Source organism: Eupeodes corollae, chromosome 1, assembly GCF_945859685.1.
Source record: "Eupeodes corollae chromosome 1, idEupCoro1.1, whole genome shotgun sequence".
NCBI lineage: Eukaryota > Metazoa > Arthropoda > Insecta > Diptera > Syrphidae > Eupeodes > Eupeodes corollae.
In genome coordinates this window covers 81,133,385-81,267,153 of record NC_079147.1, presented here as the reverse complement: position 1 = coordinate 81,267,153, position 133,769 = coordinate 81,133,385, and the positions used below count along the sequence as shown (strand labels likewise).

At 35.4% G+C, this 133,769-nt stretch overlaps 5 protein-coding genes and 1 long non-coding RNA gene across 7 annotated transcripts; 3 read left to right on the top strand and 3 right to left on the bottom strand.

Moving 5' to 3' along the window:
* The first annotated feature begins 6,000 nt into the window (after nucleotides 1–6,000).
* LOC129939897 (F-box only protein 9) lies at nucleotides 6,001–17,267 on the top strand. The gene is made up of 3 exons (XM_056048082.1): nucleotides 6,001–6,879; nucleotides 15,720–16,453; nucleotides 16,510–17,267. Exons 1-3 carry the CDS (start codon nucleotides 6,877–6,879, stop codon nucleotides 17,153–17,155), a joined length of 1,383 nt encoding a protein of 460 aa, XP_055904057.1. The 5' UTR covers nucleotides 6,001–6,876; the 3' UTR covers nucleotides 17,156–17,267.
* A 5,055-nt stretch (nucleotides 17,268–22,322) lies between these two features.
* LOC129941571 (programmed cell death protein 2-like) lies at nucleotides 22,323–30,990 on the bottom strand. The gene is made up of 3 exons (XM_056050245.1): nucleotides 30,471–30,990; nucleotides 29,444–30,402; nucleotides 22,323–23,561 (listed from the first exon to the last, which is right to left on the bottom strand). The coding sequence occupies exons 1-3, from the start codon at nucleotides 30,576–30,578 to the stop codon at nucleotides 23,306–23,308; spliced, it is 1,323 nt and encodes a 440-aa protein (XP_055906220.1). The 5' UTR covers nucleotides 30,579–30,990; the 3' UTR covers nucleotides 22,323–23,305.
* Nucleotides 30,991–36,243: 5,253 nt separating this feature from the next.
* Nucleotides 36,244–98,147, top strand: LOC129954069 (glutamate dehydrogenase, mitochondrial). 2 transcript variants are annotated; one of them, XM_056067720.1, is made up of 7 exons: nucleotides 36,244–37,098; nucleotides 82,556–82,990; nucleotides 83,107–83,264; nucleotides 89,660–89,821; nucleotides 89,888–90,092; nucleotides 90,520–90,558; nucleotides 97,267–98,147. In XM_056067720.1, the coding sequence occupies exons 1-7, from the start codon at nucleotides 36,690–36,692 to the stop codon at nucleotides 97,536–97,538; spliced, it is 1,680 nt and encodes a 559-aa protein (XP_055923695.1). In that variant the 5' UTR covers nucleotides 36,244–36,689; the 3' UTR covers nucleotides 97,539–98,147. The 2 variants fall into 2 exon arrangements, with proteins under 2 accessions (XP_055923695.1, XP_055923696.1); XM_056067721.1 differs by lacking the exon at nucleotides 90,520–90,558 and having other exon boundaries at nucleotides 36,263–37,098.
* An 8,811-nt stretch (nucleotides 98,148–106,958) lies between these two features.
* Nucleotides 106,959–120,753, bottom strand: LOC129941265 (uncharacterized). Its single transcript, XM_056049851.1, has 5 exons — nucleotides 120,564–120,753; nucleotides 120,275–120,448; nucleotides 119,844–120,209; nucleotides 107,750–108,018; nucleotides 106,959–107,682 (listed from the first exon to the last, which is right to left on the bottom strand). Exons 1-5 carry the CDS (start codon nucleotides 120,595–120,597, stop codon nucleotides 107,413–107,415), a joined length of 1,113 nt encoding a protein of 370 aa, XP_055905826.1. The 5' UTR covers nucleotides 120,598–120,753; the 3' UTR covers nucleotides 106,959–107,412.
* LOC129941266 (uncharacterized) lies at nucleotides 108,809–109,280 on the bottom strand. Its single transcript, XR_008780840.1, has 2 exons — nucleotides 109,191–109,280; nucleotides 108,809–109,106 (listed from the first exon to the last, which is right to left on the bottom strand). It is a non-coding gene; the product is annotated as an uncharacterized LOC129941266 (long non-coding RNA).
* A 3,302-nt stretch (nucleotides 120,754–124,055) lies between the features above and the next one.
* Nucleotides 124,056–125,471, top strand: LOC129942004 (ubiquitin-like domain-containing CTD phosphatase 1). The gene is made up of 2 exons (XM_056050795.1): nucleotides 124,056–124,354; nucleotides 124,421–125,471. Exons 1-2 carry the CDS (start codon nucleotides 124,189–124,191, stop codon nucleotides 125,215–125,217), a joined length of 963 nt encoding a protein of 320 aa, XP_055906770.1. The 5' UTR covers nucleotides 124,056–124,188; the 3' UTR covers nucleotides 125,218–125,471.
* Nucleotides 125,472–133,769: the final 8,298 nt, after the last annotated feature.

Genomic DNA, 133,769 nt, shown 5'->3' with positions numbered 1-133,769 from the left:
CTTGCGGTCTTTCTAACCCTCAAACTCTTTGGAATAAGTACAATGAATACATGGCTGAAGATATTTTACATCAACTGCAGCAAGTACACACAGACATTACTTTCAATGAACATGTCTACAATAAAATGCTTATTATAATCGAAAACAAGGTTTTTACGATGGTTGGAAAAATATTAGATGATTTTGGAATGTCCAGCCCTCGAAGAGACAATGTGGATCATTTTGATAATGAAATTGCACGAGAGCTAGATTATGATTTCATAGCACTGCAACATAAAGTGGCAGAATTAGTCCCTCAATTGCTTCCAGAGCAAAATCATGTTTTCTATCAAGTTGTACGTAAAATAGACTCCGGCAGTGGTGGACTCTTCTTTCTTTAGAATTCAGAATTATTTATTTTTGTTACGGTGAAATATATTTTAACATTTATTGTTGCATTTCAATAAGCATATATTAAGGTATTGAAACTTCATTGACTATAGTAATTTTTAAAAATTGTTGATCTCAGCCAAGCAATAAAATTTAGTTATTATATTGACTCATTTCTATTATTATACCCTTACCCTTTATCTCTCATTTATTAATTAATTTCTCCACTGCGGGCGAAGCCACGGGTAAAAAGCTAGTAATAAATAATTATAAACTTTTAGATAGTTGTATTTATGCAGATGACATTTATATTTTAAGTAAAAGTAACGATTTAGAAAAATGTAAGAACCTTTTTGATAATGTTGTTAATGATATTCTTAATTGGTCGTTTGCTTCAGTTGCTAGACTTTCTTTACAAAAACGTAAAATACTACATATCTGTAGAAAAATCCATTGCCAAAAAATTATCCTAAGTATAAATAATGTACAAATTAAAAATGTAAATAGTCTTAATATCCTAGGATTAGTATTTAATAATAAATATAGATGGAAAGAACATTGTTTGAATTTAAAAAAAATCCTAGTTGTGACACTCAACATAAATAATTATTTATCTAGTAACAAAAGCCACGTACACATTAACACCGTGTCATATATTACCAACATTTTATTATTATGTAAAATCAATTACGGAATTTACATTTATGGCAGTTCCCCAAAAACAACTCTAAGAATAATACAACAGAGCTACCACCAAGCAGCTAGAAGGAGCATCAACGCCTTTCCTACAACACCACTCAAAAATTTTCTTGCGGAAGCAGGTCTTCCCTCTGTTGAGCACCGTTTAGAACAAACCATCTGGAACTTAGTTGTAAAATTGGTCTTCTCCACAAATTCAGTTATCGATAAAGGCATTCATCAAGCTATGAACCTTAAGTGCAAGAAACGTATTCCATCTGCTTTAAAAACAATCCTCGACAAAGCTCGGGAAATGGATATACCAACAAAAACTCCAAAAAACTCAACTTTATCATATCCTTCATGGAATATAGAGGCGCAGTATACCAATCACTGTTCTCAAGTATTTCATCAGAACTTAAAACTAAAGGCTGGAAATTTATATTCACTGATGGATCCAAATCAAAAGATAATACATCATTTGCAGTCACATTTGAAGATGGCCAAATCCTCAATATTGGCATCCTCCCGGAATATGCTTCTATTTTCACCGCAGAAGCCTTTGCTATTCTGCAAGCAACCAAATCAATAAGGAATTCCAACGATAAGTTTGCAATATGCTCTGATAGCATATCACTCCTGAAAGCAGTTAAAAATCCAAACAACGATTCAGATCTTATTTCCACGATAAGGAACAAGATAATAATGGCCGAATAAAATAAAACTGATGTGGACTCCAGGACATTCTAATATACTATATACGTGGAAACGAAGAAGCTGATAAAGCAGCAACCTCTACCAACAAATCACCAGTGTATAAATTCAATATATACACCAAAAAAGACCTGAAAACCCAAATACTGGACACTTTGAGAAGAAAGCAAGAAATCGAATATAGCCTATGCCACCACCATTATAAAAAAAATTAACGAACATAAAACCTATCCTCAATACCCTACAAACGTATCAAAACAAAAAATCTCTAACTACATCCGCGTAAGACTTGATCACACCTCAGCAACTCACCAAACACCTTCTAAACAAAAACAATCCACCGATATGCTCCACCTGCAATACAACCATGAGTTTAACTCACCTCCTTGAAAACTATCAATCATCGAAACCTGCTCTTTCATCAATCTTCAAAAATATATCGATCTATGACATATTGAAAAACCCCACCAGCTTAAATATCGAAAATGTAACTAAATTTCTTACAACCCTCAACTTAAATGTATAAACATTTTAATAACAAGCAGAGCCAATAGTCTTCGAAGCTAGGCTCTCTCCTTTTTTATGTATATTACCTTGTAATTTTAATTACTAGTTAATAAAATATAATAATAATAATAATTCTTTGCTTTTCAATAAATTGTTTTGTTTCCCAAGAACTGGGTTTTCTTTAATTAGAGAAATAATAATCTTATTATCTCCGTCTAAGATTAAAAAAGTATTAAATGTAACGGGGTATTGGTAGGGGAAAAGTTTATTCGGAGCCATTTGTGTAGATGTTGGGTCCCAGCTATAATTAGGAGGAATGGGTAGCATAGGATCGAGCGAGGGAAGTAAATCTAGGATAGCATCTACGTTAGAGATTGGGAATTAATGTCCGTTACAGCAGCTGCGGCATGCTTGAGTTGCACGGATTGGCTCGTCGGATGTTGGGGGCCTTGCTTCCGTAACCGGAAGTCACCTCTTTACAAAATAAATAAAACATGATTTATACTTCGATGTTTGAAATTCATTGTCCACTGCCACCACTTTTCTCTGTGGCAACTGATGATATCACGGCCTGGCCTTTTCCCACCCTTCCTGGAATCCACTCGGCTTGGTTTTCGAATTTACCTAAAGCGGAACCAGAATAAAGTCGGTAAAGTACAAACTAGGATTCTTTATAGAAATCAAGAAAATATAATAACTCTATTTTTAGTTCCTAATCTTGATCAAGACTTGTATCTAGGTACAGATTTTTGGAAGACGTTTCAGATCGCTTCAAACTTAATAAGTTCATTGTCGATAACGTTAAAAGAAGCTGATTTTAAAAAAGCGCACGGCTTAACGTTTGACCAACGATCAGCGTTGGATTCGGTCAAGTTGAGATTCCTAAAAAAACTTCACTGGCAGAGCACAGTATAGATACAGGTGATTCTGTTCCTATTTAAAAGAGACATTGCCCTGCCTCTCTGGCTGTGCAAGTCAACCTATATTAAGGAGTATACCAGATCTTGAAGCTTGGTCTCATCGAGGAGAGTGACGAAGTGAAGATAGCTATATCTAAACTGAAGTCAAACAAAGCTGACGACATCGCTGCCGAACTATTCAAATCAGCATGCGATGACTTGGAAAGGTCCAAATAATATCGTGAAGTATCGCCTCTGCCTGGATTCGCGTAGGGTCAATATTGTTGTGTCATTTAATGGACTAGGTTATCCCAGAACGACTACGGGAGCGGGTCTTTGTATTTCTAGATGACTTTCTTGTAGTCTCTCCCGATTTCGATACTCACATCGCCCTGCTAGAAGAAGTAGCTAATTGCCTGAGAAAAGCAATTCTAACCATTAAAGTAAAAAGTCGAAGTTTTGTTTAAAGAATTAAAGTAGCTATAATACATAGTTGGAGGGGGAAAGTTACTGACTCGGAGAAAATAGTAGCAGTTGTCAATTTCCCGATAACTTTTTTATTTACCAATACCTCGTTACAGTATGAACAATAATCTTAATTAATACAACTTTCAGTGTCTAGTCCAAACAGAAAAGTTACTTTTGAGAATTTGAACAAAACTGCAGATTAGATAGGCTTAAAAAGTAGGTTCCCACAAGTAGGAGGATTTCATTTAAGATTTCTACTGCGGATGTTGTATTTGTTGTTTGTAAACATTTCAATATTGTATCGTCTGCCAAAACCTTAGGTTCCAAATTTGAAGCCAATAGATCGAATGGTTTGGGCTGTAAGTGCCAGGCGATGACAGAAAAACAGACGGACGGTTTCTCTACTATCAAAATATCATGTTTGATTAAAATCTCGAGTTCTAAATTTTGTACGAATGCAATTCTTGCCATATATAGTTCTATATGTCGCGAATAAAAAGTGAACAATATAAAAAATAACTTTGAAAACATAGGGAAAGAGATGCCGAATCTGATAAACAGCAATAATACAGAAATTTAATTCCTTGTGGTCCAGTTGACATTTTGATATTTTGACGTTATGCGGTTTCTTAGAAACTGGGAGGAACCATTCACGTTTCGAAGCAGCATCCATAAAGAAAGCATCACCCAGCATGTTTTCCATACGACATAATAATATTGAATAGCCTGAGGCTCTTGGTCATTAATCAATACTAATATTTGGCGCCTAAGGACCCCTAAAAGACACACGAAATGAAAATAAAAACATACTTCGTGCATAGTTTCTGTTTAATTTTTGTTTTTTCATTTTAAATGCTCTATTTGTTCCTGGCTTCATAATGCTGTAGAAAAAACTTATCATTTGGGGTATCAAAGAAAGTACTAAATAACGTTGATTTCAGGATACCACTTTTTAAACTGTTAACTGTCAGTTATCAATGCGTTACTTTTCACATTTACTTATATTAAGACCTACTCAGCTATTGTAAAACACTTATGTTATAGGCTTTTCACACCAAGTCCAAAACCCGACAACCTACATCGAAAACTCAAGTCTTCATATACATTTTTGGTAAACCACAAGTTTTATATAAAACCTTTCGAAAACTAGTAGCAATTCAAAGTTGAACTAAACAAACAAACCTTTCGAAAGATTCAGCGCTCAAATTAATGTAAACAAAACAGCTGATGTGGCTGCTTTCAAAACAAATATTTCATTTTAAAATAAATTTGGTCGAGGTAAGTAATATTCCTTATACAATTTTCTTACAAAATAAGAACTATTGCTATTACTATTGAAAACAAAAACGAACTTGGCAACTTTGGGGGAGCTGCTTGGCAACCAAAAAAAAACGTCGAGAATAAAAGCCCCGGTGACTATTTGCGGGATTGTCGGTTCTTTTATGATCCTCCAGAATTTCAAACGCTCTTTGTTAAGCGATTAACCGGAATTCACTATGAATACTGGCGTGACGAAAGGACGAGGAAGACTTGCTCATAGTTCGTAACGACGTTTCCAAGGGATGCGTTTTCGAGCTCGTCGCCACAAATATGTTCGACGCTTTTGCTTACTTCCTGGAGAGAGACTTTCCGATAACTCCGTTCAATCACAAGGCGAAAAACATGGGAGAATTGGGAAAGGCGATAAGTTCATTTGTGGAGGAGAATAAGTATGAAATAAAATCAGAATCTTCTCAACCCCGCCTATAAGTTGCTTGGAGGGTCACAATATATGTCGTTTCTGAAGGCACATTTGGCCAACAGAAGCCCCGTATTTTGGATTGTATTTGTTGTGAAAGAAGAAGAAAATGTTTTAAATACAATTATTTTTTATTGCAACAGATTTGTTCGTTTTTGATTCTATGATATATTTTCTAGACAATTAGCTTCCCCTTAGTGAATTGTTGAAGGTTGAATTGAATAAAGCGAAAAGCAGTAGCCAACCGAGCTTGTAGTTCTTTTTGGTTCATGTCGTGAGCCCATTCCACCCGACCCCAGAACTTCAGTTCATCAATACACAATTTGACAGCCTGTGTTAGACAAATTTAAATGTCAAATGAAAACCTGTAAATGTTCGGTGTGAACGATTTTCAGGTTTTCGAAAACTTTTTGACAAAAACACGGTTTTGGGTTTTTTGTGAAAAGCCTATATTTTGACTTTATATTTATATTATGGAACATGCAATAAAAATATGAATATTAAAGTATTTATCTAATAAGCCCTTTCGAACAATGAGAATTCACTGGACGCTGTCATTTCGAAAACCTTTTGACAATCCAAATCGGCTGATGATGCAATAAACTGACAGTTGCATTCACCACGAGTATAAAAAAAACTACAATTCATTAAGGATGTTTGGATACGGGAGCCCCAATTTGTTTTTGTAAATTCTACGCCTACGATTTTGATTGGATACAAAGTCTGAATACGGTGCGAGTGAATCCTTGATTTTATTCACCACTACGTTTTTCGGAATCGGAATGATAACAAAAATAATTCGTTTCGTGTTCGATTAACGATTCTTTCCTGTTCGCTTCATGCAGCGTGTTTCGCCTTCGTTCAATTAGCATAAAAATAAATATATTTTTCTTCTGCTCTCCATCACGGAATTTACCCCCACTGAGGATTTAATTTTATTCGGAATGATTCAAGTGCGCAATTAGAAGACAAAATTTGTGTTTAACATCACTCCAGCTCCACATTTCTGCTGAGTGTTGTGTCGTTTAAGGCAGGGCCGATATAATAATAAAAAATACTCAACAAAACAAAAAACTTTACATCACTTTCCAAAAGTTATTTGAGGATAATCGAAAAACAAAAACATTTTATTTCTTAATTCCAAAAGTGATCTCATAACCCATATTATTGAAATCGAAGTCATCTTCCTAAAACCCCAAAAAATAAAAACACTTGATTTCTGAAACGAAATAAGGTTTTGTCGGAAGATTGCGTGAGAAAGTCCATTCGGTTTCTCTCGAGATATTATAATATGGCCAAGGGGTTCCAACTCACAGTCTCAGTAAAATTGCAATATCAAGAAGTTAACAATCGCCCATTCATCATAAGGTACAGCGACCGTGAGCTATTTAACGCCGAGCCTCCTTCAAACGATTGGTAAAGAGACCTTGAACTCAGAACCAGAAGATAACCAACCAGAGTGACCAGATAAAAGGAAGCAGAGCAAATCTTCTCATTGAAAACATGGTAAGACCGGCGGCCACCGCCGACGCACCGTAATGCTTTTAATATGAATAAAAAGGTTAAAACCAATTGCAAATGTGGTTCAATGTTATTTGACGGATGAAAATAGGTATTCTATTTACGTGTTTATTTTTTAGATACCTACCTACCAGCCTCGTAGATCTATAAATAAAATTACTGATATTAACAAAATACCATATCCTGTACTTACCCCTTTTAAAGATAGGAACGATGGGTCGAGGATTGGCTTTTGCGTTTCAGGGTAAAAATATAATGTATTGATAGATATAACGTTCTTCGTATATCTACATAAGGATTCTGATTAAATGAAATATCATCTTATGAAATAGGTACCTATCATCATCATGATTATGAAATATCATCTTTTTGGTTATTTTTTTTTAGTTAGGTACTAATTGGTGAGATGAATGAAGAGTGTTATCAGCCTGCAACAATTACCTTGCTATTCCCGTTCAAGCTGTTGGTTTAACTGGTAAATTAAGCTTTAAAAAATGTTAAAAATGAAGCTTTTAATAAATTTAGAAAATCAAATTCCGAAGCTTTTCTGCCAATTTCGTACAGAACATGATTATATATGATTTGTATTTGCACAAGCGATACATATTGAACATCATTTGGACTTTTTTAAATGGGAAGAAACGTTCTTTAGCTCTTCAAGAAAATATGGAATTTGATGGTGTATTTCTGCTGAATTACAGAGTTCATGTGAACTTTTCTCAAATTTTTTTTAAGTCGGTTTATGTTCAACATTCCGAATTAAAGCTTCATCAAACAGAAAATGTATGAGACTGACATTCTTAATGGTATCTTAAAATTAATATCTAGCTCAAATCCTGGTCCAGATTTAATTCCATCTCTGGTTCTCAAGCAATGTCAATTCACATTGGTGTTCCCACTACTAATAATTTTTAATAAATCTACTGGTACAGATACTGGCGAATTTCTTGATGAGTGCAAGTACTCATATATGTAGGTATATAAGTCCTATTTACAAAGCTTGTCCAAAAAATCTTGTAACAAATTACCGCGCTATAACTAAGCTCTCTGCAATACCTAAATTATTTGAGCTTATAGTAAAAGATCGTTTGTATTTTAGTAGCATATAGTTTAGTTTAGTTTAGTTTATTGGTAATTGTTACTAACACATTAAGATAAATCTTATAATGTAGTGAAAGTTTATGAATAAATAATATATGATAACATTTTAAATAATAAGTTACAATTATATATAATATAAAAGTGATTTTAAATAACCAAAGAAGAAAAGTTTAATAAAAATAAATAATAATATGTACATCTATGAACAAAAGAAAAAAAAACTTTAGGCAAAAAACTTTATAGTATCTTTACTTTTAGTAATTATATAAAAGTAGTAGAAGAAATAGAAAAAAAAGAATGAACAAAAAGAAAGAAATAGAGAATTAGAAGTGAGATGTCTGTAAAAGATAAGCTAGTCGTTTTGATTAGAAATAAAATCATGTAAACTTTTATGAAATTTTTGTATGTCACTAAGTTCTCGCAAGTAAGGTGGGAGTAAGTTCCAAAGACGGCATCGATGAAAATTTTGTCTCTCAGATGTAAGACACTTAAAACGAGGATGAATTAAATAAGTTGATCTGATACTGAAAACCGAAGTTGCTCATAAAGATATGTTGGTTTTCGCGTAGTTATAATTTTGAAAAGTAGAATCAATGTTCGGGATTTGATAAAGTTATCGAAAGACAGAAAGAAAGAAAGCTTCTTCTCAGATGGGAAACATGGTCATATCTTTTTAATCCATTACACTATTAAAGGCTACTTTTAATTTGTTTTTGCAATAGAAATCACAATTGTGATAGATTTCACATCCGTAGGTTAAGATTGGTAAAACCAAAGACTTAGCAAGTAGAGTTCGTGTTTTAATCGGCGTAAAGCCTTGAGCAGTCCATAATGTTCTTAAAGTGCCATATGCTTTTTCTACTAATGAGTTTATATGGTCATTCCATGTAAGAGTCCTATTAAAAACCACACCAAGGTTCCTAGAAGTGTTTACAAATTCTAATATAGTACCATTTAGTACCATGATTGAGGGAAAATATGACAAATCAAGTTCTTTTTTGGATATCACAAGGCATTTGCATTTGTTTGGGTTAAGAGACAAACCGTTATTAGTTGCCCAATTTGAGATCCGCTCGAGATCCTGATTGATATCAAAAGCACAGTTTTCGATAAGGCCTAGTGAACAACTTCTATAGATTTGTATGTCATCTGCATAAAAGTGCTTTGAAGCGTCGGGAATAAGAGAAGCGATTTCGTTTATATACAGCGAGAATAGCAGGGGTGATAAAATAGAACCTTGGGGAACACCTTTAAGTAAAGGTAGATACTCAGACAGACTATCATTCAAATAAACGGCTTGTTTTCTGTTGCTAAGATAAGAAAAAAGTAATTTAATTGCATCTGAAGATACGTTAAACTCCCAACGCAGCTTATTCATCAGCACGGTATGGTTCACCATGTCAAAAGCTTTGGAGAAGTCAAGAAGAACTAAATACGTTACGTTATCCTTATCCAATTCGGTCCTTATGTCTTCAATGACTTTAAGAAGTGCAGTCGTGAAGCTGTGTTGAATGAGAATGCCTGACTGAATTGCTACCAAATAATTGTTGCGGGTTATATAGCCGTTCAGTTATTTTTACATAATGCGTTCACAAACTTTAGACAAAAATGGAAGAATGGAAATTGGTCTAAAGTCCTCACAAAGTGAGTTTTTGGGAATAGGAATTATTTTACCCATATTCCATTTCTGGGAAAAATTCCTGTTGTAAGAACTGTGTTGATAATATGGGTAATATAGGGTAAAGGCATTGCCAAATTGATTTTAAAAATACAGGATTTAATTCATCAATTCCTTCAGCAGTGGATTTTATTGACAGAAAACTTTCCACAACATCTAGATTGCTCACTAAAGCTAAATGCAGGGTCTATCAAAGGAAATGTTAAATCAGTAGATAGTTGAGTTGAAATTACATAGTTTGGAGTAGATAAAAATGTACGATTAAGTTCGTTTTTATCAATATTATTTAGATTGTTTTGTCGTTGTTTACCAATTCCAAGATTTCGAAGATTTTCCCACAGTTTTCGACCATCACCATTAACGTTGAGTCGGCTAGAGAAAACTACAACAACAACAACTTTATTACGTAGGGTCTTATAAACTCCTTGAAGTTCTTCCACCCGGAAAATTATCCAGCTTCTATAAGTTCGATCTCGTTGGTCCATTAATTGTTTAATTCTTTCACTAAGCCAGGGCTTCGATTCACAATTAAACTTTTTTGTTTTCAAAGGCACGTGGCAGTTAAACAGCGTTCTTAAGTTTTCATTTAGAGATTCCACTTGGTCATCTGGCGAAGGCAGAAGATAAATATTTTGCGTTGAAAAACATCTCTACTTAATATATTTCCATTAAATATCACAAAATGTAATGTGTTTACGGCACATCGTATATCAGTTCCAATGATTCACAACTACCATATGTTCAACCAGATTCTTGATCGCAAATCTGAGATCCGTGATCTTGGAGTCATTTTTGATCCGAAGTTGTCTTTTTCGTTACATATAGATTATGTAATTGCAATTCAATGCTTGGTTTCGTCAAGCGAAACTGCAACGAGTTTTCTAACCCTTATGCTCTGAAATCAGTGAACATGTCATTAGTTCGCCCGATCCTTAAGTATTGTTCAATTGTTTGGTGTCCTTCTACTTCCATTGGGATAACTCGTATTAAAAGAGTTCAAAAGGCTTTCACAAGATTTGTTGTTAGGCTACTGAAATGGAGAATTGATACTCCTTCATATCCGTCAAGATGTGCTTTGATTGGACTTGATTCTTTACAAAAAAGGCGTTCTGTTCAATGTGTACTGTTTGTCCATAATGTATTTTCATACCGTATCAAATGCCCACAAATCATTTATAATTTTGAAATCTATATTCCGAAGAGAAGATTGCGTCTTCGTCGTTTCTGTAACAATCCTAAACATAGATGTAATTATGGTTGCAATACAATTTTTCAACACTATATGTAATGATCTTTCTACAAACAGATGTGAATTTAAAATCCAATTGCAAAGCATATTATAAATTAACTTAAGAAAACCGGAACAAATTTAAACAAGCCAAGAAGACCTACGATTGAATCATTGATAAGATAAAGTAGAGTAATAAGTGACAATAGTAAAGTTTGGAGATACAAGGCTTATTTGAAGTTAGTAGATGAGAACTATGTTTCTGGTAAAGAATCAACACCTTTTGATAATATAAATAAATAAAATAGAAAAAAGGGAGGATGGTACTGTAAGGAAAGACTTCGATATCATTATCTTATAGTGATGGGTCAAGAGTGGAGTGTGGAGTTGTGTCGGGAAATCTTCACTGAGTCCTTATATACCTCATAGTCGTTTTGGCTACCTAATTGTGCCAGTTTATTTCCATCGCAATTACTAGCAATCAGGAAAGCATGCAAATTGTGCACTGACAACCAGCTAACTGTTTCGACTATAAATTCGGTCACAAAATCCACTATACTAGTCAAACAATGACAGAATGGTATTTCCAAACAAATCATCAACCTTCATGCCACTCTCATTTGGGTTGATGAGTTGGCAGAAAGATAAAACAAAAACTGCCATACAATATAAACCGGACACCGGCCGATAGGAGATCATGAAGTAAAGTTAGGTATCCCTCACAATACTCATTGCCGTAGCTGCGGAGAAGGGTGTTTCTAAAAAATCTTGATGAACTTTTAGAGATGAAAATCAAAGACCTGATTTATTTTATCAACGGGACTAAATGGCTCTAGCGTCGCTATTTTTCCTATATAAATATATTCTATTTCAAAACATGCATAGGTCTAACGAGTTCATGGTATCAAAACAGAGCTTTAAATTAATTAATTAATTACTCGATGAAACCCAAATGGTTTTTATTAAATGTATATATTCTTAATTTACTTTATTAGTTTTTATAAAAACTGGAAATCAACCAATTCGCCAATAATCAAACAATTGCATCCCGAAGCCGACCACAACATTTCCTAATTTCTAAGGATTCGGGCATAAACTAAACTTAAAAAAAAAAATGTTTTAATTCTTATTTCAGTTGATGCGGAGTCTGGATGCGGAGGGTTTCAGAGTGATAGCCTATGCGGACGACGTTGCTATAGCAGTTTCAGGAAAGCATCTTAATATCCTAAAAGAACTCTTACAAAATGCCTTGGACAGGCTAATACTCTGGGCTGATCGGTGTGGACTGGGTGTTAACCCACACAAAACCGATCTGGTCTTATTTTCGAGGAGATACAAAATTCCATTTGTCAACCCTCCTTACATTAAAGGAATCCAATTAAAATTCTCAGACGAGGCCAAATACCTAGGTCTTGTCTTAGACAAAAAACTAAATTGGAAACGCAACGTACAGGAAAGAGTCAAAAAAGCTACTGTAGCTCTCTTTTCTTGCAAAAAAGCTATTGGTAATAAATGGGGTTTACAACCCAGAATCACGCATTGGCTATACACATCGGTAATCAGACCGATTTTAACGTACGGTGTGGCAGTATGGTGGACTGCTTTAGAGAAAGGTATAAACAGGGATAAGTTGAATAAAGTTCAACGTTCAGCCTGCCTATGTATAAGCGGATCGCTTGCACGACCCCGTCTGCGGCACTGGACACCTTGCTCTACCTTACACCTCTTGACATATTTAGTAAACAAATAGCTGCAAGCTCTGCTATCCGCCTCAATGCTTCGTCGCAGTGGACTAACAACAACATTGGCCACTCCGTAATTCTAAGGTACTTAGAATCAATTCCAAAGCACACAGACTACACCATCCCCCAACTACAATTCGATAGGAATTTCCAGATTTCTATACCTACCAGATCTTTTTGGGAGGATAGGACATTCTTAGAGGATGAGTCAATCCACTTTTACACAGATGGCTCAAAGACCAAAGAAGGGGTTGGTGGTGGTGTGTACTCTGAACGACTGAAATTAAGTCTCTCATTCCGCCTTCCCAATCATTGTAGCGTGTTCCAGGCGTAACTTTTGGCGATTAAGGAAGTCTTGTCTTGGCTCAAAGAAAACGTGATATCAACATCTGATATCCGTATTTTCTCCGACAGCCAGGCCGCTATCAAATCTCTGGACTCAGTCTCTACAAACTCTATAACAGTCCATAACTGTCGATCATCTCTAATGGAGATGGCGCAACAGTTTAATATTCACCTGTGCTGGGTGCCGGGCCATAGAGACATTCCAGGTAACTGTAAGGCAGATGAACTCGCCAGGAACGGTACAGTACAACCCATCCTACCACTTTTGGCAAGTACTGGCATACCAATCGCTACTTGTAAACTGCTACTAATGCAAGACGCTGTGAGGAGGGCAGGCACCAGGTGGACCAACATCACCACGTGTCAAGCCACAAAAAACATCTGGCCAACACTGGATTTAAAACGTTCAAGGTGCTTGCTCTCTCTAAGCAGATCGCATATAAGCTCGATAATAGGTGTCATAACCGGACACTGTCTAATAGGAAAGCACGCCATGAGACTAGGCGTATTCTCAAATGACTTTTGCAGAAGCTGTATGGACGAGGAAGAGGAAGAAACGGTTCTTCATCTTCTCTGCACATGCCCTGCTCTAGCTCGAAAACGCAAGAATTACCTAGGAGAATTCTTCTTTAACGATCTAAACGATCTAAATCATATCGGGATAATCAGCCTCTCACGTTTCGTAAGAGACTCTAACTGGTTCCATTGAGCTTAGGAGGAAGCCTCAAGATTCATGTGGTATCACAATGGGCCATTAAACTGGCCTAAGTGTGTCCGTTCCATCTTGGACAGCCACTATAACCTAACCTAACCTAACCTATTTCAGTTGATATAATCAAATTTACAAAAATTATCTGGTTTTCGGTTGAGATGAAATATACTTCCAAACCTTGAGTGTAACTCCCATCTCTAGACTGGTGCTCCAGAAACTTTTTAAATACTATTTGAAAGTGTTAATAGAAGAAGCTTTTAAAATAATTGGTTATTCATTTACGGCTTAACATCAACAACACTGTTAAGTTCAGAGAATTGTTCCTTAGACGTGCCCCCGTATGTGCATTGCCTTACCATGTTCTGTCTTTTACCATCATTGCAATTCAAAATTAATTTAGACCGAAGTTTTATTTCTAACCCATACCTTTTTTTCCTAATGCTCACACAAATTCTAAAGGTCAAAACTGCCAAGATAAGGAGCTACGTTTACTCAGGGATCCAACACAGTTACCCTTCGTCTGGACCCAGTGACATTGACATTCAATTTTCGCATACAAATTTGCAAAAAACGGTTTACTTCTTTTTACGAGCTACCGAGCTCTGTGAATGCCCAATTCTAGCTAAAAGAAAAAAATGAAAAAAATGTAAATTCCCAATTTCGTTTAATTTGCTTTTTTTTTAAGTGTAATACACATTTTAACCTACCAAGACCTTATTGTTCCTTTGCTTAACTTTTTTATATCGTTGCAGCTTGTTTCATCACCAAATATTTCTGTGGACAGGAAAGTTTGCATCCTATCAAATCTCAATATGGATAAAAAGGCCAAGTTGAGAATGACTGCTAATAGTACCTTTCGACAGGTTCTTATAAGATCTTTTGTTCCCTTTTGATGTTTCGAATTTGTTATTATAATAGTTTGGGCTTCTACTTGAGCGTCGAATTTGTCGAGTTGTAAATGCTGTTTAAGGTCAATGATTCTCGAGAATTTTCTTCAGATGAGCCCTGAAACAAAGGACGTTCAAATCGTCTACCCCTCCACAATCATTACTCTCTCCCACATATTCACGGCATACAAGCTCGCGCTGATGTCATTAACTCCCATTCTACCTCCCACGTTGTCATGGCGAAAAAGCTATACGGCGCTCCTCTTTCCGGTGTTTTCCTTCTCACCTCTAGGTAGCGTAGCTTAACCGCTATTTTCTAATCCTAACTATATTCCCCTACATATCAGCATGACGATCATAACATCGTCTGACTTACTCAATCTCTTCCTTCTGTGTTCAACTTGTCAATATTGGGCTGGATCTAAGGTGCTAAACCACCCTTGCCAATGATCAGCCTGGTTGGGAGCCCAATTCAAATAATAGCTTAGTCTGATCTATGTATGCGAATTTCTTTACAAACGGACCTCCCTTTCTTCGTACTCGGTATCTTGAGCAAGCGCTCGAAGTGCTGTGAACTAGGGCCTAGAGGCTCACCACTCTCAACCATTTCTGTGTGCGAGTAATGTTGTCAGGAATGGAAGGGACCTACAGTTTAAAGCCGAATCCGAATGGCTAATTTTAGAAAGCACTTTTCATGTCAAGAAATACTCTTGAAGGAATTGTCAATTCCTCGCAAGAGGCAGTACCCGTGAAAAGAAAACTTTAGATGACAGTCATGACAGTCCAACGCATTAACCATGAAGCTACGGGACTAAGGACAATTCTTCGACAACTATTTAAACGATCTCAATTCATTAACAGATAGTCTTTCACGTTTCGTAAGGGACTCAAAGCAGTTCCATTGAGCTTAGAAGAATGGAACGTAACGATGTTCTTTCGCGTACAATCTAAATCATGGGTCTTTGTACCTTCCTAGACATTTCTGTGAACATACATACCAGAAGCCTTTCAAGTTGTGGTGTCGTTTAAGATGATGAACAATTTGTAAAAAGAGCATTAAATTTTATCAAACTATTCAACTTTAAAAGAAATCCATTAAAATTCTTTTTTGTTTGTTTGGCATTAATTACAGCAAAGTGGAAACAAATCTGATGGCGATGAAGAAGCTGAAGCCGAGTCTTCATCCTCGTCGTCGTCCGAGCCAACCACAACAACGGCTACTAGAATGGATAATATGGCAAATGAATTTCGTTCAGTTTTAGATGAGTTTCGAGAAAATTGGCAAAAAGAGCTTAAACCCGAAGACAAACCAACAACAAACAAAAAGAATTCTTCGCTTAACCAATCTCTCTCGCTCGATAATAATACAAGCCCAGAAATTCAAGCTCAAACTCTGTTCAAACATGCTGTCGACCTAGAACAACGTGGTAAAGTTTACGACGCCTTGCAATATTATCGACGAGCTGTTCAACTTGATCCGGATATTGAATTTAAAGCCTATGAAGCGAGCAAAATCCCCCAGCAAGTTGAAAACGAGGCAAATAACAATAATGTTTTAAGTTCTGTGAGAAAAGTTGACGCCCAACCGGATGAAGAATCCGAGGAGCCAATGGAAGAGGATTTGTTTATTCGTTTTCAAAATGACATAGCTAAGCAGGGAAGGCTCATAATGAGCAATCGTGATACAGGTGTCATTTCAACTGAGATGCACATTTCGGATTTGCCAACAGAGATCCTATTGTATATTCTTCGTTGGGTGGTATCGACACAGCTGGACATGAAGTCCTTGGAGCAATGTGCTGCAGTTTGCAAAGGAATTTATCTTTGTGCTAGAGATGAAGAAATTTGGAGACAAGCATGTTTGAAGTAAGTTTAAGACCGTTTATATAATATATCACATACGTAACAATTTGTTTTTTTAGGGTCTGGGGTGTTAATCTTGGATGCATCACAGGTACACCTTACGATAGCTGGCGACAAATGTTCATTGAAAGAGAACGTATTCACTTCAATGGCTGCTACATAAGCAAAACAACTTATCTCCGTTTGGGAGAGAACAGTTTTCAAGATCAATTCTATCGACCAGTGCAATTGGTCGAATATTACCGCTACGTACGCTTTATGCCCGACGGAACAGTCTTGATGATGACATCTTCCGATGAGCCGGCACAGGGAGTTACACGTTTGAAAAATCTAAACCAGTTGCGTTCGGAAGTGTTGCGCGGACATTATCGTTTGCATGGCGATACAGTGACATTGATGTTGAAGAAAAATCAAAGGCTTCCCAAGGGCGAACACTATTACGGAGGAGGTGGAAAGCGTCGGGGTAGTGTTGCGCAAGGAAACGACATTGACGCTAACTTTACTACTTATTATATTGAATTCAATATTGCGAGTACACCTAAGAAGCGATTTAGCCAGTTGCAATGGAAGAACTATTCCATTATATTGGTACGCAATAAACGGGAGGTTTCAAGTGATTTTGAGCTTACTCCTTCTAAGTATCCACCGTTAAGATTTTCCTGTGTGAGGAGCTATCATTTGGATGCTGAAGCACCATTGCAGTAAATGTGGTAGCTTAAAAATGCTTGTAGATTTTTTTTATAACTATATAATTGTAAACCTAAATATTTGAATGCTATTAAAAAGTAACTAAGTTACAAAATTGAAATGTAAACTATTTTATTTTGTTTGCTTTAAAATGGAATTTTGAATTTAATTCATAAAGATATGCAATAATAAATTGATTATAAGTGAAAATATCTTTGATGTTAAGTTATTACTTAGCTTTTCAAGATAAAGTTTATTTGTGGGATACAAAAGAACCAACACTGATAGAAACTTAGTAGGAAAAGAAACGTTTTTAACTGCGTACAACACCAATCCGTTTGTACTCGAAAGCGTAAACTGGTTGTGTAGCTAAGGCCTTAAGAGATCTCGACTGATATCCCAGCTATTATTCTGAAGAGCTGTTATTTGAAGCTTGTAAAATCACTGGGTAAGCTTTTTCACTTATTCTACTATTAAGAAATCGTTCGAAATAGATGGAAACTAGGATTTATTCAGACCATAGCCAAACATGGCGAATATTTATCACCATTTGAGATATACACTGCCCTTTAATTAAATACGCATAAACATTTTTGAAAATACTTTTTTCTTTTTCGATGGTTATTGTTCCAATTGTTGGTGCTAACTACTCCCTTAGGATGTCAAGAAAAGAATTATTCAAAAACAATCACTAATTTTCTTTCGCCTACTTGCGAAGCCAGTCTACTTAAAAGGTACAAAAATTAAAATTGTTATTGCTTTGGCATGAAATAAGTTTTTTGTAGTTACTTTTAATCATTTTTTAAATAGTTTCGGCATGAATCATACAGCCTTTTGTAAAATTTCAACGAAATTTGGCCCGTGCTAACTTAATTGCAGAAATGAAGGATTGTTTGTCTTCAAACTAACGACTACTTTTGTTAACTGGTAGCTATCCCCAAGTATATTCAATAATGTTAGGTGACATGAGTACGGCATCCATCAAAGGAAGGACACATTTTGCTCCTCTGTCTAAGCTTCTATGTTTCGCATCGAGTGAATGAGCGTGTTATCATGTTGGTAGGTCAAGTGTATGGGTCAAAAAATGTTAGAATATTTATGAAAATTTCTTTCCAAGATTATCTTAGAGCAGGCTGCACTAATTTTTGATATTACGAATTCGATGTCAACTGTTACATTTTTATAAGTTTAATTATTTTAAAATGGCTCGAATCTTAATACTTTATGCCAATTTTGTGTTCTATTTTAAATCAGAAGAATCTGATACCCACTTTAAAATTGCTCGTCTTCAAGCTACTATTATTACGTTTTTTCCTTTCTTCATGTTTTTCCTGAATAAATCTTTATTAATTAAGTAGGAGTAAAAGGGTATTAAAGCCATTGGGCAGGTTCAAACACCAATAGGGATTTCAATCGCAGTCAACTGCATTATTAGAACGTAACTCTTGATTAAGGCAGTTAGTTAGTTTTTCATGTCACACATAAATAACATTATTGCCTACAAAACACTCCTCAAGCAAGCTACAAGTCCATCGCGATTTGCACTTTGTGTTGTAAAGAAATATTAATTATTTCTTTTCCAATTGACAAGATATTAAATGGAATTGTGCAGAAAATCAATAAATCATAGAGTAATAAAGTTCAGCTTTCAGTTGAATGAAAAAACATGATCAATTGTCATTTTGACATAAGTTGACTTGACTTGATAGTTAGGGAGATTTTTCTTGAATAACTTTTCAGTCAACTTTACAATAAAGTTGCCTTAATTGGAAGGTAATTTTGTAGAAGCTAGCCAATCAGGTTCTGGAAACTTGCCTTACTTTCAAGTCCTTTATATCTTCGACAATCTGCTCCACGTCCATTTAGGACTTGGTGTCTAAGCAAATCAATTTTAGCTTTTGAAACACTGCTAAGGTATGTAGATCAGAAAGATCTATAATTGGTCTTAAAATAATAGATCAGAATTTGATTCTTTAAAAAACACTAAAAATGTTGATTTTAACTATCCAGCAATTGAAAACGGTAAAATTGTCGTTTTGTCTTTTGATTCAAAAAAATGTTTACTTTGCATATGAAACACTTTAGAAATTCAATTGATCTGGAGAAAATCGGGAGTGTTTGGTGGCGCTATCGCCATTGTGTCGTGTTCAGAAAGGAAATAAGGTCTTTGATTTTTCTTCTCGAAGAGTTCATCAAGAACGTTTAAGAATGCTCTTCAGTAGGTTGACATCCCAGAACTAGCCAATTTAGGATAATTACAGATTTCCTTTCATGACTAAATATGGTGTTTAATTTCTAAGCTTATAAGTTCTGGAATGATCTTCAATAATCCTCAATATGTTGAATGCAAGTATGCAATCGTATCCCACTTCTGATATTAGAAATAATATAAATTTCCAAACAAAAAAATTGATATGCCACTAATTAGCAAAAACTAGTTATGTGGCTCACGTGCTAATTGAAAAATTCTCTTTAAAATTGGCTATAAAGGTCACTCATTAGAATAATAACATATCTTCTTTTAAATTAAAGTTAAAATTAGCTTTGATTTCAATAAAAAAAAAATTACAATGGTAATTAAGACTAAGTCATAATAGATTTGCCCTATGGCCGTCTTGCAGAGGTTACAAAATATAAACTGAAATTCTTATATTAATATTAATAATCTTCTTTAATTATATGCTTTCTACAACTTAATGCTGAAACTGCGTAGCTACGTATTTAGGATATCCCATCCTTTCTCTCCGTTTAAAATATTAATTGCATCATCTGCTTTTAGTACATGTTTTTGAAATGACGATTGGGCATCTTCGACATACTGCGAAAATCTTCCAAAACAGCGTTACATTTTTCTTTTAACAGATGAGGTATCTCATTTATATGAATTGTCAAATTCATTCCGCATTTGGGCGCTATTTTCTAGTTATGCTTTTTAATATTTTATTATGTTTGGTCTACATGTAGAGAAGAGTTCCAACCGGAACATCTTTTTCAAAAAGTAGGACAGAAGATACTTAGTGACACATTTTTTTAAGCAGGATACCTAAATATTTATATTTGGACACAACCTCAATTTCTCCACCACCCAATTGCCACTTTTCCCAAAGTGAATAACAACCTCCTGCGCTTCTGAATATTATGACTTTGGATCCTTTAAGATTAATAGTGCTATTTCAACTTTTACAATATGCACTGAGTGGGTTTATAACTGCATTCCTTGGATAGTCTCACAAAAGAAAACAATGTCATCCGGGGTTGTTGCATCGCGTGTTGTCTTAGAAAAAGCTTACGCGAGTTACGAGAGTTCGAGTCCAAACGTTTCATTATTTTAGTTGTTTTTTATTGAGAACTGCTCTTCTAAATTTATATTTATTGTTATTGTTCGATCGGATATATTTTAAATTAATTATTAATTTCCTTCCCCAACAATTTACTTTAGGAATTATCTTATAATCTGGTACTTTATTATTTGTCAATTTGACATTTACTGATACTCTACTCATATTCAGCCTTCTTGGAAATTCCTTGGGAAATATGTTTCTCTAGGAATTTTTCCCTTCGCGGGAGCAAGTTCCTACTATCGGGAATTCCTCACGGAATTCTTTTTCCTTGGGAACAAATTTTGCCCACATAAAAATAATGAATTCTTTTTCGAACATAATTTTGGAATGATCTGACAGTCACCTTTTAGTGAAAAAAATTGTTTGTTTTTGTCCTAGACCTAAATCTTAATTAAAAATGCAAGGAACATCATTTTTCTTATTAATTGATGAAATGCAACGAGAACAACTAAGTTTTTGTTGTGTAAACGTTTTTGGAACTCGAGCTTTGACTTCCTGCATTCTCATCACTTCCATTTCCAGGTTGTGCCTTGAGGTTTCATCAACATCTTCTTGTGAAACTCACTAATTTTGTCATTGGACCTGTGTTTTCTTGAAATGGTATTCCATTTCTTTTTGGTGTCGCTTCATAGCCTCAACTGTCGCTTCAACCTTATTGCAGCATTCTTTTTGGATTTCAATTTCTCGTTCCATAGCGATCTTACAAATTATGCCTTTTTGTGGCTTTTTTGTAGGACGGGGAGTTGAAGTTCTGTTTTCAATGTTCAGCTGGAAGACCAAAAGTTAAAGCATCTAATCCTTGTTTGGGCCTCCACCGGTTGATTTTTTTGTCTTTTGTTTTCAGACATTTTCTTCCTCACGTACTTTTTTTTATCATACCTTACATTATTTTTTAAATCATAGTTATAAACTTATCACCTACTTTTGTCCATTCAGAAATAGATTTTGTTGGTAGGCCCAAACTTTAAAGTTCTTCTTCTACTTCTTTCCAAAATTTTGATACATCTTCCTTAGACCGATTTGTTGTGAAACCATTAGCAATATCTCGTTTTTTGAAATTGGTGAGTGTTTGTTGAATTCGACCTTCAAAAGATACATTTTTATTAATATTTTGTTGAGAATTTGCTTACAGTGTTTGCTCCGCTTTCAATTCCGGCAACTTAATAACGGGGAAATATTCAAAGAGAAAAACACAAGATTTTCTCATGAAAAAAAAAGTTGCCGATAGGTATTTTTCCAATGGGATTTTTTTCCCAATTTCGAAAAATTCCAATACCAATTTTTCGAATATGGGAATAAATCCATGGGAAAAGAAGTGCCCGATAACCCCAATTACATGTTGATCATAAACTAATTTAATTACTGTTTAAGGTTAATATACTATTACAAATATGTAACTCGCGCAGCGATTGGTATGCCAGCTTAAAGCAAACCTGGTAGAATGGGTAGTACTATACCATTTTTGGCAAGTTCATTAGGTTAAACATTTCATGGAATGTCTCTTTGGCCCGGCACTCAGCAAAGATAACGATCGGCAGTTCTAGAATTTTATAAACCTTGTAGAAACAGAGTCTTTAAGATTTTATGGCAGCCTGACTCTAAGAAAATCAGGATTAATATTGATAATAAGTTTTTTTTAAGCCAGGTTATTCGCCATAAGGTCTGTCTCAAACACACTACAATAATTGGAAAGGCGAAATGAGAGATTTAATTTTAGTCGTTCAGAGAACACGCAACCACCCACCTCCTCATTAGTTTTTGATCCATCTTTGTAGAAGTGCAATGAATCATCTTCCAGGAACGCCCTATCCTCCCAGAAAGAGTTGGAAGAAAGAAAACAACAGTTTTTTTTCGACGATCTAAATCTGACTCATAGTAATTTTATTTGCGGGAAAAAAGTACTTTCTTAATAAAGGAGTTGTCTATGACTAGGTTATGTTCAAATATTAAGTTTTTGTTATATTTTCTCTCGTTAATATTAGTTTGTTTTTGAAAACACTACGAAACTACAAATATTTGTATTATTTCTTAAAATAACTTTTGTTTTTTGTTTTATTTTTCAAATAAAATATATTTTATCACCGTTACATGTCAATGTAGTTAGTTAATCAAGGACAAACGTTTTTTTTGTTCCTCTTGCACTAGCACTAAAAATAACTGAGTTCTTTTTAACCTTCTTGTTTTTACTTTTGTAATTCTGCTCTGTTCAAATATATAATAATAGTGAGTTCTTTTTTTGTTTTTGTTTGCTTGTGGTGTAAATAGAAATCTACATAGTGGAAGAAATATATTTATATAATATTTTAGCATCAATGTTTGAACTTTGACACGTTTTATTCTTTTTTGTGTTGTACAGTACAATTCTGTAAATATAGGGTTATTATTATTTTAATTTAAAAAAATCACTTTCACATGCAATCATTAATCGTTGCATCGTTATCTTAAATGAACATCACTCTTTCTTGCCTATTGCTGTTATCTTACTTCTCTATTTCGCTATCGTTTCCGTTTGGTTAAAAATAAAAGTCTAAAACAAAAACGATATGTTCCATCAAAATATTAGTCTCTGCATAAAACGTTTTTTGTTTTTGTTTCTGTTTGTGTAGTTAGTTAATTGACAAAGCACTTTTGAGTGTGCAGTTTTCTATTTAAATTAAATTGTGTGCATTTACAATCTAACTATGTAGCTTACAAGGACCCGCTCAGGATTGCGATACAGTTAAATGCAAAAGAAATAAATAAAAATAAATGACTAGATAAGTTTTAGTTAAAAGCTTTCTAGGTACTGATTTTTAGGTTGGAAATTTGCTTTTGAAGATTGAATGTTTTAGATTTCCTTTTGAACAATTATGTTCTCGTAACGCATTTTATCAGGTGTATCCCAGCAACTGTTGAGACATGTGAAAACCAGGACATTTCCGTATTCAATTGGAGCAGCATCGTCGTTTTGTTGCATTCGTAGCTTGGGAATGAGTGTGGATAGAATTTGAACTTCACAAACTGTTTCGCCTCCACAATTTGGACATTTCGGGATTGGTTCGCTTAGGGGTGCTATTAATAGTGGATGGCCATCACGAGAGTATCTGAAACAAATAATACGTTTATTTTGAATGATAAATGAAAATGGATGTAAATTAGGGATATAATAAAAATTCACACAAGGGTACTAACGCTACACTGTTGGCTTAAAAAAATAACACACTTGAAGTAAGTAGTTGGTCTATTGTGAGGACTTTTGAAGTTTTTGAGAATGTTTGAAATTATGAAATGACTGGGTTTATATAGAAGAAGTCTACTAAATGGAATTATAATATCACCTTTTTAGAAGATAAGAAAATATCTCAACCCCCTCATGACGCAAGTGTTTATATTTTGCGTTTGTAAGGTCTAATATTGAATACTGCAGTATAGTTGACCTTACAAACGCAAAATATAAACACTTTAAGGTGTGTGGATCGGAAAACTCCTTTGAGTTTCGCAATATGAAACCTAACATTGAACTGCCTTTAGCAACTAAAAAATCTATATGCTTTACAAAGTCAAGTCACAATCACACCAAGATCTTTTTTAATGGTTATAACGGACAATGGCATATGATTGATTTTATAGATACAATTAATAGGACAACGGTTTCGAGAAAACTCTTTGGCATTTGGTACAAATGTTAACAATTAGCTAAACACCAGTCCGATAAAAGATCAAGATCTTGTTGCAGGAGAAAACAATCATGTTCAGATTTTATACAACGAAATACCTTAAGATCATCATTCGTACAACTTTAAATTTATAAAAATATCAGGTATATCGTAGATAATTAACAAAAAAAGAAGAGGACCACGATGGCTTCCTTGCGGGACACCCGACGTAACATATACCGGTGGAGAAATAATGTTATTTAATGTGAAAACCTACTTTATTTATCTTCATAAGTAAAGCATCATGAATTACTCTGTCAAAAGCTTTAGAAAAGTCAGTGTAGAAAGCATCATACTGATAACCTTTCTCAAGTGCATTCAAGACTAAATTAATAAAAATAGTGAGATTAGTTCCAGTGGATCTACCAGCAACAAAACCGTATTGGTATGCTGAAATCATTGCTTTAAGAGAAGAAGTTAATTTGTCACAGATTAACTTTTCAAAAAAATTGGGAATTATTAAATAAATTATTTTTATAGAATCTCAATTTCCAGATGTTTTCTTACTATTTCTTCTTGAAAATTTTCCATTTTATTAGTTTTAGCTAGTTTTTTTTTGCTGAAGTTAATTTTAAATTTAGGCTTAATATTGTCAACTCAACCAGGTTATATGAAGTTCTAATGTCATCCATTACCTTAACCATTGCTGTAGAAAAGCTATGATAAGACTGTACTGAAGAGAGTAGATTATAATGGCAAGTGTGGTCTGATATTTGCTCCGCTAAAGCATTTTCAAAGACCTTTGAGATTTATAAAGCTTTTAAGTCCATGGAGGTAATAAAAGTCTAACATATTAGCAGAAAAAACGAAGAGAAAATCTTAAAAATCTACGTTGAATACTTTCTATTTTATCAATACGAACGAAATAGTATAGCGCTCATGCAACGGAAGCGTATCCTCTATCCAAACGTGACGAGACGAATTCAACATATAAGGCTTGTTTTTTTGGCACAGCTATCCGGGAGCTGCCATGTACATATTACAAATACAACACGAAGATGCGGATAAACCTAGGACTTAAATCTGACTTCGAATAAAAAAATTTACATTTTTTTGAGCATCGATACTCGATCGGAGAAATATTGAATTTCTTAGGTTGGTAACTCGGATAATCGGATAAATCAAAGAGTCTCGAAAGCTTTGTTCATAGAGTGGAACGCACTTTAAATGCGTTCTTTAATTTAAGTTTATTTTGAATTAATATTGAAACGTACAAATTAAGGAACGAGTCACACATAGTTGCTCTATGGTGCTTAATATTTTTCTTCTGTAATGTCGTTTTCTATTTGCGAGATTTAAGGTATAACTACAAGGGACACTTTTTGCAAAAGAATTTGAAAAAAACTACAAAAATAGTTTTTGACATCAGAAATAATCTTTCTGCATCATAACTTTTAATTTTAGGGTGGAAAACAAAATGAGTTTGAAAATTTTAACTTTTTGCAAAAAGTGCTCATTGTAGTAATACATTAAAATCGAGTCAATTTTGCGAATCTGACAGCTAAGAGAGGTGAAGTGAAGAAAAAGTGAAAAAAATCTCAAATTTCATGGAAAACTGCCAATATCCTAAAACTGCCTAAACCCACCGGGGACCGCACATTTATTTCAGGGTATCGCCCTATATCACTCCTTCCGTGAACAGAAAAAATTTTAGAAAAAATAATAGCCAAACGTTTATTTTGGTTCCTTGAAAAAGACAAACTGGTTGGCAAACGACAAGTCGCCTTTCAAAAAGGGAAGTCTACTCTAGACCCCCTTATCCATATTGACCATTTTATCTCCATATCATTGTCTGAACGAAATCATGCCACCATTCTCAGTCTAGATTTCCAAAAAGCCTTTGATAGGATCGGAGCACATATTGTTCTTAATCAACTATTAAAATGGAAAATCGGACCAAAAACATACATATAATCATTTCTTTCTAACAGGAATTTACGAATAAAATATTGCAACATCTACTCAAATCTACACCAACTTAAGAACGGCATCCCCCAAGAATCTCCACTATCAGGGGTGCTATTCATCATAGCTTTTAATGAGGTAAGAAATATAATAGATAGCTTTCATAAAGTCGAACAATCCAGATTTAATCATTTTTTCTAAAATTAAAGACCTCCACGAATTGGGAAATATGTTTTTTATTCTTCAATGGTGTAATTAATAATCTTATAAATTTAACCAAATCCATAGTGTTATCAAAAATTGATTATTGTTTACAAATCTACAGAAAATGCTCCAAATCATCTCTGGGAATTATCACAACACCTTCCACCACTCCGCTACCAGAAGCTGCATGAGAGCCATACGCTCAACACCCATCATTAACATATTAACTGAAGCTGGGCTTCTTCATTTATAGGACAGAATTGACTTTCTCACGGCTAAAATTATTACAAAAATTAACTTTTCATACAGAACACCCATCCATCCAGAAGTCAAAAAAAAAATGAATCGAAAGACACATCAAAGAATCCAATCAACTTTATGTAGGGCAGAAAACTACAAATTTCTTGGATGGAAACTACTATTTACAGACGCATCCAAAGGGGACATGTACACCTCGCTTGCTGTTGTTGACGCCAACGGTTCCGTTGTCTCCAAAGGCCTACTATCCTCTCACACATCCACTTTTACTGCTGAAGCGTTTGCTATATATCAAGTGATAACACACTCCCAGAAAAGAAAATCGATCATACTTTCCGATAGCCCTTCAACTATAAAGGCTATAGAAAACATTTAGAACTTGATTAAAATAGTAGAAACAATAAGACACCATCTCATCTTAAACCATCTCATCGAAACTTTAAAAATCATCTAGATTCCCGACAACGTTGGAATCAATGGCAACGAGGCAGGTGACGCAGAAGCCAAATCAGCGAAAAAAGAACCATTAAAAGCCTTTTTTCAGCAAAATAAAAAAGATTCTACCAATTTACTTCTAGAAAACTTGAAGTTCAAAAGAAAAGAATTTTGGACAAACTACAACCACTCATACAAAAATCTAAATCCCAACGGGGACAGAGCAATATATCTTTAAAAAAACCAAAGCTATAAATCAGGCTCAGCCTGGGCCACTCATACATTACACACAAACACCTGTTCAATAAAGAAGCACCTCCACTCTACTATCTCTGCGAGGATAACTCCACTTTTACAATGACCCACCTTCTTTCCTGTCCAAAAGTCTCTTTAACCTGCGCAAAACTATCAAAGCAAAACTTGCACCATCTTTTGAAAAATTTCAATTTTGACATTATAAGTTTGGTATAAAATATAATGACGAATTTAAAAATTGAAAACTCTATTTTAAAAAAATATATATATTAATAATAGTAACTACCTATGTACATATGTATCTATGTATTATATATCTTATCTTTTAGAATTAAAAACTTAACTTCCCTAGTAGATAGCCCTGGCAGCTAATTTCTAGTTTAAATTTGTAATTTATTTACCATTTAATAAAATTAATAATAATAGTGATCTACATATTTGAGACTTGAGATTAAAAAAAAATTGGTTTCAAGACTCAAAAACTGGATCTCGATCTTCTCTGTTTGACATTTGTCGTTGTTTTATTTTAAAAAAAATTATGTTTATATGAAGCGATTTCGTAAACAATTACAAAACTAGATTTCATCTATTATTAATTTTAAAGGAAAAATCTAAGATTTGTACACAAAAATTTAAAAATAAATTAGAAAACGACATAAGTTAAATATTTTTTAAGTTTTTCTGACTACAAATTTAAAAACAATAATGCAGAAAACTTAATTTTTGGTTTAAAAAACTATTTTTGTAGTTTTTTTTTAAATAAAAGGCGCTCCATGAGTTCTCCTACCGTCCAAATTAAACTTCAAGTCTTCCCTATTTCACAAACAAATTTCAGTTTCGGTCTTTCGACCCTGCATATAATAAATGGGCTACCTATAAGAACTTCAATTTCATGAATGACGACAGACCAAATCTACGAGCAAAACCAAAATAACAAATTAAACTTTGAACAAATGCAGATGGATGTACAAATGGAAAGTCAGGTAAATAATAAAATTCTTTCTTAAAATATGTAGCATCAAGAAGAAAACCTAGACAAAGGAGGAGACGGAGGCCTTGCTGGTCTTCTACGCATGTTTGGTTTTATTATCTAACAGCTAGACAAGTCTACCAACTTCAAAATAAAATAAAACAGCTGCGGATACGTTTTTTTTGGGAAATAGAATTTGGCTGCAGATAACGATGCCAAAAAAATACGCCTTAGAAATTGCATTGCGTTTGAGTGTAACGGAACATGTTTTTAGAGCAGTAAGTATTGAACAAAAAATTAACTCTGTCATTGACACTGTACAAACCGTAACAAATACCACACGGAAGATTAAAAACATGAGATTGTAAGACATCATAGTTCATAGTTTTCATAGCAACGAAAAGTACCCAGAAAGGCAATTCGCCAAAAATCAATGTTTTAGGTTCAAACAAATCATAATCATGATACCTTCATAACTTAGATAATCTTTTAAGAGTACATTTGGAATAGATTGATACAAGTTATCAGAGAATAGTTTTATCTAGTACTTCTTGTCTGTTAAAGAATTTGGTTTATTGATTCATGCCCAACGTTACTTTACGTTATATAAAATACAAAAAAGACAAATGATTCTAAAAACAGAGTAAGAAAAACAAACAATTACAGTGCGATCTTTTCTCAATATTTAACACCTCTTAAACTGGACATCAAAGAACTTTTTGATATGAAATGGACAACGGCCTAGTCATTGAAAGCTTCGGTTCCCATCGATCACCGAAATCAAGCATCAGTAAGCGTGATTAGCAGACAGATGAGAGACCGTCTCAAAACCTACCGCGTGCTGTTGTCATGTGTTATTTCAGCCTGTTAGTCTTTCTCTTCTGTCCTTCTGTCTTGTATTAATGTCTTGTCTTGTTATCACCTTACATTGTGAAGTCGCTCAAGGTGCTGTGTTCTCTAGTCTGTACATTTATGTGCTGAGTAGTGTGAAATGTAATGATATGAAATATTCTTCCATAACCAGACCATCCTCATGCCAAGATACATTTCTCAGTACCGTCAGAGTACTAGAGTCCTCATAGAACAAGCTGGAGTTGGTATAGGTTAGGGATGATGTTCAACTTGGGGGCTTGCTCCTTCATCAGACCACCTCACCTCGTCACAACATTATCCTCAGGCCTTGTAATTTTTTTAAAATCTATTCTAACGGTGTTTTCACCAATTTCAAACAATAAAAAATCACCTTATTAACTGGCCCGGATTAGACTGAATACTGGACAAGAAATTATGGAACATAATATCGCCATGCACAGGTATGCCTTTTTCGTACATCTCTCCGTCGCCATCATGTCCTCCTCCGATGCCACCACTCATACCACTGGATGCAGTTGGCGGAGTCAAAGGACTACCAGTGCCAATTGAATCTTCTAGCTTTTTGTATTCCTGATACAAGTCTCGCACATGATCGCTCAATCCGAAGTAATTAGTTGGAGATGAAACATTTCGTTCTTCGTCGACAGCCAAAAAGAAACTTCTCAATGTCGGATCTGTGATCTTACACGGGTCAGTGCCACTTTCTTTGAGTAATGTCATCAAATTGCGCTCTGGAATTTGTGGTGGCTCCACGAAAACAACATCCGATTCCCCACCTTCGATTTCAGCACAAACTGTTTGAACATTAACTGTGCCGTAGGCACCAACTCCTGCTCCTCCCATACCTACACCGCCACCACCACCACCACCTTGTGCTCCACAATTTGCATTCTTGTCATCGACATCCAAATTGTCCAGAGCACATATCAGATCGTTTTCCATCGAGTTACTTTCGTCTTCGTCATCGGACAACCTCGAGTTATCCATTTTTATCACATTTCCGTTTTCCTCATTTTGGTTTAGATCCTCACAATCATCCCCCCAATCGTCAGCTCCCCCACACCAGGATATTTTCTGCACGGTTGATGATTTTTTGTTCTTCATCCCAGCCGCCGATTCGATTTCACAATTGGAAGTATCGAGATTCTGAGTTCGCAGACAGAGCCATCCCTTGCTGGTGGCCGAACAGCTTGGATGCAAACACGCAAACACATAGAGAGTACGATGGAATTGGGAATTATCCAGCGGAGCATATAATTGCACGAGTAATGGACGAACAGAGCTACATGTTGGACAATTTGGCACTTTAATATCTGCCACCGGCCAGTCCTTTAAAAGAATCAATCAAACTTTACCTGAGTCTGGATGTTATGCAATATTAAGGTATATTTACTTACAGGACACCCTCCGATTTTATTGACAGTGCTATTCATTAGATTCCTGTGCTTCTCTGTGACCTCTTCATCCTCGAAGCCAAGATAAACAATGCTTTTGCTCTTTGCCATAGTTTGAAGAGATTATTTAGCTATTGATTTTTTATTTCTGTTTGCTTATAATAACATGGTCTTATTAAATAAAGGAAAAAAGCAGCACTGAGTGTAATCAAAGGAAATCAATTGGAAAAAATGCAATTTTCAATTAGGGGCACGTGCAACTGGCATGTGCAGTCTTCCTTTCTTCTTCTTTTTGTAGATGGTCGGAGCACTGGACAGTTTATGGTTTTATATTTTTCTTGTTTAATATAATTGAATGTGTGAATACTCAAGAATTTGATTTACTTTACTTCGACTTAAATTAATAAAATATGTAAAATATATTTTGTTATAATATAAAAGGGATTTTATACAATTTGTTTTAATTGGAAATTTTGAAACTTTGTTCTGCTGTTCTGTCTTCTGTCTGTATAGGACAGCAAAGGTAAACGTCACAAGTCAAGTGTAATGAAATGACAGATAGTATTTGGTGGTTTTGTGATCGACTAACCACACGAAGAGTCTAGATGAGTCATTTGGTGAGTTAAACTGAAATTTTTTCACCAACGATGAAAACTGACTTTTCTTGTATCTACTGAAAACATGGAATTAGAAATCAATTACACTCCGTTTTAATTAAAATAGTATCATTTTATAAAACAAACTTTTCATTTTGTTCAATTTTTATGCATTAATTTACAATTTTATGATAATTGATTGACATTATAGATATGGGCTGCCAACTTCACGTTGGTGTCATCTATTTATTTAACGCTACGTCTTATCTGCGGATTTCGTCATATTTCATTTTGAAAAATGTACGTAGTTTGTCATGTACATAAGTTGTCACGATTGTAAAAATGTATAACTTCCGCCAATCCAAACATTGTCGTCGTCAACCATGAGCCATGCTGACACTGCTACTTCTATAAACGAAGTACTCTAGTATCAACAACCGACGACGAGAAAGATGCAATGCGATTTATTACACAAGCTGCAAGATATCCAACGTATTACAGGGTTTAAGTTGTTAAATAAGTTTAGAATCAGATAGTCTTAAACAAGTCTCAAATAAAGAAAGAATATAAAACGAAACTCTTTTACTTGCATGTATTTTATGGCGCAAGAATGCAAAAACAATCTTCGTAATTGGATGAAAGTTATCATAAAATACTTAAGTAAATATATTGTTGATATCAATCCCTGTTGTTTTTATTCAATAAACTTACTGACAAGAATAAAAATAGAAAACAATAAATTCATTGAACACAAGCATCTGATGTTGAAATAGTTATGGTATGAATAATAAGAGATATTTTTTTTTGATTTTTAGTTGGCGCTACAGCGCGTTGTGCTTCTGGGCCTTAAGTAATGACTTTTGCCAGATTACTTGAACTCTAGCTTGCTGCCTCTAGTTTCGAATACCAAGTTGACGTGCGTCGGCCTCAGCTTGATCACTCCACCGGAGATGAGGCCTGCCTCTGCTTCTTGTTCCCTCAGACTTGGAGTTGAATACCTTACGGGCTGGAGCTTCGATGTTCATTCGCTCGATATGCCCAAGCCATCTTAAGCGTTGAACACTCCGTTTTTTATCAGTGGCAAGTTGCTGTACAGCTCGTATAACTCCTGGTTAAATCTACTCTGTCAGATGTTACTTTTCCTGTCGGAGCAATAGATCGTACACCGAACCTTCCTCTCGAAAATACCAAGAGATCCTTCATCCGCCTGAGAGAGTCCATGCTTCTGCACCATACAGCAAGACTGGGATGAATAAGGTTTTGTACAGTGTCTCTTCAGTACTTCGCGATAGGGTCTTATTCCTCAACTGCTTGCTTAGGCCAAAGAAACATCGATTAGCAAGGGTAATTCTGCGTTTGATCTCCACGCTGATGCCATTTGCAAAATTAACATCAGTACCCAGATGAACAAATTCGTTTACCAATTCGTTCACATAATACGCTGGACAAGATCTTGTACGCTATGTTTAAAAGGCTAATGCCTCTGTAGTTGGCGCAGAGAAGGCGGTCACCTTTCTATTGGATCGGACAGATGGAGCTTAATTTCTACTCGTCGGGCATGCTTTCGTCCGAATAAAATTTAAGTAACCAGCTGGTGCTAGTTTGATCTCACTCTGGTCGGTTGGGTGGAACTCTAGCTCGTCAACCAAATGGATTTGACGTGGCTGCTTGCTGGCAGAATCGTTGACTTCATCACCATTAAGCAGCTGGTTGAAATGATCTTTCCAGATTTTTAGCATTGACTGCGTCTCGACTACGGTATTCATCTCCTTCCTGTTAAAACATCCCTGGATCTACTGACTTCACGCTGCTCATGGGTTTTTTTCTTTCTTCTGAGCAAGCAGTTCTCAATCCTTTTCTTGTCAACGTAGCGCGAGAAGATCGTGTCCTCCTTTGCTACCCCAATTTGTATGCCTCCTTTTGGTTGCCTGAGTTCATTCGGAGTAAAACCAGGAGTTCCTTGGTGGCGGCACCTCTTCTGCAGCATTCCTGATGGATTGTTTGCAAAGCTGCCAGTGGGTCTCTGGACACATCTCGTCCGTTGTAGGGTTTCTCGCAAGCTATAGGGATGTTCGGTCGGCAAAGGCATTGGCGGTATCCTCCTGCTGCAGTCTTCCAACGTTGAATGTTCACCTCGTGGTTGTTGTTCGCCTAAGAGCTTACATAGATATTCGTACGCGCAGTTTAGCACCAACTAGATAGCGATCGGAATCCATGTTGGCTGATCTGTATGTACGAACGACAAGGATACTAGATGAGTGTCTTCCGTCAATAGCAACATGATCGCTTTGGTTGCATGTTCCATCATCGGTGGACCGCCAAGTACCTTTCCTCTAGCCCATTCCATCGCATCTCCTCGAGGTCTGTCACATCAGCTTTGATTTCGGCGAGGGCATCGGCAAGCTGCTCTGCTTTGCGTGGTCGGTTGAGTGTACGCACATTCCATGTACATACACGTAAAACTTTTTCCGTTTTTCGTTTGCGGGGGATGGTGGGGGAGGGGTTGTCAGCATTATTAGTCCGTTCATCCGAGGCTAAGTCATGCTTTCATCACACTTTAAAATTTTCTTTCATGGTCGGCTTGAGAGGCCTGCGCATGACTGAAATCGTTAGAGCTGGTTCTTCAGAGCGATATCTGGCCTTTTGCTCCTACTTCCTGAGAAGGTAGAGAAGGATCCAATGGATCCAACGTTCGTCGTTAGTTCACCTTTCGGCTATCCAGCGGGCTCCACTAGAAGGTGATGATACGATTTTGCACCACCAATAGATGTCGTTAGATTGTAATGCCATCAAATTCTACTGAAAGAAGAAAGTCGTGAGTTTTGAGTAAAAGGTTTCTTTTGATGTATACGATTTTTTTTTATAGAAATGGATGTATATTTTATTATAAAGAAGGATACGGTTGCATTACCATATGCCTTTTACAAATTTTTAATAACCAATTCGTACATTTACTGCTGTTTGTTTGTTACGGTAAATTTTACCGCAATAGTTGTGGCTGCAAAATATAGGCAAAGTTGAGGGCAACCATGGTGTCATCAGCCACAGGTGTACCTGGCCTTGACTTCTTTCGACAAGGTCGAAAATGCCGGCGGATGAAAATGGGTTTTTAACGCCGCGTTTTTAAAGTCGCTTAATTTAAATTTTGGTACAAAACTCACACCTCAAATCTCGCGTGTAATATTAATAGTAATAGGAAAATGCCTAGTTAAGAGTTCTTCTCGATTTTTGTTTTTCCTTGCAACAATCCTCGAACACTTTTTCTCTCTGTTTCTTTTTCGATAACTTCACGAGTTCCATATTTGAGGTTTTGAACCGATTGTGGAAAAAAATGCAAGGGTCTGCTTCACAATTTCAAAGTAAAGTTCAGAGTTAATTCACTTGCAAGATAATCAGCAGTTAAAATTCACAAAAGCGTTTCACAATATCTTGGTTGGTCTTAATAGGAGTTAATGTGTCAAGTAACTAATTAGGTGGTCCCCATTATAAAGGAGATAATTGACAGCTAACAGAATCAAAAACACTATAAAGCAAGGATATTCATAATTGTTAAATTAAAATGGACATTTATTGGACACCTAGATAATAACAACACGAGTTTAGAATTGACTTCATAAAATATTTGAATTAATTAGAATTTCAAGCTCATTTTCCATAAATGGGAATTTGAAAAAAGTAAATATCATATCATAACCTTTTGGTTGTACAGAAATAATACAAATGAAATCATTAAAATTCAAAAATTGAAACTTCTACTAGCTTGATCAGAGTTTTGTATACCTTTACAGTATACTTAGGCATTAGGCATGTATAACAAATGTGCACCACCCTTTTTTGATTTGAGCTTTGAAGCTGTTCTGTGCCTAGTAAAGATAACTTTGAGTTAATGAACGATGACAATTTTGTCGGTGCACTTTGGTTTTGAACTCCTGAATATTAAAATGACTGGGAAATAGAGAGTGTGGTAAGGCATTAGACATTCAGTTAGTACGGCTAAAAAACGAATCACTTTACTTAACGGTACTATCGTAGTTGAGATCGAGAGTACACTGATGATCATTCCCAGAAACTCAAGTATTACGGTTGAACTGTTTGAGTGGAGGAATGCAACTTGCAATTTCTATAGAACATAAAACGTTAAAATAACGGTACAAAAGGGTGAGACAAGAAACTTTAAGGCGTAAAGGAACTAATGATGATATTATCACCATATTATCCAAGTCTTAGTCTTAAGTAATTTGCAGGAGCACCCCAGCCCAGAGCTGGGAGTTATACTCAAGCTTTAGACGTATATAAATCTTGTGGTTTTATGAATATCGCTTTATTTCCTAACACTTATATTTTTTGTCATTGATTTTTTTATACTTTTCTAAGCGAATTTCTAGCCCGAATTTCCTTCTGATTTTTTTTTCACAGTTAGGTAGGGGTCTCGATATATCATGTTTTAAATATTAATGCGAGAATTCACCTTTAAGTCATAGAAATACAAATATTTTCTTTTTCGGACTTAACCTTACTTTTTTTGTATTTCATTTTTTGAGCCTAAAACAAGTTTTTTTGATTTGAAAGTACGGCGTTCTAACAGCTAGGTATGTAAGACCTGCAACCCTCCTGCTTGGGACCACTATAGGATTTGGGGTGGGTCCGAGTTTGGGTATATGCAAAGTACTTCTTGTATTTGAGCACTAAAATCAAAGAAATCACCAAAAAAATCAAGTATGGCAAGACAGAACTAAAAACCATGGAAGAAAAAGAAAAAGTGAACTTTTAAAATTAATTTAAAATAGAAATAAATGTTTCCTCGCTCTAAAATTACTATAGTTATTATTTATATATCTATCAAATAAAAAAAAACGAGAGTCGAAATTTTTAATGGAATGGAAAGTTGAGCCCAAAAAATTTCGAAAATCGAAAAATTTTAAAAACTCACCAATAATGTAAGGTTTGTGTTTGTAATAAAATTCTAATAAAATGGCATAACTGGCTCGAATGTGCAATTTCTGTCAAAATGATTTTTGCAAATTCTCACCAGTACACCTGACCGGACTGTGGTGAATTTGGTGAGAAATGTCAAATTGACAAAAAGAGCTATCTACTCAAACAAAGGTGTTGCGGTCTTGCGCCTTTTTTAAAAAATTCGCCACTTTTGTATAAACGAAAAAGAAAACGAGATAAAATTCATAAAAACACACAAGAGAACCAAATACTCATATGTTTAACTCTCACTGAAATCTTACATTTAACTGTTCCATCCAACTCATTGCGGAATCGCACTCAGATTCTCAATCTCAGAGCTTAGACTTTACCAACCAGGCGCTTTTCCATTGTGCCAACTGCCAACAGCAAAGCAGCAAAAAGCAAACCTAACCCGAAACCGAAGGCAAAAGCAAAATTTTAATTCTATTTTACACAATCAACATTCACTCCACTTCATTCTATACTCTACATCCGAATAAAATAAATTCTAGCCATTCACCATTCGATCAGTTCGTTGCGGGGTCGGTCAGTGAACGGTTGTGCAAAAGAACGATAGTTTCTCTTATTTTCTATATTATACTATATATTTTGTGAATTTCTTTTCTGTGAATTGCCAGTAGCAAGAAAACTCTCAATTCAATAAAAAAAAATGTACCACTTAAAGAATCTAGCTCGTCATACTGCTGTGAAGCAGGATGTTTCGACCCTCGTTAAGGCTATGCCCACTGCACTGCTCCAATCGCGTGGCTATTCCGAACATCAGATTCCCGACCGTCTCAAGAATGTGCCCACCGACAAGGATCCCCGTTTCTTCGATATGGTTGAATACTTCTTCCATCGTGGATGCCAAATTGCCGAGAATCGTCTTATCGGCGAAATGAAAGGCAAGATCTCTGACGAAGAAAAACGCAAGAAAGTCAAAGGTATTCTGATGCTTATGCAACCATGTGACCATATCATCGAGATTGCATTCCCACTGCGTCGTGATTCTGGAGACTACGAAATGATTACAGGCTATCGCGCTCAGCATAGTACACATCGTATTCCAACAAAAGGAGGTGAGTTTTTCTTCTTATTTAAGGAAAGAATAATAAATAATCGGGCCTCGTTTTATTTAAAAATAAAAGTTTCCTTCATGAATTTGTTCATCTCGTCAGTTTTGATGAATAAATCGATACGTGTCAGGTTGGCTGTTCGTATTCGGTATTCCGCAATGCTGCACATTGTGTGTGTTGAGTTTCTTGTTACTTGTTCCTTCTCCTTGCTTTTTTTTTGTACCTCCTCTTTGTCGTTAAGTTATGTAATTGGGCTTTAATATCCAAAAAGAAAAAATGAACTGAACACTAAAAGAATGCTTTTCTAGGAACAAAAGAAAAAGATCCCTTTTTGATTTCTCTTCAAATCTGGGAACAAATTTCAACAAGTGTGTTTGAGTTTTTTTCCACTAAACAATAATAATTTTTAATCTAGATCTAGAGAAAGTATATTTATTTATTTCTTTTCTATTTTGATCTTCTTGCTGCTTATGATAATACTTTAAAAATTAAAATGTATGTTCTGCGTTCTATCAAAGAATTAACTAAGCTCTCAAAAGAATTCTATAGATTTATGTACCTATTCATATTTGCAAGTTTAATTATCTCACAAACACTCTTTTGAATTCTTTGAAGTGAATAAAATGATCTTGAATTTCCATTTTAAATGTCAAGCAATAATTTTGATGTCGGTTTTTGCTTAAATCTTTGATTGAGCGTTAAATTTGTTTCGTACATGAGTTCAATTTAATAGGTTTGGACTTCAAATTCAATTGGTTATAGGTTCGACCTTTTATTTTACATTGCTTTTAATAGGCATTATACAAAATTAAGTAATCAACCCCTATAGTTTTCTCAATTCCCTCCAATCTCTATTGTTCGTTTTAATATAACTTTTGGAAGATTTGACACTTTCTACGATACATTCTTCCCTAAAGACACTAACAAAAACTATTTTGTAAAATACAATAAAAGAGTAAAGAGAAGAGTAAAGGGATAATTTAGTTTTTAGGTAGGAATACCCACCCAAATTGATATTCAAGCTTTAAGTTGTGGAAAACAATACAAATTTAAGTCGTGTCTTAATAAGCAGTGTGTAATTGTTAATTTCTACAATTATTTAACTAAAAACTTGAAATTCTAGGTCTGTCCCCTAAGCTATTTCTTTTTTATTTGAGATAAAAGCAAATTATGTAATATTTTATTTATTTATTTATTTATTTATTTATTTATCATTAATTAGAGATTATAATAACTCTTACAGACTATAGAAATACAAAATTTGTCTTAACATAAATTTTAGTCAATTAACCAGAAAGAATAAGCTGAGCATATTTTTAAATGCATCTCTACTCAAATGAAAATTAAAATCAATAAAATCAGATATTTGGTTAATTTCTCTGACATAGCGAGCATAATTTACTCTATGAAATACCTCATGGAATAAACAACGATTTCTAAGCACTCGAGTTGGAGCATGTAAATTTATAAGAGACAATAAAACGGACAGTCAATATGATAGGATAAAATATCTTTAATGAACATTATAGAATATATTTTGCGGCGATTTTCTAAGGTCTGAATGCCAAGAAGTTGACACCGAGTATTATAGGGTGGCATAACATCAGCGTTCCATCTAAGTTTATAAATAACTATTCTTGTAAATTTTCTTTGAATTTTTTCAATTCTAACAGAATGTGTTTTGTAAAACGGATTCCATACCACACAGCAATACTCCAGAACTGATCTAACATAAGCAATGTAAAGCGTTTTTAAGGTATAGGGATCAGTTAGACCTTTAGAGTTGCGGACAACAAATCCAAGCATAGAGTTGGCCTTGTTAACTATGAATTCTAAATGATTACTGAAGCTGAATTTAGAGTCAAAAATCACTCCCAGATCTTTTTTGGCTGAGACTCTATCGAGAACTTTGTTCTCAATATGATAATTATATACAAAAGGAGAAGATCGGCGGGAAAATGAAAAACATTGACATTTAGAGATGTTGAGGTTTAATTTGTTGATTTTACACCAAGTTGATAAGCTTTGAAGATCTTTTTGAAGAAGCACACAGTCTACCGGATCCTTAATGCATCTCAGAAATTTGAGATCATCGGCAAACATTAAGGAAAAGGAATGTAAGAGAAAATCAGGAAGATCATTTATGAATATAAGAAACAAAAGTGGTCCAAGATGGCTACCTTGGGGAACACCCGAGGACATATTGAATGCGTCCTGTAAGATATGAACTCAACCAATTTAACAAGTTAGAATGTATACCTAGTTTTTCCAGTTTATGAATCAAAATTTTATGGTGAACTCTGTCAAATGCTTTGGCAAAATCCGTATATATGACATCGACTTGAAATCCTTTTTTTAGATTATTTAAAACAAAGTTGGAGAAAATTGTAAGATTTGTAGAAGTTGATCTACCGGATACAAATCCGTGTTGAAATGGGGATATAGTCTCTTTTAATAAAAACGAAAGCTTATCGCAAACAATTTTTTCAAAAATTTTTGGTATTACGGATAACTTGCAAATCGGGCGATAGTTGGATATGTCCTGTTTTGGACCACTTTTATGGATAGGAGTTATAAAAGATGTTTTCCATTCGGAAAGAAATACACCTTTCTCAAGTGATCTGTTAAAAATAAAACAAAGTATTCGAGACAGGGAAGGCGCACAACTCTTTAAAATAATGGGAGGAATTTCGTCTGGACCAGCATTCTTATCGTCATTCAAGCTTAATAAAACTTTCTCAACCTCAGTTATGTTAAAACTTAACTGACCAATGTTAACCGTATTATTGGATGGTGCCAAAGAGAAAGCATTATTGCTATTTGAAACTAAGTAATTAGATTTGAAAAATTTGGCAAAATTATTGCAAATGTTAGGTAGGTCAGTGTACGTATATCCCAAATACTCCATACACTTTGGAATTCCATTATTATTTTTTTTATTTTTAATAAAAGTCCAAAAATACTTGCTATTGTTTTTAAGTTTAGATTCCATTGAACAAATATAGTTCTTATAAAGAAATTTATTTAACAAGTTAAAGCTCTTTTCAAGAGCAATATATTCAACTTTTAAATTGGCATCAGACGAAGAAACCCGCAACAGTTTATAAACTTTGTTCTTTTTATTTTTCAAATTTATGAGTCTTTTATTGTACCATGGTGGCTTAGAGTTATTTTTAATTTGTGATTTAGGAACAAAAATGTCAATTGCTTCCTTAAGAGTACTTAGAAAGTCACTATAGAAGTAAGATAAATCAAAATTATTATTAAAATCATTGGGCAAAACTAAACGATCCAAATAATTCGCTATGCCAACAAAATTGGCTTTTGCAAAGTTAAATTTAAATAAGTTATTAGTGGTATGTTTAAAGAAATTGAGTATTTTGAAATGAAAATTTAAAGCAATATGATGCATGGAATTAGAAAAAATTGGAAAAAGTGATTCATTTACTGACATTCCCAAGTCCTTATCAACAAATACTAAGTCAAGTGTCCTATCCAAACTATTTTTACAATTATTAATCTGAATTAGATCATATGCTGCAAAGGAATCTACAATTTCTGATACATAATCATTAGAAACATTGAATGGAATAAGTTGTGACTCATCTTGATCAAAAATCCAATTTACATTTGGTAGATTAAAATCACCTACTATAATAACGTGTTGATTATCTTTAAGATTTGATAGATAAAAATTACAATTATTTATATGTTCTTTATATAAATCTAGTGGACTTCTTGGTGGAATATAGCTGACAATAATATATATATCTTTATTAGAAGTTAATGAAAGTTTGATAATAACCTGATCAATGTCAAATGTTGAATAAGATGATGAGGGCAGCTTCAATTGAGTGGAAGCGTGAATAGACCGAACTGCAAGTAAAACATATTTTAATAATTATTACTGCAATAACTTACCTGTAATAATTTTATACTGGCATTGGGGTAGTATTTAATTTTGTCTCTAAATTTGATGCCTCAAAAAAAAAAAGAATTAGAAAACAAAAATCAGGCGGTTATTTCTGTTTCTTAATTAGAAAAAATGTATGGAAAAACCCGTTATTTTTTATAAACTTAAAGAGTAGTTCCATCTTGTTTTCCCTTTCCATTGATGATACTTCAGATAATTTACGAGAAGGAGTTGGTTTTTTTGATGTTCGTATAAAAGTACTTCTTTACGCGGATGACTTGGTTATGCCAGCGGATAACACATTTTCTCTCCAGCTACAAATCAATAGGGTCCAAACGTACTGCAATATCTGGAACCTTAAAATAAACTCAGAGAAAACAAAGATAATGGTATTTGAGGCAAGGAGTTGTAGAAATTTGAGAGAAGAAAGGTGGTTCCTTAACAACCAAATGCTACAGAAATCCAAATATCTAGAACTGTTGATGTCTGCTAACGGTAGCATTAACAAACATGTTCAGCGTAAAAGCAAAGAAGCTAAAGTAGCTCTCAACATAATGTGGCCAACTTTCTTCTCAAACAAAAACATAGCCTTAGGATCTAAATACCGAGTTTTTCGCAGCAACCATTAACACTTGCTTGTCTTACGGTATTCAAGTTTTTGGTCGCACCTATTATGAAGAATTTGAGTTGATACTACGCCTCTTTTTGAAAAGATTATTTCGGTTACCTAATTCGACTCCAATCTATGCAATTCATGTTGAATCTGGAATTGCGTCGATTTATATTAAAAATTTTAAATTGCATGCAGATTTTCTAACAAGAGTAATGAGTAAACCAAGTTCGAATCTTCACACATCTATCATGAAGGTTCTTTTGCGAACAGAAGCATCGCCATTTAAGGAATGGACTCAACTTGCCCGATTGCATAATGTCTCTCTTGAACTGAATGAGTTTAACATAGATAACTGACAAGATATCGATATAATGTAATCGCAAAAGTAGAAGAAAATATATATCTTCAACATCTAAATAGAGCATCATCATGGTCAACAAGAGAAATATATAGACATCTAAGCCACTCCTTGAATACTAATGCTGCAAATTATTCCAATAATAGACTTTCTGCGAGAGCTATAAGTACAATTTTTAAAGCAATGGTTGAAATATTGAACTTGAATTATATTCCGCATCGGTCAGATCTACCTCTCCTTTGCAATTATTGTAACAGAAATAAACCTGACGATATTTACCATTTCATAGCTTTTCGTCCGATACTACAAGAAATTCGAAGACTCTATTTTCAACATAGTGTCCTCTCTAGAGAACAAATGTTTGGGTGGACAAATCTCTTCATGTTCTGTGACCATGCTTTAAATTATCGAAGAAGCTTTTCAACCTTTTACAATTCTGTTTCCCCTTAAAATATTAATTTGCAAATTTATAAAATAATTTATAATATGTAATAATATAAAGATCATTTATTTTTTTCTGTTTGAGCAAATGTAGAACAACAAATTATATTTTTTTTATAACAAGAAATCTAATGAAAACCTACCAACTATTTATTTTATTATTTTATTAAAGCAAATGTTATTTTCTGGCAGACGGATATCTTACCATGTTCATATATTATTTTGATTTTCAAATTGTAAAACAATTTTTTTTAATGAAATAAAGGAATAATAATAATAATATTAAAAGAAATCTTATTAAAATGTTTTTGAGCATGTTTTAGTTATTACGTAACATCGATTGTGTGATTTTGTTTACCAAAAAGAATCGTAATCCAGATTGTTTTCAATTAATAAATTATTTACTTTTAAAAATTATTTTGGAACTGATCAGAATCTAACTTTTCCAATATTTTTCGCACGTTGGTAACATATTTGAAGGCCTATGTTCCTTACACTTAATCGTATCAGTACATTTTTCTACTGAAATATTTTTGGAAATGTAGATGTATAAAATGATTTATTGATCAGTTTTAAAAGAACTAGTTTAATAATCTCGATTGAATTTAGAATCATTTCACCATTTATTCTAAATACATTTATCATTATTTCAATATTTAATTAATTAATATAATGTTCAGGCATTACAAAACTCAAACTCAAAAATCGAACTGCAACTTTGTTAAGCAATATCTTCGTGTTGTATTTATTTTCCGTACACTGTCCACAAATACGACTTACATTTGTTTCAAGCTTAATTTGTTTGAATTGACGGCTTTTTGCCGAATTATACACTTTCAATTATATTCTGTTTTGCGTTTTTTAAAACAATATTTTTTAGTGCCTCCATCTCAATTGGATTTCCAGACTTTCCTGTGATTCGAGAAGTAATAAAATTGTTCTCTGAAATCATAATTTCCCTTACATAATTATTTTAGCTTTGGAAATTAAAAAGAGCGTTTTTATAATCATTAACTTTTTTCTATTCAAGTTTTTTTAAATGTTTGTTTCACACTTTTTCTACATTTAAAGCTTCAAAACATACATTTATTTTTTCACCAAATATCCTTGTTAAAACATTTATAACCTTCTCAAAGTACATTTCTGGAACTCCATCTGCATTAAGATACAAATCAAAACGTTCTTTTCATTGATGCATAGTTTAAATTTTTGTTTAAACCTCTATTTTTTTTTAGTTTCGTAGTCTGATACTTTATCACCTTTATTTTAATTTTGATTTAAACTTAAGGTTCTAAATGAGGTAATGAGATAGTGCTGCGGTTTCCAATCTTTTTTAGTTGCGGGGCACTTTTTGCGTGAGAGATTTCACGCGGAGCACTTCGATGCCCTTATCCCAGTTTTTGTAGTTTCGTTTTATTGAATTCAGGAAACAATTTATGCAACGAAAAACATGAGAACAATGTTAACTTAACTTAATAAGGAATTACAGAATTATATTATAATTAGATGGAGTTTCTTTTTAGTGGGAATAATGTGCCTGCTTATTTTTGCATAAAGCTGAAATGTCTGGTTGAATTTGGGACAACTGCAACCGTATATCAGGCTCTGCAAGAAGGCGGGATCTATATTTTGTTTTCGTTCGAACATATGCAGATAACCCTGATTCGCTCATGTTTGTTGTTGCAAACGGCAGAAGAATTATTTGAGCTTTCTCTGACAGTAAACTGAACACGTCTTTCAACATTCACCAGAATTATGACAAAGACTTCTTTGTTGCAATAAGTTCCAATACCCATATGTTTTCCTTAATGTTCAGGTGGAATTCGTATGGACAGTAGTGGAGGAAGCTATCCAGCAAACCTACTAGGTGGATATGAAACTAAATTAAAATATCATCGGGAATGTCCAAAGCTATTACTTCTTTAAATTTGTTGAGTATTAGGAAGCTGTCTAGGTTTCGACTTTTTATATATGTAACCCAAAACTGCATTTTATTTTGCCTGAAGTGATACACTCAAATCATTTATTTTCATATATCTGATAGATACGCACAACTAACGCTCATTACACAACTAGTCCCCCAAAAAAAATTTGTCGTCAATGAGCTCTCATTATACATGGCTTTATTAAGTTTTCAGCAATGGTGTGGGCTTCACCAGTTTGCGCTATTCGGAACCTACCAAATAGGACGCCATCAACGCATTTTCGTTCAATATTTCAGATTTAGTAAGTTCAGAAGTTCTTTCGAAGAAATCAGTCAGGTTGCTTTTGCAATCTGGATGAATCCCTGCAAACTGACGTTAAAGTTTTGATGGAAACATAGCACTGTTCGGCAACACTTTGCCGCAAATTACGGAGTGAGGTTTATTGTCACTTGTCTCAGCAAATCCAAAAATCAAATATAATTCGTGGTGCTTCCATTCAACAGATTTTTTTTTTTACTGTAGCATTGATAACCGTTGAACTAGTATAAGTGCTGTGTCTATTGCGTCATTTTCCTTCGCAATAAAACAAGTATATAGAAAACCGAAATTGGACAAACAAAATAAAATCATTGAAATCATTTTGAGCGGTTAAATGCTTAAAAATCAGAAGTTATTAACCGGAGATTACTATTTTACGTAAAATATAATTTTGTTTGGACATACCCGGTAGTTGGTAATACTTCGGGAGCTGCAGGTCTACTTTGGCTGTCATGCCGTTGCAAAATATTTTTTTTTTTAATTTGTTTGTAGTTACCTATGCTGATTTTTTAAAAATATGAATTTCAAATCCGACTGCTGCGATCAAAATTACAAGATCAGAAGCCCAAAATTAACTTGGAATTTGTATATTTTTTCAAATATTTCAGCGGAGTACTTGGAAATTTTTGGCGGAGCACACTTTGAAAAATCAGGAGATACTCTATCAACGTAGTAAAAAATTCCTGTGGGTTGATTTACTGATACTGAACTGCCAAATGCCTTGATCTGTAAAAATTTCCAAAATCCTTTCTGTACTACGATCCCTTGTCAGTAAAACTACGTTGAAGTCACCAGTCATTAAAATATTGTTTTCATTTTCCAAAGAATAATTACACCAATTCGAAAAAAAACCTTAAAAAATCTCCCACTGAGAAGCTAGGAGATCTATACAATACTGCCAACGTACACTTACTTTATTCCTAAACACATACAATTTTATGATCAATATACATATAATCGCGATAATTTTAAATGTCGACCATTTGAGAATGTATCGCCATTTTACCATAGTAACACTCTTCCGGTGTGTCTAGACTGTGAGCTTCATACTAGGAAAAATTCTAAACTTGTGTCGCCTTTATTTCGTTTGAAATAAATAGTTTCTCAATCACTATTTAAACTCGGATTCCTCAATCTCGAACAGATGAGTGATGGAAAAAAATTGTTCAAGAAATAACAATACGTGTAAACTAAAAGAGTTGGTACTAGAGAAACAACAAGTTGTTGTTATCACTATAACCCAAAAATTTCTTTTATATTTAATACAAAAATTCTAATAAAGAAAGAAACTTAAAGAGTATTGTCACCAGTTTTTGGTTTAACATTTGGGCTGAGTCTTTTAGGCTAGACAGCATTGAAAATATCATTTTAATACGTGACTTTATTTCGTCCCAATCAAACACAAATATTTTGTTACGAACAAGATGAAGACAACGAAAAAGGGAGGGGCTAGAAAGGAGGTTTCAGTGTACAATGGTTTTGAAGATAGAGGTTGGTAAACTTTCCACATTCGCGTAGTACAGCTAAAAAGGTGTTCTCTGTACTTCATAGTACATTTAAATTAACGCTTAAGACAAGAAACTACGACGATATTAAGGTGGCGTAATAAACTTATAGGTGTTATTGTCAGCAATCATTTTAAAAGCTCTTTTTTCCATACTGTCCAAAGGGCTTAAGTAAGTTTATAAATATAGCACTGTTTGGCAACACTTTGCCGCAAATTACGGAGTGAGGTTTATTGTCACTTGTCTCAGCAAATCCAAAAATCAAATATAATTCGTGGTACTTCCATTCAACTGATTTTTTTTTTACTGTAGCATTGATCACCGTAGAACTAGTATAAGTGCTGTGTCTATTGCGTCATTTTCCTTCGCAATAAAACAAGTATAAAGAAAACCGAAATTGGACAAACAAAATAAAATCATTGAAATCATTTTGAGCGGTTAAATGCTTAAAAATCAGAAGTTATTAACCGGAGATTACTATTTTACGTAAAATATAATTTTGTTTGGACATACCCGGTAGTTGGTAATACTTCGGGAGCTGCAGGTCTACTTTGGCTGTCATGCCGTTGCAAAATAATTTTTTTTTTAATTTGTTTGTAGTTACCTATGCTGATTTTTTAAAAATATGAATTTCAAATCCGACTGCTGCGATCAAAATTACAAGATCAGAAGCCCAAAATTAACTTGAAATTTTTATATTTTTTCAAATATTTCAGCGGAGTACTTGGAAATTCTTGGCGGAGCACACTTTGAAAAATCCGGAGATACTCTATCAACGTAGTAAAAAATTCCTGTGGATTTGCTACTGAACTGCCAAATTCCTTGATCTGTAAAAATTTCCAAAATCCTTTCTGTACTACGATCCCTTGTCAATAAAACTATGTTGAAGTCACCAGTCATTAAAATATTGTTTTCATTTTCCAAAGAATAATTACACCAATCCGAAAAAAAAACCTTAAAAACGTCTCACTGAGAAGCTAGGAGATCTATACAATACTGCCAACGTACACTTATCTTTATTCCTCCACACATACAATTTTATGAACAGTATATAATCGCGATCATTTTAAATGTCGACCACTTGAGAATGTATGCCATTTTTAACATAGTAACACTCTTCCGGTGTGTCTAGACTGTGAGTTTCATACAAGGAAAATTCTAAACTTGTGTCGCCTTTATTTCGTTTGAAATATGTAAATAGTTTCTCAATCACTATTTAAACTCGGATTCCTCAATCTCGAACAGATGAGTGATGGAAAAAAATTGTTCAAGAAATAACAATACGTGTAAACTAAAAGAGTTGGTACTAGAGAAACAACAAGTTGTTGTTATCACTATAACACAAAAATTTCTTTTATATTTAATACAAAAATTCTAATAAAGAAAGAAACTTAAAGAGTATTGTCACCAGTTTTTGGTTTAACATTTGGGCTGAGTCTTTTAGGCTAGACAGCATTGAAAATATCATTTTAATACGTGACTTTATTTCGTCCCAATCAAACACAAATATTTTGTTACGAACAAGATGAAGACAACGAAAAAGGGAGGGGCTAGAAAGGAGGTTTCAGTGTACAATGGTTTTGAAGATAGAGGTTGGTAAACTTTCCACATTCGCGTAGTACAGCTAAAAAGGTGTTCTCTGTACTTCATAGTACATTTAAATTAACGCTTAAGACAAGAAACTACGACGATATTCAGGTGGAGTAATAAACTTAAATGTGTCATTGTCAGCAATCATTTTAAAAGCTCTTTTTTGCATACTGTCCAAAGGGCTTAAGTAAGTTTATAGAGTTCCTTGACAGAAAAACGAGTAAAACTCGAGTTTATAACGTAAGAATTGTGTTATAAATTGTAGCCAGATCATAAGGAGAGAAAAATTTGTTCCATCGTATCAGAAAACCTTGACATATCGCGTCATTTTTGGCGACTGGACTCGTTTTACACGACATATTATTTGGTATGCTATGCTCCTCAAGTTTGGGGATCATATGAGTACGAGGAAATTGAGAAATTCCATAGGAATAGGACTCGTTACGCTATATACTTGGAAAGCGGACTACCAAAGCTCTTGAAAAATACAGTCAAGTCACTCAAGTCACAGGCTGACTTCATAATAAAGGTATGCTGTCATTATGAGGAATCAAGGCTTTCAAAAAAACTACTTTTGTATGAGTTGAGGAATAAGGACTAGTGGTATGAAAGATGGCAATCTATTGGCAACGCTTGTGGGGAAACCTTACATATTGATGTGAACAACCAACGTAATTTGAAAGACCAACAACGAGATGCCTTCATTGTTAAGGCTCGGAATTCTGAAAGTAGAATTTTATAGAGTGAGCTTAATTTTAATCTAAACAAGAAAAACTACTTTCACGACTCACTTAGCTATGATGAAATATCCGTGATATTCAAAGCAAGGTGTGAGCCCTTTTCCTTAAATGGTAACCCTTATAATTGGAGCTTTAATCAATTCATTTAAAGAATTAAAGAAGATTACTTTCATATCAGAAGTATATTCCCAATATACAAAGCGCAAAGGCAAATTTCCTTCCAGCTTCTAAACGAGTGTGACTGGAAAACTCTTAGTAATTTCTTAAAAACAGTTTAGAAGTATAGGATGTTATTAATATCAAAATACTTTTGAAACTTTAGTTCTTTTTTGTTGATTATTGAAAATTTAATTAACATTTATGAACTTGTCAACCAGGCTGACGGCTTAGCCATAGCCCTTAAATTCATAATTTGTTTTCTGTTTTTTATATTGAAATGTAAATAAATTAATAACTTACTTACTTACTATTATTTGGTTCGATGTGCATAAAGGCACCAGTTCACAGGTCTAGATGAGAAAATGAAGTTAATAGTAATTTCTGCTCGACCATTAACGTTCTATAATCTAGTGGGTTATTTAATCAGTTGAATTAGGACGTTAAACTCAGCAAAAATCTCAGCAAATTCAGTCTTAATTCAATATATCACTATTTTAACTAATTTTTTTTTCTAATAGCAATCCTTTTTGTCATATTCTGTCTTAGTCTCATGGTTCACAGCTATGTGTTAATAAAAAATGATGTACTAGGTCTAAGCTTTTAAACAATATTTGTTTTATTTTTCTCCTTTTCATTAAACATAGTCAAAATTCTCTTTCTTATTTATTTAAAATGATGTCTTCCTACCCACCTTCTTATATACTTACTTAAAGTAAGATGGCGCTACAGTTCTGCGCGAACTAAGGCCTCTCCCAACAAACTTCTCCATCTAGCTTGGTCCCTAGCTAGATGTCTCCAGTTGTGTACTCCAAGTTGGGTGAGGTTGCTTTGCACTAGTGGATGTCACCTGATGTGCGACCTTACTCTACTTTATTATTATATACATTTTTAATATACCTATCAAAAAGACTTGTACTAAGGATTAAATTCCTAGAAATACACGTTTTTTAATTAACTAAAAGAAAAAAATGTGTTATAAGAATTTGAATCTTATATCATTTAAAACTTTCCTTTCCATTCACGGCTTAAACGCTATTGACATTCTAACGTTCTTATCTTCATAGGTATTTTTTATTTATTTATTTTAATTCAATACTTATTTTTAATTTATTATCAGTTTTAAACATTATGTACCTTCCTAATTCGTTATCGTCTGATTTTGCACAATTAAACATGCACAGCTGTGACTATCTATGTACTTATTCGTAAAACAATAGTATAGTATGTTCAAGGGTACAATCGAAAACCGTCACACATAATATTTTTTGAATATTGACACACCCCCCTAGCGAATTGAACTGATTACTTTTTGCTGTAAGTAACAATATTTTTGCATGATGAGTTTCTAAAAATAAGTTCTTATTATTATATGGAGGTATAAATTCAAAGAAGATAACAAGCTTAAATCAGGTGAATTTGTTACTAAGTTGGAGCTCTAATGTGACGAAGACGACGACGACGGCGACGTTGACACCAATTTCAAAACGAATTTACAATCTGATAATCCCCAAAGCAAATAATAACAATAATCTTATCTCTCTCCAATCGAAAATAAATAACGACATGTTTTGTTTTTGTTAGCTTTAAATTCGTAATAAAATGTTTAAATGTTTTTCAAAAAACAACGCCGAAAATCACGTGAATTAGAGTGGCTTTGTCAATTGCTAGATTAACACAGTCAATAATAATTATTTATTGGCATTTTCTTATAATTGTATTTTGTATAGGATTAGAACTAAGTATTGATCTTAATGTTGCCATATTTATATTTTTCTAGAAGATAGATTTATAAATATTTGAACATAAAATTGTTAACACAAGTGTGTAATTTATTGTTTGACTAAGTAAACAAATCGTGAAACATAAACACAGAAGCCAATTTGCATGTAAACAATAGATTGTATGATAAAAGGTACATAGATACTTCATAGTTAGCCTGTACACGATTTTAAGATGAATAGTGAACAAAACATATGGAGACAAAGTTCAATATCCCTCAAGTATGATACCTACTACTAACAACACTGTCCCCTTAACCCCATTTCCAAGGAGAGAGAATAAAATGCATTGTCTATCTTGAAGTATACATTAAAGCAGCAGTGCAGCATCTAAAAAAAAGTAGTTATTTCAAGTGACATTTGATTTAATCTGGATTATAAGTTTATTTGCATCCAAAATATTGAAAGTCATTTGACTTTTGACTAATTGAGTGGGTATAAAGGGTAGACACATGAGCAGCGAAATAATGATGCAAAAATTACATAACCAAATATTGATTAGTGCAATTATTTTCCTTTGAAAATAAAACTTATTATTGACTATTTGTTTTCTTTTCAAGTACACATTTACTTACTCTTATTGTTTCTAATCTATTTGTTTACATGAGAGTACCTGATGTTTTCATGAGTTTAATTACTTATTTTTCCATTTTAAAAGGTAAACTTGACTGATAAAAATCTAGGTATCGAATTGTATTTGTGGAAAAAGAATCAAGATATTTCCTACTAACTCACATAAATAAACTGAGAAGTGCAGCGTCTGCTCTGTCCGCAACTTAACAAACAACAAGAATTAGGGAGGTAATACAACACAAGACAGTGCGAAATAGAAGGGGTAACGAATAAGTCCCTATTTTAAGTGCTCCTCAATACAGGAAAACTTTCTAGGGAGAAATCCGTTTAGACGCACAACCTCGTAAAGTTGATTGTTAAGTAATAGACTCAAAAAAGTAAACTATTGCTTGAAGACATTGCCTTCAGCATTAGCAAGAAATTATCGTTTCTGTTTAACTTTACACCCGTTTGGAAGGGTAATTTTTAATCTCCGACTAATGCTCGCCTAAGATACTACTTTTGAAACATGCGATTCTTTTTCATCCCGAAAGATAAAATTAAAGTTGAAAATCACCTTTTTAAAAAAGTTTAGTTAAGCCATACGCTTGATCCTCCCCTGGATCTGGACGGTGCAACATTACCAGCTAGATGTCTGTAATATCACTAGATTTTTACATTTACGTCTCTTATTAGAAATTTTTTGGTAGAAAACGCCGGCAAATATTGTGGAATATGTTTGCGACAATTTTAAAGTATGTTTTGTTGGCCACACAGATTCAGGTAATACTTCGCATCCTAACAAACTCTCTAAGGTACTAATAGTTGCACACAGGGCCATTTATTTTTCGATTTCTAGAGTAAAGCTGAATAAAACATTAACAACGATTAATACGGTTAGAATCCGGGGATTGTTCGCGTAAACACCATCTTTTGTTTAACCCTACAGAAGAAAAAGCAGCAGTGTCAAGTCGCATGATTTTATTGACCAATTGACGTCGGCGGCGGCAAAACGTAAAATTATGTGATCAGGAAATTTTCCACATCAAAAAGCTATATTTTTGGTATTTTTTTGTGTGTAAGCAACCGGCTTCGCTGCCGTACCCATAATAGTTAGTGCGTAGGATTGTTATGTCAGAAGTCTTGGTTCTAATCACTGTCGGTGCCATCCAAAGTTTTCACGGGTACTGCCTCTTGCGAGGTTAGGTTTAAGTGGCTATCCGTGATGGAGTAGGACCCACTTAGGCCAGTTTAATGGCCCATTATGATACTACATGAATCTTGAGGCTTTCTTCTAAGCTCAATGAAACCAGTTTGAGTCCCTTACAAAACGTGAGAGAACTGATAATGTTAATATGATTGAGATCGTTATAAAAGAATTCTCCAAGGTAATTATTGCGTTTTTGAGCTAGAGCAGGGCATTTTTAGGAGAGGTGAATAACTGTTTCTTCCCCTTCCTATTTTATACAGCTTTTGCAAAAGTCATTTGTCTTATTAGACAGTCCCCGATTATGACAACGATTATTGCTTGTATGCGATCTACTTAAAGATAACAAGCATCTTGATCGCTTTAAATCTAGTGTATGCCAGATGTTTTTTTTTTACCTGACATGTGGTGATGTTATTCCACCTTCTTTATAGCATCCTGCATTAGAAATACATATTTTACATGTAGCGATTGGTATGCCAGCAAATGTTGATCTGTTTTACAGTTTCCTGGAATGTCTTTATGGTCCGGCACCCAGCAAAGGTGAATATTAAACTGTTGTGCCATATTCTTTAGAGATGATTGATATATGTGTGTGCATATCGACTGTTATAAAATTTGTAGAGACAATCCAGAGATTTGATAACGGCTTGGCTATCTGAGAAAATACGGATATCAGATGTTGACATCACGTTTTCTTTATGCCAGGACAAGACGTCTATTATAGCCAAAAGTTTCACCTGGAACACGCTACATTGATTGGGAAGGAGGAATGAGAAACTACACACACTTCCACAAACCCCTTCATTTGTTTTTGATCCATGTGTATAAAAGTGGACTGACTTTTCTTTCTAGAATGACTTATCCTTCCTTTGGAAGATATAGAAATCTGGAAGTTTCTGTCGAATTGCAGTTGGGGAATGGTGTAGTCTGTGTGCTTTGGAATTGATTCTAAAAACTTAAGCATTACGGAATGGCCAATATTGTTGTTAATCCACTGCTACGGAGCTTTAAGGCGACTAGCAGAGCTTGCAGCTATTTGTTTGCTAAATATGAGGTGTTAGGCAGTGTAGAGTTTCCAGTGTCGCAGTTTGGGGTAGTGCGATGCGATCGTTGGACGTTATTTAGTTTGTCGCGGTTTCCAGCTTTTTCTAAAGCAGTCCACCTCCTACCACACCGTACATTAAAATCGGTCTAATTACCGATTTGTACAACCAATGCGTGATTCGGAGTTGTAAGCCCCATTTATTATCAATAGCTTTTTGTAAGAAAAGAGAGCTACAGTAGTTTTTTTGACTCTTTCTTTTAAATTGTGGTTCCAATTTAGTTTTTTGTTTAAAATAAGGCTTAATAAATATGTTTCCTCGAAAATAACTCTCAGTCCACACCGATTAGCCCAAAGTTTTAGTTATCAAAGGCGTTTTGTAAGAGTTCTTTTAGGGTGTTAAATGCTTTTCTCAAACCGCATCGTAACGCCATCCGCATAGGCAATCATTCGGAAATCCTCCGTATCCAGACCAGTTAGGATTTCATTTACCACCAGGTTCCAGAGGAACCTGGTGTCCCAATACTAACGGTGTCCCTCTACTAACGAATCTTGTATAACAGAAGAATAGCTCCATTTTGAGTAAATTATTTTCATTAGACAGAAGTCTTGTATCAATACTTTCCTTTAAATAGATATTAACTAATCTTTCTAAGGTCTTAAGAAGGAATGATGATAGACTTATGGGTCGTAGATCTTTAGGGTTGACTTGCGATCCGTTCGGGTTCGGCATATAAACTGTAGCTCCTCTCCATTCCCCACTAGACCCAAGTTCTCTGCAGTCTGTCGCTCACCCTAATTGATTTATAACCAGCTTCACTGAGAATGTTTTTGATCGTAAATGTCGCAGAATACTAATAAACCGTGTTTTAAAGATTTTAAATGATTAACATGTATAAGAATCCCATCAATGAATATCAAAATATTGTTATACCGAGTATCTCTTAATGCTTTCCTATGTCAATAACGGGGTGTGTTACTTAAAGAGTGTCAGTTCTTATAATTAAAGTCACACAAACCAATTGTCATTAATTGTCATCAAAATTTTTCATTTAATAAAATGTTGCAAAGTACATAATGATGATCATAATAATAAATGAAAGTCAACTGTTTCTATTTTTGAAATACAACCACTTGAATATCCATCAAATTAATAAATTCTCACAGTTAGTTTAACAAATAATACAAACAAAAAAACAAATGATGGAAGATAAAGAAATTGAATCATATTAAATTCTTGTTTTATCTAGAACGAATGAATGCCAAATGGTCCTCCTCCTACCATTTAACAGAACTGTGTGTGATAGCATTTTAGTTATCATTCCAGTATCACGTGCGTCGCGTTTATCGTATTCGCATTATAAAATGTATACATATTTAACAAAAGTTATATCCCAAAACAGGCCCATCAACTTTAAGAATAGTTCCTTTAACAAGCAAACTGGTTTAAAGAAAAATCTAAATAAAAGTTTAAAACGCATTGGTCTTGCTCATTTATTGTTGTGAAATAAACTCAATAAAACTATTCCTCCATTGACGGGTTATGTCGTTAAAAATTGTACCCCAAAATGTATTCAAATACAATTAACCAAGAAAAAATCTATTTTGAATTCTATTTGCGAACTTGGTATTTTAAAAATTGAGAAAAGTTATTTCCATTAAACTGTGCTTTGGACTGTGTGTCAATTCTGATATGAGTCTATTCGTCTTCTGTTCATTGAGCTAAACTTTTAAAATTATGTATTTGATAATTAGCATATTTATGTGATTCCATCTAGTAGCCATTTCGATTTATTTTTTATTACTTTGATCAATATTGTGTCATATGGATTTACAATCATTTTCGCAGCTGCTGCTGGGAGCTGCTCTATCCCTTGACATAGTTAGTTAGTTAGAAAAACTTTATTTGAAAAATGGTTTGAAAATTAACAATTATCATACTAGATTCACAAGTTAAATATGGTTTGGCCAGTGGCCGTCTACCAGATTGACAGTGTATTTAAGTTTAATTGTATAATTAACCTAGTTGCTTAATTAAAAGACTATTTCGCGGATACGTTGTATATAGCGCAATGCTGTTGTAATATATTCATATACAATTTTCCAGCCTACTTTTCCATTCAGAACTTCCAATATTTCGTCCAATTCCATCACATCTGCTCCAAAAAATTTTATACGAAACTCTTTCAAAACATGACATCCTGTAATGAAGTGGTGTACATCTTCTCTCTCATTAAGATTGCGAAGATCGCATAGGATCGGCAGATCTGGTCGATGCGAAATGTAATTTAAATTTAATAGTCCGAATTAACTTTAAATATAACATTTATCATACTTATGGAGAAACGGTTGGGAAGGAATGGTCGTTCTTGAAGGTCTGAATTTAGTTGACTGTAAACTATTCTATTTTGCGAAGATTGAGCTTCCTCTATAAAACTTCTATACGCGACATGGCTTAACTTCTCTATTATTGTTCTAAAATTGTCTTATAGATCTGAAGGGCTTATACCGGGTAAAAATTCGATGCTTTCACCTAAGCTAAGAGCGAACTCCTCCCACTTTTTGACTAGATTACCCCTGGATGACAAAATCTTTTTAAGTACTTGTCTCGGCAATCTTTTGTCGTCCATTTTCATCACCTTAATAATGTAGTCAAAATGCAGATTTAAGGTTAAGAAGAAGAATTAAGAATTTTCTTTTCTTCGGTCCAATGTATAAGTCTATTAAAAATTAGAGTACTGAAAAGCTTTACAGAAGAATTCAAGAAGGAGATGCCCCTATAATTTTCCGGTGCATCATAAGACCCTTTTTTGTGTAAGGGGTATATTATTGACCTCTTGAAGCTTTCAGGGACGTCTGCGCTCTCAAAAATCCTGTTGAACTCTTCTGTCAATACGGATAAGAATTCTATGGAACAGTTCTTAAAAAAACTCTACTGATCTTCACCCGAGCCTTACCTATTTTGGAATTTTCATTTTTTAGCTCAGTAGTCGAGAATGATGCATCAAGCAATTCATCTTTGAAATGAGGAGCTGCGAACTGTGGAAGCGGTGCAAATTGCGGCGCGTTGAATAGTTTCGCGAAATAAATACGGAGTTCAGACGCTTTAAGTGGTGCAGCAATTAAATTAGTTCTTCCGTTGATAGATTTGGCGGCTTTCCAAAATTCTGCGAATGATTTTGTCGTATTTAAAACGTTAATGTTTTGACGCTCCAGAATTTCTTTTTTCAAAACAGAGTTGTTTAAATTTTTTATTGGCATCTGCATAAGTAAATTATTTTGAAAAAAGATGTGTTGAATTTCCTCAGCAGCTTTAAGAAAGCGAACGATTTTTTTTCTTGCTTTTAGACACTTATCGTCAAACCATCCCCGCCTAAAAATATTATAAACCTTAACTTCCACGCCTGCTGGGACAGCTTTGAATATTATTTGAGTCAGGTCCTTTAGTTGTAGTTGTTGTAATGGGTTATGCAACATATGTGATGCAAGTTCTGAATTTAAATTATTACGATAAATATTAAGAAATCTATCATTCCATCTCAGCTTGGGAAGCAGCCTCAGTTGTTTTGTGTTGGTTGTATCGTCGGTACCGGAGATAATGCAGGACACTTCCAAAGGCATGTGGTCCGAAAAAGTCTGTTCAGCTATCCTAAAATCACTGACAATAATTGTATTCCATTTGCCGGACACAAAGCAATAGTCTATTACTGAGCACGATGTTACTCGAATAAATGTATACTCTCCATTTTGATCGTCATTGCAGCTTCCGTTGAGCATCCTTGCATCCAGACAATCGGCTATTTCCAATATTTTAGCGCCTTTCGCATCATTTATTTCATCCTTAGATCTGCGATAGTGGTTAAAGATTGTTGAGGCAGTTCCACTAATAAAGCTATTTTGCTACTGACCTATCCTAGCATTAAAATCTCCAATCAGAAGTACATCCATTGAGCCTAAAGTTTGTAAGGTTTCGCAGAGTCTGTTATAAACTCGCATCAAAATCAAAAAAATCAAATGGGGTGGCGCAACAGTCCGTTGTGAACCAGGGCCTAGTGACTTACAACTCTCAACCATTCCTGTGTGCGAGTATTGTTGTCAGGAATGGAAGGGACCTACAATTTTGGGCCGAATCCGAACGGCTAGTTTTGAGAAAGCACTTTTTCATGACAAGAATTACTCTTGAAGAAATTGTCAATTCCTCGCAAGAGGCAGTACCCGCGAAAATTAATTTTTTAAATTAAGGTGGCACAGGCAGGGATTGAACCCAAGCCCCTTGCATGACAATCCAACGCACTTTTTTTTTTTTTTTTTCAAATTCATTTTTATTTATTCAATCTTAAACCTATCTTAAAGCTAGACAAAAATTCATAAAACTAGCCTAATTATCCATAACTTACAACTAACTTAATGGTCCCATACGGACACTCTAAGCTAAACTATAACACTAATTACTAATGCCTTTCGGCCTTAAGATCTATTTTACTTCAATTTAAATTTTATTTGTTTTGTTTTTATTAGAAAATTTTGAAAAAACTAATATCAATAACCTTTTTTTATTTATTTTTACTTACAAACTACTTAAAATAAGGTCCTTAAATAAAACTTAAAAACTAACTTAAACTACCTATTCTACCTATAAACTACTTAAAACTAGAACAACCACAGCAGCAAATCTAACTATCTAACATTTTTGTTTTTCATATTTCGTTGTCTTTTTTTTTAAATGTTTTTTAATGTTTTTTTTTTTTTATTATTTTTTTTTTTTTTTTTAATTTTTTTTTTTTTTTTCGTGCCACCATGCCTATTCTACTTAAAACTAAACCCTAATTATAAAACAAGTATGTAAGCCGGCCAAGGCTTAAAACCCCATCCCGACTACCCAATATCAAGTGCCGATTGAAGCCACCAAAACTGGTTCTCCTGCTTCACCCTATCAGTTCGGTCCCGTTCGGACACAGCCCTACTGAACCGAAGGAGCTCTGCTCCGCCTTGTGCCATGACGTCCCGATTGTACAGGAGTCGCCTATCCACGGTTCTTCGTCTGACGTGGTAGATTAACGGAACTGCCAATCTATCCTGTATCAGACCGCATCTATCTAAAAAGAGGAATGCCTCTGGGGGAATGAAGCCGCTCAAGCGTGCACTCTCAAAATACTCGTCGTTCGGATAGAACGCCCCGAAAATTAAATTGTTGGTCGAAGACATAGCTCTTGCAATGTGACCTCAAACGAGTTTTATCACGAAATTGTCAATTCTGTTGATTCGAGCCCCGTTGTATAGGACCTCGTTGGAAAAATAATGCACATAAGAAGACTCGGCTGTTTGATATAAGCCGGTACAGCGTCTTAAACACTGCCGCTCGAACACCCGAAACTTCTCCATCTGGGAAGGGGCAACGCTGAACCACACAGGACAACCATCACGATCATTGGCCGTATGAGGGCCATGTAGCAAATAACCTTCACTCTGGGGTCAAGCCGACTGCTAAAAAACAGTCGTTTCGTCAGAGCGAAGGCTCCTCTGGCCCTGGTCAGAGCAGCATTTATATGTCTGTCGAAATATAAATACTGATCTAACCAGATACCGAGGTACTTCACTACACTTTTGCTCGCCAATGGCTGCCCGTGAAGATCAACGATGACCATCTTGCGCCAATTCTTACACGTATCCCTCGTGGCCCTAGCCAACGGAGTCCGGAACAGAATTGTCTCTGACTTCTGGACATTTATTTTCAGTTTCCAGTCGTCGCAATATCGCTGAATCTTGTCGAAATCACGCTGCAAGAGAATTCTAATAACCTCAACCTTTCGGGCCGTTCTGTACGCAATTAGATCGTCATTCTACGCAATTGGCTTTGTAAGACTACCTATCAGATCGCTGGTGTAAATGCTGAAGAGAATCAGCGAATTCACCGCTCCCTGTTGGAGACCATTTTTAATTGAGAATGTTGTGGTAGAAGTTACATTGCCACTTTTGACAACAAACTTTCTACCGTTAAGCATATCATAAAGTATATACAACAATGGCTTGCTAATGCCAAACCTGCTCAATTTTAGGTAAAGACCCTCTAACCATACGGTGTCAAAGGCCTTTTCCAAATCAACCAGGACAGCACCTGTGCATTGTTGTTTTGATTTATTCCATTGGATATCAGAAACGAGTTTAGACGCAGCATGAATTGTGTCATGACCCGCCTTGAACCCGAACTGTTTATCCGGAATTATTTTGTTGTCCGCAGCCCACTTAGTCAGAGCCCTATTAATGATCTTTTCGAAAACTTTGCTGATGCTCGGAAGAAGACTTATCGACCGAAGATTTGACGGGTTGGATAATGAACCATAGAGGTATTCCGCTATTCATTATGCATTATTCAGTGCATTATTGAAGAGTGTGGTGTAAATGTCAATTGCCTCCATCGGTAAATGTCTTAGTACAACGTTGGATATACCATCGACACCTGCTGACTTTTTGTTTTTTATTGAATTAAAGATGAGCTGAAGCTCAACCTTTGTCACTAACAAAGGACTTGGTCCCGTTTGCTCGGCGATTATGGCATTTGCCAAGGAATCGTCATTGAACCGCATGAAACCGCGGTTCTCAGATCGCCATTGTGTCATATCATTTCGAAGGTAAAAGTGATTAAGTAGGGCTCTGTTTTCCAAGTCGTGGTTGGGGCGAATGCTAACATTCACCATCGTCAAAGATGGCTTCTTCTGGATCTATTTGCGCTGTCATGAGTACGTCTCTGTTTTCTTCGGTTCTTTGGAGTTTCAGACTCGGAAGGTCATTGTCGTTCTTTTTTCTGAATATCTTGTTGATTTTAGGGAACATACTAGGGTCGCTCAAATTAACTGACCGGATCTTGCGGTCCCAGTACTTGTTAATTGATAGCCTGTAGTTCTCCTTAATCAACAGATTGACATTTTTTATTGACGACTTCAGTGTCCTAACCTCCAAGTCGTGTGGGTCTGTAAGTCGTCTGTACAAATTTTTGAGTCTTGTCAGTAAGCCACTCTTGTGCTTTCGCAGTGCGTCAATTGTCGCGTTTCTGTAAGCGTCCATTTGGTCCCGTTCTCTGTACTTTGGGATTGTCCGTTCCATCGTTCGTTTTATTGTTTCGTCCATCTGTTGTAAAAGTTGGTCGATTTCTGTATTTGTCAGGTTTCTGTTGTTTGGTGGGGCTATGTCACTCGAACGAAGTTCTCTCGCTAAGGCGTTGGTGAAACGAGGCCAACGCATCTTACTGTAATTGTAAGAGTGTGTTGCAACGTATTCCTCCAACTCCACGCGTTCGTTCGGAATCTGCAATACAGCAGCCAGTCCGCAGTGATCACTGTCGTACTCGACTGTCTGTAAGCAGTTTCGAGAATGATTACCCACTTTGTCTGTTACTGTCAGTCTAGTGTCGTATCCAACGCACTAACCATCATGCCACGGGTACTACTCGCATCCCTTGAACTAATAATTTAATTTAAGCAGCGAGGCGCCCTCTTACAGCTCTAGCCCATTAATCAATGCGTTCAACAATTTTAAAAATCCCATCTCGTTACGAAAAGTACGTAATATTAGAATTTGCGCGTGCTTAAGGGGCTTGCAAGGAGGTGTGTTTATCCGTGTTGTGTAGTAACCACACTATGATCTTTCCCATGAGTTCTGAAATAAAAAACGAATATTAGTCTTCCCTACGAATAGATTTTTGAAAGTAAATACAAATAAGATTTTTTTTCAAAACAATATTAATTACTTGTTTTTCTTTTTTAAATATATTTTTCTTTGGATAGGTTCAGTACCTATTCAAAAAAGTAGAACGCTTTTAAATGCTTAAAAATGCTCGAAACTGTTGATTTCATCTTGAACTTTTTTTTGTGTCAACAAAAATAAACAATTTTATTACGTATTGTTGATTAAATTTAGAACGAAGCAAACATTCACTCGCTGAGAAACTCAGATAAAAACAAATTTAACAAATTTTAAAGAACATTCAGAAAACAAATAATAATAAATATTTATTTATTTATTGCATATTGATGACAAATAATTTATGTGTATGTATGTATGTTTGTTGATGATTTATACTTTTATGTGTTTTTGATTGATTTAATATCCCATAAGACAATCAATACAATTGTTACCTATAGAAAAGTCATTTAATGCAGCTGAATATGCAAAATGTATTCAATACCTTTTGCTTTATTTGGTTTTGAATTCAATGGTGGATTCATTTGGAAAAAATGTCTTTGTCAGTTACAGATCAATTCAAAAATGTAAATAAATAAAATAAAAAAAGTGAAACAAATGGATTTAAGTTATCTATTTTGAAAAGAATAAGTATGTACTAAGTATCATTGAACTTTACAACTTTTAATATTATAGAAAGTCAATTACGTATAGAAAAATATCACTTGATGCAGTTTTATTTAATTGCCAGGTAGATACAATTTGAGATAATATATAATATACTAGCGGACCCGACAGACGTTGTCTTGCATTATTATTTATTATTAAAAATATAATTACATAAATAATTATAATGGTAATATTAGGTTAAAAGCTCAGCTGCTGGGACTAACAGCTCTAATGCTTAGTTAGTACTTAAACAATAATTAAGAGTATATATATACATAAATATAACCGCACCTCAAAAAAGGTCGGTTGAAATATCCTCGTAAAGGGCACGGTAGAACTTACTGTCGTTGCTGCTTTTTTCGATCTGAATTGAAGTGAGGATAAAAGAGGAATCTTCGATTGTTCAAGGCAGAGGAGAATGCTTAAACTTGGCGAAAGGCCCTAATAATAGGTTCATTTCGATTGCAGCTACAACGATGTTCGATATTGCCGATGAAGTTCTTTTAAGTGTAGGCCGGTGCATTGCAATTTTAAAATATTTTACGACTAAGGATCCGCATGAAAAGACAGTTTACAGGTACAACGCTTTAATGATTTTGATGTTGGACCTTATGACTTATTAATAGTCATGTAAAATGCCAACTGAATTGGAAATTGTAGTCCTCTGAACAGAATGGTTTAGTCTCAAGGGATTACTTAGATTCGGGCTGGGGAGAAGAAAAAACTTCAACTTCATTGTGAAGGTGAAATTGTTGGTTCAAGAACTTGTCCCTAATTATTCTTATTTTTGTATTTTTTTTTAATAAGCGCGTACTTATGGTGATATTACTACCCTTATTATGTGACACAGTGTGTCGGTGGACATTGGTTTTGAATTCCTGATTGCAATGGGTGGGGAAAACAGAGTGTGGTAAGGCATTCCACATTCGCTTAGTACGGCTAAAGAACGAATCTCTGTATTTGACAGTACGGCCGAAGTTGAGCTCGAAGGTATACTAATGAGCATTCCTAGAAGCGCGAGTATTACGGTTGAATTGGGTTAGGTGTCAAATCGCCCAAATCCGAATCGCCCAAAACTTAAAAATGTCACATCGCCCAAAAATTTTGGCTTTTGGCTTAATATGAGAAGTTTTGGATACAAAAGGTATGTAAATGAATATAAATTGACTTAAATTTGTGAAAGGTAATACTATGAAACCACCGCGGGGAGGAGAGCGGCGCGACGCGCTTTGCGGTCTCTCTCGCGCACTCGCATGCGCCCCGTTTTGACCTCGCGCATAAGCATACAACAAAATCTAAGTCCAAACGATAACAAAAAGCATTTAATCCTTACTTAATTAAGGTGGCGCTACAGTCCTGTGTGAACTAGGGCCTCACCCAACAAACTTCTCCATCTAGCTCGGTCCCTAGCTAGATGTCTCCAGTTTCGCGCTCCAAGTTGGGTGAGGTCACCTTCCACTTGTGCGCGCCACCTGATCCGCGGTCTTCCTCTACTGGGCTGTCCTGTGGGTGCGGATTCGAAGACTTTCCGGGCCGGAGCATTGGTTTCCATGCGCTCTACGTGACCCAGCCATCTTAGTCGTTGGACTTTTACCCTTCTGGCTAAGTCTACGTCCCTGTACAGCCCGTACAGCTCGTCGTTCCATCTTCTCCTCCACCCCAATGCATACGGGACCGTAGATCACACGAAGAACTTTTCTCTCGAAGCTACCCAAGGTGCTTTCATCCGCTTTTGTCATGGTCCATGCTTCTGCACCGTATAGCAGGACGGGGATGATAAGGGTCTTATATAGCAACACTTTGGTCCCTCGAGAGAGGACATTACCACTCAATTGCTTTCTTAGTCCAAAGAAACAGCGGTTAGCAAGAGTTATTCTGCGTTTGATCTCAGCGCTGGTGTTGTTTTCTGCGTTTACAGCGGAGCCTAGGTAGACGAAGTCCTTGACTACCTCAAAGTTACGTCTGTCGATTGTGACGTTTTGACCAAAACGTCGGTGTTGTATGTCCTTTCTAGACTACAGCATGTACTTTGTTTTGCCCTCATTAACCGCTAAACCCATTTTTGACGCCTCTGCCTCAATACTCACAAAAGCCCCATTGACATCACGCTGAGTTCTTTCGATTATGTCAATGTCATCAGCATATGCCAGTAATTGGACAGACTTTATTAAATATCTGCTGAACTGAAAAAAATTAATGGTATTCAGTAAAGAGGTTATTTTCCAAATAGTCAAAATTTATAATACTATGTCTTAAAAATTTAAGTAGTTTAAGTTAAGTGTCATCAATGCGTTGGAAGAAACTGAGCTTAAAATGTTATGTCCATTGCTTCCATCTTAAAATTCAAACAATTTCGGATAAGCAGGTTTATCAGTTATCGTCATCGAGTGATGCTAGTTGGAGTGATGTTTGAACTTTTTTCTTTCGCATTTAATTCAATCAGCTTACTTTTGGGCGATAACTTCCGATCATAGACGGGTTTGGCGTACGTAAGTCGTAAGAAACAATTTGTCAAAAACTTTAATCACTAGCCGGAAACTGAAACTGCCTGCATTTAAACTTGTCCATTTAACAAGATCGCCATACATTAAAAATGATTGGTTCATGAATTGATTTGCTTATGAAAATCTTTTCAATTGGTCGTGTGATCAAAAGATATCAAGATGAACATGATGACTTAAGTTTTAATAAATTAAAACAAGAACCAAAATGAGATGCTTGCGTTTTTGTCTAATAAACCGGAGGTAAAGGCGAATGAGTTGTGAAAGAGTTTCGTAAGATCTTATTCAATGCATTCATCATTTTTTTTAGATACAAGTGAATCATGGTTTTTTCTGATACTTAAAACTTGAAAACAGTTAGATTGTCAGTTATATGAAGTGGATTCTATCAACTCACCCAGTTTACCTAGACTTGGCATTCTTTTCGTCCTCAATTTATAAATGTCTTCTCTATGATTTCAAATTCTTTGCTCCCGACACTATACATTGAAACCCGACTGATTGTTGCCAAGGTAATGACCAAGAAAAGTTTTTTTTGTATTTGATTGAACTGGGTTAGGAACTGCCTTTGGTTTATTGTGCCGACTTAACTCGATCGTCTGTTAAGCCAAAAGGTTGATACGAATTTCATTTTACAAGACTTGAGAAAAAATCTCTAATTAATGTTACATGTTGTAGGTGCAAGCTATACACACAAATATATGTATAAAGATAATGCCAAAACTTTTACTAGACGAACAGCTGTCTCCACAGATGTATGACAAAGCTCAATTTATTTAAATTTAAATGTTAAAATGTAAATTCTTAACCCTTAGAACAACAAACAACATCAAAATAGAAATAGATTGCAATGCCAAATAAAGAACTCAATATAATTTGGCGGGATCATTAAAGTTCGTTTCAAATGAATGCTATAGAAAAATTTCTCTGAATAAAAGCCAAAGCATGTGATTGTAGTTTGTTAATTTAATTTTACTATATAAGAAATATAAAAGAAGGCGGATAACATGACGTCAATGACAGGCCCCCTTTTTATATTAAACTTGTTGTCGAGTATTTTGATGCATGAATGTAGTGCACTTCGGGATTAAACGACAGGTCAAATAAAATTTTGTATGCAAATAGAAATTGTTCTTTTTATCGAAAGACTTTAAGATAATTTACTGTATAAGTAAAATATGAATTAATTAATATTTGTGTACAGCTTCTTCACGACACCTGTTTTTTTACATAGAACAAACCATGAACTCAAATGATTTTAAAGCTTTAATACATAAATATTGCGCTTCGATCCTCTCATGATTTTGGTTAAAAAAGAATACATTTTATACAATAGGTCTTCAATTTCTAATTTCGAAATTTATGAAAAAATAGTTAAACTGTTGTATAACCTACAAATAGAACTTCTGTCATTTGATATGATGGCTACGGTTAAAGTGGCTGTCCGTGATTGAGTAAGACACACATAGGCCAGTTTTGGCCCATTGTGATACCACACAAATCTTAATGTCTTTTTCTGATCGCAATGAACCTAATTAGAATTCCTTACAAAACGTAAAAGACTAGTGATGGTAGTGGGCGTGAGATGGTTTCATCAGCCTTACAATTTCTGACAAAGGTGAACGTTAAACTGTTGTGGCATCTTCATTAGAGATGATCGAGAGTTGTGGAATGTTCAAGAGTTTGTCCAAGGATTTTTATGATAGCCTGACTGAAATGTATAGAAGTAGATTGACTCGTCTTCCAGAAATGCTCTATCCTCCCATAAATATATGGAAGGTAAAGAAATCTGGAAGTTTCTATCGAACTGTAGTTAAGGGATGGTGTAGTCTTAGGGCTTTCGAGTTGACTCTAAATAATTAAGAATTAAAGTTAAGGAGTTGAATGAATGAGTTCAAAAATTGGAGGCTAGGAGTGTATTCATATTTTATTCTATTTTTGTTAAAAAAATTATAGGCAACTGAAGAAAAGTTATAAGAGTTCTGTTTACTTTTGCTGGTACACTGGCAAAGAAACCAAACCAAATATGAATTAAAAGAGTATTACCCAACGTGAAGGAAAAATGTTTGTCACAAAATTACGCCTTGTGGGCCATCCCACTAGCATGGCAAGAAAACCCAATTCGCAAAACCATTGTAAGCAACATGCATATGTCTACGCTGCGCTGGAAAGATAAGTTATACTGGCACGCCCGAATACTTTAAGTGCCTTAGCTTTGATGTGGTGGCTACAGGAGCTGAAACTACATATTTTAAGAGTAACAAGGTCAACTGTATCATTAGAAGTTTCTTTTTTTCGCCTATTTAATTTTTGTATGTAAAATTTAGATATAAAATTAAAAATTCCCCTTATTTTGGTATATGCTTGTGTTGTACCAAAATAAGTTTTTAGTATACTCTAACGATTTTTAAAATTTGGACTTTAAACACAACAACTAGCAAGTTTCTTCAAATTATTCATATATCGTCTGCTAGGAGGTAAAAGTCATTTAGTAACAAAATACAAATTTTTCAGAAGATCAAAAAACGGGAATACGCTCATTAAAACTAGTTAAATAGTGAATTTTCTCACTCTCTGATTTGCACTTATAGTAGTTATATTCACTTAGTGACTTTTCATACTTGTGGGAAATGATTACATCAACACACAATGACTTTATCTCGAATTTGGAAAAAATTCCACTTTGTGACTTTTACCTCCAAGCAGACGATATGTACGTGATAATTATATTGGAGTTTTTTGAAGCGACTCATTTAAACATTTTATAAATTTATGTTACTTCAATGTTAACAGAACATCGTCCAAGATAAGAAACACGGCTTATCTTGAGAATCCAAAAACTTCAAATATTTCCCATTACAAAACCTAATTGAAATCTAATATAATGTCTAATAAATTTATTTATAACGCCATTCATTACCCTCGAAATCCATTGAGGAAAAGAATTTGACGTCTCTATTATCGAACTATTTCTATAGTTCTGTCAAGTTTCCCTATGTAAGTTCGATTGATAAAGCCAATTTGCTTGCAGCACAGTTTGCTGTTATTTCGACGCTGCCGGATAGTGTCATGAGTCCTCCTGTTCTTGAGAGCGTAAATGATTCTATAGGACGAATCTTCTTTCGCACTCGTGCAGTTGCAAGAGTACTGAAAGACCTTGACATATACAAATCCGCTGGTCCGGATAGTATCTCCCCAATTGTTCGGAAGAGGTGTTCTTTAATGCTGCGTAAGCTTTTCCATCTTTCCTACTCTACAGGACTCTTTCCGAGCGTATGGAAAATAGCATTTGTCCAGCCTGTCCTTAAAAAAGGCGAATCCTCTTCTGCCTCTAACTATCGTCCAATAGCACTCACGTCCCTCCTTTCCAAGGTCATGGAAAGGCTGATCAATTATCAGCTCAAGAAATATCTTGAAGCTTCTTTATGACCGGCAGTACAGATTTCGTCCACTGGTGATCTCATGACTTATCTCACCGAAAAGTGGAACAAATTTTTACATCGTTTTGGAGAAAGTAAGATTATTGCACTTGATATTACAAAAGCATTTGATAGAGTTTGGAACCATGCTCTCTTATCGAAAATGCGTGCTTTTGGTACTGATGAATCTATTCTTTGTTGGATTAGAAATTACCTTTCTAATCGTTCAATACAAGTTGTATTGGATGGTTTCAAGTCTGAAATACATAAAATAATTGATGGTGTCCCCCAGGGCTCCGTTTTGTCTTCGACACTCTTTCTTATATTCATAAATGATCTTATGTCTGCCACTTCTAATCCATTAACCTGTTTCGCAGTACCCTCAGCTTCTCATACTCGTTTATAGATTCACATCCTTGTCCTTCGGATGTGGAACTTCAACGGCAGCGTATAATAAGCTCATTAAATTCTCATCTTGACAGCATTGTACAATGGGGAATCAAAAACCGTGTGGAATTTAATGCTTCGAAAACTCAATGCTGTGTCCTGTCGTTGAAGCGCAACACACCCCCGATGAGTGGCACTTGCATCCAAGAAACTAATCAACTGTCAGTACTCGGTATGTGTATCACTGATCACCTCTTATGGAATGATCACATATTTGATATTGCCAAAAATGCTGCCAGATGCTTAGGATTTCTCCGACGGTGCAAGAAATTTTTCACATCTTCTGATCTGGCTGTAATTTGCAAAGCCTTTATCTGTCCAAAGCTTGAATATAATTCGCATATTTGGGGTGGACCCCAAACTGTAGGTCACAAAATACTTCAAATACGAGTACGTTGTAGGTCAAAAATAGGTGAATATAGAATAAGGAAATCCAAGCTGTTTTGTAGTCTTGTATTTAACCTTTAAACCCTCTAAAAGTTAATAATTTACAAGACCATTATTTCTCCAATACTCACATATGGATTTAACATTTAGTTGTTATTAAAAGGCACTCTGGTCTCTTAATGGAGCACCATAGAAATGTTGCCCTCGTGTGAGAGGAAAGACGATTCCGAGGGCGTTACAGTCTTGAAATATATGCAATATGCCCAATAATAACTATAGGCTTTGTGGAACCAGTAAAAAAAAGCACAAATTGGCAAAACCATTGTAGGTGACATTATGTCTATAGAAATGTCTATGTCTAGGAAAATTTTGATTTGAATTTTTTTGAAAACATAGTCATTTTTACCTACGATAGACCATAACCTTTGTGTTAATCATCTGAATTTTAATTCCATTAGATCGAACGTTCATCTTAGGGAAACATGACTTTTATTATGAGCCTGAATAAGTTTATTAATTTTCCTAAAAAACGATTCCCAGGCTAACAAGTTTCTTGAAATTATTTGTATATATGTACATACTCGTACATATGTGTCATACAGATTATTACATAAGACGATGTTTACATTGGAATTTTTTGGAGCGACTCATATTATCATTTCATAAATTTATCTAACTTCAATGTTAACAGAACATCGTCCAAGATAAGAAACGCGGCTTATCTTGAGTATCAAAAAACTTCAAATTTTTCCCATGACAAAACCTGATTTAAATTTATTATTATGTATGTGTAATAAATGTACATATTTATAACGTTATTCATCAATATCGAAATCAATTGAGTAAAAGAACTTGACGTGCCTATTTTTCGGACTATTTCTTCAGTTCTGACTAGTATATATATTTTAAGAATTATTGAAATATGTACGTACACTATATCAATATATTGTTCGTAATAATAATAGCGAAGGTATTTAAAGAAAAGCTGATTTTCAACCATTCTTTTTCCAATTTTGGTATTGTTTATTATATGAGGATTAAAAACAAAGCAAAATAAATTAGTACAAACTTTATGAAGACAAAAAAATGCAACAACTTAGGCAAAGTAGGAAATCAAAAGTGGTCAAAAAATTGCACGTACAGTGATAAAAAGCTTAATTATGTATATATGTATGTGTAAGTTTTTCCTCCTCAATAATCCCAAAGATGTTAAATGGGGTTAAGGTCTGGGGATTGGGGAGGATGAGGCAATTGCGATTTAACATTATAGAGAAGCCACTCCTTTACTATCCTTGTTGAATGTTTAGGATCGTTGTCTTGCACAAGTAAGAAGTCGTCTTTAAGGCCAATTTTTAAAGCAATGGCTTTCAAATTTTCTTTTAAAATTTTTAAATGTTTTTATCGATTTTTGTTTCTATAAAAACAAAATTTCCCATACCATTGGACCCCATAGCTCCCCAGACCATAACATTTCCGCCTCCATGTTTCACCGTTGATTGCAAATTCTTCACATCTAATGCTGCGTTTGGTTTCCTTCACACAAATCTGCGACCGTCCCAAAGACATTAAACTTGCTCTCGTCAAGGTATAACACATTCTTCCAAAAATCATCTGGTTTCGAAACGTATTTGCATTCGCATAGTTCATCATTTGCAGCTATTTTGGGAGCACTTAACTTGGGATCAGCCTTTACCATTCTTTCAATTGTTTGTTCCATATGAGCGTCTAGAATTTTTTTTCGATCTATTCCTGGGGCCACTTCAAAGCTTTCATTTTTCAAATTATTTTCTAATACATATTGAGCTGTAGACCGTGGTTTACCAATAGTTGACAATATCTCAGTATAAGTTTTCCCGCCGTTTCTTAGTTTAAAAATCAGTTTTCTTACTTCAAGAGGAAAAAAAAAAAACAATTTAAAAGATCAATACACCTCGGCATTCTGAGCCTAGATCTCTCAATATCATTACAGTACAAAATTTACATTTAAAAAAGAACCGTTATTTCCATTTTGTTAGAGAACAGTGTACAAACATTTGATTGACGTACGAGCAATTTTTTGACATTCCTGGCAAAATTCTACTAACGGTAAAAAAAAACATGAGGCAAAGCTCGAATATTTTGTTGCATTTCCTATTTAGTCCAGTCATTTGGTAGTTTTACCTGGAGTTTTCCGGGAGTTTTGAAAATTGGTTAATATATAGATTTGGGTATGCTCTTTTCGAATTTCAACTTTGCCATCTAGCACCCCCGCCGCTCGCGCCGCCATCTTGAAAAAATGGCGCCTAAAAACGGGTTTTTGGGAATATCTCCTCCGACGCATTTTAGAAAAAATTTCCTACAATTTATGTATCAATAATTTTTTTCATAAAATCAATAGTTTTTGGCGTACGAGCGCCACAACATCCATTTCAATAGCGTTTTTTTTTTATTGTGGTTTCCCCTATAGGCCTAATCCACTTGTGATAAATTTTATTTTGAAATTTAGCGCAATCTTTTTCGCTTTGCTGTTGATGGACCGGGTGTTACGACTTCGTCCTGAGCATCGATCGAAACATCTAGGACTGAAATTTCGTCCTCATCATCTGCGATTTGACTATCAGATTCATCACTCTCTTCACTTCCGATTTCATCGAAAGCTGTTATAAAAATAGTCGCCGTTTCTTCTTCTTCATCATAATTATATGATGGAATAATTGAAGGAGGAAACGTTCTCCTGCTTTAGCAATGATCTCTGGATAAGCGTTCGGATTTTTAAATACTTCAATGACTTCTTTCAAATCAGGATTTTTTCGGAGTACATTAAAAAATTTCATTCTTCCTTGATTAAAGTGTGCACATGTGGTATCACAGCCACTGAAGGCATGCAAAAATAAAATATGATCTGCAGCTGTTTTATCTATGATACTTTCAGTTTAATAGATTTGTTGGGGAACTTTTCCTTTTCCTGGTTTGAGAAAGTACACTATTACCGTATGGAATGCTGGTGAAACATTTATTGCGGTATTGATGATTAACGTATCCGCACCTTCCGTGGCTTGTGATACCATGAAATTTTCCGCTTCAAATTTTGTTTTCAACATTCTAATGAGGCGGTTCTTGTTCGCATCATTCCCCAGGAATTTATCTTGTGACACAGTTGGAATAATTGTCTCGTCAAAAAGTATGTCTACTGAAGCAGCTATTCTTGATCGTCGGGATCGTTCTGCGTATTTCGTACTACGGATATCCGTCGAATACGATTATGGCATTGGATTTATATTTGGATCGAACGTACGTGATGTAATTATTGCAAATAGATGCAAATGGTTCACCGCGATGCCAAATGACTCGGTGTAATAAGTGCCCTTCGTCGATGACGTACATTATATCACCAAAATTTGTGTCTCCAGAATGTTGCTTAAACGCCTTATACCTACATCGAAGATTTAATACATTTACGCATGCCTTCGCCATTGAAAAGAGATAATGGAAATGGAGCAAGTTCGTACGCAAGAAAGTTTTTAAGTTCCTCTTCAGATTCTTTTGCGATACACATTCGTTGGAATGCCTGCAGTCATAACACCAAGTGATTTTATCCTGTCATTCCGCTTGAATTTCACCGTATAAAAATCGCTGCCAATGATTTAAGAAATGCCAGTGCAACCAATTTCTCGAGCCATGTAACAATTTTCTGTATTAGAAGCCAAAGCTCTTAGAACACAAACAACTCTGTACGACGATAAATGTATAAATACTGATGACTCAGGCTCAACTAAATACTTCTCGTAATATATGTAGCTTCTACTGAAATATTGCGCTAAATTTCAAAATTAAATTTCTTCCAAGTAGGCCTATAGGCGAAACCACAATAAAAAAACGTGCCGCTTACTGTACCTCTAGGTGGTGTGGATTTGAGTTTTTTTAAAACGTCTATTAAAATGGATGTTGTGGCGCTCGTACGCCAAAAACTATTGATTTTATGAAAAAAATTATTGATACATAGATTTTGCTGCGGGGCGAAACGTCATGGTAGCCAATACGCGTTTTCAACACCTCAACATCCACAAAGGAACTTGGACTTCTCCAGATCAATCTACCGTCAACCAGATTGGCCATATTGCGATCGACGCCAGACACGCTTCCAGCATTATGGATGTACGAACTTTCCGAGGAGCTAACATCGACTCGGACCACTACCTCGTTGTAGCCAGGGTAGCACTTCGGATTTCCAGACCCAAGGCAAAACAGGGAGGTGCTGGGAGAAGATACAACGTCGAACGGCTACAATCGCCAGAGATCGCCAAATCCTTTTCCGACCGAGTGACAAGTAACCTCTCTCGAAGTTCTCTGCCGCCAACACAATGTATCGAAAACCAGTGGCAACATTGCCAAGATGCAATCAGAGAAGCCGCCTCTGATGTTCTGGGTTTCAAACAGCCACCAACAAGGAACCCCTGGTTTGATGAGGAATGTCGGCAGGCAAATGCAGCCAAACAACAGGCACGCAAAGCGGCGCTGCATAAAAGGACGAGAGCTGCTCGTGAGCTCTATGAGCAGAAGAGGCGAGAGGAACGCCGACTTTTCAGAAGGAAAAAGAGAGGGCATGAGAAGCGTGCGGTCGAAGATGTTGAGAGGTATAAAAGCAGGAATGAGGTTCGAAAGTTTTATGAACAGGTGAAACGAAATTCACAGGTACATAAACCTAGAACCGAAGGCTGCAAAGACGAAAGTGGAAACATCATAGTGGAACCGCAGTCAATGCTGAGGATATGGAAGGACCACTTCTGCAGACTGTATAACGGTGACGAAGAACTGAATCCCGCTGTCAGGCAGGATGACCCATTCGATATAGACGACGAAAGCCAACAATCCCGTCCTCCCGACTTAGACGAAGTAAAGATTGCCATATCTAAGTTGAAGTCTAATAAAGCCGCTGGAGCAGATGGCTTGAATGCCGAGCTCTTTAAAGCAGCTGGGGATAAGTTGGTTAGGAGCATGCACCAACTTATCTGTAAGATATGGTCGGAAGAAACATGCCCGATGAATGGAACCTCAGTATTGTTTGCCCGATCCTGAAAAAAGGAGACCCTCTAAACTGCACCAACTATAGAGGAATAAGTCTACTTAACATCGCCTATAAAATCTTCTCTGCCATAATATGTGAACGTCTAAAGCCCATAGTCAACAACCTGATAGGTCCTTATCAGTGTGGTTTTAGACCAGGAAAGTCCACAGTTGATCAAATATTCACATTACGGCAGATCCTGGAAAAAACTCAAGAGCACCAAATCGACACCCACCATCTTTTCATCGATTTCAATTCCGCATATGACAGCATCTACAGGGACGAGCTGTATAGAGCCATGTCTAGTTTTGGCATCCCTGCCAAACTCGTCCGTTTGTGCAGGATGACCATGGAGAATTCACGCTGCTCCATAAAGGTTGGAAACAACTTAACAGAACCTTTTGATGTCAAAAAAGGTTTTAGACAAGGTGATGCGCTGTCATGCGATTTTTTTAACATCGTGCTTGAAAGAATAGTGCAGAGCTCACACGTCAACACTAGAGGCACTATCTTTCAAAAGTATGTCTTATTACTAGGATATGCTAATGACATTGACTCAATCGGAAGAACTCAGCGTGATGTCAATGAGGCTTTTGTGAGTTTTGAGGCAGAGGCGGTAAAAATGGGTTAAACGGTTATTGAGGGTAAAACAAAGTGCATGCTGTCGTCAAGAAAGGACCTAAAACACCGTTGATTCGGTCAAAACGTCACAATCGACAGACGTAACTTTGAGGTAGTCAAGGACTTCGTCTACCTAGGCTCCGCTGTAAACGCAGAAAACAACACCAAACGCAGAATAACTCTTGCTAACCGCTGTTTCTTTGGACTAAGAAAGCAATTGAGTGGTAATGTCCTCTCTCGAGGGACCACAGTGTTGCTATATAAGACCCTTATCATCCCCGTCCTGCTATACGGTGCAGAAGAATGGACCATGACAAAAGAGGATGAAAGCACCTTGGGTCGCTTCGAGAGAAAAGTTCTTCGTGTGATCTACGGTCCCGTATGCATCGAAGGGGAGTGGAGGAGAAGATGGAACGACGAACTGTACGGGCTGTACAGCGATGTAGACTTAGCAAGAAGAGTAAAAGTCCAACGACTAAGATGGCTGGGTCACGTAGAGCGCATGGAAACCAATGCTCCGGCCCGGAAAGTCTTCGAATCCGCACCCACAGGACAGCGCAGTAGAGGAAGACCGCGGATCAATTGGCGCGCACAAGTGGAAGGTGACCTCACCCAACTTGGAGCGCGAAACTGGAGACATCTAGCTAGGGACCGAGCTAGATGGAGAAGTTTGTTGGGTGAGGCCTTAGTTCACACAGGACTGTAGCGCCACCTTAAGTAAGTAAGTAATTATTGATACATAAATTGTAGGAAATTTTGTCTAGTTTAATTTTGTACATAAGTATTTTTTTTCGTAAAATGCGTCGAAAAGGAGATATTCCCAAAAAACCGATTTAGGCGCCATTTTTTCAAGATGGTGGCGCGAGCGGCGGGGGTACGAGAGGTGGCAAAAATGGAATTCGAAAAGAGCATACTACCCAAATCTATAAATTAACTAATTTTCAAAACACCCGGAAAACTTTCCATGTAACCCTCTTTTTTTTTTACCCAATGACTGGACTAATTATACATCATAATTTTATTTAAAAAAGTCAATAAGCTCAAATTTGTGGTAGGAAGTTCATAGCGTAAGGAAAACCTATTTATTTTTTTTTAATTGCTGTACGGGCAATTTTTTTAAAGTAGTGTATGTATTCGTATCAATCAATCTATGGAAAATATCATGCCTATAATCTAATGCTGCGCTAAAAACAACATAACTTAAGTGTCTAAGAATAAATATGTGCATAAATATAAATAATACTTAATAAAGTTACATAAATAAAACATACAATTTATCCGTATACTGAAACACTGAATGAAATCCCAAAAATATGATTCATACCCATCGCCACTTATGAATGCATTTTCACTTAAATGAAAATGAAAATGCTTAAACAATTATTATAATTTTCATTTTCCTAAATTTAACAGACCATATGACTCGTTTAAAACAAAAAGACATAAATACATAATATATTCCTACAAAATGTGACTACTGGGTGAAAGGAGGGTGAGAGGCTTGACATAATAGATAAACATCTATTTTAAATCTGCTAAAAAAGTTGGAGTACATCCAAATCCAAATCAATTTAGCAAACAAAAGGTGTTAGACGAAAAAATTTGGTTTTTGATTTTATAAACAGAAACAAAAACAACAAACGTTCAGAATACATTATGAACAAATTTTCCTTCCTCCCACACTTTTAATCTAGAGTCTGTCGTTAAGATACATAATTATTCAACATTATGTCATAAACTTAGCACAATTCATTTATTGCTAGGCCGTTTCTTCTTTAAAATGTATCTATGTTTTTTGTTTTCTGTCTGTGTGAGTAATTATAACCTGGAAGATATATGCAACCGATTTTGGGATATAGCCACGATAAATTGTATCACATCCATTATAACCAAAATTTCGAATTAAAGCAAACATATTTGAAAACACTTATTTTGTAGGGCTGTTTCTTTATTTCAATATTGAAGTTCATCAATGACACATGAAATATACATTTTCGCAATGCATTTCCTCCAAGAAATTATGGGCGTGAGGGTGTAAAACTTTATAACCATTTTATATGACATTTTAACGCGTTTTTTATTTTAAGTAAGTCGACGTTAAAATTCAAGCCATTAAACAGAAAATTAGTATTAAAATCAAAAACTAATTTATAATTTAACACCTTACTTATAGTCGGGCACTTAATGTTAAGTACTTGGTTCCGTATGGTTTCGATTTAATGGCTTCCTCAAGGCATCTAGGTATTGAAGTGACACGTTTTTAGGATACTTGATGACTTATTTGTTGCATTCTTCTTAAAAACTCTTCTTAGGACCCTCAATATTTCTAAAGGTAGTTAGAGCAGCTCGACATCCCTTTTCATCCCATATATGTTGGATTGCATTCAGGTCAGGTGAATGTCTTGAATTCCGAAATTGCCTTGTATTACGAGCTCACTGACACTAGACTTCTAGTTCTAGTTAGTTCCAAACACAAGAACCTGCAATACATCCCCAAACCATGACTAACCTAATGCCCGCCATGCTTCATAGTAGAACGAGTATGCTTATGAGAAAATTTTCATTTGCCTTCCGCCATACATAAATTCTAATCATAAACTAATTTAAAATATTGTTATGTGTCTAACGGGTAACTAACAATGCAAAAATATGAAGTTTCACCTAATTCCAAGAAGAGGTATCCTGTGTTGTCATGTTCATAAGCAAACTTAAGTCTTTCATATCCATTTTGTTCACTAATACCCGTGTTTTGTTGAAAAATCTATCCATAGTATAGTAGGATCTTACACGAATAACAAAAACAATATCCATAGTGTGAATACTAGCGATAAAAATTAGAGTAGAATCTTACTATGGATGGGTTTTTGACATTTATTTACGAGTCTCGAATTGATCTTAGGTGCTTTCGTTCATTTGTATCTCGATGGCTGTATTCGTTGAGTAGTTGTGCATTTGGAATAATGTGTTTTCCAGTGTGGAACAAATCAATCTGTTACTGTTGATATAATTTAGTTTTGTTAATGAAAATGGACTTACTGGGCTTATTTTGCTAGAGAAAACAAATGAAAAGATAATTAAGTTTTGCTATGTTTCTACTAAAGGTTTATCTCAGTTAAGATTAAATAAATATTTTTGGTGTTTCAACCGCATAAAAAGATTTAAAAATGATTAAATTTGACAGCACTTTCTAAAATGCAAATGGTGTTTCGATGTTTTTTATGAAGTGCAAGTGGGATAGTTTGATTCGTGTTAAACAATAGCTGTGTTCACTGACGCTGTGCTGGACTGTTCTAGACAGAAAAGTGAAGCTTTTTGCTGCTCATTGAGGTTTTTTCTGTGTTGAGCTGTTCTACTTTCCTGTTTATTGACAAACCTAGAACAGTTTAGAAAAGGATTTTCTGTCTTTCCTTTTGAGTCAGATCAGGTTAGAACAGAGTCGTGAGAAATTTCAAAATCGAAGTTGTTATTTTTTATGTTTAAGTTTTGATTTGGCTATGCTTTGTGTTTTTTTTTCTCGTGATTTAAAAAAAATTAAAATAAAGTTATTTTACCAATTTGTTTAATTAAATAATTATAAAATAAATTGAAATCACTATCGGTGTCTGAACCACTAACATTTTCATTTAGTATTATCTTAGCAATCACTTGATTTTCCATTTCAATAATTTTTAATAATATTTTTCACAGTAAAAACACAAAAAATGAAAAAAAAAATAAGCGAGAAACGAAAAATTCGAACAATTTGTAATTTTTTTTTTTTTTTTGACAACTGACGTTTAACTGACTGTTTTAACTTGATCTGACGTTTCTCAACTGTGATGTCCTGTGCTGTTCTGATCTAGACAAAACCTCGGTGAACACAACTAATGAAGAACTGAATAGTTCAGCAACATATAAGAATACGCTACCTACTCTATGTGCAATTTTTTTGTAATTTTATTAAAACAAAACTATAGTCGACTCCGATCCCCGACCGGAATCGAGTCAAATCAAGCTCATTTCAACTTGATTCAGTTATAAAGGGTGATTTTTTTGAGGTTAGGATTTTCATGCATTAGTATTTGACAGATCACGCGGGATTTCAGACATGGTGTCAAAGAGAAAGATGCTCAGTATGCTTTGACATTTCATCATGAATAGACTTACTAACGAGCAACGCTTGCAAATCATTGAATTTTATTACCAAAATCAGTGTTCGGTTCGAAATGTGTTTATCAACAAATTTTGTTCAGCGATGAGGCTCATTTCTGGTTGAATGGCTACGTAAATAAACAAAATTGCCGCATTTGGAGTGAAGAGCAATCAGAAGCCGTTCAACAACTGCCCATGCATCCCGAAAAATGCACTGTTTGGTGTGGTTTGTACGGTGGTGGAATCATTGGACAGTATTTTTTCAAAGATGCTGTTGGACGCAGCGTTACGGTGAATGGCGATCGCTATCGTTCAATGCTAACAAACTTTTTGTTGCCAAAAATGGAAGAACTGAACTTGGTTGACATGTGGTTTAAACAAGATGGCGCTACATGCCACACAGCTCGCGATTCTATGGCCATTTTGAGGGAAAACTTCGGAGAACAATTCATCTCAAGGAATGGACCGGTAAGTTGGCCACCAAGATCATGCGATTTGACGCCTTTAGACTATTTTTTGTGGGGCTACGTCAAGTCTAAAGTCTACACAAATAAGCCAGCAACTATTCCAGCTTTGGAAGACAACATTTCCGAAGAAATTCGGGAAATTCCGGCCGAAATGCTCGAAAAAGTTACCCAAAATTGGACTTTCCGAATGGACCACCTAAGACGCAGCCGCGGTCAACATTTAAATGAAATTATCTTCAAAAAGTAAATGTCATGGACCAATATAACGTTTCAAATAAAGAATCGATGAGATTTTGCAAATTTTATGCGTTTTTTTTTTTAAAAGTTCTCAAGCTCTTAAAAAATCACCGTTTATAAAGAATTGAGACGAGCTTCATTCTCGCTTCAAAACCACATATTAATGTATTAGTCTACGAACAAACCCCCTTCTTGAAGTTTTTATTTTATATCAAAGCTGCAATTGTTAAATTATTTTTTTTTTATAGAAACTCAATTTCCAGATGTTTTCTTACCATTTCTTCGTAAAAATTGTCCATTTTATAAGTTTTAGTTAGTTTTTTTTTGCTAAGTTAATTTTAACATTTGATTTTCACAAAACTTTCTTCTATTTGTGTGTTTTTTTTATTATTATTATTTTGACAGGTTTTCTTTCAGTTGTACCAATTCTTAAATACAAAAATCTGGCTACTGCGGATCGTTTTGTTGGCAATTTCTCACTGTACTATAAATGGAATACCAAAACAACGCACTTAATGTATAGCTTTCAATACACTGATGAACTACCAATTCGGTAATTTCTTGATGATTTCGCTGCCGCCTTCATTACAGCTAATCTTTCAAAAAATCTTTACAGATTCCGAATATAAGAAGGGGTTTAAGTTCAGTAGCCATAAAAGTAGCTTCTCATTGTACGTCTCTAGATTCTTTCCTTTTTCTTTTCTCCACAGCTCTTTCGTTTTTAAATCGTGAAATTTTGTAATGGAATGTGGAAGGGCTAAGTTGCACAGTTTTTGCTATTTCTCGTACTGATTAGACGCCCTGGCTATGTTTAAAACCAATTTTGGAATTTCAAAAGACGTTTGTTTTCCTTTTAGTGTCATTTTGTGGCAGTGTGAAGCACAAAACTACTCTATAAATAAGTAAAATCCTTCCCATAACAAAAAGACTTCATTTGCAGTCAGTATTAGTAGCTTTTTCGAGTTTCGTAAATGAAGTGTTCGCTCCTGCTTTAAGCCTTAATAGCATCATGGTTTACGTTGTACATTTTCTTCTTTGACAATTGCACTGTTAAAGGTATCTTCCTAGTCGACGCGAAGAACCGTTACAAAGCAGGATAGTTTTTTCAAAATCTTGTTTCAAAATGCCTCACAATAACATCGTGAGTTTATGATTCTTACAGAATCGCAACACCTTTGCGGTTTTACTCAGCTATATTTTAAGACATTTTATGCTAACTTTTGAAATTAACGCCAAAAATCTGACTTCCTTAACCAAGAATAGGAAAATCCAGAAATAATCACAATAAATTCGGGCATCCTTGTCTTAAAATTGTCTGCCACCTTCATAAACTTTACGAGAGGGTCATGACGAAAAGTTTTCAACTATGTTAGAGGCTGGTGAAAATGGTGGCCATGGCAAAAGTTCCACGTCTTCTAATTGAATCCAAATTCTAATAACCCTGAAAGTGTGGATGGCAGAATTGTCTTGTTGGTAAATTCAAGGCAAGGGCCTAAAAATGTTTTTAGACGATTATGCCACAGTAGGTTATAGCTTTCTGAACCAGTACACATAATGTACGACTATGATGTCTTGTCAAAACAAGCTCATCGCCTTTCTAACATTAATCGTAAAAGATAACGCGTTTCCGTTCATTGCTTCAAGCAACATGCTCTATTGCAAAATTCATCCGATTCTCCTTGTGTACTTGCCTCAAAACATGTTTGTTATTTTAGTTTTCTTCTTTGGACATCATCAATTTTTTGTATTATTCTTCGAAACATTGTTATGCGGCTAAAACTTATACTTTTTGGCCTTATTTAAGTGGATGGCGGACTAGAATTTAAGGCAAGTGGCACTGTAAACCGCTTTTTCATGATGTTGTTGTTTCTGTGTTGTGCCTTTTTAGTTTTTTCTATATTTTTATAAATCAGTTAAGTTTCCTTATTTCATGGCTTGAGAGTCCGTAATATTAAGAATCTATTTTTGCTCTTTCTGTAGCTGTCAAAGTCTCGACAGAACCATACAAGTTTTTAAAAGATCGCACATTAAAACTTCTGCACAGAAATATTCACAATGTCCTTTTATACTTTTTAGTTGTTCACTTCTTGATATTAGGATATTTGAGCGCTCGTGTATATTTGTATATATGGATAATACTTTTGTCAAGTGTTTCTATTATTTCGACCAGCTAAATATTAACTCATCATAAATCAAGCCCACTGTAGGGCCAACACCGTCTGTAATGTCTGTGCAATCATAAAATTCTTTATTAAATATTTATATGTACTTGAATAGTGTCGGTTAAATCTACTAAAGCAACTTAATCTTTTATGATAAATATCTAAAATAAGTTAAGAGCCAACACTTAAATTCTATTGAAATCTTTTGTTTAACCCTGCCACAGCTTATCTGAATCTCGTTTATGATTTAAATTAAATGAGAACATGAAAACGCTGTAATATTAATAAATTAGCCTCAGACTTGTCGATTTCAAATGAAAAAACTCCCATTTGTTAATCTAAACTCCCTGAGACACATTTTAAGTATAAAATTCAAACTTTTTTCGTTTATTTAGAGAAAACATTGTTTCTACGTTCTTTTTAAGACCTTCATAACTACAGCTTTTTGCTAAATCTGATTTATGACTGGAATTAAATGAGTAAGTAAAAAAAGCTGTTACATCAAGATTATGCCTCAGACTTGTCGATTTCAAATGAAAAAACTCTTATTTGATAATCTAAACTCCCTGAGACACATTTTAACAATTTAATTTAAACCGGATGGATGTTCAATCTTAGTTAGGTTAAAGTGGCTGTTCGTGATGTAGTAGGCCACACTTAGGCCAGTTTAATGGCCCATTGTGATACCAAATGCATTTTAGAAGAACTAAGCTCAATTAAACCAGTTTGAGTCCCTTAACGTGGAAGGCTTTCTTAGACGGAACACCTCAATGAAATATCAACTATTTCGAAAAACTCCTTAAACTAATGGGTAGGGCTAGAAGGAACATGTACAACTAGAGAAGTTACATTTCTTTTTTAAATTGTGTTTCTTTTTTTCCTAAAGACACGCAAACTATGTACTACAAACGGGACCTCCAACACCATTCTTTACAGCCCTGAAACTGCATTTAACATTTATATCCCGAGCAATGTAGCTATCGAATGAAAGACTTTTCGAATTCACCAAATTATCTTTCTGCGATTTTCCTAACTACTTATTGGATTCGAATCCACAAGAATAGATTTGATTCATACTTAAATCAGTGGATTTCTTAATTTAAATGAAAGAGCTTTCCAAAATCACACCATTGGTCTATGGACGATGTGTAACTTCGATGCAATATTCGAAAATATATACAACTTCTTCGAATTTTTACCCACATTCAGGGGATACAGTAATCAATTTCCCAAAAAACCATCAATTAGCCAGATCCGTTTTCCTCGCTTCTAAATATTACAATACCTTCTACTTTGAATGTTCGATTCAATATTGACTCTGAGAGCCTTTATAATACAGAAAAACCTTGTCATGAAATAAGAATAAGAAACAGATAAAATACACTTCATGGCAAACTTAGCATAAAAATCGAAATTTTTACCGAAAGTAATTCCTCCTAGTCCCGTTTTCTGGTTTGAAATTTGCATAAAGTATTTTTCGAACTTTCTCTAGCTTATATTATTTTTTAAGAATTAAAAGCAACCAAATATTAAACTTCCTTTCTTTTTTTTCAGGTATTCGTTTCTCTTTGGATGTTTGTCGGGATGAAGTAAAAGCCTTGTCGGCTTTGATGACCTTCAAGTGTGCCTGTGTCGATGTACCATTTGGTGGAGCTAAGGCTGGTCTTAGGATTGATCCCAAAACTTATTCTGAACACGAGCTTGAAAAAATTACACGTCGATTCACACTTGAATTGGCCAAGAAGGGATTCATTGGACCCGGTGTTGATGTACCTGCCCCAGATATGGGTACCGGAGAACGTGAAATGTCCTGGATTGCCGATACCTATGCCAAGACAATTGGTCATTTAGATATCAATGCTCATGCATGTGTGACAGGAAAGCCAATTAACCAAGGTGGTATTCATGGTCGTGTGTCAGCTACAGGTCGTGGTGTTTTCCATGGTTTGGAGAACTTTATCAACGAAGCCAATTACATGAGTATGATTGGTAAGTATAGAAAATTGCATAATCTACTGCATTCAATGGTGTTTATGCAATTTTAAAAACTGCACACTAATATGGATTTTGGAATTATATTTGTTTCTTTTTTTTCATGACTGCAGGTACCACACCCGGATGGGGAGGCAAGACATTTATCGTTCAAGGTTTCGGTAATGTAGGTCTTCACACATGCCGTTACCTAGTCCGTGCTGGTGCCACTTGTGTTGGAATTATTGAACACGATGGATCAATCTATAACCCAGATGGCATTGACCCCAAGGTAATTAGAACCGAAAAAAAAGCAACAAACAAATGATTCAAACTAAAATCGAAATTCAAAAAATGTCTATAATGTCTGATGATGTGTTGTAGACCAGATGTTTATCAAATTAGTTATTTCTTGCCAAAAATCTTAAATCTATTTTCGTAATACTCGCTGACATGTGAGGTAAATTTGTATGAAAAAGAAAAACGATTGAAACAATTTCTTTTTGCTTGTAAAGGGTTGTAACTTTGTATTCAGGGGGTTGAGAATGTCAGAAAATTGTTGCGATAGTTTAAATTGGATGAGACTTATGTATAGGTATGGATCCACGTGCAGAAACTTATTGTCTGCGTCTGCCGACTTTAAAGCTTATAGCATATAGGACACATTTATTTTTGTTGTGTTAACGGATGTGAAAATGAGGTAATGAGTTCTAGGTTTTTTGAATTTTGTCATGCCAATGTAATTAGAATATGCAGGAAATGGAGGAAGGAAAGTAAGCATAAGCCTTTTTTTGTTTTACAGTTCTTTGTTAAGCTGTTTGTGGGTTATGGAAATGTGTTTCTTGTTTGTTTAAAAGGTACTTCCTGTGTAAAAGTAGACAGTTTATTGTATTATACTTTTACAACTAATACACGTTTATGATAAGGAAAAGCGACTTCAATAAAGTTCTTTGGAATCATCGAAAGATAGATATATGACATATTGTTGTTATAAATTTTGTGTTATTATAGATAATTTCATGGCTACGAGATACATATTTCATGTGTTAAGTGTAATTTTGCACTACATTTTCCAATAAATTCGGAAAATAAAAAAGCATGGCTCGATAGCGCAATAAATAAGGATTGAAGATGCCGCCAGCGTGTTAAGATAAGCCGTACAAAAAAGTCAATTTTAATGGATATTATGGTGATTCGTAATAGCTTGAGGAATGTCTACGCTCCATACACGATCATCTTTTTTACTGACGAAGGAAATTTGAACAGAAATAAGCTTCATCACCAAACATAATTCTTCGGACGAATATGAATCTGATTATTAAGCAATGTTTTACAGAGAGGATGATTGAGATGTTCCAAAGTTCAACATCTAAGTTTTTCTCGTATTGATTTAGTCTCACGATTTCTGCTTTTCTCTCCACTCTTGTTGACACTCGTTGACGATATATGATCCTATAAGAAACCATGCATGCTCGTACATCGTAAGCGTAGTCTAGATGTTTGAGATAAGTTGGCAGAGTCCACTAAGAAAGAATTATTGCCAATATTCAGCCCCTTCTAAGCACACTTTGGACTTTAGTATTAAACATGACATTTAAACCCATCATAAGTCGCCTATACATATATTAGAAATAGTTTTATTCCGTATACCCTTCCTCCGTTGTCAAAAGTGTTCTTATGAAAAGTGAAGTAAACAGGTGATGTGGGGTTTGTTATTCGACGCACTGTTCAATTCATATTGTGACGTGATTTATGCACAAACATACAGTGCGGAAACCAGCTTCTTCAGTGTGTTGCTTCCAAGTTCTCATATGCGTTAAAACATTCATGCAAATCCCTCTCCAATTTTTACACAATAAATCTTTTCTTTCACTCTACGGGGAAACATTTTTAGACCCATACTATCTCTATGAACGTTTGCAGTAATTTGCTCGATGACGGTAGAGCTGCTTGTGTGCAAATCTGCAAAAATACCGTTATGTCCTACCGCTTTTTTGTTTAGTGTTTTGATCGCGGACATGATCAAAAAATGTACGTTGCACGTTGTAATCGAACACTTGGTAAGACGAAAGCAAAATGATCCTTCCACCTTCTTAACCAGCCCTCATCTCAATTTACACCTACATACATCAACATATAACATTCACTAGGTGTGTTGTTTTGAGCTCTGAACACCAGCAGACTTTCTTTATCCTATAGGGACTTCGGAGGTCTGTTCTTTTTCTAACTGCTTGCCATTGTTCCTTAACTCATTGTTGAAGTGTTAAATAGTTCAATTTGTAACAACCTACAACCCAGCTCGGGAAGTAAATGATTTGTTTACCAAACCACCGGTAGATTAATATTTTCAAAATTTAAAATAATCGATTTCATTATATTGTTTTATTTGAAATATTAAACGACAGACTAATGATGCATACTGTCACGGGATGTCCCAAAGCGACTGATAAGTTTGTGAGGGAAAGCTTCCTGAAGCAAATTCATCGAATTTCTAGCCTTGTTGAAACCACATGTGCGATGAAAACGATGAATGAGTTTCCATGTTCGGCCAAAAGAAATCCGTTATCATTCGTCGACAGACTGCTATGCTACTTTCGATTTTTGTAAACAATATAAAATATTCAAGATGAGCAATAAAAATCTTATCTATCATGCACGGTAATTGTCACAATTAACATTTGCGTGACCAAGAGCATTCTCGAAAAAAAAGAAACAAAAAGTGAAATAAAATCACTTTCTTTGAGTTCTTAAAAGATTTGAATTTTGAATGGATGGAACTTAAAATCCTTTTTTTTAATTTCATGAATAATCGCACGTATCGAAAGTTTTGGATTTTCAAGTAAACTCTTCTTCAATGTTTTCGGGAGTACTTGAAGATTTATTGGGCCTTGGCCATTGAGTGTTCATAGTTGAAGCAGTTGCGCTGAACCTCTGCACCCACGAACGAATTGGGAATGTGGATTCCAGGGGCCCTACTATGTAACTCGTTTCTACTTTTAATACTACTTTCAAATCGTACTACGTATGAAAGTAGAATCGAATGCCGGTTATACCAACTTGTTTTTAAAAAAATGTCTACTTTCTAACGAGTATCGAGTCGTTTAAGAGTTTTAAAAACAAAAAAAAAATCAAATTTTTGGAAAAGTATTATTATAACAAAAATGGACACCGTTGAACTTTTGTTTAATTTGCAAGGAAATGAAGAACGGTATGAGCAAATTGAACGCAGAAGAATAAGAGATAATTCCAAAATAATGGAGCTGAGTGAGAAAAGGTTTGCACATATAGGGTCCGCTATCGAACGTTTTTTTTTTTTCAACTATTGCTTATTTCGTGGATGGTTACACTTAGCTCATGTCTGATTTCAAGAATATGGTTGTGTATACGCTTCATCATCTTTTCAAATGAAGCTAATTTTGATCTTGGCGGAAATGTAAATAAGCAAACAGTAGAATTTGGGGCACAGAAAACCCGCACGCATATATTGAAAAGCCGATACACCAAAAACGAGTCACTGTTTGGTGCGGATTTTGGTCCAGAGGTATAATTGGGCATTTTTTCTTCGAAAATGAGCAAGAATTGGCCATTACAGTCAATGGCGATTGTAATCGGGCCATGTTAAACGAATTTCTGTTCACAAAACGAGGAGGATATTGGCAAAATTTGGTTTCAACAGGACGGCGCTACGTGCCACAAAGCCCTTTATATATACGGTAGAATATTTGAACGCATTCTTAATGAAAAATATATACTTTTGTTTTAGTTTTGTTAAGAACTATCGTCTTTCTAAAGACGGATTTATGTTATAAAATACCTGCCGAAGTTTTGACTTCAATCGAAAGAGTCATGTGCCCGCTCATGATGAATTTAAAAATTAATGAGGAAGAAAAACGGAAGTCCAAACGCTGATTTTGGAAAAAACCACGAATTCCGGGGTAATTGAGGTGGTAAAATAATAAAACACAAAATTGCATATTAATAATTTATAACATTTTACTTACACTTTGACAAAAAAAAATTCGCTCGGAAAAATATTTGATTTAGAGTGATAATTTTCGATTTTGCCTTGTTTTTAATTCGACTTTCGAGTTACGTAGTTCGTCGTTTATTCGAAAGTTCATAAGAATATAGTTGGCACTACTAGAACTATTGGATGCTCGTTTGTTCGAAAGTAGTCAAATAGATACATAGTAGCAATTTTTCGAATTCGAGCTCTAGCTCTTTTATTTCTTCTCCTGCAAAAAGAGGTTTCAATTGTGTTCTATCTATAATCTTAGTGTAAGTCTCTTCAAAAAAGTCAGGCCAATATTCTTTCTGCACTTAAAATGGAAACATTTGCCGCTGCACTCCAATGGTTTTCTATAGATTTGGATCCAGCGCTGCTAATTTTTCTTATTTATTTTAAAAGGTGATTCCGGGGTTATATATAAGGTAGGGTCCTTTAAACTGCCAGTGTTATCTTGGGCATTCTATTGTTTAAATTTGATTTCCGAACTGCACCTATACGTAATCTTACGGGCAAATATCATGTGAGCACATCATTTCTGACTTCCAGGATACTGCTTCTGAAGCATCGACTAATCGCGAGGTGATCAATCTATATATAAACAAATCAATTCCACTTTTCGTTGTAATGTTATAACTGAACAATGCCTTTAACGATTTGGCTAATTTTGGTCTTGAATTATTCGTGAAAGTCCAGAGAAGGTTTGTACGTAAAGAAAATTAAAAAAAAATCTTGAAAAGGTGTAAAATCAACATACAAACAATTTGTACTAATACTTAAAGAAATCCCGATTTGTTGATTACCTTGGAAATGTACAAAGAAGCTGTAATAATAATTGAAGATATGTGGCTAACGATTGTAAATAAAGCATTAGCAAAATTGTGTATGAACGCACCAAATCGTGAGATACATGATTTTTTTGATCGCGAATTGCAACTTGAGCGGGAGTTAAATTCTAATGATTTAGGTACATACGTTTATTTGTACAATCGTATATAATGATAACTTTCGTTGTATCATTGATTGTAGCGACTATTCTATCGGAACAGAAAATTGCATTGACACTTGCATCTTCGGGAATTGCTGATACATTATTAGAAGGTGGTCGGACCGCACACTCTGCAATAAAATTGCCATTGAATGTACGGGTGATTGAAACTCCAACTTACAATATTTCGAGAAATTCTGGTATAGCAAAAGTTCTGCGATTAACATCAATTATTTTATGGGATGAGTGCACAATGGCGAATAAAAAATCAAAAGAAGCATTTAATCGAACAATGTAAGATTTACGCGGTAATCAAAAGCTGTTTTAGTGGTGCTCTAATATTGCTGTCAAGAGACTTTCGTCAAACATTGCCTGTCATTCCTCGATCAACTCCTACTGATGAAATAAACGCCTGTTTGAAGTCATCAGTTCTTTGGAGATATGTACGAAAATTGACACTGAACATTAATATGCGTATTCAGCTATATAATAATAATGCAACTGCCCATGAGTTATCAAAACAATTGTTAGAAATTGGTGATGGCAAAATACCAATCGACAGTACCAACGGATTGATCACTTTACCGAACAATTTTTGTACAATTGCGTAATCTATAGATGAGTTTATTGAATGTGTTTTTCCGAATATTCTTGGTTAAGAGAACGCACCATTTTAGCACCGAAAAACAATTATATCAATGCCATTTCAATTCAATAAATCAATTGACAGTGTTATGAATCAAGATCAGGCAATGAATTATCCAATTGAATTTTTAAATTCATTGGAACCGACTGGTATAGCACCGCATTGCTGGAATCTGAAAATTGGTTCTTTGATTATATTATTACGAAACATTAATCCACCAAAACTTTGTAATGGCACCAGATTGGCAGTGTAAAAGTTATCGCCAAATTTGATTAAAGCTATAATCTTAACTGGTAAATCAAAAGGATAAGTGTGTTTGATACCGCGTATCCCTATAATTCTAACAAATATGCCATTTGAATTCAAGAGATTACAATATCCTGTGCGTTTATCATTTGCGATGTCCATAAATAAGGTCCTAGGGCAAACACTTCACGTTTGTGGTGTCAATTTGGAGGAATCATGTTTTTCACATGGCCAACTTTATGTTCCCTGTTCCAGAGTCGGTACCCCAAACTTTTTTATTTATTCATGCTCAAAATGGAAAAACTAAAAATATTGTTTATCCAACTGGTTTAGCCTAATCCATAAAGAGCCACCATAGTAAGAGTACCCAATTCTTTTTATTTTTTAGTTTTTACTCTTTGCTGATAAATATAATATAAACAATATATCATTTGAATCATTTGGACTTCTAAATAGCTAGCAATTTAAATTTTGTTTGGTTGAATAAATTAGTTTAATAATAATTTTTTTTTATATTTATGCCTTATACGTAGCGAAGCACGTACCGAGCCGCTAGTATAGTTTTAAAAATGCTTTACTGTCCATCCTTATATTCCCAGCTTGTATGGTGGCATGTCTTCTGTTCAAATATGGTGTCATCAATCACAAGACAGTTAGTGTTAATAAAGCAATCGTCATTTTTATAAATTATCGGAATTGACTCATTTCTCTCTTTTTTCTCTCTGTTTGTAGTTTAGCATATATTTTTTGGTGTATCTTGTTAACTTTTATATGAGATTTAAATTTTATATTTACGAATAGAAATTGGAGGACTACAGAAACGAAACTGGCACCATTGTTGGTTTCCCTGATGCCAAGCCATATCAAGGAGAGAACCTCATGTTCGAGCCATGTGACATTTTTATTCCAGCTGCAGTCGAAAAAGTTATTACCAGTGAAAATGCTCACAAAATTCAAGCTAAGGTATATTAAAAAACATAATTAATCAAATAAAATAATACTAATTATGTATGTACGTACTATCTATAGATTATTGCTGAAGCTGCTAATGGACCAACAACTCCAGCTGCCGATAAGATTCTGATCGATAGAAACATTTTGGTTATTCCAGATTTGTACATCAATGCTGGTGGTGTAACAGTATCATTCTTCGAATGGTTGAAAAATCTTAACCATGTTTCATATGGTCGTCTTACATTCAAATATGAACGTGAATCCAATTACCATCTTCTGGGTAAGTCAACTTTCTTTTTTAAAAAAAGGTTTCTTTTTTTTATTTTTCATTCATTTTGGGGTTTCTAGTTTCAAAATTTTGCTTAAAATACAAATAATTTTAAGTAATAATTACCGAAACATTTAATACATTTTTTCGCTATGCCAACTTTTCATTTTATTTAATCAAATACTTATTTTTTACTTTTTTCTTTAAACTAGCATTAATTACAGTGCTCATTTACACAACTACTACTATAAATATAATGCGGCTATATTTTGGTTTTCATTTAATTAAAATTCATTTATTTATTTATTTTTATTTTGCTTATAGCTAAATTTTTGTTTTATTTTAATGATTTGTTATTAGTGCTATAACCAACAATTTTTTAAGTTCTTATTTAGTTAATGAAAATACATTTTTTTTATTTTCTTCTACCACTATTTAGCTTCAGTCCAACAGTCTATCGAAAGATTTATTCTTGACGGTACAGTTCTTAAATTTGTTCCTTGTTATAACCTTTATTTTTTCTTTTGGTTTTTTTATTTATTTTATTCGTAAAATTTTCCCCACCAATATTCCAAACATATCCACCAAAAAGAAAAAGAATATTCCTTTTCAAAAACAACAAAAATATCCGGCTTTTTATCATCATATTATTTATGTTGGTTTCTTTTGCATTATGATTTTTGTATAATTTTTAATATTATTATTTTATTGCATAGTTTTCCTTCTTCTATAGATTTAGCGCGATCTTTTCATTTGATTTTTTTTGCACCTAAAGAGCATGTATATAAGTTTTAATAACGTCATTTGGTGGAGAAAGTAAAGATCATTTAAAATGCTTCTTATTTCTTGTGATTATGCCCATACAAAAAGGTCAAATACAAGTTCTGTGTTAGCAAATATATTTTGATTAAGACTGTCACTAATGATAATATAGAAAACAATAAGTACAGAGGTCCATTGATTTAGATTCTTTGAATTTGTTTTGTTAGGTTTTTTTTTATAGATTGTTACCATTGATATTGATTATGATACTACTCTGGCCCTTTATTTTGTTTTGTTATCAAGTATTACCCGTGGCATGATGGTTAGTGCGTTGGACTGTCATGCCAGAGGTCTTGTGTTAGATCCCTGCCTATGCCATCTTAAGTCTTTTCACGGGTACTGCCTCTTGGGAGGAATTGAAAAATTCTCCAAGAGTAACTCTTGTCATGAAAAAGTGCTTTCTCAAATTAGACGTTCGAATTCGGCATATAAACTGTAGGTCCCTTCCATTTCTGACAACATTACTCGCACACAGGAATGGTTGAGAGGTGAGTTATAAGTAACTAGGCCCTGGTTCTTCATGCACTGTTGCGCCACCTAATTTATTTTTTATTACATGTTTAAAGGATGGTTTAAGTATTTTTCACAAAAAACAACAACATTTTCCTAAACCCAGCATACATCTGGGAGTATTTTCGAAAGACTCATGACTCTTTTGAGTTCTTAATTCTAATGACAGATGTAATATTTGTTTATCGTTCTCATATTTTTATGAATTTTTGTCGGTCAGGTTATCCAGTGCAGTGTTTTTTGAAAACTTAAGAACTTTTAGTAATAATGCAGACAAAAATAATAGATAGTAGATAACAAGATTTTATTTCTGGCAATCAAATTGCACATTTCCGAAAGGTTTTGATGGCGGTATACTCGGAAATAACTTTTTTCTTCAGATTTTTGAGGCAGTACTGAATTCGAAAAGGAAACATACATGTGAGGCTATCGAAATAAATCAAGTTTTTTTATTTCAATGAAATTCATAATTCAATATTCGGTTTAAATATTAAAAAGTATCTTGTTTTTAATTTTAAAAATCTTCAAATATCTCCCAAACCATTTATGCTACAACTGGTCCAAATACGATTCCTCGATCTGATCTCACAAAAGGAGGTGAATCGAATCGAAAATTGTTTTGTAAATCTGAATCGGGGAATCGAGTTATTAGTGTGTGAGGTTTTGCTTGCGTGCGTGTGTCATGTTTTATCCTTTTTGTTTGTTTTCAGATGAGTTTATTTTGGTGCGCGTTTTTGTGTTCTAAGCGTTATTTTATTTAAATTTAAAAACTATGCAATTTTTTATTTTGTATCTACAAAGATAGAAGTTACCCAGTACGCACACAAATAAAACCCAAATTTCATTTCGATTCCATTTCTATTCGATTCCTCAATCCACTGACGGCTATACCTGCAAAATGGACAGGTTCAGGCGACATAAGGGACTTGAAAGTAAGACAAGTTTCTAGTATCTGATCCAGCTGCCAAAAACTTACCTTCTAATTAAGTCAGCTTAAATGAAAAGTTGACTGGAAAGTTGGTCAAGGAAAATATCCATAAAGGGCCTTGCACATGAGAGCGAACAACGAATGGACGAACAAACGTGGTTTTAAACATTTCAAAAAGTCAATTTCAAACAAAACACATTTAAATTATAAGAAACCAATTGACGATTATGTTAGGATAGTAAAATTTGCATTTTATTCTCTATAATAAGACAATTTTGTAAAAACAATTTGGTAGTAACGAATTGCAGTGTGTTTGCTACGAATTGTCAATCTCTATTCGCCTTCCACATACAATCCACACTGCAACGAATAAATTGTTCGCGCTCAACTTAACCTCAAAATTATACCCCACTTGTTTTGTTTGTTGAAAAGGGTAATTATTAATTGACAATTCGTCGCTGTATACGAATAGAAATAAAACTCATGTGAAAGAAAAGTCAAAATATGCGAACATCCACAGTTCGCAGTTCGTAGCTCATGTGCAAGATGCTTAAAGTAGTATTCACATGAGCGCGACCAACGAACGACGAATGAATTACAAAATGTGAGTTTATATACGTTTGAAGACATATTTCCACACAAATTCTTAACAAAACGATAGCAATATAGTTTCTATTTGATTTATGATACATACTTTTACTTTTCATTACAATATATTAATAAATTTAAGAAAACAAATTTATTCGTCGCGAAAAAAATTATAGTTGATACGAACTGTCAAACTTTATTCGCGTTCCACATTATCCACACTCGCAACGAATAAAATAATCGCCCGTACTTAACCTAAAAAATCATTCTTGTTTTGGTTTCGGTGGTGAATGATGTTCGTCTGTGGCTTCATTCGCGACGAATTAAAAACTCTCATGTGAAAGAAACGTCAAAATCGACGAATATTCGTTCATTCGTTGGTCGTTGGTCGTGCTGATGTGAATAGTACTTAACTATCAAGTCAAGTCCACTTCTGTCAAAATGACAGTTGATCTTGTTTTTACACTTTTGTTAGTGTGTAAAATGAAGTATAAGATATATTATGAGTGATTTATATTTGTATATAAATACAGAACCATTTATTTCATTTTAAATTCTTGAGTTTTTACCAGGCAGCTAATTGTGCAACGTAAAAATCAGTGTGCACTTTACTACTTTGTAGCTGAAAATTTTACACTACGTCACAGGGGACATTTCAACTCATTTTTTAGTTGCATTTAGCCAATAAGAATGCCTTGAAAGCTTTCACTTTCACGTTAGCTTTGACTATCACCTAACTTTCAGCTTTCAATTTGACTATCGATCAAATTAGTATTTTTTTACTGTCATTTATCAAAAATCACCTTAGTCGATTCCACCTAAATCCTTTAAAAAGTATTAATTTCTTTGTGGAACATAAGAAAGACGACCAGTGAATTTAATGCGTACGCCGCTAATTTTTAAACAAAATCTGGCAGTAAGGCATCAACGGTGGCTCAAATGTTGCCTACTTCAATAGCTGTCGGTTCGTTGGATTAAGCCAATATTTTAACATATGTAGTTTAAATAGCGTTACTCCCAACGAACAAGAATGCCACTATAAAGGGCATATTCTGGAAATACCTTTGTCGACAAACTGATACCATCAATTGATGAGTTAGCGTACTGTAATTATTTAACTTTCATCTCACCTCACTCTCCTTTTCTTTGGAGACTGTAGACTCCTTTTCTTTTGGCAGACAATGTGAGTTATATGTTAAGATTTCTGAAATTTGATTTTACTAAACGTGCCTAAGAATAATTAAATCAATCTCCGACCTGTAAGGTATCCTGAAACCATAGGTCGATCACACGGCTAGTGGCTACGTAGTCAAGGGATTCTGATTGGCTAATTCTAACTACAAAAGTAGTTGAAATTTCTCTTCCGACGTAGTGTACAAAATTCGGGTACAAAGTTAGTGGAGAATGATTTTGACGTTTCACAATCAGCTATTCGGTAAAGCCTTGTACATACTTCCTCGTGAAGTGAACGTTCGCCAGTGGAGAAACTGAACTTTTGACATTACTCACTGGTACACACTTGTGAGTACACGTTGTGAACATGAACAAACCAAATGTCAAAGCTTCACCAACAGTTCCCGTACATTTTGCACGTGAATTGCCCGTGAACGAAAACTCTCCACTTTGTTCTCCACTCAGCTTCACGAGCAAGTTCACGGGTGAACCAAAAACTGAAATTTGAGATGGTTATATCAAACAAGGAATCCAAGGGTATTCAAGTTTCTCTGGTATACACATAGTCCAAAACGTCTTCGTACAGCAACTTTTTCTTGTTGATTCTGAGATAAAATACTTATTATTAAGCCAGTATTTTGAAAATCACAATCGCAATTTTTTAAAATTTGGTAAAAAGGTAAAGGTGGGAATAAAGTTTTTTTCAATGTTACCACTTTGGTTTTTAGATTAATTCCTAGTACTTTTTTTTGAATAAACACTAAAATTAGGCTCCTGTACAGAGACTTTTTGGACTGAGTGTATGTGCTTATCTTACTGAACAGCTTACAATAGCTGACAATTTTTTTATCTTTCAATCAATAATAATTGTCTGTTTATACGGTTGGAAGACTTTAAAAAACAAACTTTAGACTCATTGGAAGGCAAATTTCTCGACAGATGACAGAGAATATGAACATTTATTTTAGAAGTGAAAAAACAATAGGTCAAAAAAATATAAAATGTAAAAAAAGTAAAACAATAATGAAGCAGGCAATAACGACTACGTTAGGTTCATTGTGATACCACTAATGAGGTTACTCATGGGAGAGTAATGAATTTAAACAAACCATTTTGTACTTTTAGTAAAGTTAGAGAGACGTTTTGTGTCAATCGTTGCCAGTTCACTGGTGTTATCGAAGAAGGGATTACCGAGAAAGTAATTCCTTCTAATGGAGAGTGCTGGACATGTACACAGAAGGTTATGGACTGTTTCCTCTTCCTCCTCGTCCATGCAGCTTCTACAGAAGTCATTTGTGTAGACCCCTAGCCTCAGAGCATGTCTTCCTATGAGGCAGTGTCCCGTTATTACTCCAACTGTAGAGCTTATACTTTGTCTGCTCAGTGATATCAAGCTTTTTGACCGTTTTAAGTCAATACTTGGCCATATTTGCTTGGTTGCTAGGCAGGTGGTACTTTGTGACCATCTAGCATTTGTTGTATCTAGAGCATATTGCTTGAGAAGATATTTGCATGTAGCAAGTGGTGTTCCTATGTTATGTTTTTGTCTAACATAAGTCAGAAGTGTTCAGTTTTTCGCGAGCTTATCGGCTTTGCAATTTCCCGAAATGTCTCTGTGGCCCGGCACCCAAATGAGGTGAATGTTAAAATGTTCTGTCATCTCATTCAGAGATGATTGACAATCGTGGACTGTTCGAGATTTTGTGGAGACAGACGCTAGAGATTTAAGAGCGGCTTGGCTGTCTAAGAAGATTCGTATATCCTTACAAGATATAACGTTTTCTTTGAGCCAGGATAGTGCTTCTTTAATCTCCATTACTTCTGCCTGGAATACACTACATTGATTGGGAAGTCTATAGGATAGACTGAGATTCAGTTGTTCTGAAAAGATACCACTTCCAACTCCGTGATCGGTCTTTGAACCGTCAGTATAGAAGTGTACCGCATCGTCTTCCAGGGGTCTCTCTTCTTCCCAGGAGGATCTTTTCTTCCCAGGAGGATCTTGAAGGGATGGACACCTGGAATCTTTTACCAAATACCATTTTTGGGGTGGTATAGTCTAAGCGATCTGGGATAGATCTGAAATAACGACTTACTTGTAAAATTTCTTATGCGTCCCATCCTTTTTTGTATATCTTCTTTTTCGGTATTTTTCCAAACGGTGACTTCTTGTTTCTTTCAATTTTCGTAGTTTTTAAATTATTTCAAAATGCTGTAAACTTTTTTTGTTGTTTCCTGCTCAGAAAATTTTGTCATTAGTGGAAATTGGTCCAATTATTTGAAAATACAAAAATCTAGGGACTAATACAAACAATTGCCGACGATCGACTGCCGGTTTTTTTTTTGTCACTTTGGACAGATAAAATTGGGTGTATACATCGTTAATAGAAAATTGGTAAAAATGGGCAGGTTCAGTCGACATCAGGGACTTGAAAGTAAGGCAAGTTTGTAGTATCTGATTGGCCAGCTGCAAAAAATTTGCCCTCCAATTAAGGCAACTTCATTGGAAAGTTGACTGAAAAGTTAGTCCAGAAAAATCTCCATAACTTTCAAGTCAAGTCAACTTATGTCAAAATGACAATTGATCATTTTAAAGTCCCTTATGTCCCCTGAACCTGCCCAATGTTTTGTATACTTATCTTAAGTCTACTATAATCACCGAACTAGAAATGCAAAATACCTACTTTATAATAAGATAAAACTTTCATCAAAAATGTATGTTCTTATTTTAGGACAGAAAGTTTTCGAAAGAGTTTTATATTTTAGATCAGAATAATTAGGTTTTGGATTATCTTAGTGTAGACATTTTATGTTTGTATATGTTTCTAAGCGAATTTTTGCTTCATAGGAATATTATTAGTTTTATATAAACTTATTAAAGAAATTTATTTATTAATAAACAAATTTTCGCTTTTATTATTAATATATTATGTTTTTCATTCATTTGCTTTTTTTAAATGCACATAACATGCTTTTTATTTAAATCTTAAGTTGCATGTTTTTTAATCTCTTGAATTAAATTTATATTAATTTTGTTTCTTAACACCATTCTTCCACCGACAAGCATTACTAACTCTTGTGGCTTTTGAATGTTTTTGTTTTTTTATTTTAAATTAAAAATTCTTGAATAAAATAACCTTTGGTATTTTCTTTTGTTTAATATAGAATCTGTCCAGGAATCTCTTGAACGTCGTTTCGGACGTGTTGGTGGCCGTATCCCAGTTACACCATCAGAATCTTTCCAAAAACGTATCTCTGGTGCTTCAGAAAAGGATATCGTACACTCTGGCTTAGATTATACCATGGAGCGTTCTGCCCGAGCCATCATGAAAACAGCTATGCGCTACAACTTGGGTTTGGACTTGAGGACAGCTGCCTATGTTAACTCAATCGAAAAGATCTTCACCACTTACCGTGATGCTGGTCTAGCTTTCTAAGCAGGTTAAGAACAACAAAAACAAACAGCCTATGAATAGTTTTAAAAGAAAAGCGCTAGCAACAGGAATGGAGACGCTAAATCGGATGAAGGATATTATAAATAAGCTTTAAATTGAATGTCTTAAAATTAAACAAAACAAAAAACAAACGGAATTTATGTTTTCTAACAAAATATAGTTCATCTCCAACTCCTGCCATAACTAAATTAAAAGATAACCGAAACTAAAATTTAATTAAACATAAAATCACACACAATCGACCAAAACGAATAATTAAACAACAAAATATTACGGAAGTTGAGTCGAGTAGCTTCAGCACGCGGTATATCTTTAGTAATTAAGTTTCAAAAGCTTTCTTCATCATCAAATTATCAAACTAGCGGCGGCCTTCGCAAAACTTAGTCAAGATAAAAAACAAACATTGTATTCATAACGTGTATTTCTTTTTTTGTTTTTAAATAATTTTCTCATTAATTTAAAAGTAATTTTTATTTTATTTTCTATTTTCTGTTTTGTTTGTTGCTGTTATATTTCTTTAGATTGTAAACATTAAAATGCATTTTACTAAATAAATAAAAATAAAAAAAAAAAAACAATCAAAACATCAAATTTTGACTTAAAATTTTAAGAAACTTTTGTGGTTGCATTTTAAGTCTTTTTGATAATCCTAAATAAAGCTATCAAGTCTATTTTCGAATTAAATAAAAGATCTATCAATTTTTGTGTAGAGTTAATTTCTCTATGTGAGGGATTCTTATGAAATGAAGCTTAAAGCCTGGTCCTGGGAAGAGATGTGAATAGATATTTTAAACTTGGCCGTTGTTCCTTTGAACTTTTAAGGTGTAAATTATTTTGTTTTTAAAAAAACGAATTGAACAACAGAATGAAATACCTGTTAAGCCTATGCACTGTTGAGTAATAGGGGAGATAGTTGACAAACGTAAGCGGTTAATGAGGTTTGAATGTTGCCTTTAAAGTGCGTCTTTCAACAATGAAAATGGCTTAAACTTAAGTGAAACTATGTTGGCTGACGTAATGACTGTTTTAAATAATAAACAAAGAACTTTTCTCTATCGTCAAGAGCTGTCAACGCTGGTAAAAATGTTCGGAGGAAGCTGATATAGCCACAAGCATCAAGATTGGTAGACTTCGGTGGGCTGCTCACGCATAAGTGGAACGAACCGCCCGAAAGTCCTTATATGTATGTCAAGGAAACCATTAAATGTAAATTAAGATGTTCTTCTGAGCGTAGTACAGGTATTCATTATGTTTTCGTTGATGTAATAATTGGGAACAATGATAAATTACTCATAGGTGAAATTTACAGGCCTAATAGAAAAATAGATCTATAGCCTCTATATGAACTATTGGAGGAAATTACTTTGGATTTGTCCCAACATTATTTTGTGTGGTGACTTTAATTGCAATTTATTATGCGAATATATTTTTTTTCTGAGCAGATGAGTAGACTTGACCTTACATAAGTTAATACAAACTATTTGGGCAGAGAACCGACTCTTCTTGATTTATTTCTGGTGGATGATAAGAATAAAGTTTTGCTCTATGATCAGCTTCCTGCACCTGGTTTCTCCAAACATGATCTAATTTTTCTTACCTATAGTTTCATCTTCAACCCAGGAGTAATCACAAATATCGAGATTTCAAAAACATTGATTACTCCCAACTCAAAGCAAATACCCGAAATATAGACTGGCACAATATTTTTAACTTGTCTTCGTCCACTGCGCAGGTGCAGTTTTTTAATAATAATGTTGCTCAACTTTATAATAGACACGTTGCCTTTAAAACTTTACAAAATAAATCAAAAGATCCCAACTGGTTCAGCAATGAAATACGTATCTTAATGCAGCAACGTGATCGAGCGTACAACTCGTGGAAAATGTATCGTTTACCTGAACTTAGACAAATATATCAGTCACTTCGCAATAGAGTTGTGATGGATATTCGGTTTGCCAAGACTAGGATTTATTCGGGGAAAATTAATACCGCCGGCTTTAATAACCGACAGCTGTGGAGTAATCTGCCTAGCATTGGGCTTGGTCAATCAAAACATAGTCATATCGAGAATGTTGACGGTAACTTTTTGAATAGAAAATTCGTCTGTACTTCTCTGCTGACTTCTATATCTAACTCTGTGCTTCCAGTTCAAATTTTATCAGCGCAAAATACTACCTCTAAATTTGACTTGCAGAGTCAAGAGGACACAAGCGTCCACAGGTTTTTCTCAAAACCCACCTCTGTCTATCAACTCCTACTCTCACCTCCCCGCGGTGAACATCGGGTGCCTAGTACCTCAACTGGAGATTGGGTTCCAACCCCAGTGGAAAGTTGTTGGGGGCAGCAAACGAGAGAGGGGGGGAGAGGTGTTTCCACTAAGGCACCTCTCCTTATCCAGGCGGCAGCGGACGAATTCTCGAGATAGAATCAACGGTGGCGTCTACAGTTCCAGTAAGGTCGAACTACTTAGTGAACACCTTATAGGGCTTCTTCGACATATTCGGAGCCCAGGCCTATAAGGAGCGGTTCATCCGGCTCCCCTTCCTTGGAGTTATACTAAGGATCTGGCCCTCCAGGTTGGGGGTTGTGCCGTCGGGGTGACTTCCTGGCCACGTAAAAGCATCATAGTTTCGAAGCAACAACAAGCCTCGGATACGGACGGATTCACTGTTGACAACCCACGCAAACGAAATAAGGACAACGAACTTCGGATATGTACGTGGAATGTTAGGTCCCTTAACAGACCACGTGCAGCCGAACAATTTGCGGAAGCCCTAAACTGCTGCAAGGCAGATATTACAGCCATCCAAGAAGTGCGATGGGATGGACCGGGTAAACGCAAACTAAAAGACTGCGATATCTACTACGGCGACTGCTACCGAGTACAAAGACAGCGTCTATTTGGGTGTGGATTTGTTGTTGGAACTAGGCTCAGGCAAAAAGTCTTGAGTTTCAACAGTGTGAGCGAGCGCATCACGACAATCCGCATCAAGGCTAAATTCGCCAACATAAGCCTAATATGCGCGCATGCCCCAACAGAGGAGAAAGATGAAGACACCAAAGATATGTTCTTCGAGCTCTTGGACAAGACATATGAGCAGTGCCCTGGCTATGACATTAAAATTGTCTTAGGAGATTTTAATGCCAAGCTAGGAAGAGAAGACATCTTTGGTGGCATAATCGGGAGATACAGCCTGCACGACACCACCTCCGACAACGGATTCAGGCTGGTCGATTTCGCTGCGGGGCGAGACGTTCTGGTAGCTAGTACGCAGTTCACGCATCTTAATATCCACAAGGGGACATGGAAATCTCCTGATCAATCAACCGTCAACCAGATTGACCACATTGCGATCGACGCACGACACTTCTCCAGTATCCAGGATATCCGAACATTCCGAGAGGCCAACATTGACTCGGACCACTACCTCGTTGTAGCCAAGGTACGGCTACGGATATCCCGATCCAAGCCAAAACAAGGAAGTACTGTGAGAAGATTAGACGTTAGACGGCTACAATCGCAAGAGACTGCCATGTCCTTTTCCGATCGAGTCTCTAGTAACCTCCTAAGGAGTCCTATGCTTCCTGCATTAAGCATTGAAAACCAGTGGCAACATTGCCTTGCAGCCATCAGAGATGCCGCCTCTGAAGTGCTAGGTTTCACACGGCCACCACAGCGAAACCCCTGGTTTGACGACGAATGCCGGCAAGCGCACGCAGCGAAACAAGAGGCATACAAAACGGCGCTGCACAAAAGGACTAGAGCTGCTCGCGAGCTCTACGAGCAGAGGAGGAGAGAGGAACACCGGCTTCTTAGACGGAAAAAAAGAGAGCATGAGAAGCGCGCGATCGAGGAGATAGAAGGATGTCACAACAGGAATGAGGTTCGTAAATTTTACCAAAAGGTAAAAAAAAACCTCCCAAGGGTACCAGCCGCGAACCGAAGCCTGTAAAGACGATCAAGGGAACATCGTAGTAGAACCACAGTCGATGCTGAGAATATGGAAAGATCACTTCTCCAAATTATATAACGGCGATGACGAACCGAACTCCGCTGTAAGGGAGATAGAACCACTCAACCTCGGCGACGCAGATCAACAATTCCGCCTACCCGACCTTGACGAAGTGAAGATAGCTATATCTAAACTTAAGTCAAACAAAGCTGCTGGAGCTGACGGCATCACCGCCGAACTATTCAAAGCAGCAGGCGATGACTTGGTAGGGAGCATGCACCAACTCATCTGCAAAATTTGGTCGGAAGAAAGCATGCCCGATGAGTGGAATCTCAGCATAGTGTGCCCGATACATAAGAAAGGAGACCCTCTAAACTGCGCCAACTACAGAGGCATCAGTCTCCTTAACATTGCGTATAAGATCCTCTCTGCCGTATTATGTGAACGTCTGAAGCCATTCGTCAACAACCTGATTGGTCCTTATCAGTGTGGCTTCAGACCAGGAAAGTCCACTATCGACCAAATATTCACACTACGGCAGATCTTGGAAAAAACCCAGGAGCTTCAAATCGATACCCACCATCTCTTTATCGATTTTAAAGCCGCGTATGACAGCATCTATAGGGAAGAGCTCTACCGAGCAATGTCTAGTTTTGGCATCCCTGTCAAACTTATCCGTTTGTGCAGAATGACGATGGAGAATGCACGCTGCTCTATCAAGGTCGGAAAAGATCTTACCGAATCATTTGATGTCAAAAAAGGTTTTAGACAAGGCGATGCACTGTCATGCGACTTCTTCAACATCGTTCTGGAAAGAATTGTGCAAAACTCAATCGTCAACACTAGAGGCACAATCTTCCAAAGATCCATCCAATTACTCGGATACGCAGATGATATTGACATAATTGGAAGATCAAAGCGTGATGTCAGTGGAGCGTTTTTGAGCATTGCGACGGAAGCGAAGAAGATGGGTTTAGTGGTCAATGAGGGCAAGACCAAGTATATGCTGTCATCAAAAAACGACACTGAACGACGACGTCTTGGACAAAACGTCACCATGGACAGCTATAACTTTGAGGTAGTTAAGGACTTTGTCTACCTAGGCACCGCTATTAATGCAGACAACGACACCAGCGCTGAAATCAAACGAAGAATAACTCTTGCAAATCGCTGCTTCTTTGGACTTAGAAGGCAATTGAGAAGTAAAGTCCTCTCTCGAGCATGTAAAATCACCATCTATAAGACACTCATCATCCCGGTTCTCATTTATGGCGCTGAGGCCTGGACCCTGTCAAAGAAAGATGAGAGCGTCTTAGGATGCTTCGAGAGAAAAATTCTTCGGGCGATTTTTGGTCCCGTACGCATAGATGGAGAATGGAGGAGAAGATATAACGACGAGCTGTACGGGTTGTACAGCGACACTGACCTAGTTAGCAGAATCAAAGTCCAACGGCTTAGATGGCTAGGTCATGTAGAGCGGATGGACATCAACGCTCCAGCCCGGAAGGTCTTCGAATCCAATCCCGAGGGACGGCGCAGTAGAGGAAGACCGCGACTCAGGTGGCGCACCCAGGTGGGAGAGGACCTCAACCAACTTGGCGTGCGAAACTGGAGACAGCTAGCTAGGGACCGAGCTGGCTGGAGACGCTTGTTGGTTGAGGCCCAGGTCCGCCCCGGACTGTAGCGCCACCTTAAGTAAGTAAGTAAGTAAGTAAATTTGACTTCAAAAGGTGTTAGCATTAGCAGTATTGAAGTTGTTGAAAGTCTACTTTCAGTAAAGTCAAATGCCATAGGCCTCGATGAAATGCACTCTTCCTTTTTAAAAAATATACTTCCCGTTGTGTTACCGTATATCACTCATATCTTCAATACTATCCTTACTACTGGAGAGTTTCCTTCTGACTGGAAATTGGCAAAAGTTATACCTACACCCAAAAATGCTAAGTGTAGCGAATATAGGCCAATTTCCGTTTTAGCTTTTCTTTCAAAAGTTTTTGAAAGGATCCTGAAAAATCAAATAGGTGAGTTCCTTATGGAGAACAATCTTTTAACTCCAAAACAGAGTGGCTTTCGACAGAAGCATAGCTGTGTTACGGCTCTGCTTGATGTCATAGAGGACTTGAGTCAAGCATTGGATTGCGATAAAGTTAATTTTTTAGTCCTTCTTGATTTTTCGAAGGCAATTGATACTGTGGTTCACAGCAAACTCGCAAATAAACTTCGCCAACATTATAACTTCTCCTCTGATGCAGTAAAACTTATTTCTTCCTATTTATCCGGAAGAATGCAAGCAGTTGAAGTAGGTAACAGGTTGTCTGACTTACTTCCAACCACTAGTGGAGTTCCACAGGGATCTATTCTGGGACCATTACTTTTTTCTTTATATGTAAACGACATTCCCTCCGTAATTCATAACTGCACAGTACATATGTATGCTGACAATGTACAAATGTATCTCGGCTGCTATCTTGGTCTTATTTAAGATGGTGCTTACCGCTTAAATGAGGACCTTGAAAAACTATCAGGTTGGCACAGTTTAATGGACTGACATTAAATCCATCTAAATCTAAGTGTTTAGTTATATCTAAAAGAGTTCTGGATTTGTCATACTTCACACAAATTATTTTAAACAATGCAACTATTGAATATGTGGACTCTGCTCGGAATCTTGGAGTCATTTTTACACGTAATTTGACATGGGATAAGCATATTAACGCTATAATTGAAAATCATACGGCGTATTAAATATGCTTGGCGTCTCCCAGGCTTATACACCTATGAAGATGCGTGCAATGCTTGCAAAAAGTTTAATTCTTCCAATTTTGGCCTATGGCTTCGAAATTTTTTTCGAGTTGTAACTTTGCATGCAAGCTTAACGTCATTTTCAACAACATCATCAGATACATTTATGGGCTTCGTAGACACGACAGAGTACCTATCTCATTTTTCAAATAGTTCACTTCACATGCCTCTAGGGAACTATTTTCAGTTTCGTACCTTATCATTGTTTCCCGATGTCCTGCTTACACACCAACCACCCTACCTTTTTGAGAGAATAAGAAGGGCTTCTTCGATTAGGTCTGAATAGTTGATTCAACCCCTAATGCTACACGTAAGTGGAATTCTTTGCCTCGCCATATCAAGAGAATAAACAACAGTACAAATTTTAAATCCCAATTACGTCAATTTTTAGCAGTATTTTATTTATGTTGTAGGCAGCAAACGAGAGAGGGGGGGAGAGGTGTTTCCACTAAGGCACCTCTCCTTATCCAGGCGGCAGCGGACGAATTCTCGAGATGGAATCAACGGTGGCGTCTACAGTTCCAGTAAGGTTGTACTACTTAGTGAACACCTTATAGGGCTTCTTCGACATATTCGGAGCCCAGGCCTGTAAGGAGCGGTTTATCCGGCTCCCCTTTCTTGGAGTTATACTAAGGATCTGGCCCTCCAGGTTGGGGGTTGTGCCGTCGGGGTGACTTCCTGGCCACGTAAAAAATACCTTTAGTTGCGAAGCACCAACAAGCCTCGGATACGGACGGATTCACTGTTGACAACCCACGCAAACGAAATAAGGACAACGAACTTCGGATATGTACGTGGAATGTTAGGTCCCTTAACAGACCTTAATATGCGTGCATGCTCCAACAGAGGAGAAAGATGAAGACATCAAAGACATATTCTTCGAGCTCTTGGACAAGACATATGAGCAGTGTCCTGGCTATGACATTAAAATTGTCTTAGGAGATTTTACTGCCAAGCTAGGAAGAGAAGACATCTTTGGTAAGATCGGGAGATACAGCCTGCACGACACTACCTCCGACAACGGATTCAGGCTGGTCGATTTCGCTGCGGGGCGAGACGTTCTGGTAGCTAGTACGCAGTTCACGCATCTTAATATCCACAAGGGGACATGGAAATCTCCTGATCAATCAACCGTCAACCAGATTGACCACATTGCGATCGACGCACGACACATCTCCAGTATACAGGATATCCGAACATTCCGAGAGGCCAACATTGACTCGGACCACTACCTCGTTGTAGCCAAGGTACGGCTACGGATATCCCGATCCAAGCCAAAACAAGGAAGTACTATGAGAAGATTCGACGTTAGACGGCTACAATCGCAAGAGACTGCCATATCCTTTTCCGATCGGCTCCAATGCTTAATGCATTAAGGATTGAAAACCAGTGGCAACATTGCCTTGCAGCAAGGCCAAGTATATGCTGTCATCAAAAAAGGACACTGAACGACGACGTCTTGGACAAAACGTCACCATGGACAGCTATAACTTTGAGGTAGTTAAGGACTTTGTCTACCTAGGCACCGCTATTAATGCAGACAACGACAACAGCGCTGAAATCAAACGAAGAATAACTCTTGCAAATCGCTGCTTCTTTGGACTAAGAAGGCAATTGAGAAGTAAAGCCTCGAGCATGTAAAACCACCATCTATAAGACACCCATGATCACGGTTCTCATTTATGGCGCTGAGGCCTGGACCCTGTCAAAGAAAGATGAGAGCGTCTTAGGATGCTTCGAGAGAAAAATTCTTCGGGTGATTTTTGGTCCCGTACGCATAGATGGAGAATGGAGGAGAAGATATAACGACGAACTGACGGGCTGTACAGCGACACTGACCTAGTGAGCAGAATTAAAGTCCAACGACTTAGATGGATAGGTCATGTAGAGCACGCCAAGTTGGCCACCTTAAGTAAGTGAGTAAATAAAGCCCGTCATTAATATTTTATCACTTTGAAAAGGTCACTTCCACCAACAACTATAAACAAATCCGATACTGGGCAACGGAAAACCCTCAAGAAATTCATCAACGACCACTTCACAGCCCTTATGTGACAGCTTGGTGTGCTGTTGCTGAATTTTGTGTGTTAGGTCCGTATTTTTTCGTAAATATATTAATAATAGAGGACAACATTTAACGGATATAATGTTTTAAACTAAGTAATTATTTTATTTAATGTAAAATTGCAAAGAATTTAATTTAAAAAATAAATACAATTTTTCTGTTAACTTGTTTATTTATTTGTCATTGCCTTTTTAATTATGGGAGATCTTTTTGCTGGACCCTGCATATGTTGAACAAACCGAAAGTATCTACTCTTCCAATGTAGGAAGGATTCATGAAAACTGAAGGCACGTTTTTTCAATAAGAGAACCTAAGGCCAAACGGAACGAGAACTGAAAAAAAAAAACTGATGAAAAAGCTTACGGAGTGGTTTTGCCAGCGTTGAACAACACCTCTTCAGAACAATAGTGGGGATACCATCGAGGCCAGCAGACTTAAATCTATTTTTAATGAAGACGTGCTGTACTGGAGTAATTAGAGATCTGCAACGGAAGCTGAGCTTCATGTCTCCCAAGATGTTTTACGTTTTAAATTCATGAAAAAGAATCAAATTTTGTTCACCAATAAAGTGATATTTATTTATTATTTCAAGGATATAAAAAATTATGAGCTGACAAATTAAAATTAATATTATAAAAGTTTAATTTTTTATCTTTTTTTAGGCACGTATTGTCTTTTCTTGCTTATTAATAGCACTCTACTTTTTATTAACTTTATAATAGTTGGAAAATAAATTGGGAAGCACATAAATTGAGCCAATAATTATATATGTAAATATAAATTACAATCTTTAATAATAACAAAATGATCTTTCCAAAAATAATACAAAAATAGATTAAGTACACAAAAGCGTGTAGAAAAACAAAAGAATATTGTTTTAAAATTTTGAATTGACTTAAATTCATTAAAAAATATCATTTTTGAGTCATTTTCAAAGACTTCCTTATTATAATATCATAATTGGGATGATGAGTTATCTGTACCTAAATACTCCTTCATAAAACAACCAGACTTTTAGTAAGGGTCTTACACAGCATTACATTATAAGTGATCGTGGAAAAAGATTTTGTTTAACATAATCATCAACAATTTCCTTGACACTATCACGTGTTATTTTAGGCATCTTAAGTTGATAGCCGAGATCCTTGAGTTTTTTATTATCCAAGTGCATGTGCTTATGGTAGAGTTGTTCTTCGTCCATATATGGCGTGAGGGGGGTATTGGAAATTCCATCTTTCTGACAAAGTTCTGCCCATGGTCCCATGTGCTTGTCATTTATTTCACTTATTGTATCCGACATACTTAACTGGAAGTATACATTTTATTTTTAAATTATTTGTTTCTATCGAGCAAGCAACAAATAAATTACAAACCTTTGTAAGATTTGACATAACAATTCCCCAGTAATCGACATTTATGGCAAAAATGTCAGCTAAAATATCACTAATCGAACCCTGCGTACTTTCCGAGTCATCGACCACATTGTAGGTCTCACCATTGGCTTTGGGGTTTTGTGCCACCTCCCAAATGGCACTCACAGCGTCCAAAACATGAACTGTGTTCAATTTCATTGAATCATTCCAAAGAAGTTTCATAGTTTCGCCGAGGTATTTGTAAAGCGCCGCAATTATTATCCGAGGCACTAAAATGAAATAATCGTAAAAATAAAAATAGGAAAAATTTATCATTCTTTTATTTATCTAGGTAAAATGTATCAAATGGCAAACATCTTTATTTTGAAACAGCATTTGAACCACTTTTTTTTTGACGAAGTGGAAGATTTCATCCAACAAAATCTGACTCCCACTTCAGAGAGAAGTGTATTCAATAAAACTAACTTTTCAAATAACCCAATGGACAACCCATACTTGAGCACTACAGAGAAAATATATGAAATGATAGACCACTGCAAACCAAAGAAGTCAACAGGGCTGTATGGGGTTTCTAACTTCATCCTGAAGAGGCTCCCGCAAGCAGTGTTTGTATTCTTGACAATAGTCTTCAACAACTGCCTCAACAACGACTACTTTCCCCAAAAATGGAAAACTGCTAAGATCGGGGCAATTCCCAAGAAAAGAGATCGGAAGTACAGTTCTAACTACAGACCCGTATCTCTCCGGAGCAACATCACCAAACTCCTAGAGGAACTTATATTAAGGAAACTGACAAAAATCTGATGTGAAAACAGTATAATTACTGACATGCAGTTTGGTTTTCGGGAAAAACACTCGACGCTGCATCCTTTAATGAAGTTTCAACACGACATCACCACAGCTCTTAATAGCCATCGTGTCACCGTTGGATGCCTTCTGGACGTTGAGAAAGAATTTGATAGCGTATGGATTGAAGGCCTTATCCATAAACTTCACATTCTGGGCTTTTCAATCGCACTAATAAGAATCATTTTTCCTTTTCTCTCTTCCAGAAAAATTTATGTACAATTGGAGAAATGCTCATCGTCAAAGAAGAACATCACGGCTGGAGTTGCCCAAGGATCGAAGCTCGCCCCGTTTCTATACAGCATCCTGACATCTGACCAACCTAACCTCGTCAACTGCGAGAACCTTCTATACGCCGATGATTCCTTGACCTACTGCTCCTCAATGTCAGCACATATAGCCGTGAAGAAAGTAGAAGCACACATCCACCGTCTCTTTGATTTTTACCATAAATGGGGTATAAAAATCAACGCAACAAAGTCGGAACTCATCTGCTTCAAAAGGCCGTCAACTGTCGTCCGTAGAGAATGTCAAAAAGCGAAAATATGCAGAAACTTAAAGATGAAACTTGAAGATGAAGAGGACCCACCAGTACCTGGGAATTTATTTTCACGAGCTGTTAAAGTTTAACCCGCATGCCCAGAAAGTTATTAGGAAAGCCAGATGGGCCTTTCATAGTGTACATGTACATCTATTGATGAAGAAGAACAATGGACTAAGTCAACAGACCCAGATCCTAATGTACAAACAACTGCTAAGACCAGTCATTGGATAAAGCTTTCCCGTTTGGTACACCATCTCCAAAACGGCCATGAAGCAGCTAAAAAGTCTTCGAAAGAGACAGGGAGCGTCAAAAATACTTAAAACACGACAGAATTTATTCTGAAGCGAGAATAAATACATTGGACAACTTCCTACTACTCTTGGCTAAAAAGCTAGTAGGTAGTTTATCTAGCCACCCGAACCAACTAATAAGAAGTATGACAACTCAACAGCGACTGCCAGAGCCCAGGTACCTCAGCATCATGGACATTATGGATGAAAACATAATTCAAGACAACAACGAAGATGCCATTGCATTCTACGCTGACCCCGTGTCAGCCCACAGACGTGGCTAAACATGCCAACAACCCTCTAACTAATCAACAAATCCAACAAACGACAAGCGGGAAGGACCACCCCAAGGATAACCGAGTCAACCGACTTATATTTTTAGAACACCACAATATTTAAATTTAATCTTAAGCCAATATATAAAGTTAGGCGTCCTATGTGCCAACAATCTATTTTTCTCTAAGACGATGTATCTATTTAATCTTAAGACTATCCATTTGTATATATAAAAGTTCAATAAACAAATCTTGAATATTGAAATATTGAAAATACATCTCAGGTACAGCGTCAGCCAGTTCGAATTACTAGACAAGACTTCATCTTCTACCAGAACATCTATCTTGAACAACAAGGTCATGGTTATTGTATAACTGTCCTAAGGTGCTTAAAACACAAAAAAATGAACCTTGAGGAAGTCATTTAATCGAAATGATGCACAAATAAGTACTAATTATCAAGTGTCCGATTATGTGTGAGGTGTTAAATTATACAGTTCCTTTTATTTTTAAAAATAATTTACTGTTTCATGATTGTCTTGTAGAGAATCCATTGCGCTTATTCATGCTTCTGTTAGGGTTTTTTGAACATTGAAATGACGAGAGGAGGCATTTTACATTCACATAGTACGGCTCAAGAAAGAGTCACTGTGAAGTATAGTCGAAGTTGAGATTAAAAGCTAAACTGATGAGCATATTTTTTATAAGTTAAAGAATTACAGTTAAAGTTTTTTTAAAAAAATAAAAACGGCATAGGAAAATAACGAGTGACGTTAATGATACCTCATAAAAAAGATTTGAAAAATAATATTCGAGAAATCAAAGGATTTAGCGATATAATAATTGGTATGAAAGTAAAATACGGAAACTGTGCCATATCTTTATCTTTATCTTCATTTCTCTGCCTTTCTTTTCATAAGTAATCGAATATATTGTTTACAAGCTTAACAGGACCAATTGATTTGGAATAAACATATGGGGAGAAAGACCGAACAACCTGAGATCAAAGGTCACAATACTTACGGCCATGACATACGGATTACAATAAATGGGACACACATCAAATTCAAATAAAATGGAAAGACGAAATAAAACGTATAAAATAATTAAAATGCAGTTGGCCAGGTCACATTTCATAATTTGTTGTGTCCAAGTTTCCCCAGTTTTTCAATAACATCAATTCTTGATAAATCCCTTAAAAATATAGTCCAAAGACTATTAACAGCGTCTTCGAAACGGATCGAAGGAACTGCGAGTTTCCCGAAATCTGAAACTGTGGCAGCTGTCTCGAAGGTTCTTAGTTTTACCAAAAACGTCAGTTGCTTTTCTTTATCCTCTTCAATTTCTTCGATAAGAAAATAAGAGCACATATCACAATTCAACTTACTCTTGAGTTTTTTGCGACAAATCCAGAATAATATTCTGCAGCTCTTTTCTGAATCTCCTGGCTCTTTGTGATGTTGTCAACAACATCCTCGTCCTTCTCCTCAAGTTCCTCTGGCTTTTCAAAAACGAAATCTTCAATTGCCGATTCTTTTTGTGCGAGGTGGGACTTTTATTCTGCTACTTGACTTTCATGTTGATTTCCACTCCCTTTCATTTTTAATTATTTATTTATTTATACATATTGACAATAAATTAAAATGTATTGTTAACAATTTTCTTAGGAGCGCTAGCATCAAATTACTTTCAGCTCTAACCCCCGCTCCATTTTTAAGTACATCCAGGGTTTTAGTGGAGTCTGACAAAACCTGTTTATTAGGGTTTTTAGAATAAAGCTGCTCAGTGTTCAAGGTGTCAAAAAGATCATTCATTCTCTTGATGAATTTTGTTGTGGACAATTTGACAGACATTTTCTTAAAAGGACCGGGTTCGATGTCTTCGTCTCAACATGCATACTGTAAAGGTAAATCGGTGGAAACAGCGTTACACACTTTAGTACGCACCATCGAATATTCCCTAAATCATAAAGAGTTCACTTTGGTTGCTTTATGTAGAGAGTTCGCTTCGGGAGTTAATTCATTTAATGCTTACTAGCAGAATTATTAACTCAAAACTGGGAAACTCTTCTTGCAGACGATTCGTTAGTAGAGGGACACCGCAAGGTGGTGTTCTATCCCCTCTCCTCTGGAACCTAGTGGTGAATGAAATCCTAACTAGTCTGGATGCGGAAGGTTTTAGAGTGATAGCCTATGCGGACGACGTTGCTATAACAGTTTCAGGAAAGCATCTTAATATCCTAAAAGAACTCTTACAAAATGCCTTAGACAGACTAATACTTTGGGCTGATCGGTGTGGACTGGGTGTTAACCCACACAAAACCGATCTGGTCTTATTTTCGAGGAGGTACAAAATTCCATTTGTCAACCCTCCTTATATTAAAGGAATCCAATTAAAATTCTCAGACGAGGCTAAATACCTAGGTCTTGTCTTAGACAAAAAACTAAATTGGAAACGCAACGTACAGGAAAGAGTCAAAAAAGCTACTGTAGCTCTCTTTTCTTGCAAAAAAGCTATTGGTAATAAATGGGGTTTACAACCCAGAATCACGCATTGGCTATACACAGCGGTAATCAGACCGATTTTAACGTACGGTGTGGCAGTATGGTGGACTGCTTTAGAGAAAGGTATAAACAGGGATTAGTTAAATAAAGTCCAACGTTCAGCCTGCCACTCCGTAATTTTAAGGTACTTAGAATCAATTCCAAAGCACACAGACTACACCATCCCCCAACTACAATTCGACAGAAACTTCCAGATTTCTATACCTACCAGATCTTTTTGGGAGGATAGGACATTCTTGGAGGATGAGTCAATCCATTTCTACACAGATGGGTCAAAAACAAAAGAAGGGGTTGGTGGAGGTGTGGACTCTGAACGACTGAAATTAAGTCTCTCATTCCGCCTTCCCAATCATTGTAGCGTGTTCCAGGCGGAACTTTTGGCGATTAAGGAAGTCTTGTCTTGGCTCAAAGAAAACGTGATATCAACATCTGATATCCGTATTTTCTCTGACAGCCAGGCCGCTATCAAATCTGTGGACTCTGTCTCTACAAACTCTATAACAGTCCATAACTGTCGATCATCTATAATGGAGATGGCGCAACAGTTTAATATTCACCTTTGCTGGGTGCCGGGCCATAGAGACATTCCAGGTAACTGTAAGGAAGATGAACTCGCCAGGAACGGTACAGTACAGCCCATCCTACCACGTTTGGCAAGTACTGGCATACCAATCGCTACTTGTAAACTGCTACTAATGCAAGACGCTGTGAGGAGGGCAAGCACCAGGTGGACCAACATCACCACGTGTCAAGCCACAAAAAACATCTGGCCAACAATGGATTTGAACGTTGGTGCTTGCTCTCTCTAAGCAGATCGCATATAAGCTCGATAATAGGTGTCATAACCGGACACTGTCTAATAGGAAAGCACGCCACGAGACTAGGCGTATTCTCAAATGACTTTTGCAGAAGCTGTATGGACGAGGAAGAGAAAGAAACGGTTCTTCATCTTCTCTGCACATGCCCTGCTCTAGCTCGAAAACGCAAGAATTACCTAGGAGAATTCTTCTTTAACGATCTAAACGATCTAAATCATATCAGTATAATCAGCCTCTCACGTTTCGTAAGGGACTCTAACTGGTTCCATTGAGCTTAGGAGGAAGCCTCAAGATTCATGTGGTATCACAATGGGCCATTAAACTGGCCTAAGTGTGTCCGTTTCCATCTTGAACAGCCACTATAACCTAAGCTAACCTAAGTGTTAATCACGTTAAGGATGTCTTTTTTTGTCGGATGGATAGAAAGTATATGCGATTGTTCTGAAGGTGGTTTTGGAAGCAGTGTCTGCGAACTTTGATTCCTGAGTGTCCTGGAACCCATAACAGCATAATTTTGTGTTTGTTCTTAAGAAAATTGTTATGGATATTGGTAATGGTTAAGGAACAGTTTTTCGGTATTGTATTTGCTATTTCGGTCGCTTTCAGGATTGCGTACGCCTCAGTGGAAAAAATTGAAAAGTAGCTAGGTAATCTGGCACTACATAGAATATTTCCTGCTTCCGAAACGATTGCAAATCCAGTTCCAGTATAAAATGTTGATCCATCTGTATAGATGAAATCCCATGAATCGTTTTTGTAGATGTCAGTTATTTCATGAAACATCTTTGTGTAAATTTTTGTATTTTTTTAATCTCGCTAGAGAGGTATTTATCGTATCAGTTGGGAACTCCCATGGAGGTATGTTACCAGGATTGAGGTTATTGATGGAGTAATACCAATTTTGCTGGATTCGGTTAGGGCGGTGTAGATAGCAGAAGGGCATTTTGGTTTTTTTTTACGTTTTATAATTTTCTTTGCATCCTCTATTATTGGGGATCTGTAAGATTGACATATCTTAGGTGCGATACGTGTGGTTAAAAGTTCTCTGCGGTGCTCTATGATTGAGAAGCCTGTTTCAGTTAGGATGTTCTTTATTGGAGTGGTTGCAAATGCTTTCAAGCTAGTCCTGATTGAGGTGTGGTAGATTGGTTTGATGATGTTAAGTGTGGATTGGGGCATTTCCCATAGAGTGGCAAAAAATTATCAATTCTATGAAAACATTTTAGGACCAACTTTCCAATGAGCGAGTTTATTTAGGATGACATGTATGTCGATCCTATCAAATACTTTCTCAAAGTCAAGGGATAGTACGGAGACATGATTTTTGCATGATAAAGCAGAGCTTATATACTCGTCAATGTGTAGCAATGAGTCGGTGGTACTACGTCCATGTTTAAATGCGACTTGGTTTAAGTTTAGATAATTATTTTTTTTAATAAACCAGAGAAGTCGTTTAGATGTAATTTTCTCTAAAAGTTTACCAGTACCCTCTAGGGCCAGTCGATTTTTTTGTAGGCTTCAAAATTGTGGTTGGGATTGTGGTAGCAACTTTCCACGTCTGTGGTACGGTCAATTTTTCGAGGATACAATTGTGTAATAGCAAAATTCTTATTTTTAGTAAGTGTGGTGCATTTTTTAACATAGGGTATGAGATGCGATCATACCGTGGGGTTTTGCCTTTTAGCGAGGTTAAGGATGTTTTCATTTCGATGAAGCTTATTTGTTTATCTATGTATTTTGCAGATGTACTGAGGATATCAACATGTTGTTAACAAGCACTTTGGAGTTGAGGAAGGTTGATGCAAAGATGGAATCATTAGAGGATGTGAACCAGGTATTGCCAAAGTATTCACAGATTTCAGATGGGTTATAAAGTGAACCCGCTTCGGTGAATATGTTATTATATGAAGATTTGGTAAATTTATCTGTCTGCCCAAATTTTTTTCTTGAAGATTTTGGGTTAATGTTTCAAGTAAACTTTTGGAAGCATTCCCTTTTTGCTATTTTACTGGTTTTGCGGAATAAGGCATTAGCTTTACGAATATTTACCAGGTTGGTATTATAGTCGTCATTTGGTAAAAAAAGAGGGTTACCTGGAAAGTTTTCCGGGAGTTTTGAAAATTGGTTAATTTATAGATTTGGGTATTCTCTTTTCGAATTTCAACTTTGCCACCTCGCACCCCCGCCGCTCGCGCCGCCATCTTGAAAAAATGGCGCCTAAAAACGGTTTTTTGGGAATATCTCCTTTTCGACGCATTTTACGAAAAAATTACTTATGTACAAAACTAAACTAGAAAAAATTTCGTACGAGCGCCACAACATCCATTTCAATAGACGTTTTTAAAAAAAATTAATTTCCACACCACCTAGAGGTAGAGTAAGCGGTGCGTTTTTTTTATTGTGGCTCTATGGAAAATGGGCCGACCTGCCTAACATACCTGGATGGAGCGGATTAATGGAACAAGTGACTGCGGAACTCCATTTCGAAAAATCATTTTTAGGATGCTTGCCCTTCATAATGCTCCACCGAGTGATTACGATACAAGAATGGGCAATTGGAATTTACATCTCGACACTATTCAAAAAATGATTTCTTATTTTCATGCTAGTGGTCGCTTCTTGTATGCAAAATCTTGTCATTTATATTTGCAGGACATGTCGGATTTAAAGAAACGAATGTAAGCTGAAGAATACGAAATTTTTACAAATAAAGGATATTTTACAATTAGACGTTCTGAAAAATTTTGGTGTGGCACATGGTCTGATATGACAATTGAGCAATCGCTCATGAGAACGATGAAATGCCTAGGTGGTCTTACTCATGGACGAGGAGTAAACGAAAGCGTGCTTTCCAAGTGGACTTTAGGAATTGTATTCTTGCACAATATTTGCGACGAAGTAGAAAACTTTTGCAATGTTACTTTTTCTGCTTCCGAGCAGCACGTCGAAATGAGAAGTTCACGAGTAAGCCGCGATGATGACGATGTAAAAAAGCTTATGAATTGGTTTTCCAACCATTCACTTTTTCCACAAATAAAGGATATTATGTCAATAACCACTGGAGTTGTTGGAGATGACAACATTAATTGTTACATGGCTCGAGAAATTGGTTGCACTGGCATTTCTAAAATCATTGGCAGCGATTTTTATACCGTGAAATTCAAGCGGTATGACAGGATAAAATCACTTGGTGTTATGACTCCATTACTAATTTTCCAACGATTGTGTATTGCAAAAGAATCTGAAGAGGAACTTAAAAACTTTCTTGCGTACGAACTTGCTACATTTCCATTATCTCTTTTCAATGGCGAAGGCATGCGTCATTAAATCTTCGATGTATAATGCGTTTAAACAACATTCTGGAGACACACATTTTGGTGATATATGTACGTCATCGACCGAGGGCACTTATTACACCGAGTCATTTGGCATCGCGGTGAACCATTTGCATCTATTTGCAATAATTACATCACGTACGTTCGATCTAAATATAAATCCAATGCCATAATCGTAATCGACGGATATCCTGAGGATGAAGCAACCCGTAGTACGAAATACGCAGAACGATCCCGACGATCAAGAATAGCTGCTTCAGTAGACATACTTTTTGACGAGACAATGATTCCAACTGTGTCACAAGTTAAATTCATCATATTTTATTTTTGCATGCCTTCAGTGGCTGTGATACCACATGTGCACATCAAGGAAAAATGAAATTCTTTAATGTACTCCGAAAAAATCCTGATTTGAACGAAGTCATTGAGGTATTTAAAAATCCGAACGCTCAAAATAAAATTTATCACAAGTGGATTAGGCCTATAGGGGAAACCACAATAAAAAAAAACGTACGCCAAAAACTATTGATTTTATGAAAAAAATTATTGATACATTAATTATTGAGATATTCCCAATAAACTGTTTTTAGGTGCCATTTTTTCAAGATGGCGGCGCGAGCGGCGGGGGTGCGAGGTGGCAAAGTTGAAATTCGAAAAGAGCATATCCAAATTTAAAAATTAACCAATTTTCAAAACTCCCGGAAAACTTTCCAGGTAAAACTACCAAATGACTGGACTATTATTGGGGTGTTTTTTTTTTTTTTTTAAATTCCCTAGATTGTGTTTGTTATTGCGAAGAATAGATAGCTCCGAATACCACCATGGGGTTATCTTTTTATGAGGAATATTTTTAGTTTGAGGAATTGCTACGTTGGCAGTAGTGCGTAAAGTTTTGGAAATTAATGCAGCTTTCTTGTTTATGTTAGAACAAATACTATAATTGTCAAAAGTATTAAGAATTGTTCTTTGGTATAAATCCCAGTTGGCACGGTAAGTTTGTAATTTACATGTAGGTTTATTTTTTTTAAAGATTGATATCCTTGATCGATTTTTGTAACGAGTGGAAGATGATCACTACCGTGTGAATCATCTAAAACCGTGAAGTTTTAGGGATCAGTTGAGATGAAATAATTGATAAGTCGTTAAGATGTGTCCATGTCTTATATGTGGAGAAATGGGTTGGGCTTCTGTCATTTGAAACGGCAAGATTTGTATTTAAAAGGAAATTTTCGAATTCCATTCCCCTGATGTTGGTTATTGGTGAACGCCATAGAGTATTCCAGCAATTAATGTTTGAATATTATTTAGAATATTTTATACATCATAAAAGGTGAATGCATGAGAGGGGTGGATATATGTATAATGAGATCACAGTAATTTTAATGTTGAGGTTAATTTCTATAGCAATTGTAGATATGTTCGAGTTAATAGGTAAATGTGTGTATGGGATAGATTTGTGTATCAATAATCTAGTACCTTGCTTCGCATAAGTGCTGGATGCAAAGTTGTGAAAAAAGGATGTATATAACCTTGTATTACGCAAGACATTTACTTAAATTTAAGGCTGTTTCCTGGTCCACGTTTAAAATAACACCCAAAGGAAAACAAACCAAAATTATTAGTTAGCCCTTAGTCATAATTTAGACGGAAGCATACTTAAGCTTCAGATGGAAGAATGTATGTTTGGCATACTTGAGCTAATTTGAAGCATGGCGATGGATCGATCAGAAAGTATTGCAAGTTCTGCTGTTCGGCACTTACAATTTGAGTTACAGCGTCAGCCAGCTCGAATACCAGACAACTTTATAATCTACCAGGACAACTATCCAAAGCTTATATCTTGTCCAACAAGGTCATGGTTAACACAAAAGACGAAATAATACGTATAAAATAATTAAAATGGAGTTGGCCAGGTCACATTTCATAATTTGTTGTGTCCGTTTCCGCCAGTTTTTCAAAAACATCGATTCTTGATAAATCCCTTAAAAATATAGTCCAAAGACTATTAACAGCGTCTTCGAAACGGAACGAAGGAACTGTGAGTTTCCCGAAATCTGAAACTGTGGAACCTGTCTCGTAGGCTCTTAGTTTTACCAAAAACGTCAGTTGTCTTTCTTTAACATAGATCACAATTCAACTTACTCTTGAGTTTTTTTCGGCGAATCCAGGATAATATGCTGCAGCTCTTTTTTGAAGCTCAACATCCTCGTCCTCCTTCTCAAGTTCCTCTGGCTCTTCAAAATAAAAATCTTCAATTATAGATTCTTTTTTTGCTGCCCTTGTGTTCATTCCATCAGCTATTTGTAGGAGCGGTTCTGCTTTATCGTCCTCATATGCAGAATGTTCCGCTGAAGACCGATGCTGGAATATGATTTGCTTCAGGACGAGCCTCCAAGTCGAAGGGTTCCTTTCATATGACCCTTTACTGTGGCGCAGCATAGAAAACAAATGTTTGAAATATTCCTACATCATCTCTTTTTCTAGGAGAGTTTGCTTTGATCCCTTAAAGCAAGATGGGACTTTTTGCTACTTGACTTTCATGTTGATATCCACTCTCTTCCATTTATAAGTACACCAAAGGTTTCAGTGGAGTCTGACAAAACCTGTTCATTAGGGTTTCTTGAATAAAACTGCCCAGTGGTCAAGGTGTCAATAAGATCATTCATTCTCTTGATGAATTTTGTTGTGGACTCTGCCACTTTTTTCTCCTTTTCCGTCTTGAAGGAATTGATGAACGTACATGATACCGGAGTACACACCAGCACTGAAAACTTGCGTTGCCAATTTGACAGACATTTTCTTAAAAGGACCGGGTTCGATGTGCGTTTTTGTACGTTTAAAAAAAGCTTGAAATATACCTTTCGAGTCTTCTTCAAAAATCTTTTCCAAAATTCGTCAATTAACAAGTTCGTCTCCTATTGAGATTGTATGTTTTAGTATAATATTCCGAACGCTTTTAAACATAATGTGAATAATCATAGAGTGAGAAAACTCTAGCTCGCAACTGTGACATCTAGTGCGCAACTGTAGAGTTTTGCAGATTGGACAGAGCCCTGAGGCACAACACATTTATATTTTAGGTTTCAGACGTGAATCCGTTTATTGCTATTTATATGAAAAAGACATTTTAATTCAACAAAGAAGGGATTCGTAGACGACAAGATGCCATATTTTATCAAATGCAATAATTATATAAAGATTTCCCACAAAGTTCGTTAAGATGAACCGTGAAATCACCAGTGGACTTATTGCTAAGAATTCCGTACTGCCAGGCATTGAGAAGCTTTCATTTCTGAAGACAGTTCTTAAGCTGATGATATAATCAACACTTTCATGACCATGGAGAAAAGGGTAGTTAGTGCAATCCGTCGACAATAATTTGAAGGAGAAAAACAAGACAAAGGTTTTTAAATTCAACTTACTTAAATATCTCTTATCACCGACTCCATAGACAATTGGAAACCTCAACACACTGTAGTTTAGGTTATTCATTGCCTTTAGCTCCTTTTCCACCTTCACTTTCATCTTAGCCACAGCAGTCCATGGATCCGTCTTGCAATCTTCCTTCAGCGCCGTCTTCTCACTCGAATTCACACTCCCCGAACCGAGTTCAATGAATCTCTTCACATTAATATTGGCCGCTTCTGTGGCACAATTAACGCTCAGTTTATAAACTCCCTCCTTATAGACGGCATCAGTTTGATTGGGACGGGTTTCGGCCGCACAATTGATAACAATATCCCAACTACGACCATTTTTCGACAAACTAAATGCATTTTTGCATGAGGCTAACGAAAAGAATACACAAATTCCTTAACAAACATTATTACAAATAAACAATTGAATAAATTACCAGCATTGATAAGATTTGCACTTAAAAATTCAACAATTGGATTATCATAGGCCAACGTGTGGTCGGCATTGAGCCAGGCCATTTGTGGTGGAGTCTTATCGACAACTCGGATTTCCTGTGCCAAATCATTTTTAACTAAGTAATGAACTAAGTTACGTGCAATAAATCCACACCCTTTTGTCGAATGGAAATAAAAGAAAAAATAATACAAAAATGAAGATAAAGGTTTGTAGATTTTTTTCGAGTTACTTTTTGTGAAGGGAATTGCAGAAAATTATTGTGTACTTACCTCCGAGTATTAAAACTGTTGGTTTTTCTGACATTATAAAGTATTTGTTTCAATGTAAAGAATGTAAAAGTTAATAAAAATGTAATGAAAAATCAAAAATAAAATAAAAACAAAAAGTTTATGCGGCGCACAACTTATGACACAACACACAACCAAAAGTTTTTGTGAAATCTTTTTAAAAAAAAATTCAAATGAAAAGAAACCCGGTTTTGACGTTTAGCCAGAAATGTCATTTTTGAATTTGAGGTGTCAATTTTGAATCGGCTTAAGTTAAGAGGTAGATGAGCCTTTTTTTTAATGGAAGAGATAATTTTTAATCCGGAGAAAGAAATAAAAGAACAGGGCATGACACAATTGTTGAACTTTAATAATTGATGTCGTGAGAAATAATAAATACTTGTTTTGGAAATCTTTTTTAGAAACAAATAAAGATGATAATGGTCGCATTCACAAAGTAAGTGGCTACGTAGTCAAGGGATTTTGATTGGTTAAATCTAACTACAAAAGTAGTTGAAACTTCCCCTCATAGTATAAACAATTCGGCTACAAGTTAGTGGAGAATGATTTTTACGTTTCACAATCAGCTGCTCGGTACAGTAACATGAATTCAAAATGAAATAAATTGTTGAATATTTAAATACAAATATAAATCATTCAAATTGGGTCTTAAATTTGATTTTATTGAATTTAAAAACACAAAAGATAAATTAAAGTTGTCAAATTAAAAATGTTTATTATTTTATATATTCCTATTTGTCAATAATATGACCGTTCCAGATTGCCTATCTTTGTAGTGTAGTTTTACATTAACAAAGCTAGTTGAATTTTGACTACGTAGCCACTAGCTTTGTGAATGCGACCAATAATTTTGTTCACCAAACTGAGAGGTCAGGCATAGCTGCTAAAGAGGTAGAATCACTTTCAAAGGATCTTTTGTATTGGAACAGAGTAGACAAATAGCCTTTTTTAAGAAACCTAAAGTACTGTCATGGAGCAATTTTCTTTTAACCTGTTTGCCATTGCCACACTGTAGCGTTGGAGGTTTTATATTAAATGGTGTACTAAAAAAGTATGCCACGAGCTAATATTATTGTAGCAACTATGTGCCACAAAAGGGCGAAAGAGAGATCCACGAGTTTGAGGAGCAGAAGAGGAGAGATAAACACCAACTTCTCGGAAGAAAAGAGAGAGCTAGAAAAACGTGTGGTCTAAGATGTTGAGAGGTTCAAAAGCAGAAATGAAGTTCGAAAGCCCATAATTAACCTTGAACCAAAGGCTGCAAAGAGGAAAGTGCAAACATCACACTAGAACCATAGTCAATGCTAAGGGTATGTAAGAACCACTTCTTTACGCTGTATAACGTTGACGAAGAATCTCATTCCGCTGTCAGGCTGGATGATTCAATTAATATAGGCGAGGAAGCCAACAATCCCGTCGGCGAAGTTGTTATATCTTAGCTTAAGTCTTACAAAGTCACTGGAGCAGATGGCTTGAATACCGAGCAATCGCTAGGAGTATGCAACAACTTATATATGAAATATGGTCGGAGAAAAGCATGTCCGATGAATGATACCTATTGTTTGCTCGATACTGAAAAAAGAAGATCCTATTAACTGCAGAGACTAAAGAAGAATCAGTCTCCTTAAAATCGCTTATAAAATTTTCTCTACCATAATATGTGAACGTCTAAAGCCAATAGGCCATTATCAGTGTGGTTTTAGTGCAGGAAATGCCACAGTCTTTCAAATATTCTAATTATAGCTGATCATGGAAAAAACCTAAGAACACCAAATCGACACCTACCATCTTTTCTCGATTTCAAGGCCGCATGTGACAGCATCTACACATACATCTACATACTTGTCCGTTTGTGCTCCGCTGTAAACGCAGAAAACAACAATAGAAAACAACTCTTGCTTACCGCTGTTTCTTTGGGCTAAGAAAACAATTTAGTGGTTTAGTCCTCCCTCGAGGGACCAAAGTGTCGCTATATAAGACCCTTATCATCCCCTTCATCCTATATGGTGCAGAATCATGGACTATGACGAAAGCGGATGAAAGCACCTTGGGTCGCTTCGAGAGAAAATTTCTCCGTGTGATCTACGGTCCCGTATGCATCGAAGGTGAGTGGAGGAGAATATAGAACGACGAGCTGTACGGGTTACACAGCGGAGTAGACTAAGTCAGAAGGGTTAAAGATCAACGTCTGAGAGAGCAAGGTCACGTACAGTGCATGGAAACCATGCTCGGGCCAGGAAAGCCTTTGAATCCACCCCACAGGACAGCGCAGTAGAGAAGGCCTTGAATCTGAAAGCACATACAAGTGAACAGTGACAGAACTTTGAGTGCACATGATGACCGAGCTAGATAGAGAAGTTTTTTGGGTGAGGCCATAGTTCACACAGGACTTTAGTGCTACCTTAAGTAAGTAGCTATAGAAATATAAGTTATATCCAGTAAAGTATAACTTGCCTTCATTTTAAAATGCGTCTTTTATTTGTGTGATTGCACTTAAAGCTTAAGCTGATTTGAAATATAATTTCAAGGTTTGTAAAAACCTTTAAAATTACTTAAACAACTTAAAATGAATCCTTTAAGTGAAATACTCTATTAATTACTCGAACTAGTATAATTAAAATGGCTTCGTTGTGTTTAAGGTGGAGTCCTCTTCTATTTGTAGTTACTCAATTCAATAGTCAAGATATGGCTTTTGATATCGATGGTAAGTTGTTGTATGTAATTGTGTATCAACATGTGGAGCCATTTGCTTATGGACCATAAGTGTGGTCCATATTTTTTCGTTGGGGGAGTTTTTTGTCAAGATTTCGAGCAGGAAATACCTGTCAGTTTAAATATATCCTAGACGGCCAAAAACTGTAAACAAAAGGAAATTTGTTACTTTATATTTCTAACTGATTCAAAGTCATGGCATGAATTGTTTGTATTCAAATTGACAAAAAGAACAGGTACTAAAGAACTATTCACGTGAGAGTGACCAACAGCTGACGAATGAAAGAATAAATGTGATTTCAAACAATTTATAAACCTTAATTCTGTGCAAAGTGTAAACAAAAATGTAAAAAAATTTCTTAAGTTAATCTTTAGTTTGTAAAACAAGCTTTTTCATTGCTAAAAATATGAGAAATTTAGGAAAAAAAAAATTGTTCGTATTGAATTTGAATCTGATTGTAACTAACTGTCAAATTCAATTCGCGTTCAACAATACAAAATTTACTCGTCTTGACTTAAATATTTCATTCGAGCTGTTTTTTGGTTTTTTTTTTTGTTCATTTTGTTATGATATATAGAAACAAGTCATGTGAAAGAAATGTCATAATAGACGAAATCTCTTAATTAGTTGAACGTTAATTCCTCTCATGTGAATAGTCCTTAAAAAATCAGTAAAATTCAATGAAAAATATTTTGAATCGGTTAATACTTGTTGTTGACTTTTGGCATCACTTTTGCATCAAACGTCATTTGCATTTGAGTGCACAAAATAAATTACGTATGGTTTCTGTTTTGTCAACAAAAAGTTGAGTTCATTGCATTTCTCGAGAAAAAAAGAAAAATTCCATTAAAATAAGTAAAAAAATAAACAAAGGGTATTACAAATTCAAAAATAATGACCGAAATTAAAGATGCTACTATAATTGTTAAATGGAGTGGCAAAGAATTCCCAATAACCGATCTAACAGATCAGGACACAGTCGCTGTTTTGAAACATGAAATCTTTAAGAAAACACAAGTTCGTCCCGAAAGACAAAAACTACTAAATCTAAAATTTAAAGGTAATACAAGTCAGTCAATCGAGTCAAGGTCATCATAATCATTTTACTCATTTAATCATTCGATAGGCAAACTCGCTGCAGATAATGTTAAGATCAATTGTTTGGAATTGAAGCCGAATTTTAAAGTGATGATGGTCGGCTCGACGGAAGCCGATATCGAGGATGCCTGTAATCGCCCCGAAGGCATGGCCGAAGTGATTGACGACTTCGACGATCCAGAAGAAAAGGAAGTGTCTGTAGAGAATTCGGCGGTATTCTTGGCCAAAATCGCCAAACGCATCAAAGACTACAAAATCACAGTTTTCAATCCACCGCGCGAGGGCAAACGTCTGCTGGTCCTTGACATCGACTACACCCTCTTCGATCATCGTTCTTCCGCCGAAACAGGGGCCGAACTCATGCGTCCGTATCTGCACGAGTTCCTCACGTCTGCCTACGAAGATTACGACATAGTCATCTGGTCTGCCACCGGCATGCGCTGGATCGAGGAGAAGATGAAGCTGTTGGGTGTGAGTTCGCATACCAGCTACAAAATCATGTTCTACTTGGACTTAAATGCCATGATCACAGTTCACACAGCCGGCAGGGGAGTCATTGATGTGAAGCCTCTGGGCGTCATTTGGGGCAACTTTCCGCAGTACAGTTCGAAGAACACCATCATGTTCGATGACATCCGGAGGAATTTTATTATGAATCCCAAGTGCGGACTCAAGATTCGTCCGTTTCGACAGGCGCATTTCAATCGTCAGACTGACAAGGAACTCATTAAGCTAGCCAAGTACTTGAAAGACATTGCCGAAAATTGTTGTGATTTTAATAAACTGAATCATCGTAAATGGGAAAGCTATAACGCTCGGAAGTAAAGTTTTGCTTTTAGTTACTTACTCCTAAGGTCGTTTTGGGCACCTTTTCTGAGTGCCGATATTCTCTTAACAGCAATTGATTTCTTACCTCATTTTCAGTAAACATTATCCTAGCATTATCATTTAGCGAACAGAAGTCAAATGAGACGGGGAAAAATTCGAATTCAATACAAATTTCAAAATCTTGTTCTAAAAATGTGGATTTTTTTAAATAAAAAATTAAAATATGAAGACTTCCCGCTTCGGAATCTAGATTTTATGTATTGATTAATATTTTTTATTTACTTGATTAAGTTTCATGGCACGTCGTGAACTTTTGAGGGGGTACTTTTGATTTTTCGCTTCTCCAATTTGTATTTTTTAAAAATGATTATTATTGATTAAAAAATAAATTTTCAATGCGTTTTCGAAAATTTGTTTGTTGTATTTTCATTGAAGTTAATTTCTTGAGAAAAGCGATGGTTTTGTTTCTGTGGCTGGGTATGATAGGCTTACTTATGGGACAGCAGGCTTTTTTGAGGTACATACAAATGCACTTTTGTTTATTGGATAAAGATGTCATATTTCGAGTTCATTCGGTGTTTTCTAAATGACTCATAACTATATTGATTACTGCCCTCATTATGAGTAGCGAAGCAAACGTTGGCTTAGTTTTAGTTTAGTTTATTCAATTTATCGATAGGCTATACACATTAAGATATAATATCTTATTAAAAAGTGATAGCTTTATAATGTATACATGAGTAAGAAAAAAGCTAACATTAGTTGGAATAAAAAAGCAAGATCAAAATAATTAAAACAATAATTAAAATTAAGTTAAATGGCAAAACTGAGTAGTTTACAAATTAATGACGCTATAGAAATTAAGTTAAGTTAAGTTTAAATTATAAACTTATTAAAGGTAAAACCGCACATTTAAAGCAAAGAAAAGTAGTTAATGAGTTTGCTCTGGAATATTTTAACATTTCCAAGCCTTCTTATATCACTTGGCAAAGAGTTCCATAAGCGAATGCGTTGACAAAGAATTGCCGCTCAGATGTTAGGCATGTATGTCGTGGGATGTTAAGCTTGTTTGATCTATTTGAAGTAGGAAATTGTAATCTGTAATAAATGTTATGTGGTTGATGCGTCTGTTTAATACTGAAGAGAAAAAGAAGTGTTCGATATTGTAGAAAATACTTAAACTGCATGTTGAATAGAGAAGAAGCAAACTCGGAGATATGGTCATATCTTTTAAGACCGTAGATGTATCTTTCTGTGTTGTTGAAGGCAACCGTAAGCTTTCGTCTACTCTCAGCATCACAGTTACAATAGATTTCACAACCATATGTAAGGAGTGGAATAATCAAAGTCTTAGCTAACATTTTTCGAGTTTCAATGGGAGTTAAGTATTGGGAATCTTGAAGAACCCTAAGAGCACCGTACACTTTACCAACAGTTGAATTAATGTGGTTTTCCCAAGTTAAAGATCTGTTGAAAATGACACCAAGATTTTTAGCTGTTTCCACATAGTCAATAACTATATCATTGAGCATTAAGCGAGGGAAATAAGAAAGATCAAGAGACATTTTAGAGATAACTAAGCATTTAGTTTTCGACGGATTTAAGAACAGGCCATTTTTTTGGGACCAAATATGGATACTTAAAAGGTCCTGATTTATTTTATGAACGCAATTTTCAATAAGACCGAGTGGACTACTCAAGTAAAGTTGCACGTCATCAGCATACATTTGTATAAGCGAAAATTTCAATATCGATGGCAACTCATTTATATAAAGCGAGAAGAAAATCGGTCCCAATATGGATCCTTGAGGAACACCTTTCAAGAACGGCAAACAAGAAGACAACCTTTTGGAGAGACTTACAGCCTGTTTTCTATCACTTAGACAAGAATGAAACAAATTAGCAGCAGAAGATGAAAAATTAAATTGATGAATAAGCTTACGTATGAGAATCGAGTTTTCGATAGTGTCAAAAGCTTTTGAAAAATCCAAAAGAACCAAAAAACTTACATTATCGACATCAACAGCTAGTCTAATGTCTTCAGACACATTCAATAGCGCTGTCAAACAGTTATGTTTTGGACGAAAACCTGACTGAAAAGGTGTCAGAAAATCGACTCTATTTAAGTATGTATTTATTTGTCTTTGCATAATCCTTTCTAAAACCTTAGAAAGAAATGGAAGTGTAGAGATTGGACGAAAATCCTTGCTATTAGATGATTTTGGTACGGGGACTATCTTTGCTTGCTTCCAAATCGTTGGAAAAATACCGGTTGTTAGTACTGTATTAAACAAATGTGTAATATAAGTCAAAAGAAGTGGTAGTAAAGCTTTAATAAAACCATCAATTCCAACTGTATTGGATTTAACTAGCATAAAGCTTTCAACCACTTCAGTACATTCGTTAAATACTTCATACAGATCCAGTGAAGATGTAGAGGGCAACGTTAAAAATTGTTTATTCAACTCATTGATGTCAATGTCATGACACTTAGAACTTTTTTGCTTACCAATACCGATATCACGTAGATTGTTCCACAGTTTTCGACCATTAATGGATAAATTAAAACGATTTTTGAAAACTTTTGATTTTTCAGTGCGTATCTTACAAACGACTTGGTTTCGAAGTAACCGGTATGATCTGTGAAGATCTTCTAACCTATATCTTTTCCAACGTAGGTATGCTTGATTTCTTAGGTACATGAGAGAGGAAATTTTTCTGGAGTAAACCATGGTTGAGACCGATGTGTTAAAAATTTTTGTTTAAGGGGAACATAAGTGTTAAATAGATACTCAATGCTAGTTTGAAAAAGTTCTCCTTGATCGTTGGGAGAAGGCATAGAGTAAAGTCTATCCCAATCAATCATCGAAACATTTCGCTCAAGAGCAGAATAATTTACATTTTTAAAATCTCGATACTCGAAAATTTTTGGGGGTCGAATTATATGTAAATTAAAAGTGAGAAAAATCAGATCATGTTTTGAGAAGGCAGGAGCAACAAGTTGGTCATAGAACAGAACATCATTCATGTTACTAACAAAAATAACATCAAGAAGTGAACTTGAACTACTAATAAAATGAATTGGCTCATGTTCATTTACCTGTGATAAATTAAACGATCTCATTGTGTCAACTAACGTGCTTTCTACTAACAGATTACTATTAATATCCCCACATAAAACAATTTTAGTTGACATCACAGCAATTTCCTCCATAAGAGATACGAGAGGTGAAAGATCAACGAATCTATTGGGTCTGTAAACTGTACCAATCAATAGCTTATCTTCCCCACATATCATGTCTACAAAAATATACTCTATTGGACTACCGGGGCTAGATGCACAATTAATCCTACAAGTAATGCCATCACGAACATAAATTGCAACTTCACCTCCTCTATCACCTCGATCAGCCCTAAAAAGTCTATAACCATTTAAATGAAACATGGTGCTGGGAAAGTTAATGGGATACCAAGTTTCAGAAACACATATAGCATCAACTCCAGAACCTTCAAACGCATATCTAAACTCGTCAATTTTTTTTCGTAAGCTTTGAGCATTAATATGGCAAACCCATACATTGACTGCAAAGCATCCAAATCATTGAACGCAAAACCAAATCATAGCCAACACCAGAGGAATTCATACTTAAAATTGAAAATAGTATTTATGGTATTATGATAAATTATGTAGGTAATTAAAAAGAGTTTTACCAATAATTTACATAAAGAGAGAAAAAAAAAATAAATAGAGAAAAAAGAAAATAGCAAAAATAAAGATTAAAGAATGTATGTAGATATGTATGTATGTAATTAAAAAAAGAAAAAAAAATTATATACGTAAAAAGGAAAAAAATAAAAATAAAGTAGTACTACTCAGTTCAAGAAAATAAATTAATTAAAGTGAAAAAAAAAGAAAAACTTTAGCAAATAATGTTTACAAAATTATTATGTATTTACAGCAGCAGTCATGGCAGCCCTGGACAAGTCTTCATTTTTGTCAATAAGAACCGCAGCATCATCTGGTTGAAGTTTAATGTATACTAGTCCCCTCCTTGTAAACACCGATGATAGTTTATTTTGTTTTTTTAATCGAAGTTCCAATGTTAAAGCTAATTTCTTTTTTGATAGTATTATCGTTAATGAGCTTAGACATTCGCTTGAAATATCAATGGCGCCAACATTTATTTCATTAACAAAAAAAAAAAAACAAGTGAAACATCAAATACTGACTTCAATTAGTATTGTATTTCTCAGATTGTATTTTTATCTTCTGATCTATTTAAAAAAAAAACCATGATAATGTTAAGCAACATTGATGTTTTTTTGTTTTGTTTAATATAACGATTATGATAAAAAATATAAAGAGACATCTAAAATATCTGCCTGGGTTCTAGTCTGTGTTTGCAACAACTTAAATATTTCAGATTTCCTTGCATTGGAATTGTTGGTCTGTTCCGACTTGACAAGTTACTTGGTTGTACAGATAATTCCGTTGACTTGGTCGCCCTCCGTTGCACTTGGCACCAATTTGTTTGAAAAAATCGTTCAACCTGTTCACATGCCTCAAGGTTGATACTTGTATCTTGTTGAATTTTTTCAGAATTAGTAGTCACATCGGTTGAAAGTAAATCCTTTCAATGTGTTCCAAAACAATTGCCTTGTAGATTAACTGCCTGGCTCAGACTGAAAAGTCTGTCTACAGCTTGCTTCAAAGGGTACAAAGGAGCCAGGCATTATGGTTCACCATCAGTAACTGTGGATTTTTGTATTTTGACCAATTTTTTGTTTGAGTTTTTCATTGTAGTCCAACCAAACTTATTTGTAAATAAAAACTTCTTTAACCCGCCAATGATGACTTTTTGGTCTATGAGACCGGGTGCAGTAGAAAATTCGAATACATTTCTTCTCCGTTATTGTTTTTTGTTCAATTTGAATTTGTGTATTGTAATAAAAGAGCTTTTGTTGATTTTGTTGATCAAGGAGCATATATTTAAAAAAACACGACAAAAATCTTCAGTTGAAAAACCCGGTCCGTGAGACCGGCGCGGCGGCGTCACCATTAAACAAACTCAAATTTGTGTCACCAATGGCGGGTTAATGGAAACTAGATGTTTTTTATCAACAAACCCTAATGCCAATTTTTTCCTTCACAAAACGGAGGTCCAAGAGAGTTTAGTTCTTCTGAAAAGTCTGCCAATACTCTTTTTGGTTTCTTTTTGTTGAACCGAATACTCCTATGCCGCATTCAAAATTTGTTTTAAACTGCTGAGCATTTTTATAAAAATTGAATTTTTACGAACTGAAGTAGATTTCGAAATCAGGATTTCCAGTTTTTTAGTGACACAATATTTTGTGGTATTTAATTTGAAAAAAATGTTTTAAAAAAAAGTGTTTTCGAAATAAAAAAAAATATTCTAAAATATTAAATAATTCTTTGTATATAACATCTAGATTTTCATTTGAAGATATTATATTAAACTTGGTTCAATATTTTAACCCAACAAAAATTCAAACGGGGGACTTACCATCAATTTTGAAGTTGACCGAGGCTTTTCCTTATGATAAAACCTCTATTGAGGTATTAAATGATGAATGGAGATCATTCATTATTATGTACACAATATAAGCACCATAGATCAGCAAAATTTAGTTAGCCTTTGGTACTCCTTAAAAACAACCACTAATAAAATGGAAGAACTTATTTTCCAAAACTTATCTGACTACATGTTAACTCTAGCCGTTTTACCACACAGCAGCACCGCAGCTGGGAGAAGGTTTTCCAAAATGAATTTATTAAAAACTAAAATAAGAAATCGTTTGCGTGTCAATACAGTTGAAAATTTAATGTTTTCACGATCACTAATAGCAGATCGAAAACAAATGTTTGAACCTTTTTGAATTGATTAAATTTATAAGAGAACTTAAATTTGTCCAAGGCAAATACATTCTAAAATAAAATCAATAAAAACCAAAAATATTTATAGTATGTATTATGAATAGTTTTTAGTTTCTGAAGTCTTAAACCATTTGTGATTCATTTTTTGTTTAAAAAAATTAATATTTTTATTAAAAATAAAGTTTTTGAAAACTATAGTTTTTATGTTTTCAAATCTAATTTCTAATTTAATTTTGCGTATAAGATATTAACTTAAGGTATTCAAGTCTGAATGAATTTAAGTGATTTTTTGTTAAAAATACAGTTTTTGAAAATCTGAGTTTTTCTTTTATTTCCAAATATACTTCGGACATTTTTGATTTTTCTCACTTTTGCTGCAAATTTGCTCCGAGATTTTGTTACTGAGGTTCGAACCCTGCCTCTATCTATCTATACCCGGAATACCATTTTTTCTATAAATAGTTTTAAATATAAACGTTTTAAAATACGGGAGTTTTTTTTGCCGAACCCTGTACATATATAACACATGATAAATAGCCTACTCTTTTAACGACGCAAAAAAGTTTGCCAATGCAAATATCTTGTGTTCACCATTGAGTGTCACCTTTGTTTTTAATAAAGACCGCAGTTCGACTTGGGTGTGTTTCAACAAGATTATAGCAAAATTCAGGGGTTATGCCATCCCAAACTTCCTGGATCTTTTGTTGTAACTGGCTTAGGTTTTTAGCTGGATTTGTTTCAATTCTTTTTTCATTTTCCCCCACAAAGTCTCAATAGTTATCTTCTGTTCAGCCTTGGAATGGAAGCTGAAAGATGATGCTCTAAGATGTCCTGATATTTAATGGTAATGGCCCACTCCTTGAGTAGACATTGACATACATACATCCTCAGATCAAAACCGTTGCGCTAAATTTTGTTTTTCGACGAAAGCAATGAAATGCTTCATCTTTCGTTCTTAAGATTCTCGATCGTGAATCTTCAACACAATGCTAGAACCGGGACTCATCGCTCCATATAACTCTTCTCCATTGCCTCAACGTCCAGGTCTGATGGTCACGACCCACTTAAGCCGCTTCTTTTTTTTCAAAGAAGTTAAAGTGGTTTTTCTTTTGCCTAAGGGAGCGGTTAACTCGCCGATCTTATTCATCATTTACACCAATGATCTGATAGCAAGTTTGACTCAGGCAATGGCGTAGGCCGACGACATAATTGCGTACAGAACGGCCTCAAAAATTGAGGTTATCAAGACACTTTTGCAGGGTGACTTCACACGATTCAGCAATATTGCGTTGACTGGAGGTTGAAAACCAACATTCAGAAATGCGAAACTATTCTGTTCAGGATTCCGCTGTATGGAGTCTGGACAAATATAGTGATCGTTGGATCAAATCGACAACCACTGGCGAATTAAAGTGCAGTAAAGTACCATGGCTTCTGGTTGGATCAGTACTTGTATTTCAACAGAAATATGAGTGCTGCTCTGGACAGAGCTAGGAAAGCCTTTTCCCTGACAAAACGGTTGTTTTTAGCACCCGTCTTGACAGCAGGTCAATGATTGCCTATTGGTGCCCGGTATGGTTCAACGTTGCCCTATCTCAAATGGAAAAGTTTCGGATGTTTCAGAGACAATGTCTGCGACGTTACCTTGGTGTACATAGAACACCAGAGTCGGAGTACGAGTAATACTATTACAACCAGCTTCTATACAACAGAGCCAACATAAACAGAATATATAATTTCTTTCTGAAGCTTGGTAGGGGTCACATTGCGAGAGCGATGTCATCGACTAACAGCTTAATTTTTCGAGCTTACTACCCCAGCAATGAGTACTACGAAAGTGCACGTTTAAGTGGCAATATTCCACCCGAAGCAGAACATCCTCAAACACAACTGCAACTTGCATTTTGTATCTTTTTGTTTACTACAGTTGCACAGCCTAGTTTATGTATCAATTACAATTGGAATTGGTGCATTTGCTAATCTGTGTTTCAGCAGATTATTTGAATTGAATTTACTGTTTTGCATCACAGGGTCGGATCGGTTCTCGTCACTGTTAAGGCATAACACTAGCAGTGAAGGGTATTGATAATTATTCTGTGTTTCAATTCAGTGAATTTTATTTTTCATCTCTATCTGTATTGGTTTTAGACATTTTTTTATTTTGTAATGACTGGACAATTCAGAGTAGATTATTGTAATATTCGTGGGCTAAGGGCAAATATTTTGTTAGCATACCGCCATACTGTTTCATACAGGCCAGCTGTTTTGGCACTAAGTGAAACCCAAGTAGGTGAGGATTCCGATCCTGCTGAATTTTTTATTCATGGGTATAGCTTGGTGCCTTTATTCTTTTCCCACCATGGCCTCGCCATATACATTAGGAATGATGTTGCTTATCAGCTCTTACCACAATATGGTCTTTGCACCAATTCCTTTTTTAATTATATGTGGTTTAAATTATCCGTGAATAAGCAAATCATTCACTACTGCTTCCTTTATCGAAGCCCAAATTTAGACAGAGTATCAACTTCTCGTGAATTTGATGCTTTGTCTGATTCCATCCAAAGAATTGTTTCGTCCTATCCTCGCACTGAAATCGTTGTTACGGGCGATTTCAATGTACACAATTCTTCATGGCTTCAACATTCAGGCC

What these genes read in the sequence shown, in the direction of transcription:
- LOC129939897 (XM_056048082.1), top strand. An exon ending in TGGAGACAAGCATGTTTGAA is followed by an intron (nt 16,454 to 16,509) that starts GTAAGTTTAAGA and finishes TTGTTTTTTTAG; the next exon opens with GGTCTGGGGTGTTAATCTTG.
- LOC129941571 (XM_056050245.1), bottom strand. Translation starts at nt 30,578, where the DNA reads ATGGCAAAGAGCAAAAGCATTGTTTATCTTGGCTTCGAGGATGAAGAG. An exon ending in ATAAAATCGGAGGGTGTCCT is followed by an intron (nt 30,403 to 30,470) that starts GTAAGTAAATAT and finishes ATTCTTTTAAAG; the next exon opens with GACTGGCCGGTGGCAGATAT. An exon ending in AATCCGGGCCAGTTAATAAG is followed by an intron (nt 23,562 to 29,443) that starts GTGATTTTTTAT and finishes TATTTGTTTCAG; the next exon opens with ATACTCTCGTGATGGCCATC.
- LOC129954069 (XM_056067720.1), top strand. Translation starts at nt 36,690, where the DNA reads ATGTACCACTTAAAGAATCTAGCTCGTCATACTGCTGTGAAGCAGGAT. An exon ending in TCGTATTCCAACAAAAGGAG is followed by an intron (nt 37,099 to 82,555) that starts GTGAGTTTTTCT and finishes CTTTTTTTTCAG; the next exon opens with GTATTCGTTTCTCTTTGGAT. An exon ending in CAATTACATGAGTATGATTG is followed by an intron (nt 82,991 to 83,106) that starts GTAAGTATAGAA and finishes TCATGACTGCAG; the next exon opens with GTACCACACCCGGATGGGGA.
- LOC129941265 (XM_056049851.1), bottom strand. Translation starts at nt 120,597, where the DNA reads ATGTCAGAAAAACCAACAGTTTTAATACTCGGAG. An exon ending in CGGTGATAAGAGATATTTAA is followed by an intron (nt 108,019 to 119,843) that starts GTAAGTTGAATT and finishes ATTTCATTTTAG; the next exon opens with TGCCTCGGATAATAATTGCG. An exon ending in TTATGTCAAATCTTACAAAG is followed by an intron (nt 107,683 to 107,749) that starts GTTTGTAATTTA and finishes GTATACTTCCAG; the next exon opens with TTAAGTATGTCGGATACAAT.
- LOC129942004 (XM_056050795.1), top strand. Translation starts at nt 124,189, where the DNA reads ATGACCGAAATTAAAGATGCTACTATAATTGTTAAATGGAGTGGCAAA. An exon ending in ACTAAATCTAAAATTTAAAG is followed by an intron (nt 124,355 to 124,420) that starts GTAATACAAGTC and finishes ATCATTCGATAG; the next exon opens with GCAAACTCGCTGCAGATAAT.